General features: G+C 43.2%; 1 protein-coding gene across 2 annotated transcripts; it reads left to right on the plus strand.

The window, feature by feature from the left end:
* Positions 1-14,744: 14,744 nt before the first annotated feature.
* Positions 14,745-116,395, plus strand: MBOAT1 (membrane bound O-acyltransferase domain containing 1). 2 transcript variants are annotated; one of them, XM_058667568.1, is made up of 13 exons: positions 14,750-15,214; positions 58,793-58,938; positions 60,657-60,734; positions 70,393-70,488; positions 83,231-83,286; positions 85,560-85,614; positions 87,309-87,492; positions 91,416-91,608; positions 96,869-96,972; positions 101,344-101,408; positions 104,870-105,002; positions 107,342-107,493; positions 115,412-116,395. In XM_058667568.1, exons 1-13 carry the CDS (start codon positions 15,116-15,118, stop codon positions 115,536-115,538), a joined length of 1,488 nt encoding a protein of 495 aa, XP_058523551.1. In that variant the 5' UTR covers positions 14,750-15,115; the 3' UTR covers positions 115,539-116,395. The 2 variants fall into 2 exon arrangements, with proteins under 2 accessions (XP_058523556.1, XP_058523551.1); XM_058667573.1 differs by lacking the exon at positions 60,657-60,734 and having other exon boundaries at positions 14,745-15,214.
* The last annotated feature ends 27,784 nt before the right edge of the window (positions 116,396-144,179 follow it).

A 144,179-nucleotide genomic window follows, 5' to 3' on the forward strand; every position in this document is an offset into this window, starting at 1 on the left:
GAGTCTCCATGTTGGCCTCACTCTCACAGCTGCACCAGGTATCAGGCCATCAGAGGCTTGGACTCTGTGGTGCAACTCTAGTTGGTCTCTGATTTCCTTTGAAATGCTGTTGGGAGCTTCCCTGACCTCACCACTCTTGCTTTCTGAATGCTTGCAAAGGCAGCTTCACGTGTGAGTGATCCCAAGGCCATCCACCAGCACAGGCTGCACCTCCACCTGCTTGAACCTTGGCTACAGTTTAAGAATGCTTTTCTGGTGTGGAACTGAATCCCAAGTGGTTTTGGACAAGCTCTGGTGTTTCATGAAGCACGTCTGCCCTTTGAGGCCTCAGGGCTATTATGGGAAGGGAAGCCTGAGAGATTTCTGAAGTGTCTTGTGTATTTATCTGCACTAATTCCTTTACCGCACTATTTTTCTCTTCTCCCATCTCTGACTCACAATGTTTTCATTCTTCACTGCCATGGTAATGAATTTCTCGAATCTTCCTGCTCTGCATCTTCGTGTTCCTGATTCTCAGGGTAAGCTGCCCAGAAGCAGTCAGTGATATTCACGGCACAGGCTGGATGCTCTGCTCTTTTGAAATCTCCTTTGTCAGATGAACTAATTCATCATCTTAAAGTCCAGTATTCCTTGGACTCACAGGGCACAGACATAATAGAGATAGTTTCTTTGTTATGTTGTAACAAGACTGGCCTTTTCCCTGGTTCCCTGTAGAGGAAGCATCAGCACAGCCTTTACTGTCCACGTTTCCAGCGGCCCTTCGATGGTGACTGCTTAGCTGGTCTCTAACACATCCCAGCTCTTCCAAAGCTCCCTTGTTTCCTGCGTCTTCACCAGAATCTCCCACTTGTCCGCTCATAGTGTTGCAGGCTTTTCCCTGCCTGACCCTCCAAAATCCTCCAACAGCTCCATTAACCCACACCAAAGCTGTCTCCATCTTTTGGTATAGTTAAAGGCCCCCTGCCTCAGTACTGATTTTGGTATCAGTTTTTTTTGTCACTGTACCTGATGCAGCTTACTCCTGAAGGAGGGAGGCCTCCTCTGGCTCATGGGTCTGGAGGCTTACGAGCCAAGCTCAGATGGATCCGCCAGTTTGTCATCTGGTGACGGTGTTCTTGCTGGCAATGTTCTCAGGCATTGCTGCTCACTGCATGTCAAAAGGAAACTTGGGACTCTCTCCTTACAAAGATTTTGTCATGAAGAGTCCCCCAACAACTTAATCCTATACAATCATGTCTCAAAGGCTCCACCTAAACACACTACAATGGGTTAAGTGTCTACCCTCTAAGTACTTTGAAGAGCAAACCTTTAAAACATGGATTTTTGGGACACGCAAATTTATATCCAAGCCACAGCAATAAGCTTTATGTGAATTTACGATAAATATTTCTTTTTTTTTTCTAAGATTTTTTATTGTTATTGGAAAGCCGGATATACAGACAGGAGGAGAGACAGAGAGGAAGATCTTCCATCCGATGTTTCACTCCCCAAGTGAGCCGCAACAGGCCGGTGGTATGTGCCAATCCGATGGCAGGAACCAGGAACCTCTTCCAGGTCTCCCACGCGGGTGCAGGGTCCCAAAGCTTTGTGCCATCCTCGACTGCTTTCCCAGGCTACAAGCAGGGAGATGGAAGGGAAGTGGAGCTGCTGGGATTAGAACCGGCGCCCATATGGGATCCCGGGGCTTTCAAGGCAAGGACTTTAACCGCTAGGCCACGCCGCCGGGCCTGATAAATATTTCTTACATAAGAAAGAATAATAAAGGAAAAATATATAAGTGTGACTACATTTATCTATTTATTTAAAGATTCATTTTATTTATTTGAAAGAATGCCAGAGAGAAAAGCGGGGGGGAGAGAGAGATTGCATTGGTTGATTCATTTCTCAGTTAACTGCGGTGGCCAGGAGCCAGGAACTCCACCTGAGCCTCCCACATGGGTGTTAGGGGCCTAAATACTTGGTCATGCTCCACTGCTTTCCCAGGAATATAAGCAGGAAGCTGAATGGGAAACGGAGCAGCTAGCACTTAAACTAGCACAAAATGGCAAGAGACAAGTGAAAGGATGTTTGTTTTCATGACTATTAATAAAAAGTAATAAAGCAACCCATTGGGTTTGGTAAAAATAAAAAACAAAACAAAACACCTTACTCTCAAAATCTTAGTGAAGAGAGAGCATTTGGACTTTCACACTGTTGGAGGGAGGGTAAATTTATGCGAGCCCTTTGGGAATGTTTTGGCCTCATTGTCTGATGCTGAATGTATATTCAACCTATGATTCAGTCATCCTTGCTTCTGAATATTTACCACAGAGAAGCTTTCATTGAATATTTGTAACAATCTTATCTTCAAAAAATGAGTATCAGGAAAAAAAGGAACGTGTCAATGTACAAAATAATTGTTTTGAAAATTGAGCCTTATTTTATGCAAAGGAATACTATACAGCATTGAAAATGAACAAACTATTTTAGTGTATTTCTAAATGGATTAATCTTACAAGAATAATGTTGAGTAAAAAACTCACAAGTCATGTGGCAGTTCTGATACAAAGGTCAAAGTTAGACAAAACTAAGAATGTATGCTTACAGATACAGCCTATGGGACAAGTCTACAGAAGAAAGTAAACAAAGCAAAGCAAGCACTTTTTTACTTCTATTAGATAGTGATGCATTGAACAGAGATAATAGGGGTTTTAGAAAAGACTAGGTTCCAAATATTTTTACAACTTCCCATTAAAGAATTTTGAGAAACTGAAAATTTGTTCCTATATTTTAAAGTCAATATCTAGAAGTTTTACTAAAAAAAAGAAATTGTAATGGTGGGCCCAGCGCAGTAACCTAGTGGCTAAAGTCCTCACCTTGCATGTGCTGGGATCCCATATGGACTTCGGTTCATGTTCTGGATATTCTACTTCCCATCCAGTTCCCTGCCTGTGGCCTGGGAAAACTGTTGAGAATGGCCCAGAGACTTGGGACCATGCACCAGTGTGGGAGACCTGGAAGAAGCTCCTGGCTCCTGGCTTGGGATCCGCTCAGCTCTGGTCATTGTGGTCATTTGGAAAGTGAAACAGCGAACGGAAGATCTTCCTCTCGGTCTCTGCTTCTCTCTGTAGATCTGCCTTTCCAATAAAAATAAGTAAGTTCTTAAAACATTGAAATGGTGGCAAACAATACTATTTTTATTAGTTAGAAGTACTGACACTTAAAAATAAAATTCAGTAAGTATTCAGTGTATACTAGAGCTAACTTTTTATACTACTGCCAACCAACAACCAAAAACACAGGAACAGGATCCTCTACAGCATTTTTTTTTCATAAAAGAATTATTGGTTTATTTGAATGTCACAGTTACAGAGAGAAGGAGAGATATAAGGATGTCTTCCATCCACTGGTTCACTCCCCAGATGGCCGTAACAGCCATTGCTGGTCCAGGCTGAAGCCAGGAGCCAGGAGTTTCTTCTGAGTCTCCCTTGCAGGTGGAGGATTCCAATCCTCAGAGCATCTTCTACTGCTTTCCCTGGTGCTTTAGCAGGGAGCTGGAGCAGAAGTAGCCCGTATCAGAACTAATACTCATATGGGATGGTGGCACTGCAGAGAGCGGCTTAACCTACTTATGCCACCATGCTGGCCCCTCCAAAGAATTTTAATTCCAATATAATATATTTTTGTGTTTGAAAGTCTTCTATTGATTTATCTACCACTATTCTCTCAACATATGCATGTGATTATAATTCTTTTATATTATTTTTACATTTATATCATTTCCCAAAGCCATAAAGCTCTAATAAAAAAAAACCTTCTAAATCAACTCAGGATTATAGTTATTAATACTATGTTTGATCAAAATCTCTGAAATATATTATAAGTGTTGATAATAATTCAGCATGAAAAGGGAAAAATTATTGGAAATATATCTTACAAAAATCATGACTTTGCTTTTCTGTGCTTTAACAGGGAGAACAATTTATACTAGTAAGAACTGGAAGAGATAATAGGCAGCTTCCTGTTAGCAGGCTATAGAAAACTATAGTCATTTTATAGAGTGAACTGATGATACATCAATGCAACCACAAAAATGTCAAGATATAATTGATAAAATAAGTTTTAATGACTATGCTTTATAACATGCCTCCAGAATTAGTAGAAAACGTGAACAAATTTTGCCTTGGGATTTTGTCCAAAGTTGTCTTGAAAATTTTGGCAGCCCCAGAAAATATTACAGTTACATTGAAAAGACCCAGAATGATTTGTGCATAGTGCTTTAAACTGCTTCATTCGTATCAAGCTGTTTTATCCCCAGTAAATGACACGTCCTAGGGTAGGGCATTAGCCATAGCTGAAAGGCACAGAAATCTCAAGGTTCTTACCGTTGAATATTTTGTATTTAAACTCTTTGTGTTATATTTTCCCATGACAGTTTCTTACTCTTTGAGGAGATGAAGCTTACCATGGCGAGTCCCCACCCTCATCACCACCATAGATTTGAGTTCAGAACATTATAGTAGGGGCTGTATAGATCCTTTCTCTTAATACTGTAAATCCTTGAGGCTGGGCAAGTACATAAAGAAAAGGGGGTTATGTAACTTACAGATTTCAAGGCAGAAAGTTCAAACAGCATGCTGCTGGCTTTGGGGAAAAAAGGAAGGCGTAAAAGAGGCAGAGAGAAAGAGAAAGGGAGATATTCAGGGAAGAGTTGGATCTTTCCTAAAACTCTCTCGTAAGAACTGGGTGCTGAGATAAATATTTAATTCCTTCTGAGAATCCTTTCTAAAGATGATGCCTCCAAATGCCTCTCACCAGATGCCACCTCTCGTAGGGCCCACAACCTGTTATTAACACATCGGGACCAAGGTTCCAACACATGAATCCATGGGACACAAACCATATTCAAATGATGATGGGGCCAAAACACTGAACTTTAAAAGTCACACTCTACCCTCAACTGGCATATGTATAAAATAGGAAGCACAGGTCCCTGTGCAATGGCTCAGTGGCTAAATTCTCGCCTGGGATGTAGTTGGATTCCATATGGGCACCAGTGCATATCCTGGCTGCTCCACTTCCCATCCAGCTCACTGCCTGTGGCCTGGGAAAGCAATAGAGGATGGCCCAAAGCCTTGGGACCCTGCACCGGTGTGTGAGACCCAGGGGAGTCTCCTGGCTTTGGATCAGCTCAGCTCTAGCCACTGCGGCCACTTGGGGAGTGAACCAGTGGATGGAAGATCTTTCTCTATATATCTCCTTTCTTCTCTCTGTGAATCTGCTTTTCCAATAAAAATAAATAAATCCTTAAAAAATTTAGGAAGCACAGGAAGTCCTGTGGATTTACTGTGCTTTGGTTAATCTTGCCAGGAGCTTGATACATTTTAGCAGTCTTGCACTGCAGGACTTGGCACACTGTGGTGTGTTTGCAGTGAATGCTTTGGCCAAGGGAACAGAGGAGAACCCAGGAGTGGCTAGGCCAATTGGGTTTTAGGACTGCGTGCACATGGAGTTGGGGTATCTACAGATAAATTCCCTTAAAAGAGCTGATGTTTGTATTCCACTAGAAAAGTCTCATGTGCCTGGGTTAGGAGCAGGCAAGAGTAGTAGACTTGTTTGAAATGCATTATTGAGGTTCTATTTCTTAAAATGATTCTGGGAACACACATATTTTATTTGATTTTTTATCTGAGTTACAAGCACACACGGACACACATGGACACACAAGAAAGGGTGTTTTATGTGGCCAAGGAAGGAGCTGCAAAATTGAAATCTATGTATGTAAGTTCATGTGAAATCATGTTTTGTGAAAAAAAACTGCATGGATTTCAATTTCAAAGATTTTTGCACTAAAACTGATATTTAATTCTATTTTCCATGAACCACTTGAAGTCTCTCTATATATATTTATCTACCTATATTTATACATATATACACGTATGTATGCTATAGTTCTCAATAAAGTTAAAAAAATTATTAAATTCACAAATCAATTTTATACACGCACACACACACAGATACTGAAGCCTAGAAAGTCTGGATTTATACGTGTTGATGTTTCGTTTCTCTTGTTTAAGTTCATATGTCATTTATTTGTGCTCTGAACTTCTTTTATTTTATTAAATTTGGATTTGATTTGTTCTTTTTAAAAAAATTTATTTATTTTGATTTGAAAGACAGACTTTACAGAGAGAAGGACAGACAGAGAGAGGTTTTCCATTTGTTGGTTCACTCCCCAAATGGCTGTAATGACCAGAGCTAAGCTTTTCTGAAGCAGGGCGATGGGAACTTCTTCTGGGTCTTCCACATGGGTTCAGGGTTCCAAGAACTTGAGCCGTCTTTTGCTGCTTTTCCGGCCACAAGCAAAGAGGTAGATTGGAAGTGGAGCAGCTGGGACACGAACTGACTTTCTTGCAGAATGCCGGTACTGGTAGGCAGAAAATTAGCTTGCCACACCACTATTGTGGCCCCTGTTCTTTGATAGTTCTTTGAGGAGCAGTGATAAAAATTTGGAAATCTTTTTTTTCCAATACAGGCACTGATTGCTGTAAAATCCTCTCTCAGGATTGCTTTTAATGCATGTCATAGATTTCAGTTTGGTACGACTCCATTTTCATGATTTCAAGAAAATTTTGTTTCCTCCTTGATTTCTTCTTTGATTCATTGGTTATTCAGAACAAGCTGTTACGTTTCTGTGTACTTTTGTATTTTCTTAATTTTTTTCCTAGTCATTTCTAGTTTTATTAAATTGTGATCCAAAAGGACACGTAATGCAATCTTTATATTTAAAAATTTGCCAGCCTGGCATTGAGTTCCCAGTGGTTCTGTGGTTTGGTTCCTTGCTGTCTCTTAAAGCTTGTAGGAGTTAGCGGTAGAGATAGCCCCTCAGTTGCCCAGGTGGGAGCTGGGTGCATCAAACCTGGATTTTGTGACCAGTAGGTTCTATGCGATCTTGGACATACACTCCAGGCCCACATGAGGCCTATTGTGCCACACCCACATAAGCCTGTGCTAGCAGGATTCACATCTCCTCCTGAAACTGGGCAATTCTAAAGATGCTGTCTAGAGGTTCTTGCCATGGAATAGGGACTGTTACAACCTGCCCTGGGTATCAAGGCAGGTTCCCATGACTCCTTGCTATCTGTCCAAGTATGGAGGAACTGGATAAAGGCATCCCCTTTCTAGCTAAGACAGGTATCTCTGGGTTTCACAGTCACTGGACCTTGTGAAGTCCTGAAGATGCATGTCAGCACCCTCCAACCCCCCTAAAGCTGGAAGCAGTACATATTGTAACGAATCTGATTCACCAAGTGCAGGTCCTTGTCTGAAGCTGAGACAAGCCTGAAAATTCAGTCCATCAGCACCAGCCTGGCTTTCCCTAGATGCTGGTCTCAGGGCAGGGAAACACCCTCTCTAAGCTCCATTGCATGGTCCTCAGCCTTCTGTCTTCTTCTCCTCCCCAGGACTTACCCTGCTGTCTGTTGGCGGCTAGAGAAAGGGATGGCAGATGATGTCTAGTTTTGTGGGGTTCTTTATATCCAGCCTGTGAACCCAGGCCTGGGAACAGGAATCTCTCACTGTGAGCCTCACATTGGAGTTCAATTCCTTGTCCACTTCCTTTTCTAAATAGGAGATATCTCCCTCCATGCTCTGCTCTTTGAAACTGAGGGAAGGGGAGCCACAGGCAACTGATTCCTTCTGTTTTCTTTTTGGCACCATGGCTCAATGGGCTAATCCCCCACCCACTGGCATCAGTATCCCACATGAGTACTTGTTCATGTCTCAGCTACTCCACTTCCAATCCAGTTCCCTGCTGATGGCCTTGGAAAGCTGCAGAGTATGGCTCAAGTCCTTAGGACTCAGCACCTGGCTCTTGGCTTTGGATCCGCTTAGCTTTGACTGTTGCAGCTATTTGGAGAGTACACCAATGTGGATGAAAGACCTTCTCTCTCTATCTCTCCTTCTTCATGTAAATCTGCCTTTCAAATAAAAATAAATAATTTTTAAAAAGAGGCCTGAGAAGCTTGTTTGACCTTATCCCTCTTGAAGACAGAGCTGGAAGACAGCATCTTTCAGGGGGAGATGAGGTCCCTACTGACAGAATATGTGCTAGTTCACATCTTCTGTAATTGTGAGCAACTAACTTTTATAAATTATCCAGTCTAAGGTATTTTGTTATTGCGTTCCGAGTGGACTGAGATGTAGCATTCCACTTTTTTCCCCACTCATCATCTATTTTTCTCACCATCTCAGGCTACCATCCTTTTTCTCCCACTCCCACCCTAGTTTCTTGCCTGAAGTTCCTCTTTCTCCCACTCCCACCCTAGTTTCTTGCCTGAAGTTCTGCAATAGACTTCTGTTTTTCTTTCTTCTAACTTTGTCTCCACTATTGTCTGTGTTTAATATGCCCAGAATGATATAAACTGGGTAATGAGGTACAGTAGGTTAAACCTGCATCCCATAACACAGCAATTCAAGTTCTAGCTACTCTACTTCTGAGCCAGCTTCCTGCTAATGTGCCTTGAAAGTAGCAAGTGATGGTTTAAGGATGTGAGTTCCTGCCACTCACATGGATGGAGTTTCAGGCTCCTCTATGTAGTCAGGTCCAGCTCTGGCTATAATGGGTATTTAAAGAGTGGATCATGGATCGAATCTCTTACTCTTTCTTTTTCTCTCCGTATTTCAAATAAAGATATGTATGTATCTATATCTGTGTCTCCTCAGGCTGTTTCACTCCTTTGCTCAGATCCCTGCAACACCTCTCGGTGGTGGTGATAGGAACGGCCAAAGTCATTGCAACATCCTGCAGAGTCCCTGCAGCCCCACCTTGCTGACTCACTTCCTTCTCGTCTCTCATCTAAGCTACTGCAGCCTTTCTGGCCAGCATGCTATTTTTCCACCCACCAGGTCTGCCCCTGGCATAGGACCTTTTTTCCTAGATAGTTAGATAGTTCTTGCTTCTGGAATGTTCTTTGTCAAGAATTTTGTTTGGTTAACTCTCTTACCTTTTTGATGTCTTTATGTAAACTCCTTAATGTGGCCAACTATGTCATTACAACTATCTAGCATTATAACTTTGTACACTGCTGTATTTTTCTTTCTTTTTTAACCAGATACTTATGGTATAATGCAGCATTGTTTTAAAGATGAATTTTAATATCTTCTCTTGGAAGAATGTAGGTTTCATGGGGGAAGCCTACAAGATCCTTTATGGGGATTTTGTCTTTTTAATTAACATATATCCAGAGCACCTAGAAAATGAGTTATAAATAATAACCCTTCTATAAATACCAAACATGTATTAATTTTCATAAGCAAAACTTTTTTGAGTATAACTAGAATACTAATACACAATACACAAAATAATATCTTGTAGTCAACTAAGCTTGATGGCCTATTTCTTGGGAACTGACACAAGTGCCCAAGGATGCATGTTTGTGATCTCTGTAAATATCAAAGCTTGTTTTATAAGACATTGTGAGAGCAATGGTCAGCAATGACTGAAAAATGTTTGGAAATGAAGTTGAAAGTTTTGGAAATGTTGTGTTAAGAGTATATGAAAGGATCCTGGTGAATAGGACTGAATATCTATTGAGTCCTTGTAAGTAACAGATTGTGTGCATACTCAGCATTTAGGGCTGGACCAGCCAACGTGCTGATAAAAGGCCTTAGAACAACAAACTGGATCGTAAGGATTCCTGAGCTTGGAAGAGATAGTTAGGACTCTTACTGATTTCCAAAAATCCTATCCACTGTTTAGTCAAAAACCCTATAATGTGCAGAAGTTATGGCGCTGAAGGGAAAGCCACCACCTGCCGCATCAACATTACAATTGGCGTCAGTTTGTCTTCTGGCTTGTCTACTTCTGTTCCAGCTCCCTGCTAATGGCCTGTGAAAAGCAGAGAAGATGACCCAAGTGTTTGGGCCACTGCTACCCGGTTGGGAGACGCAAATGAAGCTCTCACTTCCTGGTTCCAGCAGCCTTGGCTGTTGAGGCCATTTAGGGGTGTGAACTAGGAGATGGAGGATTTCGCTTTCTCCCTCTCTCTCTGTCTTTCTGTGTCTGTCTTTCTATCTCTCTTTCTGTGTCTATCTCTGTAGGTTGACTTTAAAATGATAAAATTATTTTTCTTGTCTCCTTTCTTTTCTTTTTAACTTTTTAAATAAAAAAGCAAGAAATGCCTTTGATATGCCTGGTGCTGTTATTGGCCCTGGGGAATCCGGCTGCAGAACAGCAAGTGAGGAGTAAGGAGAAAGGAATTGAGGGAGATTCCTAGTGTTCTTCAAAATGAATACAACTTTTGTGTTGAAGGCTTAATTTAACTATCTGGAGCTCCCTGAAGCTTGTTGTTGGTGGCATTGAGGTAGGTGTCAAGAGAGAGTGTCCAAGCATCCCTGAACACCCAAAGGTCCAAGGACATCAGGAGAGACCTGAGCCTGTTTTCTTTTCTGTTTACCCACTGCTTCCCTGCATTTTTTTCACTGCGGTTGGCCAGGGAATCCTGACAGCGCTTGATTTTTTTTATCTTCATCTTCTCAAGCATATTCATAAGATACTTCTTTGGCTGCAGAAACTCTTTGGAACGCAGCCAAAGAATCAAGGAGGAGGAAGAAAAACAGGCCCTGAATATCCAAGCTAGAATGTCACCGAGTTTATATGCTTAAAATCACAGCACTTCATTTAATCAAGAACTCCTTAGGCACTTGGCCAATGCATGGTGACTCCGGCATTCTGGAGAGTTCCTCAAATCTCAGGAGAACCAATGTTGGAGGCAAGAGAGTGGCAATGTAAAGAAGACGGCAGGAGCAGAGATGGAAACCCTAGAAAGCAGACACAGAAATTAAGAAAGCTGATGTTTCCGGACATACTTAAGGGCAATGAAGACTCAAGACACACCAAACATCCTGTACTGCAGGATGATTTTCTGTTCACAACAATGAATCAATACTCAGTGGTGATCATTAACTCCATCTAAGTATTCAGCTCCAGGAGCACTGTTTGTGAATCTGCTTTCCAAAGGACCAAAATTAGAAATAAAATATTAGTTTATAGGGTGTAAGTTTCAATTCAACAGAGTTTAATGGTTTTTTGAAGTTACTCTGGGCAAGTGATTTTACCCTTTGATACTGAAGGAGAATGAGGCTTGTTGAATGAACTGATTTGTTGTAAGTCCCCAAACTGGGTCTGGTTTTCAGATCCAGTTTTGTTTTGTGCTAAAGGTTGGATCTTTGAGATTTTATTGCCTGCCCCTTCTTTCTTCTGTTTTAAGCTCTGGACAGACCACTCAGAAGTCGTACATAGTTATGTTTGGAAATGTTCAGAGTGCATTTAGCAAACAGAGTTTTGCCAGCAAGCTTTATTTCTGCATGTAGTTGCCAGTAACTAATTTCTACTTTGCATTTTCCGTGCTGGTTTCCTTGAGAATCTCATGTACGACTTTGGATTCTTTTGGCTTTAGTTATAGATACGAGAGGCTAGCTCACGGACATGACTTGGCTTATCTCACATGACTAAATTACAAGAATATTCATAAGGAGAAAGTGCTACAGCAGAGCAGCAATAGCTAAATCTGACAGATGTTCAGACATATTTGTTTCTTCGTGTTCTGAACATGTACAGATATATGAATAATGTCGAACTGATATCCCAAGCTAGGAAACTGGAAGGAAGGCAGCCTTGGTTGAATATGTTGCCAGCAAACACTGATCAGTCTAGCTAAAACAGAAAGAAAGGGAGTACTGCCTGCAAAAATATAAATTCCCTTTAGTTTTTTGGCAAATATGTTAAAGAAGCAGACCAAAGCATAAGAGTGATACCCGCTGCCCTGATTCTTCAAGTCAGTTCCCAAATATTAAGCTGGAGCTTAGCACCCTCGGCAGACAACAATTTCTACTCTTTTCCTGAAGGTGGATTCCCAGTATAATAAAAAGATTTCTGTATAATTTAGAAAACATGTAGAGCACCAAGGTTTCAGTTGTCATTTTAGTATGTCTTGGCTGATGAAGCTAGTTGCAAGTCACAGACTGTTCTGAATACAAATGGAGATAATGACATAATAATAAAAATAATAACATTTGCCCTTCCAATCTCATAGCATTTTTTAGAAGATCAAAGAATATGGTATAAATGCATATGCTCTGTGAGATATAAATATATTGCATCATTAAATTGGCAATTTCGTTTAAAATTAATAAGCCAAAGTTTACTTATTTGAGAGGCAAGTACACATACACACACAACACTGTACAAAGAATGTGTCCTGGCTCACTTCCCAAATGCCTGCAACAGTCAGGGTGAGGTTAGGTGCAAAAGTCAGGAGCAAGGAAATCCAACTGCCACTGGTGTTACAGAAATCCTATTACTTGAGCCATTCCCAATGTGTCTGTGGATCCACTTTAGCAAGAAGATAGAACCAGGAGCCAGAACTGGGTATTAAGCCCAGAAACTCCAGCGTGAGACATGGTCATTCTAACTGGCATCTGAACTGCAAGTCCAAATGTCTGCCCTGGTAATTCTATTTGTTCATAGCTTATATAATCGTAGATAATTTTAATTTGGTTTTGTTGGGGATTACCTTTGGTTGAATCTGGGCTGAATGTCTCGTTACGATTTTCTTTTCTTGAGGAGTTATACTTCTGAGAGTTTGGAGGAGGGCTGTAGTTGACTTTTGTTGTTTGATTATCCCAGGCTGGGTCAGGCTTTGGCAGCTGACTGTTGGGAGTCTTGATTGGTCCATAGTAGCATGCAGCCTTCCTGAACAGAACAGAATCTTTTAGTGTCAGGCCTTTGATTTTCATCAGGATGTGCAGTGGGTGTTCTGGGTGACATTCATTTTGAGCATGACTGTATGAAGATTAAAGAAACTGACTTGATATTAAGCCTTAGCCTACAGCAGATAGAAAATTGGTGCCCAATGTGTTACAGCACTCCCTGGTTTAGCTTTGGACAGCAAACATGATGCCTTTTTCATAAGAATGACAAGCCTGTGTCAGGCTTGATGAAGAGTGAAACTTTGTTTTAAAGTAGGCAACATGTAATGACTAAAAGCCTAGGCTCTGGAATGAGACAAACATGTTTTATTTAAGCTCCCTACATGCCGCCAAGTTACGCTGGTGGTTAAAAAACTGTTTTCTCATCTGTAAAAGGGAGGGTATTTTGATTACCACATGAGCTATCGTCCCTGCTAAATGAAGCAGCTTTTCTAAAGTCATTGCTAACATGGCATTCTTATTATACATCTTATTATACAGTGAGTGGAGGCTGGAGATGGACAGATGAAGGGAGAGCCGTGTGTTCATGGTGCAGCTGTCACACATGTAAGAGCATGGCCCTTTGTTGCAGCCTCTGTGTTGTATCTGCAGGGTAATTGATCCATTTCTTGGTTCTGCATCATCTCATACACTCCAGTATCACTAGTTCAGGAAGGGTTATAATTGGGTGACAAGTTGTTTATAAGGATCATCACTGTATTTTAAAAGGAAAATTGTAGACTAGGTTAGAATCTGTTGAGGAGCAAATAACCTGCATTGAGCTCATTTTTCTCTTTCATCTATTCCTCTGTGAAGATTATTCTTTGAAGTCTGAGAGCACAGCTTTGTTTGTGGAAAACCACCTGATGCAGAAACACTACCCAAAATGGATGGCTTACTTCTGTTTTCTGGCAATTCACATCTGAGTGGTTTTTTTTTTTTTTTTCTTTTTCTTTTTTCAAGGCCTTTCTGCTCTCAAATGCCTCACTTAAACTGTCACCTTGCTGGAGATAAGATGAACATTGCTTCAACTCTGGCTGCTTTCCACGACCGTGGGGGGTGTATTTAATGAGTCTGTCTAGCCCGGTAATTCTCCCCTACGTGTCTGTATGTGTCTGAGTAGGAGAGCAGTGTCACCAGGTGGTGGCCTCCTACACAGAGTCCCCACCCCCTCAGGGAGTAGTGGTGGGACCATTTTTTTTTTAACTCACTGCTTGGCAGGGCACGTGGGTAAATCCAGCCTGACAATTTCATGTTCAGGGGGCTGGGCTGGTGTTGAAATTCCTCCAGAGGAAGTTATAGCCTTAGTTAACAGGCCTTCAGTTTCACTTGGAGCTGGAGGCCAGGTTACAAAAGTCTGACCAAGTTACCACCAATTTGGTTGTGCTCTCCACCAGCGAACCCAAGCCTTCATGCCAGCTTCCCACTGTCCCCATGGAGCCAGAGGGCCACGAGAGCTCCTTTTTCTTTGGTTTCCAATCCTCCGCCCAGGGCACCGCCGTCCTGAAAGCCTTCTTCACCAGCCATTCCTGGAAAGGGCCAACAGGGTCTTCACGTATCTCAAACGGTATTGATGAAGGCGCTGCTCGAATGACAGTGGTGCACAGGTAATCAGAGTCAAGACAAGTGAATGGGCAAGGTGCCGCAAGTGTCCTGCCATGCAAATACCTTAACAGACTCACAGGACACAGCACAGTGAGCACGCTTTCTCACAGGGGTACAGACATTCTTGATGCAAAGGAACGGAAGTGATCAGAAGGTCCCTGAACTTGCTCCTGTAACACAGTGCATCAGATCAGGGTACAGGAAACGCTGCTTTGACAGGGAAAGTGTAGGTTCAGAGTGCGCACTGCGGGCGCTAGCTGGTGGCGCTTGGGTCTCCGGCACACCCCAGCCTAGGGCGGCTCCAGAGAAAGCCCAGGGCGTTTGCTGCGCAAGGCTGGGACGCAGGCCGGGCGCCTCTCTTCCCGAGCCCCGCGCCACCGCCCCAAGGCGGCGTCAGCTGGCTTTGCTTCCCCCCTCCGGTCGGCTGTCTAAGGGCCGGGCTGGGCGGGCCGGGTGGCGCTGGGAGGGCTGGACTCCCAGTCCCCGCTTTTCCTCCTCCCTCCGTCCTCCTCCTGGGGCCGTCCCGGGCTGCCGGGCCAATGGGCGCCGAGCGGAGTGGAGCGGGAAGCAGAGCAGCTCTCTCGGTCCGTCCCGCCCCCGGCTCCCGTGGCACGGCGCCCACGCTGAGTTTGTGCCCTCAAACCACGCCGGTTCGCGTCCCCCGAGAGTCAGGCGATCGAGTGCCACCCCTCGTTGCAACCCCGCGCAAGTGCCCGGGCGGAAGGGCAAGGGCAAGGTGGCAGCGGGCTGGGTTCGGGAAGCTGCCTCCTGAAGATGCAGGATGGCCGCAGAGCCGCCGTCCTCCAGCCTCTCCCACCGCACCACGGGCTCCACCTGCTTGTACCCACTCAGCCAGCTTCTGGGCATCCCGCTGGACCAGGTAATGCGTGTGGCCTGACCGCTGTGCGGGGACCCCGGCTCCCCCGGCAGGGCGGGTGTGGAACCGGGTGGATGGCGTTTCCTGGCTGCGTGCCCTGCCCCGCCCGGTGGCATATTTTACAGCCTCCGCCTGTCAACAGGTGGGCTGTATTTTTTTTTCCTCCTCCTTGTAAGAGTGAGAAGCACGGCCAAGTTTGATTGAACTTTATAAAAAAAGTTTTGAATTGTTGCATATCTTGTAATCAGTTCCTGAAGTAGCCTTGATTAAACCACATCGCACATTTCTTTTCTCAGTATAATCATTTCATTATTATTGGTAGTTTGGGAAAATAAGAACGATAATAATAATTTTTGAAAACCTGTGCGTTTGAAATGAGAGACCTGGGTTTTAGTGCTGAACCCTTAGGCTTGTCCAATCAGGGTGATGACCACTTTGTGCAGTGGGTGATGTGGAGGCAGGGAGGAGGGACACGGGGACACTTTGGGTTTGCTGGGCTTTCCCTGAAGGCCAGCTGAAGGGAGGAGGTCCAGTCAGATTGTGTGGACTGTCCAGGAATCATGTGCTGCCCTTTATAATTAAAATGGCAACAGTGGTCATTCCTGGTTAGGGAGCCTTCCCCTGCGGCAGAGGCTCACCTGCTCCTTACTGTCCCTTTAGATGCTACAGGCTGGGTCTGCCGTGTGTTTAAGCAGTGACTCAATTGAATGGTTGTTGATTTAAATGGAACTGGGCAGGACACACGGTGGATGCGCCCACTGCACTCCTTTTATTTTGTACAGTTTTTGCCTAGTTTATTTTCGCTTTCTTTCATTGGTACACACACTCTCTCTTCTTTCTCTTCTCCAAAAAAAAAAAAAAAAAAAAGCATTCCTGCTGTCCCTCCTCAGCGTCCTTTGGCAATGAGGAAGTAGAGAGCTGGCCCTTTGTCTCATTCAGATGCTGTGAGGTGAGTCAGCCTGGTACCTGGCTCAGTCTGAGGAGTTGGCTCCAGACTTCCCTAGACATGACCTACCTGCTGGGAAATCCAAAGACACATCAGGATCTGGGGCTGGCTATCAGGTGCGAAGGAATGCACTGTGATTTTGTGACTCTAGCTGATTGGGAAGACAACCCAGGGACCCAGGCAGAGGCAAATTCTTTAGCCTGAAGCTAAATATAACTCATGGTGGAATTTCCTTAAGGGGAGTTGGTTTTGTACTTGCCCCTCCCCCCATCAACATTTATTAAAATGGCATTTGTTCTTTTAAGCTATTTTGCCCAGCTGGAGAAAAGAATGTGGGAGACATTTTGTATGCAAAGAGATACCTGGTGTCAGTACCATAGTGGGTGCTAGTATAATGTTATCAGTGCCTGTTAACCGTATGTATCTCCATCTCATCTCCCAAATTCCTGTAGAGTAGCCCTGGTTTTAACTTATAGGAGAGGGCATTGTGGTGCAGTGTGTAAGCCGCTGCTTGGGGCACAAGTATCCCGTATCGGAGTGCTAGTGGATGCCTGGCGCCTTTGCTTCCGATCCAGCTCCCTGCTTATGCCTCTCAGGAGGCAGCGGATGGTGGATCAAGTACATGGGTCCCTGCAACCCTTGTGACAAAACCAAATGGAGTTCTGGGTTCCTGGCTTCTGCCTGGTCTCAACTCTGGCTCTTGCTACCACCTGAGAATGAACCAGCAGGTGAAAGATCTTTTCTATCTCTGTCTTTCAAATACATAAATATAATCATTTATAAAGGGAAAAGGAGCCTTAGGGGCCTTTAGGGTTGTGAGGGAGGAAGGAATTCCTGGGATGAACAGAAGAAAGATGTTGGTGATGGACAGGGGAAGCACTTGTGGTCCCTGAAAACCTCAGGTCAGTCTGACCCGCCTCCCCTTCCTCTTCCTTCCTCTTGCCATGTAGGGGCGATTTGAAATGACTCTGGGTGTGAGAAATATCTATAGGGCAATGAATGCTCTGGGTAGCTTATTAGGTTCAGAAAAAATTCCAAATCATAAATGATACAGTTTGAGGCCTAACTGTGGCTTTACGTTTTGGAAACATCCTGTGCTTCTTTCTTCCACATTTAAGGCTTGTCAGGAACTGAGATGAGATGTAAAGCTCACCTGGGGGATTTGCCCTGCTAGCAGGCATCCTTTGTGATGACTGGCTGGCCAGGAATTTGCCCCCCACCCACCCACCCTCACCAGAGCCTCAGCATCCTTGTGTATCAAATGAGAGGTGGCAATAAGACCTGCCTTTCAGGTTTGGGAAATTTTAAGTAGATACGAAATGTTAGGTAGTTAAGACATTTTAGGTAGATAAGAAATCTTAGAGAGATGCTTATATCAGACAGGGTCTTAGCTCAATGGTAGAAATGAGATTTTAGTAACCCACTTAGAAGGGCGTGGGCAGGGCAAGGGGATCAACAAAGGATGCCATGGTTCCCAGACCCTGGCGTTATAAGGGAACGGGAGAAAGTGCATTGCCATTGACTACCGTGAGCTGTGCCCAGGATGCAGTGGAAAGTCATCAGAGAGGAGAGAGCCTTAGTCCTTCTTTCCTTCCCCCATCCCATAACCCTTCTGCCTCTTGCCAGTGCCTCCCAGTGGTCAGGCCCACTCAAGGGTGGCTGACTTAGGTGCCTGGGTGATTCTGTCTGGAAGGGGCCCCTTCTGGGACATGAAGTGGGAAGAGAAAGGTGAGGCCGGATCTGGCAGGGTTCCCTCGTGGTAAGAGCATAGTCCTAGATAAATGCGTTTAGTCCTGTTCCATGAACCAGTGACCTATTATTGGCGTGGGATGGACTCATAACTACTAAGCATAGCTCAGGTTCCTCAAATCATTCATCACATCATTCTTCACATTCTTAAGGACACTGAATCCTTTTCTGGATGTCCTAACATTTCATATGTCTGTTTGTAATTTTTGGTTGAGTGCCGTCTGTGAATGCCATCGCCTCTTAAGTCTCCCATCGTGGAGTAATTTATAACCTGCAAAAGTTGAGGTATCTGTCGAGTCTGCTACTTTTGTGAGAGAAGAACTCACAAAAGTTTTTTATTTACAAGATAGTTGGGTAGGTGAAAGAGGTATCCATCTCGTCAGCTGGTTCCCTTTCCAATGCTCTCAATATAGCTAGAAGCAGGCCACATCAAAAGCAGGCACTGGAAACTCAATCAGGGTCGCCCAGGTGGGTGGCAAGAACACAAGTGGCATTAGCAGCAAGCTGCAACTGGAGTACGACTGGGACCTGAGTCCAGGCGCGTAGATCTGGGATTCAGCTATCCTCAGTGGCATCGTAACTGCTAGGGAGAGCACCAGCCCCTCTCGTTTTTACTCATTTGATTCTTCATGTATTTGTTTTGTTAACTTCTGGTCGCTTCTGGGCACCTTTCAAAAGGGAAGTTTTTGTGTAACTATGATGATGCTGAGATAGAATCTATAGCTTTTGTTTCCCGGCATTTCTTCTTGTTTGGCATCCTGCTAACAATGTGAAATGTAAAATCATCTTGTTTAGAGACAGCCAAGCAGTTCAGCTGAAGAGTGTGGGAAATGGATAATAGTTAAATTTTCTGAAAACTTATATTTGAGAGGACTGGGGGAAAGAAGAGAGAGAGAGAGAGAGAGAGAGAGAGAGAGAGAGACAGCTGGAGATGTTCTTCTATCTCTTCGTTCATATTTCACATGCCCGCAATAGCCAGGATTGGGCAATGCCAAAGTTGGAATATGGGAGGTCTGTCTGGGCTTCCCATGTGAATAGCAGGGCTCAATGGTTTGCAGCAATGCCTGTGCCTCCCAGGGTGTGCGTGATGAAGAAATTGGAGTCAGGATCTAGAGTTAGGTGTTGAACGCAGGTACTCGATACGGAACATTGGCACCCGAACCAGCATCTTGACTGCTGGGCTAAACTGTCATCCTGAGAAGTATATTTTAAAGTAATGAACCCTTGTCCTTTGAGCAAGCATGGAACTCAAGTAGGATTATTCTGAAGTAAAGCTACAGTAACACAGGATAAATGAGGCAGGGACTTCTCAAGGAATGGAGGTTTTGTTTTTTTTTTTTGTAGTTATTTGCCTGAACCCTGTCCACTTTGGGTTGGGTTGTTTGACATGACCTATCTTTAAGTTACCCAAAGCCTTCTAAAGTTGAAGATTGGCTCAACTGCCAGGACTGAGAAGATATAGTTAATGTCAGTGATTTGTGCGGTGTTCAGTTTTATACCAGGAGCTGGGAGAGCGGAAAGGGAAGCTGGTTCCTGGCTTTACAGAAGTCCCAGCCTGCTAGTAGGGAATTCTTGGTGCCAAGGATATCTTTGCCTAATGGCACCCCCAAGCTTTGGGGGTGTGTGTCAAGTATCAGGTCAGCACTGGTTCAGGATTCTTTGGGTTTCATTCCTCTTCCACTCCGCCCTCTCATCTAGCATCGGCAGAAAAAGAGGCAAGGGAAAAACAGAGCAGGAAATAAGAATCCAGGGAATCGTTTTGAGATTAAAGCATCAAAGGTTTACAGGGTTACCCATGTAGGTTTATGTTACAGTTTAAAAATCTGGAAGAATGAAGCCTAGCTTTGAAGATCTGGCACTGTGGTTTAATGGTGAAACCAGCAGTGGACTTTCATTACTCCCTTGGGGCCTTTGACCACAGGGCTTCTTCACATGCCCAGAACTTGGAGTCACCTGGTTGGTTCCCTTGGCTATGCTTGCAAAGCCCAACCTTTTCATTCCCTTCTTATCTAAGTCTTGCCCTTCATGAAAAGCTCAGCTCCCATTCCACATTCATTATTAAATCAGCTTAATATTTATTTAATGCTATTAGTGCCAGGTACCTTGTTGCAGGATAGAAATACAGGGCTGAAAAAAAAAATCAAGGTCATGGTTGTGGAAGAACTGACCAAGCCCTCAGGTAAATAGTAACAGGCTTAGCGCTCACAGACCTGACATTTGTTGCTGCACAGAGGCCTGTGAGCGGTGTCTGGGTAGAAACAGACAAAGGAAGCCACAGGTCACATTGGACTCGGTAGCATTTACTGTTTATCTTTGACACAATTTATAATGGATATTTGGTCAATGTTAGTTCGTGTTGTTGGCTTCTTGCTGGGTTCACATACTGAATTCCGAAGTTATTTAAAATCTCCCTGTGGTCAAAGATTTTCTCCCTTTGTCTTCCTGGGAAATAGCAGGTTCTCAGTAAATGTCTATAATGAGTAAAATATGTGCTCATATTAATGTTTTAAATGTTTTTAATGAATGACACATTTGCCTTCCTGAGGGGCTGGGCCCACCATCCCACGCTACTTTGTTGATGCGGCCCCCACGTGGTACCCTTGGGTTTCTGACTTGAACACCTGACCTTTCTAATTTACTCAGCTGATAATGGATGTGAGTATTTGGAAGGCCACAGATTGTCAACCCTGCAGAGAGCAACTTTACTTTTCTATCTTGGGCCTCAGGAGTTTCTTCAAAGACAGGTCTCCTCTTCCCAACTTCTTACCTTCATTGTCTGGTGTTGAGAGTGATTGGCTCAGGGAAGAAAATTGATTGACCAGCGTCTCAAGCAGGGATGCTCCTGTGTGGTACCTGGCCAGCAGGTGCAGCCTGGAAGCTTGTCAGATACAAGCATGCCCACTATGGGTGTTGTCCCCAGCAATGACTGTTTCGGTGGGTCCTCCAGCTGGGTCTCATGTGTGCTGGAGATGCAAGATCCACAGGTGGCACAAAGCGGGGGGGTCCCTGCTGTGCCTATGGAGGGGTTGAAGAGAGGCCATGGCAGCGCTCCCCTCATCTGGGGAGGACATGGGTTGAATGGTGAAGGCTGAGTGTGGATTTGTCAGGTGAATGGAGGAGGGTCCCAATGGGGCAGGAAGAACAGCGCGCATAGAGGTGCGGAGGTGTGAGGCTCTGCATCCTTCAAGGAATGGCGAGTGGCTTGGGTTGCCACCTGGGTGCTGTGGACTTGGACCCTGGGACGATGTGTTGGCACTTTTTCATGCAGCCCAAAGTTGGCCCACTTTTTGTAATAAAGGCCAGACAATAAATATTTCTGGCTTTGAAGGTTGTCTAGTCTGTTCCAGCTACCCAGCCCTAACACTGTAGCATGAGAGCAGCTACAGATAACACGGAAACAGTTGGGTGTGGCCCTGTTCCCATAGCACTGTGTTTGTTGATTCAGAATTGCATGTAATGTTCAGGCGTCAGTGAAATTATCTTCTTTTGAAAAGGTATTTACATGAGGGCCAATGAAATAGAGAAAGGGAGAGGGAGGGAGAGAGCGGTCCTACTGTTGTAGGTGAATGGGATTTCCAGTGGGTTCATTCCAAGTTTCTATCTCATGAGAAATGAATTTGAAGCAGAGATATAGATAGAGGTACAGGAAGAGAAGAGTTACTTAAAGGGATAATGCACACTCAGACTTCAATGCTGGCAGCTTCTCTCCATGAGGAAGGAAGGGTGATTACCCCAATGTTGGAGTTGTTCTTTTGTAGGTTATGGGTGGCATTCTTTTTGAGTACACAAATAAGGCACAGTTTGGACGGGGCTTCAGTGCTGCTCTCTTCCATGTCCCCTTGCTTTGGGAATCTCAGAAGTTTCATGGCATCTCTACTTGAGCTGTAACACATCATACTGTCTGCTGTATGAAGGGAAGTGAGACACAGGTGCATGGTAGGGTACGGGTCTGCCAGGCCTGCCGTCATACTGGATCAACAAGGAAGTGGGAGTGCAGCGTGGGGTTTAGGCAGTGCTGGACTGAAGCACAAGTCCTGTTGCTGGTCTCTCAGCTCCTTATCGCTCACTACCTGCTCACCCATTTCACTAGCTGCTGGTTGCTCTTCAGATGCCTCGAGTGGTCCCATCAGGGCCTGAAGCCAGGATCTGGGAACTCAATTAGCTCTCCTACATGGGTGCCAACTTTCCAATTATTTGAACCACCACCACTGAAAATTAAGGTCTACATTAGCAGGAAACCGGAGCCAAGAGCCAGAGCGCAGAGCTAGACATCCTGATAGAGTACATAGAAGAAGAAATACTCTTCTTTTTCACTCCCCAAATGCTCATGACAGCCAGGGCTGGGCCGGGCTGAAGACAGGATCCATGAATTCCATGTGGGCCTTCCATGTCGGCGGCAGGGACCCAGTGCTTGGGACATCGTTTGCTGGTGCACCTGAATGGGGTTCCCACATTGTGAAGACTTAACAGTGTGTACCACAATGCTGGTCCGGACACGGGCATCCTAACAGGCATACATCTCTACCCCCATAGTCTCCTTGCACACCGACATTTAATAATAGAGGTGTTCATAGCCTGCAGACCACTGAGAAACAGGCCATGTGCTGGGCTTGGCCCTAGAGCTGAGGTTTGCTGAGGTAGATCAATTGTGGTGCCAGGCCATCAGCAGAATCTACTGCCAGACCTACTGACTGTACACCTCAGGGTGGGGGATGCTAACATTTGAGAGCTATCACCGTATCAAAGGGAAGGTCCTGATTGGTTTAAATGGGGATGAGGATTTTCCTTTTGTTTGGAAGTGGTCCAGGACAAAGGCCCAGGGTGAAGCAGGCAATGATGGGAGAGGAATCTGGATTTCTGAGGATGAGTAAAGGCTTAGTGTGGTGTGGCCTCTCAGGGGGATGGGAAAAGAGAGTTGCCAAGTATAACACATTCATGAAAAGCATACAATTGTAGAGCACTAATGTGGGGGTGCCACAGAAAGTTCATGGTAATGGAAGTTAGATACTATTCACGGTTTTCCATGCATGCTTTGAAGACCCTTTGTGTGTTTCAGTGTGTGCCTTTTCTCTTTCAGCACCTCTGTCAGGAGAGTCAAACATACCCTTGGAAGTTTTCGGAAAAGGCTGTTGGAAGATGAGGAAGAGCAGGCGTGGAAAAGTGCAGACACATAGTTGGCATTGAGAAGAGTAAGAAAGGAAACATCTAGAGATGGAGGCACAAGGTGCAGAGGAAGTGGGGTGCATGAGTATGCGTTTTCAATGATGTTTCTCCGGGTGATGGTGAAGTTGGGGTGTGGACAGGCAGTGGAGTAAAAGTTGAGGTTAGCCAGCCAAGGACCTGTGGTGCTAGATGACTCGAGGATGCCCAAGTACATTTGGGGATGTGGGAAGCAGGAGGTGACTGTGGGGTACCTAAGATTTGTGGGAATGTGGAGGTATCATCAGAGGTTGGAAGATTCTGCCGCACAAAGAAGGATGAGGCAGAGGGTACGACCTGCTCTGCCAGCAATGGTTTGCATGCAGTCTCTTACTAATGTTGGCATCTGGGCTGTCTCTGCAGGGAGTGAAGGTTTGACAAAAGGCTTGTGGGGAAAATGGCACAAAGCAAAAGCAGGAGAAAGCACTCCTCTTTTCTTCCCAACCTTGGTGTGACCTAGATTTTGCTATTATAACATGGGAGCAGGAATTCAGTGTTGGAAGGAAGGAAGTCGGAGGGAAGATAAGCCGTTGGAAGTGGAGGATTCAGGTTGAGCAGAAGAACTTACAGGAGCTGGATGGGAGCGTTGGGGACGAGGGACAGAGGCCCTGGAGCATTGCAGTGTCCTGGAGCTGCACACTGATGTAATGGGAAGTTCCTCTGTGTTTCTGGAGAACTGTGTTGGGAGATACGGGGTGTCAGGGACAGGCTATGAAGAATTCTGTGCAGCCCGAGAGGGCAGGGCTGGTGAAGCTAAGGATGGACCCTGAGGAGAGGACTCTGCGTACAGCAGGAGGAAGGGGTACATTGGTCCTCCTGGAAAGTACTGGTTGGTGCCATGGGCCAGGGCTTCATTTGGGATTAATTGGAGGCAGAGTTGAGGGAGTACGGGTGTAGCCACTCTTCCCTGGATTTTAGAGCAGAGACCAGTGTGTGCTGGACTTCAGTCTTCTTATCGTGCAATCAGAATTGGCACTCTACGACTTGGCCTCAGTTTACCTGTCTGGCTTCACACTTGAGTGCTTTTGTTATTGGCACCCAGCCACAGCTTAGTAGCTATCACTAAAGTTATTTCCGATTTAAGTTCTCAGAGACTCAATGGAGTTTGCCTTCAGGGCACTAGCTGGGAACAGGCAGAGGCAGGACTTGAACCCAGGGCTGTCACTAGAGGCCATGCTTCTACCCACTGCTCTGAGTCTGCACCATAGAATCCTGTACTTTGACCACAAAAGCTTGCTCACTTCCTGTCTCTCAAATACAGTGTCCTCCACACCCTGCAGCCCCTGCTCACGCAGCTTCTCCTCCCAGGAGCATCATGCCTCATCTTGGGCCTTGATTCCTGTTTCAGGTCAGGTCTCTGCACCCTATAGCTCCAGGTGCTCCCTCTTTCACAGGGCCAGATAGGACTCCAAATTTTTAAAAAGTGTTTTTATTAGAGTGGCTTATCCATAGAGGGTTGTGCCCGCTATTGTGTGTCGTAAGTATCTGATCTCTGTGTTGTTCAACTTTGAGAGGCTCTCAGTATTTACTCTGGAGCTCTACATGCCTGATACAGGGCCAGAGTTGGGGGTACAGGAATTCAGGAGTTCCTGTGCCTCCGAGAACCAGAGCCATGGGCCTTGGTTAATAGCTGTATGGCCCATACACTTTTGTAACACATGCAATCCCTGTTCCAGGGCACCTGTGTGGTCACCATTGCCCCAGTAGCTCTGGGTTTCTCGAGAGGGTGCGTGTAGAAAACTTAAGGGAGTTTGTTGTGTGGGGGGAGGTGAGTCAGGTGCAATGATCAGAATGGTCCAGGAAAAGAGGGTGTTTGACTTGAGATTTCAGAAAGGAGAATAATCTTTTTTTCCCTCAAAAGTTTATTTACTTAAAATCAGAGTTAACAGAGAAAGAGAGACATAGTGGTTCCATCTTCTAGTTCCCTGTCCAAATGGCCAGATTGGTCAGGGCCGAGCCAGGCCAAAGCTAGGAGCCAGAAGCTTCTTTCTGGTTTCCAGCATTTGGGGTTACAAATACTTAGGCCATCTTCCACTGCTTTCCAAGGCACATTAATGGGGAGCTGGAATGGAAGTGGAGCCGCCGTTCCCAAACTGGTGCTCATATGAGATGCAGGGGTTCCCTAGGCAGCAGCTTTGCCCCCAAGGACACAGCACTGGCCCCTAGACTATCCTTTATGGCAGTGACAGAGACGAAATTCAGATGTTGGTATTGTGGTGCAGTGAGTTCAACCCCCATCTGTGAAGCCGGCATTCACTGCTCTACTTCTGGTCCAGCTTCCTGCTAATGCACCTGGGGAGCCAGGGGTCTTAGTGCCTGGGCCCTTGCCACTTACATGAGAGACTTAGATGAAGTTCCAGGCTCTTGACTTTAGCTTGGCTCAGCCCTGGCTGTTGCTGCCAACCGAGGAGCAAACGAGCAGATGGAAGATCTCTTTGTCTTTCCCTCACTGTCATTCACCATGCATTTCAAATAAATACATCTTTCTAAAACCAAAAAAAAAAAAAAAAAATTTGTAAAGTGGATTTAAAGATGTGATTATGCTTTCTTAGTGATTCATGAACCAGGTAGTGTCCCATGTATTAAACAGGAGGACATTCCACTGAACAGAGCACAGGAATGGGCTTTACTTAAAAAAAATTGCTTTCTAAATATAAAGAGAACACATTTTGTGTATGCCAAAGGTACAGCCAAAGGTACAAGAAGATGACCAAACTCCCCTCTTTCCCCTGCTTCTCTTAGATCTCTCTCCTCACCTTCCCTTTCTTCATCTGGTTTTTCAGAAACATAATTTTAATCTACTCTATGTTTATGGGATGAATTTGCCCCAAATCATAATATTCAACACATGAAAAGTAGGAAGACTGCAGTTCCCCTGGAGTGTTAAACGTGGGCCCAAAGGGACAGTCGTATCAGGATTGGGCCTTACAAGCAGAAAATGCAGACAGACACCAGAAAGCAGATGAGCCCTTTCTAAGTCACTTCTAGGCCGAAAAAAGATGGATTTCTTTATCCTGTCAGCATGAATGAATTAGGACACCTTTCGATTGGTTGTTGTGATTTCCTCTGTGTGTGTGTGTTTAAGCCGGCCTCTTTGAATGAACAGGTTGTTTACTTGGTCCCTAGCATGGATGACTCCGTCTGGTTCCATCTGGTCTGTTGGAGCCACCTGTGGGAGCTCAGTCCGAAGCAATAGCCTCCTATAAATTTTATTCAAAACTACCAATGTCGAGTGAATCTTAGCCATCTTTGTATGCACAGGGCAAAGTAGGAACTAAATACATGCTTGTTGAATTAAAATGGAATGTTATTTACATTCTTGGATTGGAATGAATAAGTAAATTAAGATAAAATTGGAAGCCAGTCCTTTTTTAAAACCAACTGAATTAGGTCTTTTTTGGAACCTGTGCAACTCTGTCTTTCAAGTAATAAATAAATCTTTATTTTTTTTAAGAGAATACTTTATTATTAAAAACATCCTATCCCTTTGAGCACAGGCAGTGTAACCATGTGTGATGAGGTGAACTCAAATTTAACTAACCCACTTAAGATGAGTTTCCTGTTTCGCCAGAAAACATGTACCTGGTGAATCATTGATCAACTTCCTTATAATAGTAGAGCTCTGCTTATGACAGTTATCAGTGGTTGTTCTTCTTTTATTCAGCAGTAATATTGATTTGATCGGAGGTTTTTTTTTTTTTTTTGAAAGAATTCCTCAATAACCTTAAAGCAATTTAAAATGTGAAAATGTCTGGGCTATTACTTCTGGGGAATTCCCAACTCTCCTGGTTCTGGAAATGTTCTCAGGTTTATCTGTCAAAACGATCAACACACAGCTCAGATTGTAGTTAGCTTTGGAAAAAAACACAAAGAGATATTTGAAAAGTGTGTATTTGAGTCGTTCTCAACCCTCATTTCAAATACTGGATTTGCACTATGAAACAAACACTTTCTTCCAACTATGTCTCATTCATCTTTCTGTTTCTCTCACCTGAAACCAATGAGTTAGCAAAGGTGCACAGCGAGAGGTTGCTGGGCCTAGAGGAAGTTGCTAAAAGCAGAAGTATTTTTCTAAAATTTCAGGAAGTGGCTTAACTATGAGTATCTCTGGATCGAGGTTTCTTTCTTCCTAAGACTTGTTTTCTGATACGTTTTATTCTGCATTTGTTATTTATTTATCCAGTGTACCTAACATTTTAAAATGTTGAATTGCTTTTTAGGTTTTATTTGTATAAATTCAGTTTAAAATTTAATTTTCTAACTATCAAAAGGCACAGAAAGGGGTGAGGGTTGTGGTGCAGCGGATTAAACCCCTGCTTGGGGGCAACTGCATTCTATATTGGAGTGCTGGTTTGAGTCTCTGCTACTCTGTGCTTCCTATCCAGCTCTCTAATAATGTGCCTGGAGGCAGTGGGTGATAGCTCAATTGCTTGGGCCCCCATCCACCACATGGAGCAACTTGGATGAAACTGGGTTCCGGGCTCCTGAATTTAGCCTGGTCCAGCCCTGGCCATTGCATCCGTTTTGGGGAGTGAGCCGGCAGGTAAAAGATCTGTCGCTCTGGGTCTATTCTTCCAATAAGTAAATAACTAAATCTGTAAGAAACAATTCACAAAAAAAGGATTAATGAACGGTGGATCTCCGTCCTGTTCACAACCCTCCCCCATTTCCTAACTTCCCAGGTAACCTCCTTTCAGAGATCAGTTTTGTCTACTGGCACCCAATATTTTTTTGTCCTAACATTTTGGCTTCTTTGTTTCTACTTATGTGAAAGGCAGAGAGATGGAGAGAAGGCTAGAGACTGGCAAGAGCAGAGAGCTCTTCCAGCCATTGGTTCCTTCCCCACATACCTTCAGCAGGCTTGGCCAGGCGGAAGTGAGAAGCCTGGAACTCCATGCAGGTTTCCCGTTTGGGTGGCAGGAACGAAGATCCTTGAACCATCCCCTGCTGCCTCGCACGGTGCATGTTAGCAGGAGGTGGGATTTGAGATGTGGATACAAGCATGCTAGGAAGAGATCTGGATGTCCCAGGTGATAATTGGCCCTAGAAACTCTTGTCTGCTTTCTAATACAAGTTTTCTTTTTTTAAAGATTTATTTATTTTTATTGGAAAGTCAGACCTACAGAGAGAAGGAGACACAGAAAGATCTTGCATCCCCTGGTTCACTCCCCAAGTGACCGCAATAGCTGGAGCTGAGCCGATCTGAAGCCAGGAGGCAGGAGCTTCTTTCCGGGTCTCCCCCACGGGTGCAGGGTCCCAAGGCTTTCCCAGGCCACAGACAGGGAGCTTGATGGGAAGTGGAGCAGCCGGGACACGAACTGGCACCCATATGGGATCTCGATGCATGCAAAGTGAGGACTTTAATCACTAGGCTACTGCACTGGGCCCTCCCTACTACAAGTTTTTGTACGCTTAATTTTTTCTCTTTTTTTAATTAATTAATTAATTTTTTATTAGGGTAAAAAGTTACAAGGGCTGAAGGGAATATTGAGGAGAAGCCCTACCCAGTCTCCCACCCACCCCAGGTCCCGGATGTAGGGCATCCTGAATGGTGTCTATCTATCTGCTTGTAAATAACTGTAGCGACAGTTGCCTTTTCTTTAATCTTTGGTTCTGCTCTTCTGTGTCCCTTAGCATGGGTTTCGTTTGCTGGTGTTGGAGAGGGTGAGAGAACAGGGTGAGCTCTTTCTACTTCCTGTGCTCTCATTGCCTAGGAAGCGTGGGAGCACAGGTTGCCACTTACACAGGCACTTAAAGCACGCAGGAGGCGGGCAAGTTGGAGGGATGTAGAGGTGTTTGATCTCTCCTGAAAGACAATTGCCCTTGGCTTCCAGACAGTAGGTGTTATTTAACAAGGGAAAGGCAGTCAGAATTACTCTGTAAAAGCTATTTTATGCAAATTGTGGAGGAGAGGACAGCAAGAAAGGTTTTTTTCCTTGTGTGGGGCCTGGAGTTGATTATGCAATGGAAACTCTCCTGTGCCTCGTAGATGTCAATCTTAGTGAGTTAACCTTTATCTCAGTTTATAGTTAACTTCTCAGAGTTATTAACCTACAGTGGCAGTTTTACTCTTTTTAAAAACTTGCTGCTGAAGTATTCAGGATGTCTTTAATTGTGTCTTGATCTGATTGTCAGTTTTATTATCTTAGAATGTAAAAGAAGTGCAACATAAGATCGCAAACTAAAGAATGGCCATTTCATCAAGATAAACGGTGGGGTCTGGTTTCTCCATCCTCGCAACGGTTGGTGCACTGGGGCCATGTGTGTATCTCTGACAGTTGAACCAGCACAGAGAGATTTGACAGCTGGTAGTGGGCTGTAAAGTGATTTAGAAATTGACCACTTATCACTTTTTATGAGTGTTGAAAACCCATCCCATGTGTCCTTGGCACCCTTCAAACATTTATTAGCATAATCTGCCTCTGAGTTTGGCTGCTTATACTTTCTAGAAGAACTGGGGAAGCTAGGAAACAACAAGGAAAAATGGTCACAAAAGTAACGTGCTCCACAAAAGGAAATCAACTTCAGTAAATAAGCAAATTGACTGAGAAGGGCAAAAGTTTGGAGCAGCCATCAGTGCAGACTTAGGGGAGCAAACATCTTTTTTTTTTTTTTTTTTTTTCTGAAGACAGTCTTGAACTTGGAGCCTGACCTAGGCTGCTTTGTTCCATTCTTTTGTAATGAACCCTCATTGCCCACATGAACCCAGCAAGGACTTTCAGGAAGTGGTTTGCTGATCTTTAGAAGTTTGCTCTTTTTATGGTACTTGATGGATCACAGTCCGAGACAACTAAAGCAAAAACGAACCTAGGGTTTTGCAACATTTTAGAGGTTAAGAAAAGTTATACAAGTAGGAGCAAGAGTTTTCATATACACCTCACCCAGTTTGGGCCAAACTTGACATATTACCAAGATATCCTTGTTAAAACTAGGGGAAAAATATATGAGCATATGTCTTAAATACCCCAGAGTTTCTGAATTTTTTCAATTTTCTCATAAATGTCCTGTTTGCATGCCAGGATCTCATACCATAATTCAACCATTTCAATTGTACAATTTGAAATTTTTTTTTAAAGTTTATTTCCAAGTTTGTACAAGTGTTGCAATCTTATTTTAAGGTATTTTGTCCCCTCTGAAAGTAACTCCTGATTTCATTAGGTGTCCCCATTTCTTCACAAATGTGGCCTACTCCCCACCTCATGCCTCACCGCTCTTACCACTTTCCCTGGGAACCACTAATCTACTTTTTCTGTACAAATATATTCTAAAAAATGGTCATGGAAAATGAAATTAAAGGATAAGTTTATTTTGCTTCAAAATTTTTTTTAAAAACTTCATATATTTTTATTGGAAAAGCAGATATACAGAGAGGAGGAGAGACAGAGAGAAAGATTTTCCGTCCAACGACTCACTTCCCAAGATTCACTTCCCAAGCCGCTGCAACAGCTGCAGCTGAGCCAATCTGGAGTCAGGAGCCAGGAGCGTCTTCCGGGTCTCCCTCACTGGTGCAGGGTTCCAAGACTTTGGGCCGTCCTCAGCTGCTTTCCCAGGCCACAAGCAGGGAGCTGGATGGGAAGCAGGGCTGCTGGGATTAGAGCTGGTGTCCTTATGGGCTCCCGGCACGTTCAAGGCACGTTCAAGGCAAGGACTTTAGCTGCTGTGCTATTACACGGGGCCTGCTTCAAAATTTTTTTATATCTATGCATGTGTGAGTTCTTTAAAAAGTTTGTGGAAAATGTGTATCATGAAATAATTATGCATAGATTTTTAAAGACTTTTGATCCTAAAATAAGGCTATCTTTTATTCCATTTCTCCACAAACCTTTTGAAGTCTTCTCCTAGATATAACATCACTGATTTTGGATGTCTCGTATAAACAGAATCCAATACTGTGTGGTTTGTGAGATGCGCTTCCTTCATTTCCAAGGAGTTTTGGGGATTTTTGCTTAGGTGCTTCTCCTCTTGTACTTTGCTATGGAGCTCTTTTGAGACTTGCATTTCAGGTGAAGTGCTTTTAAGAGTATTTAGGTTTATTTCTGCTGTGCATCCCAATCCAGGCTTACTTCAGCTATATTCCCTGCTTTCGATTCTCTTATTTGGCTGTGCAGGATGCTATGGTCTGGGTGTAGCTGGAATAAGCACTAAGGCTTCATATAGTGTATTTTAATCTCCGTTGTGACAAGGCGAGAGGGTAGAACTGAATTTGCCAGTGATATCTGGAGGTGGGGCCTCTGGGAAGTGAGTGGGCGAGGTCATTAGGGTGGAGCCCTCATCATTGAATCCTGGTGGTTCTTTAAGGAGAGACACACATACAGACCCAAATACTGCCTGTCTGTCTTTGCATGAAATACTCTGTGCCCCTCGGGACTCTGTCACTGAGAACGCCAGCTCCACTCAAAGTTCTTCCTCTATCTGTACCTTTAAAACCCTAAGCCAAAAGAGACCATTCTTCTTTAAAGTTAGCCTGTTTCAGGTACTTTTATTTTTTTTTGCAGTAACAGACTGTCAAGGTGTTTGAATTTAGATGCTCAAGCTCTCATTCTCAAGTTTTGATACCCTTTTCTTCTTTGCCAGAGCCAAGCCCCATATGAACACAGACCTGCTGCCTCCCTCTGATGGGACCTTTTCCCCTCGTGAAGTGTCTGTCTTCAGAGATTTAGGAAGGATTCTAGCTTCAAGATAATCATTAGCTTTACGAAGAGCCTCCATTTGTCCTCCCACCTCTTATTTCCAAATGGACACACGTCCAAGGAAAACGCCGTTCCTGGGGATGCTTGCTTCTCTGCTACCCGCTGTCTTGTATTTCTGGTTTCTTAGAAATGCTTTTACTTTCTTAATGCTTCAGCTACAGATAAAAATGATCAGTATGAGCTCAGGATTACCTTAATGTTGATATAGCTGGTTACATATGAAAGTGTTTAAAGATATGTTTATTCCAGTGTCAGCACTTTTCTTTCACACTCATCCGCTGCACTGTCACCTGAATTCTGCAAGAAGTGACACTCCATTAGCAACAGATACAGCTAAGCTAAGCCAAGATCTGCAAGCCTAGATCTTGGTTTCTAATACCATTTTCCAGTAAGAGGAACCAGGGCTACCTGGATAAATGACTGATTTTAGGACAGGGTTAGGGAATACACAGGTGAGCCTTGAGCATTTTGTATTGCTAGAAAGTTTGGAAGTACTCAGAGACAAAAATAAAACTCAAAATAATAATAGCATGTCACACAGGCATGGGAGCCAGTTGACACTCTTTCTGCAGGCCAAGACTGGAAGAACTGGAGTAATAGAACAATAAAGAATTAGATTATAGGGCCTGGCATGGTAGCCTAGCGACTGAAGTCCTTGCCTTGAATGCTCCAGGAGCCCATATGGGCACCAGTTCTAATCATTGCAGCCCTTCTTCCCATCCAACTTCCTGTTTGTGGTGTGGGAAAACAGTCGAGGATGGCCCAAAGCCTTGGGACCCTGCGTGGGAGACCCGGAAGAAGATCCTGGCTTTGGATTGGCACAGCTCAGCTTCAGCTGTTGCAGCCACTTGGGGAGTGAATCATTGGATGGAAGATCTTCTTCTCTGTGTTTCCTCCTCTCTGTATATCTGCTTTTCCAATAAAAATAAACAAATCTTTAACAAAAAAGAATTAGATTATACAAGTATAGACTAGATAAAAAGTATAAATCTATAACGAATGGTTTACAGAAGTTTAGTTATAACTCAGAGTATATAAGAAATATCCAGGCATTTGTGCCCATGTAAATAAATGGTTAAATAGGTAAATGAATAGAGAACACAAACATAGATAAATTTCCTTAAAGAGGAATTGCAAATACAATTTGTGTGGATTCTGCACTCTGAAGGAGATGGAATACAACTCTCTATTCCATAATGGCAGGCTGTGCCTAGTGATGTCCTTCCAGAATATGGTGTGGGGAGGGAAGTCCTGCAGGGGAAAAGCCTGGCAAATATTCCCCAGACACATGGCCAAGGTTAGCCCTGATGGTGTCCACCATGTCTCACCTCTGTGATTTTCTCCACAGAAACCTGCAATCCCAACCCCTACCACTTTATGAAAAAAAAGCATTAGATACACCCCAGATGAGAGTTTCAACAAAATACTTAATCAACTCCTTTCAAAATTGTCAAGCTCAAATGATAACATATTATATATTTCAAACAATATATTATATATTTCAATAGAGCTAAAAGAGGATTTTAAGTGTCCTTCCCATAGAGAAGTGATAAATGTTTGAGCTAATGGGTATGATAATTACACAAATTTGACCATTATACATCCTGTGCTATGTTAAAACCTTACACTGTAATTAGTGAATGCGTGTAATCATTAATCAATTAAAGTAACAATTTAAAAAAAGCTAACTAACGGAAGCTGATTTTTGAGTTTTGATGATTTTTCTGTGGCTGTACAGGATATTAATGTTAAGGGAAGTTGAGTAAGAGATGATGGGAACTCTGGACTAGTTTTAAAACTATGGAAAATGTAAAATTATTTCATAACAAAATGTTTCAAAACTTTTCCTGAAGAAAAGGATGAGGAATGCTTATTTTTGCTGTGAACTATGTATGATTTAAATACATTTCAGTGTTGCACTCTTCCACCCAGTTCTTAGTGTGTAACTTACGTGTCGCAAACTTATTACAAAGGAGGAGTAAAAACATCCAAGATCATCAAAAACAAGGGAAGTCTGAAAATCTGTCACAATAGTATACTTTGAAGATTGTGTCTATTTTATATTCAAGAATGGGACAAGACTTATCTATAAAATAGGGTAGAGTTTCAATGAGCTGAGCAGAGGTTGGTTTTGTAGACGGAAGAGCTGAAGATGAGAAACCAAGAACAAGAAACAGATTGGTTTCCTTGTAAGGCAAGGGAGACAGGATGATAGGAAAACTGACTGGGTAACACCTGGCTATCTCATCTGTGTCAGGAATGAAGCAGGCTTACTTCACTCTCCTCTCACGAGGCCTGATTTCTCAACAGAGAGGGTCAACAGGTGATAGGTTAGGCTGTAGCATGAGTACCTCCATTTCTATTTTTAGCCTGAGCCTGTAAGTTTGATTTACCAATAATCACGAATTATTGTTTCATCAAATGTGATCAGTGCACCATGATCAGTGTGGCATGTTAGTATAGGAAACTGGTTATTGGTATGTGTGATTCATTGGTACTCTTGTCATATTTTTCTGTAAATATAAAGCAGTTACTTTGTGTGTAGTGTGTGTACTTTTTTTTTAAAGACTGCTTTATTAATTTGAAAGAGTGATAGAAGGAGAAACAGAAGTAGTTACAGATCACACACACACACACACAGTCTCCCATTTGCTGGTTCACTCCTCACATTATTGCAATTGCTGGGGCTTGACCAGGACAAAGTCATGAACCTGGAACTCTATGTGGGTCTCCTATGTTGGTAGCAGGTGCCCAGTAAGCTTTCTGAGGCTCATCAGCAGGAAGCTGGATGGGAAGTAGAGTAGCTCATAGTGAAACCTGTGGTCTGATACTGGCATTGCGAGCAACAATGTAATCAGATGGCACAATGCTGGCCCTCAATTGATTCTAAAAAATAAAGTTTATTTTAAAAGAATGCTTTTAATTTTTAATGTCAGTTAGTTTAGTTTGCTGTGCTTTATGATGTCAAATAATTGGAGCCACACAAAGCTAAAAGCGTTTCCCTTGCTCACTGAGACAATCCCTCATTAAATTTCGATCTTGAAAATACAGTTCTGCCTTTCAGAATGCTACATGGTTGTCCCTCTGTTCTTACTAGACAACCTTCCCAAGTGCATATTGTTTAAGTCACAGGCACCCCTGTTAAATATTTGCTCAAAAGAAATTAGGGGGTGAAAGCTGAATCTTAGCAGATATAACTTACGCTGCAGGCTGTGTACTTGACATTGGATTTCCTCCCACACCGTGTTCTGGAACACAACCTCACGTGGATGATAGTGGGAAGAACTGGAGCACAGTTGTGACAAACTGGAGCCAGTCAGTATGTGTCAGGTGTACGACCTCGTACAAGCTCATTCGGCGTCTGAGTTGGACTCCTTTTCCATAAAATGAGCTACTAATGACAATGATAACGGGTGCTGGTGAAGGTCAGATGCGTTGGGTGACCTATGGGAAAGGTTTTAATAAGTGATTCTGTCTGCACAGATATTTGCTGTCAGCCCCATCATGTATTTGAAGTAAACAGGGAAAATGCTTCAGCGTCACTGCGCTGAAGACATATACCTTTCCTGTCTTGGTCAAGTTCACTTTTCATAGTCTGCATTGGAAGCTGTCATTTTCCACCGAAATGTCTTAGATTTCACTATGATCTTGAGACGACCTTAGTGAATCAACAGGGTGTCTAGGCAGGGAAGTGAGTGTAGGTGCTATTTGCAGGGTAAGTTTGATTTTTGTTGTATCTGAAAGAAAAATACACGATTCAACATACGGGATTGATACTGTGGTATAGCATCTTAAGCCACCACCTGCAATAGCAGTATCCCATTGGGGCACTGGTTTGTGCCCTGATTGTTCCATGTTCAATCCAGCTTCCTGCTGATGTGTCTGGGAAAGTAGCAGAAGACGACCCAGGAACCTGGGCACCTGTGCCCACATGGGAGACCTGGATGAAGCTCCTGGCTTCACGCTATGGATTGACCCAGACTTGACCATTGCTGCTATTTGGAGAGAATCAGCAGATGGAAGCTCATTGTATCTCCCTCTCTCCTTGTAGCTCTGTGTTTCAAGTAAGTAAATACATCTTTTTCTTAAGACTGGGAGAATAAGGAGGGAGCAGGGTAGAAAAGGTGAGACATAATAAGGCAGTAAGTGAAGATATGGATGGCAAATGGAAGTAAATTGTTTTTGACTAGTGAAATAGGAAAATAGAAATCTAATCTGAAATGAGATAATATTGGTGTACCTAGGGTGTGTGTACAAATCTATCAGAGGAGTGGCTCTTTTTGCCAGACAAATATTACTTCTTATCACTGAAATGCTGAGGTTGTTAATTTGGGCGTGTTCATCATCACCAGAGTGACTTTGCCTATGGGAGTTTTTAAAAAGAAAATCAGTTGCCTTATAAACCAGATGTCAAGCCATATTATTATGTATTTTCCAACCTGTTGGCCGCATAAAAGATATGACTTCCTCTGTCTCTTCCAGTGAGAGTGAAAATAAAGCCTAATTCCTGAAAAAGTGTGGGCTTAGTTATCCTTATTGTTCTGTTAAGAATATTTCTACCTTCAAATTCTGGTCATGATGCTAATAGAGCTACAAAGATCTTTCAGATTGTGTGTTCCTGTATTGACGGTCTACAGTCAATACTCTATGTGGCTTATCTCATCTGAACACTGAACAACCCAGTAGCATTCTCCAGAAAACCCCAGAGGGTGAGTGACTTTTGTAAGATCCCATGACTCCTCAGCAGTACAGCCATGAATGGGATGCAGGCACCATAGACTGCAGCTCTGGACACAGATAGGCTCCTGTGTGTTATGCCTGAAGGTATCCAATGCAGCCTCGAGGCAGGGATGGCTCGGAGAATAGTGGAGTACATCTGAGAATGAAGCAGGTGTTGAAGGGACTTATTTTGCTGTCTTGTCCGTAATAGTGATACTGTGGCAGGACGAGTGCCCACTGAGGTCTTCCCTGCAGGACAAGTCACAATCTCCCTGGTGCTTTATTGTCTGAAGCTGGGCATCACCCTTCAGATGGGACGTGGGCAAAGCAAGGTGTAGCTGTGGGAAGGCAAGGAGATGTGTGTGAATTGAACCTATTGCACATGCACAGACATCGTCAGAGCAACAAGGGGTATTTAATTTAGAGAAGATAAACCTTTAATTGGTAGATATGCTATAATTACAGTCTTTATATCTGTTGAATTTTTATATATTTAAAAAAGAGAGAGAGAGAGGAAAATCTTCCATCCTCTAGTTCATTCGTCAAATGCATGCGAAAGCTAGGAATGGGCGAGGCTGAAGCCAGAAGCCAGGATCTCAGTCCAGGTCCCCCATGTCAGTGACAGAGAATCAAGTATTTGAGCCATCATTTGCAGCCCCTCAGGATGCACAACTAGCTAGATGAGAAGCAAAGGTATGACTCCTGGCTACTCACCCTGGAGGAGCTCAGAGGAAGAGAGTAGGAGACTATAGGGCACTCAACCAGGGCAGAGGACTGGTATTTTCTAGGAAAATGTTGTTGAGCTTGGGTAGGAGGGCAGCGAGAAAGAAGACCATTTGCAACATCTGTGGAAATGCGGGAGTGCAGGAGGGGAGAAAGTGATGTGTGTGTAGACCACTCCCAAGGTGAGGACCGTGACCTTGAAGACATGACACAGGGACAATGGCAGGAAGGGTCAGGGAACTTGTTTGTCTTCGTGAAGATGGGTGGGCTCTGTCCATACTGGAAGATAGAAGTGAGGAAGTCGGAGAGGTTGTGGAGAAGCTACACTGCGGATGGAGAGTGTCCAGGACCCAGACCCCAGATCCTAGACCAGCATCATAGAAAGTCCCAGCCACTGGCACATGGAAGGTGGGCCTGGCTTGCCACGAGGTAGACAGGGGAAGAGGTGCCAGGTGTTTCTGCTCTGCAATCCCGGCTTTGATTTTTCATTCAGCTGTAGGTTACCTGGGTAGACATGTGAAGATTAATTTATTCTACTGCAGAAAAGTGCCTAGTGAATAGGGGTGATCTTCTGGTGGGATGGGATTCTAGTATCTGCTGAGCTAAGGCATCCCAAGGAGGCTTAAAATGTCTGTGGCTCACTGCACTGTTTCCTAATCAGTGACCAGCACAGCATCACTTGGTCACCTGGAAACATGTATGAAGTCCTGGGCTCCATTGCTGTCGGAGTCAGGATTTCCTATGAGGTCCCAGTGTAACCAGATCCTGAGATGTTGTGCTGAGGCTCCTCAGAAAGAAACTCAGTTTTCCAGGGTTATGTACATTCTGGGTATCGAGTGCAGGATTGTCTGAGCAAGGCAGTCCTTGGAGGACTGGCTCTACACTTTCATTCCTTTGGGAATTTTGCATTTCCCCTGGTGACTAAGCAATTTTATAGTTTTCAGGGCTGAGCCAGCCTTTGTATGTTGAAGGTGTTTGTTGTTTAAAGAAAATTCTTACCCTAACCTTCCGTTTTACCACAAAGGCATCCCTGGGTACCTTCTAAGTCTTCTTGCTAGCTGCTGTTCTGGGTCATGAATTGCCTCTTAAATGCCCTTGATTTCAGTTTTACTTTGAAGCACATTAGGAAACCTGCGTTCTGTTAGCATCCCCCTTTGGTGATCAGGGTGTATCCCTTTTCTGCTTTTTTTCATCAGTCTGGGGCTCTACATTTTTCTCTTTGTTGAAGCTACGTTTGATTTTGAACTAGTTTTCACACTATAAAATAGACACTCGAAACTGTGTTTAGAGGGGAAGTGGGAAGAAAAAAGTTATTCAATGAAGTCCCAGAATTTAATGCGTGAGCAAGAGTCTTCTTTCTATCACTGCAGTGAAATACTCCAGGAAGCCAACTTACAAGGAGCAATGTTTATTAAGCTCACAGTTGAGGGTGTTCATAGTCCAAAGTCATGTAGTTGTTTTGGGTTGAGCTCCTGTATTCATTCTTGCCTGGAGTCCCGAGGTGGCTTGGAGCAATCATATGGCAAGAGTTAGGGAATGCACAGGTCTCTCTCCTTGCAATGAATTCAGTCCTGAGAGCTCAATGGGTCTCCTGAAGGCCCCACCTCTGAGCCTTATAACTGGCTTAATTTTCTGTCCCCTTAACACCTTTAATGTAATACTTTGGATACCAGACCCTTGTGTTTTGGAGAGACGGATGTTCAAACTGTAGCTCTTGTGCTAGGTGTGTGGTTTGAATTTTGTTATGACATTTTATAAGTCATCCTAATCTTACAGATAAGAATAGACTCTTAGAGTTTAGGTCATTTGCCCAGGCACACCAAGATAGTTCATCACAGGATTGATTGTCTGACACCAGAGGCTATGTTCTTCCCAATATGGCTTGCTCACCACTGAGCTCAGCTCTTCAGAATTAGTAAAATAAGGCCATGTTAGGAAGGCCAGGCATCTGAAGCAGGCGATTGCCAACAGAGGTGTCATCCGCTGATGTTCAAACTCTTCAGGCACTTCAGGAATTCTCTCCGTAGGAGGACTTTATAATAATATCTGAATGAGCAAGTTGTAGTCAAAGATATTTTGCAGAAATCAACATAGAGGGCTATTTTTATCCCAAAGATGTTTAAATTTGCAATATGTGTTTCCAGCCAACTTGCTGAATAGTTGTATAACAGTGTTCTGCAGGCTGTGGATTTTTGCTAAACACTTGGCAGGTCAGGGTGCCAGTGGCTCATGTTTCTTTGCTTTCCATGTGAGAGCAAAGAATCTACCACAGGAACTAGAAACTGATCATAGTACGGCCCCAAGGCTCTGTGGTTTTTGTTCCGAATTTTTGGTCAGTTTGTTTCCTGTTGGAAATGATGTTTCCTTTCTCACGTGGATCTCTTGGGTCCTAGAGCCAGCTACAGTTTTCAATCCTTTTCATGTGTCTTGAGTAGAAAGTCTCTATTTATGTTATTACTTCAAAGGCTCCCCCAGGGCTCTGTCTCATGGGACCCTCTAGAGTCAGAGACCCAGCAGCCAGCCAGGGACAAAATTGCCTGATAAGCTTGCATCAGAACAGTGAGTTCTTCATTCCACACAGTGTCAACTCCCTTCTCTCTGTTTCTCACGCCCTTACCTGGGGCTGCAGGGAGAGTCAGGAAACCCGGGACATGTGGTTATCTCAGGGCGTGGGCCACGGGTGTGTCTGCTGGGAGGCTGGACAGGATGTTCTCAGGCAAGAAGACATACTCTTCTGTCTGTGCTTTCATTTGTCACACACAAGCAAGGCTGGATTGTCAGCATGATGCAGATCTCTCACCCTCTTTGCCTTCTTCCCGGAGCCAGGTGGACTTGGTGTCCACTACTTAGGGGGCTCTAGGTTTCAGTCTCTTTATCTGTTAAGTGGCGGTAATAATACTGTGTCATGGATGTGTTAAGAAAATGGAATGAAAAAAAATATGGAGAGTGCTTAGATCCTAGAGTACAGGATCCATTTTCATTGTCATCTGCTAGACACTGTTGTAGGTACTAGACTTATGGTGCCAGTCAGGGTTTCTCCAGAGAAGCAGAACTAACAATGTGTGTATGTGTGTGTATCTACACATAGTATTCTGCTGTGATCTGCTTCCCAGTGGAAGCATGAATCCACTGTGCATTCCTGCCTATGATAACATTTAATTTATAGAATAAGCACAGTAAGAGATTCATAGAAATGCCTAAAACATAGCAACTTATAGCAGTTACTGTCTAATAAATGTTATGTGGGTGTGGTCTTAGAATATTTTAATGTTCTGTACCCAACCTTGTTCCTGTTGACAGTATAAAGTGAAACTGTGGAAAGGGGAGATTACTCTGTATGTATATCTTAATTGTATGTATGTATGAAGAGAGAAGAGAGAGAGAGACTCTGATAGGCATAGGGAGAAAGAAAGAGAGAGAGAAGAAAGAGAGAGATTTATCTTGGCAGGCTAGAGTTAAAGAACTCTCAAGTACAAAGACATTTTCTTCTTACAGACAAATAAGTCCTTTTCAAAAAAAAATTCTTTTAAATCAAGGCCTTTAAGTGTTTGAATGAGTCATACTTTGAGGGACTGGAGCCTTACCCATCTTGTCTTAGTGAACTGGATCTTTTCCCTGAGGGCATTGTGTATTCCTGGTCTGCCTGTCTGCCAGTGTAGCTTTCCGCAGTGATCTTAACTGCAGTGCCACAGTGATGGTCTACCCATTTGAACATGACATTACCTTAAGCAGCCTCTCATCCTCCTCCTGTATCTCCTACGCTATCTGCAAGGAGACCTGTGCTCCTGGGGTGCCTATTGCTAGCTTCGCCAGCCAGCCTGGACTTTCCCGTCACCAACAACAGCCCGATGGTTCCTTGAGCACCCTTTGCTTTTGGGTGGACCTGATGCAGGTCCCTGCCTCTTCCTGCCCGTCTTGCTATGAATTACTGGCCGAAGACCTCATGAATTTCTAACATGCTGTTAAAGGCAAATGAAAGAGCTATTGCTGGTAACGTTTTAGGCAGGATATTGCTGATGGCAGTACTTGAATGGAGTCATCATTGTTCGGGGTCCTGCCCTTTTGCCTTGCTAGTTAGTCTGATTTTTGTTGGTGAACTTAGATTTAATGGGGCTAAGGTCCATTTCCTGTGACTAATATAACTGATATGCAAACCAAAAACACTAGTGCAGGACAGTCACTGCATTTATGGCCCCTGGAGAACATGTTCCCAGCAACATCAAAGTGTGATTAGAAGCAAAAGAATTGACTGGGTGGACATTATGGTCATGGTGACTGAGCCGTAGTGGTCAGGCGGACTAGGTGGCTCAGATCATTGTACCAGGCTCTACTGGTTGTGTCACCTTTCACCTGGAGGATTCTGAACCTTCTATAGTCGTAGCTCTCTCTCCTTTACATTTTTTGTTTGTTTAGTAGAATGCCGTTGAAGACCTCTGTTTACATGAACTCATTCACCTTTCTTGCTAGACCATTCTGTGAGTTATGTTACAGTTTTAGTTACATCCTGAATTGGAGGACAGGGAAGCCTTCCAGGTATCTTGTCTGAGAAGATAGCAGAGGACAGGAGTTCTCTTTGGCCACCACCCAGCCTCTCCAGAGAGCAGTGGGAGACAAGGGGAGCTTCATGAGTGAGGAGCCGCTGTGTTTTTCCTGGTTCTTTTTAGAAATGCAGTGTCAACCCTTTTCCCTGTGTTTTCTGAAAAATTTCCATTCCACTGAAAAAAGCCTCCACAGTTTTCCAGTGTTTTAATCACTGTTGGATTTAAGGGTTCCGTTTTTCCCCCATTTTCCATGGGTTGGGAATCAGCTGAAAAACATGTGCAGCTCTGAGTCGCAGGTATCACCTTTTGGTATGAGGAATACTGATGAAGACACTCTGCAGCCTGAATTCAAGTGATGTCTGCCTGCCTTACTTCATGGCAGTGCCATGGCAAGGCTTCACTGGGCAGTGTTTTGGCAAAGAGTGGGGGGTGGGGAATGAGGACGGGAATGATTCATGGTTAGGCAAGAGGAACGAAACTGTAATGGCAGACAGCAGAGAGAGGGACAGAGAGCAGACCTCAACCCAGAGAATGAGCCTACAGACTGAGGGGGAGATGGTTTCCCAGTGGTTGAAAAATGAGAGCTCCTTGATTAAGTATGGGCCCAGTAGGAAAGATGAACAACCTGTTGGATGTTGCTGCGGTCTGAATATTGGAGTGCCACTAGAATTCATCTATTGAAACTTCATCCCTGTTGAGGGAATTGAGGTCTTTGGGAGGTGATAAAGTCATCCAGGATATACTATAAAATTGGGATTCAGATACTAATGTAAGAGTCCTTTCGAAACCTGTTTGCCTTTCTGCCATGTGAGGACACACCGAAGGTGCCCTCCCTCACCAGACACCAAATCTGCTGGCACCTGGATTTGAACTTCTCAGCTTCCGGAAGTATGAGCAATAAGTTGCTGTGGGTTATAAACTACCCAGTCCAAACTGTTTTATTATAGTAGCATGAATGGACTAAAATTTCAAGTAGTTGATCTGCATTATTCAGATTCTCCCAAGCACGTTGGACACAGGCCTAGCATCCTTATTTTGTAACCAAGGAATTCAAGGAGTTTGTTCAGGATTACCCAACATATCTAAGTAATTCATCTGGTTGTACATTTAAGTGAGCAGGAACTTCAGCCCATACCCTCTTAACTCCCAAATCCTGACCATCCTGTCACACTAAACTGCCAGTGAGAGATTATGTATACTGGTAACCCTTCCTCACATTTACTATAGATATAAGATAATCCCTCAGTAATCGGAGACTCCAAGTCATAGCCTTTCGTATCTTTGCCGTTTCATTATGGTCTGCGTCGAGAAACTGTCTCTGCTTGGAGTGATCCCTTCTCCTGCTGGTCCCCATGCAGACTTGAGCCCTCCCTGTTGGATGCCTGTGGGGTTGGCGTCTCACACATGTATCTTAGTGGGTTTTGGTGCCTGTTTATGTCTTTCTCTAGCAGGTAGAGAGCAAAGCTTCTGTGACTCTTTTTATGTCCAGTACTGTGAAGTGCAATACTGAGGCTGCAACAGGCTCTCTGGAAGTATTTATTTAATTGGAGAAAATCTCTATGTTCCATCCACTTTAGAACTCAAGAAAGAAGAAAACAGAAGAGGGAGAAGGCCAGCAGGAGGGAATTGAATAGAGATTGGGCGAAGAAAGTGACAGAAGGGAGGGAGTTAAGAATAGAAAGAGAAATCGAACAGTCTGTAAGTGACAGAGGAGGGAAGGGGCACACCCTGAGCCAGTGACTGGGGCCAGGGTGTTAGGCTTCCTCTTCTGTTAACCTGAAACGGGGCCAGCCCTCTTGAGGAGCTCTGACTATTCACTGGTGACCTGGGCTGCCTTGTCGTGTGGGGGTCCCTGGGGCCACAATGACCCAGGGCACATCTGCTGCAGCTGGAGTATCTTTCAAACACCATCCCTCTCTGCTGTACTCACTAAGAAGGGCAAGAGAGGTGGCAAGATAAACTCACCCATTTTCTGTTCTTAACCTGCCATCTGCACTGCCTACAACTCATGGGTTCTAGGGAACCCTTCGCTGATATTTCAATTTTAATTAAATGTCTCATTTAACTCAGGTTTGGATTCATTAAATTTTTTTATTCATGGTCATTTCACTTTGTTTAATTCTTAAGTTTTAATTTCTGTCTCTCTCTTTTAAAGATTTTGTTATTTGCTTGAAAGGTAGAGGGCAAGAGAAAGAGATCAAGGGAGAGAGAGAGACATAGAGTCAGAAATAAAGTGAGACAGAAAGAAAGAAAGTGAGGGGGAGGGATGGAAGGAGAGAGAGAGAGAGGGAGGGAGGGAGAGAGAGAGAGGGAGGGAGAGAGAGAGATGTTTTATCTAGCAGGGAGCAGGATCAGAAGTGGAAGGGCCAGTGCCCATATGGGATGCTGGTACTGCAGCTGGTAGATTAACCTTCTGTTGCTATAGCACTAGCCCTAACTCATTGTTTCTCTAATTCCAGTTTGAAAACATTTTACAATTTTACATTTTTCAATTGTATTGTGCAAATGACATCCTTGACGAAATCCAATTCACTTGCCCCTGGGTATTATTATGTTCCTAAAATTGTATATATGAAATACATGATATTTGTTCCCTTTTGTAAGTTAAAAGAACTTTTTTCTTTAATTGAGAAGGAACCAGTAGTTATGAAGTGCTGAAAACTGGTGCCAGACTTAGAGATCATCAACAGTGCTGTTGTAAGTGCAACAGTTCAGATGCTGCGAGGGGTAGCTCAGAGTGCAAATTTATTGGCAGCTTCATTGCATGCAAGTAAGATGCAAGCTTAGCTAGCAAAAAAATTCGAGTTGCTGATTTTGTAGGAACTGGGTGATGCACAACAGGGTGTTGAGTGGAGCAAGAAAGGGGTTCTTGAGCTGCCCATGGTTCCATTCCAAGAGACAGTGGAGGTGAGTGTAGGATGGAAAATGGCAGGAGTAGGGGCTGGGAAAGATGGGCAGAAGGGTTCAGGAATGTATGCAGAAGGTAAGGAGTGAGGGCAAAGGTGAGTAGAAGTGTCTGGAGAAAGTGATGATGAAAACTTAGGGTAAGGTGGAGGTGATCAAGTACATCAAAAGGTTGTAACAAGAGGCAAGGAGAGTCTATTCAGTCCAGCACAGGTAACAAATGGGTGGAGTTGACTTTGTCAAGGAAGGCACTGTCTTGGGATGCAGGTGCCATGCATGTAAATATTAGAGTACATGAATGAACATCAGGATTGGATTTATAATATCAGAAATGGCTGCCACCTGTGACACTGGCATCCCATCTCAGCACAAGTTTGATTCTTACCTTCTCCACTTCCAGCCCACCTCCCTGTTTGTCGCCTGGGAAAGCAGCAGAGGCTGGCTCAAGTGCTTGCATCCCTGTCACCCACGTGGGAGACCTGGATGAAGACCTGGCTGCTGACATCAGCCTGGGCCAGCACTGGCCATGGCAGCCATCTGGGAAGTAAACCAGCATAGGAAATAGGTCTCTCTCTCTCTCTCTGTAACTTTGCCTTTCAAATAAATAAATAAATAAATGTATGTGTATGTATGTATGGGTGCAATGAGCTGGCATACACAAATCTCAGTGATCACATCAGGAGGAAAAGGGTTACCGTTCCCCAATTCTTGGAGGAAAGTTACTGTTACTTTATTATTATTTAGTATTCAACCTGTGGCAAGTCTGTAATACCTTCTGTAGCCCCAGTGTAGTTTAGGGAGCTGGACTTGGAGGGATGTGGATGCTGTACAAGGGAGAGGACTGCCTTTCTTCCCTCACCCCTGCCAGTACAATATATGTGTTCAATTACTGTCTGTGTAGTGACTGGTGACATTATGAGAGATGAGTCAGCGTCTTCCCTTAGGGTAAGATATTTTGCCCTCACCAAAATATTAAAACCATTTATTTATTTCATATTGTTGTAGATTTTCTATTTTTCTCTCTGTTGTTGATTTTGTTTTATGGCTTTTCATTTCCAGGGATATAGTAGAGACTATCACATACAGATGTGAAGATACAATGCAAATCAAAGATGGTCTACCAATGAAACTGTTGAATGTATCTGGACAATAGGAGCTGGGCTCTGTCATTGTCTATGCCTACAATGTCAGGATACATTTAAACAACAGAGTGAGGGACTTATGACTGATTGTGAAGGACTGTATTATTGTAATAACATGGGGGAAATTAGTGTGGGGGTGAATTTGGGGAGGAGGGACGGGAAATCCCAGAGCCCATAGAACTGTGTTATGGAATAATAAAATAAATAGAATTTTTAGAAAAAGATTTGTTTTATTTTTTATTACAAAGTCAGATATACAGAGAGGAGGAGAGACAGAGAGGAAGATCTCCCATCCGATGATTCACTCCCCAAGTGATGGCAACTGGCTGGTGCTGTGCCGATCCGAAGCCAGGAACCAGGAACCTCTTCCGGGTCTCCCACACAGGTGCAGTGGATCATTTTCAACAGGTTCATGGAAATTGTATATTATGAAAAAACTATTGATTTCAAAAGTGGGTGTTTTTTTTTTTTTTTTGGTAGCAAAATAGGCTTTTACTAAGTTGCCATGATATGTTTGAATAGTCTAGTTTAAGGCACTAAAAAGGTTAGACATCAATTAAAAAGAGCCCTTATCAGAGCAGCAGGAATTCTGCTAAAATTAAAGCAAGAACAACCATCAACTTTATGATCAAATTTGTGTGGAAGAATGAAGAAGCCATTGATGCTTTATGAAAAGCTTGGGGGGATAGTGCCCACAGAAATCAGCAGTTTTTTTTCTTTTTTAAAAAATGTTTTTATTTTTATTGGAAAGTCAGATTTATGGAGAGAAAGATTATCTATTGCCATTGGCCCATGGTTGATGGCCTGTCTTCCTTCTTTGATAGATTTTGTCTGGTTTCTGTTGAATAGAGTGTGGTTCCTTTTAAACAAGGACATGCAGTTTTTTCACTCTTGGTCCACATTGGAGTTCCTTTTTACTATGTACACATATTTTGGAGAGAATGATTACATAACAGAGGTTCAAAATAGCTCAGTTCTTAGTGACCAGGCAGAATCACAGCGATTCCTATTTTCATAGTTTCCTGTTGTGCAGTGGCCACTGGGTCCAGCCCCTGCACTCCTGGGCTGTTGGTATTTGTGCTGTATCCCAGCTGGCCTGTCACATGCTCTGATTTATGAAAACGTTAATGACAGTGTGTTTTATTTTCATATAAAATTTGGTTAAAATTAATTTTGTTTTGAGGCATTTGAGAGTTTCACAACGTGCTGTGAGATAATTGGTCACACCCTACTCGCCCTGGGGTGTTGCATAAGAAAATACAGCTTTGACTCTGCATTTTCCATGGTCCCCCAAATCTCACTGCTAATAGCATCTGAAATTGAAAGCCGTGTTCTTGGTGGTAGGAGAGTGTAATGGTTTAGAGGACAGTTTCTTTGGAGGGGAGAAGTTTCAAGTCCATCAGGAAAGAAAGCATTCAAGGTTTTTTTTTTTATGCATGTGTGTGTGTTGTATTTTGTTTGTTTATTTTGTTTTATTTTTGGTTTAGGAGGCAATGTAGATTTTGGGAAAGGCAACTTGGGAGTCCATTTCCCTCCTTTTCTTTAACAACCTTATTTAACCTTTTGGATTAGCCCACTGGGAAACACTGATGATCTTTGTGTATTTGCCTCCTTGGTGACATGAAACAACTAAATATTGTGCCTGAGAAAGATGACATGCTAATATCATAGCATTTTTGAACTGTGGTGGATGGGCTTATATGATTTGATTACAATTTCAAAATGTGTTTGTCTAAGAATTTTTAAATAAAGAAGAGAATAAAAATTGAGTAATGAATGTGATCTTCCTGAAGGCCAACTAATAATTCAACTCACTGGTTCATTCTTCAAATGACCACAATAGCTGGAGCTGAGCTGATATGAAGCCGGGAGCCAGGAGCTTCTTCTAGGTTTGCCACGTGGGTTCAGGGGCCCAAGGACTTGAGCCATCCTCTGCTTTACCAGACAAGGAGCTGGACTGAAAGTGGAGCAACTGGGACTAGAACAGGTGCCCATATGGATGCAGGCATTGCAAGGTGGAGGATTAACCTGTTGAGCCTCCATGCTGGCACCAGGGCATTAGTTCTTTGACTATGTAGGAACTCCTTGTGTATTTCAGATTTTAGGAACAGTCTTTTAAAAATCATTTATATGCTTTCTTCCAAAGGATGTTCAGGGAACTTGGCCAACTTGAATTAGTGCCTTTGGGCTTTTCTTTAAATAGCTTGATATAACAAAAAGAGATGAGACTAACTCTGTCTAGCACACTTTGGGCATGTCAGAGACATTAGCCAGTTAACATATACTAACTAATTTAATCTACAGGGGGAATCTATGTTAGTCCCATTGTATGGAAAAAGTAGAGACACAGGCTAAATAACTTGGCCAACCTTGTGCAAGTAAGGGGTCAGGTAAGAGTACATTCCAGGTGGTCAGATGTCATAACTTGGGACTTAACTCTATAGCAGTTGCTAATTACTGCTGATTGATTAAAATATGTATGTTTGCTTCATCTGGGCAATTCATCAAAAGACTGCTAATAAATGAAGTTATTCAACCAATAGTCAGGGAATTCCAAATTAAAATCAATGTATGTGCCTATTGAAAACACTAAAGTGTTTTTTTAAAGATTTTTTTTTGAGATGCAGATTTACAGAGAGCGAGACAGAGAGAAAGATCTGTTTTTCTGTCCGCTGGTTCACTCCCCAAGTAACCACAATGGCCGGAGCTAAGCCAATCTGAAGCCAGGAGCCAGAGCTTATCTTGGGTTTTCCAGGTAGGTTCCCAAGGTTTTGGGTCATGCGCTGCTGCTTTCCTACGCCACAAGCATGGAGCTGGATAGGAATTTGAATAGCCAGGACTTGAACTGGTGCCCATATGGGATTCCGGCGCATGCAAGGCAAATATTTAGCCACTAGGCTACTACGTCAGGCCCTCTAGCTCCTTTTTAAATCCCTGCAGGTGATGGTGCACATACTTGGGTTCTTGCCACCATGTGGGAGACCTGGAATGAGTTCTGAGTTCTTGGGTTCAGTCTGTTTCAGCTCCAGTTGTTGTGGGTGCTTGGGGAGTGAGGCAGCACATGGAAGATCTTTCCGCATCTCTAACTCTATCTCTCTGCTTTTTAAACAAGTAAAAAATTTAAATTGGACATATCCAGGGCGTAGTCAAGATGATAGTCACCAGCAGACATTCAATGACCGTATGTAAGCCCTCACTCCCTGTGGCAGTCCAGGGTTCTTTGTTCAGGTCTTTATATCGAGATGGGCCCCTCTAGCCCTCTCTGTCCATATTTCTTGTGCCCACAGCCAGGGCTGGCAGAGGACCAAAGGGAGACAGGCTGGGGCCATGTCATCTGCTCTCACTGGGCTCTGGCTTCTTCATCTAGAAGTTGAGGCATTGGATCATGTGAGAAAGAGTTACAAGAACCTAACAGTTGGTTATGACAAGGAACTATGATTAGATGTATGCTTTTTGGGGTAAATTTCGTTATCTCTGTTTGATGCAGTTCTACTAAGGATACCTCCGGGAGCCTCAGAGTTGTTAAAATAGAGGGAGTTACACAGCCAGGAGGACTTGGACTCCTCCTGGCATGTAGACTGAGCTAACGATAAAATGGGCTCTTCTGGGGCACTGTTAAGTTCAAAGGAGGTGAGTGACAGCATGTCTGTTAATGGGGTTTTAGGGTTCCTAGGTGACTCTGAATTCTCTCCATTCTTCCCTATGGACTGGGCTAAGGGTTATCAGAATTTAGTCTTTAAGAAGCAGGCAAGCTGGAGGCAGATAGTTTTCAAGATTTTCACTGCCATAGCCAAAGAGATGGTGTAGTCATTTCTTCCCTCTTCTATCCTTTGGAGTCGGTTTTTTAAAGGATTGTCTTTCTGAGTGGAAGTTAATCCATGTGTAACCCATGTATTGCAGAACAAGGGAAACCAGAAGTCTCTTAAAGTGTACCTGCATGGGTTCATTCTCTGAGAAGTAAGAAGGATGATCTCATTCTAGAGACGGAATGGCTTCCTCTGCTCTGGTGGGAGGAGGCTTGGTACGTAGGAATGCAGACTCCAGTGAGAGAGAGAGAGACCTCAAAGGCCAGTTGTTGGGAAGGACGTTGAGCTCTCGCAGTTTAAATCAAGTCTCCCCTGCGTAAGGCTGTGCTCCAGAGAAGCCCTCACATCTGCTGACAGAACTTTGATTTGACGGATGGTGCTGCCTGCGAGATGGGAGTTTTGAGAACTTGAGGGCTGTTGAGGGGATAGCGATGGAACAGATGGGAGCCATTTAGAAGAGCAGTTCTCCTTTGCTGAGCCTCTGGCACATACCACAGGCTCAACAGATATTGATTATTGGTACTTTGAAACTTGTGTGTTTGAAAGAACGGGTACTGACCTTTCTCATCCTGTGTAAACCCGTAGTAGGCCAGCACGTTTTTGATGGACCTAGGGGCAGCGGTTGAGGCTCCCCTCAGGAGCTGTTTGCAGTGGCTGAGATGCCTCTAGCCAGGCATTGCTATTTTGTGTTAAGGCCCACAGATCCCACACTGCCTTGGGTTTGGATTTTTCCTTGATTTCTACCTGTTGGAGAAGGAAAACGAATTCTTTCCATGTGTTGGAGTGAATGATTTTTCTTGGCGGTGTTATAGGCCGAATTTACAGTGCCCAAAACCTGAAATGGTACCGCACATGGGGAGCGTTCGAGGAGATGATCAAAGTACAGTGAGGCCATTAGCATGAACCTCATCCAAGCTGAGCGGTGTCTTTATAAGAAGATGGTATGTGCACACAAACATGGAGAAGATGGCCATCTCTGGGTTCAAGAGAGAGGCAGCCCAAGAAATCAACCTGTCAACATCTTCATCTTTTTTTTTTGTTGTTTTAAGATTTATTATTATTGGAAAGCCGGATATACAGAGAGGAGGAGAGACAGAGAGGAAGATCTTCCATCCGATGTTTCACTCCCCAAGTGAGCCGCAACAGGCCAGGTGCGTGCCAGTCCGATGCCGGGAACCAGGGACCTCTTCCGGGTCTCCCACATGGGTGCAGGGTCCCAAAGCTTTGGGCCGTCCTCAACTGCTTTCCCAGGCCACAAGCAGGGAGCCGGATGGGAAGTGGAGCTGCTGGGATTAGAACCGGCGCCCATATGGGATCCCGGGGCTTTCAAGGCGAGGACTTTAGCTGCTAGGCAAGGCAGCCGGGCCCAACATCTTCATCTTGAACATCTGGCCCGAGAGTGTAAGAGAAAGTCAGCCACCAACCCTGAGGTCTTTTGTTCTGACAGTCAATTAGCAAAATAGTGTGGATGTGAGCTCAGGTCAAACCTTGGCCTCCAGCTGTTTCACTCCCAAGTTTTGTACTTTACTTCTCTGTCCTTCCTTTTCCCTAAGTGTGTAGGAAGCCTTAAATGGAGTCAGTTAAGTGAAGTTTAGCATTGCCCAGGACATGGTAAGTCTTAAAAATGGTGTTGGTTGTTATGATACAATTCCGATGAGAAGTTCGGTTATAATGACCAGTGTTAATAAATAACGTCAATGATCAGTCTTAAATAATATTTGCTCATCCCTGAGCTGAGAAAGCAAATGGGCTCATTTTTGTTGACATTCCAGGAGTTTGGAATGAAGGTTTAACAAGGATCTCTTTGAAAACTCAAAGTGGCTGAATAGTGTGGTTCAAACACTTTTTGTTCTATGACATGGAGAAAAATAGTGGTCTTAGTACTTGTCTCTGGACACATTTGTATGTAGGGGGCAATGCAAAAGATTCCTGTTAGTGGTGCAAGAATGCTGGCCTTTAAATAGGGAATTGTTTAATTAGCTACATATTGTGTTGGGGTATAAAAGGCAGTGTTGCTGAGGCTAGCATTCCAGGCCAGGCAGTTGCTTGCACCTCATTGGTGAGCCCCTGGTAAACCACTCCAGTAGGAGAAACAAGTTTAGACTGTTAATATTTGGTGTTTGTTAAAAATAGTCTGTTTACATCTCTTCATTAGAAGGAAGGGAGGAAGGGCAATGTTTTCACCTTTTGATAGAAAGGTTTTTTGTTTTTGTTTTTTTGGTTTAAGAAGTATGAAAGGCTTGGAATAGAGATCCTCTCATCATGCCTTACTAGCAGCCCATTAGAATGAAAAGGTTGAAGATGTACGCTAGAAATCTGCAGCACAGTTTGATTGTGGTTGGTGAAATAAGAAATCAACCACTTGGGCATGCATTTTATTCTCTTCTGCAATGCCTTTGAAATCTCGCAGGAGGGGTGGAAATTGAGCTCTTGCTAGATCTGAGTTATGCTGGTCTCACTTGTGTAGGACTCTGATCAGAACAGTTGTGCTTATTTCCATATGCAAGAGGGCCCACACAATGCTTTAATTGTGGAGAGCATATTGTTAGATGTCAACGGAATCAACGTACAGCTTTCTTTGCTGCTGTAGGGGGAGTGGATGAGTAGAAAAATGAAAGCATTTGCTGTGTTCCTGTTGAATGTGAAGGGTTTATTAAAGACCTGGGTACATATTTCCACTCTGTTTGACCACCCACATTGTTACTCTTGACATTTTATTACCTATAAAGAGTATGTTTCTCTTTAGGATGAAATTCTTCCTAAGGTTGATTTCTTGCATTTATATATAATTCCTCCTTAAACTGTAATTGTAGTTGGTGTCAGTAAATGCAATCTTGACGTTGCAGGGAGTAGAATTAGTAAGAAGTGTGTGTTTGTGTGTGTGTGTGTGTGTGTGTGTGAGAAATTCCACATGGAGTTTTAAAAGCCCAAATTTACATATCAAAAAGCCTGCCTAGATTCCTGCCATCCCGATGTATTAGACAATATTGAATTTTGCATGTTACTTTTGCCTTATGTGTTACTTTTTCATAGTTGTAAGTACACACATAGTTTTATGCTTTGCTTTTTATTAATAATGATGAATGCTTTTATTTTTGTTATGGGTGCTTCACAGCTTCATTTTTAATGATGACAGTCTATCATATTGGGCTTATCATAGTTACTTTCTCTTTGTCCTCTGTTTAAGCTGGTTTTTATTTCATTCGTTTTTCCTGGTAAATAATACCTCAACATTTTTGCCAGCATTTAATGTTTAATTATCCAATAAATAGTTTTCTGAGAGTCAGCCAAAAGTTATGGCTTTTAATCCTGTATTGTCTTCATGTGCTCAGAAATGTTCTTTGCTTAAAGATTTATTTTGAAAGTAACAGTTACAGAGAGAGATTATGATCTTCCATCTGTTGGTTCACTTTCTGGATGGTTGCAGTGGCCAGCTCTGGGCCACCCTGAAGCCAGTAGCCAGTTCATCCAAGTTTTCCATGTTTGGTGCAAGGGCTCAACACTTGGGCCATCTTCTGCTGCTTTGCCAGGCCATTGACAGGGAGCTGGATTGGAAGTGGAGCAGTCTGCACATGAGTCTGTGTCCGTGTGGAATGCCGGTGTCTCAGGTTGCAGCTTGGCTCATTACAACACAAACTCCAGCCCCAGTATCTTTTCTAACCATTGAACTTTTAGATTCCTTATTCTATGTATAAAAAATGATTCTGAAGTGATGTATTTATGCAAAACTTTCCTGCCCCTTTCCAGTATCAGAGTTAAAATTACATAGATGCAAAAAATGCAATTAAAAATTTATCCTTCCTAAACCTAATTTAGCTTTTAAACTGCCTTGCAACTCACTTCTTGGTTACATTATAGTATGTACACTTCTTCATCTGGGAGAGATCTGAGCCCACAGGAGTTTATAGACCCCTCTGGCCTTTGCAAGAGTGTCTTGTTGTCCTTCCTTTGGGTCTTTGTTGGGCTTGCTCATGTGGAACTCATCCCTGCAGTCTTGTTGGCGTTGACCACTTCCTGTTGCATCTGCTGTGCCTGCTGCTATCCACAGTTCCTCCCCTGGCTTCAGCTGGCAGGTTCTCCCTCAATATTCTCAACCCAACCACAGAAACATTCCAGATCTAGCAGCTGTTCTGCCTCTCTGCTGCTTTCAGCTCAGGAAGTAGGCAGTGAGGTGCCTTCAGTCTGTGACCTTGAACCCACCCAACTTCCCAGGAGCACCTCTGTTAAGGACTGACATCCTCCCTGGATGTGCTCTTCGAAGCTAGACAGCCTCTGTGTCCTACCCCAGCCGAGTCTCCTTTGGGGACCTTAACCTTTCCTCTAGCTGTCTCTGGGATAGCCTTAGTTTCTGTGGTTGGCATTTGGGTCTGCACCCCTCATCTAAGATCCAGTTATGTGCCCACTGAAACAGGGGATGTACCTTCTTCAGCCTGTTTAAGATTCCTTATTCTTTTATGCAAAATGTAGCTCTGTATCATTCATTTTTTCTTCTCTATAGTCACGATAGAAACAATTTATGTAATTTCTTTGGCTCTGCTTTTGTTCAGAAAGATAAGCTTTTAGAATTAAAAAGAAAAATATTTCTTTTTCTCTACTTTCCAGAAACTGCTTTGATCTTGAGATTTGTCTTAACTTTAGATTTAAAAAATTCTGCATAGGAATTGACAACCTAGCCTTGGACCCTAGGCCGCATTGCTTTTCCCTATGAAAGAAAGTATGCAGGAAACATTTGCCGTGTAGAGGAAGCTACTAATAGAAAGCTAAGTCTTAGCAGGTCAACAGTGGTTAACTGCTTGTTGAATTTATTCTATGCACACACCTTGGGCAAAAGTGAGTTTGGTAGATATATATATATATATATATATATATATATATATATATATATATTAAAGGTTTGTTATTATTTATTTATTTATTTGAAAGGCAGAACATCAGAGATGGGGGAGAGATAGAAATGGAGAGAGAGATTGATTTACTTGCTCCTTTAGCTTCTGAATAGCCACAACAGTTTGGCTGAGCCAGGAGGCAAATCTCCCCCTGGATGTCCTGCATGGATGACAGGGCCTAGGCACCTGGGCCATCATTTGTTGCCTCTCATGGCACATCAGCAGGGAGCTGGATCTCAAACAGAACTGGTGCTCTGATGTGCTGGTGTGGCAAGTGGCGGCCTAACGCGTTGTCTCTCGTGCTGATCCTTGCTGTGCAGTGTTAATAGCAGGTGCAGAGCAGAGCCAGGCGTTGTTTCCAGTCAGCTCATGTATCAGAGCAGTCCTGAGTGGGTAATAGTGGAGGATGAAGAAACTAATCAAAGATGGAGAAGAAAGATTATTGCTAAACTGACCTAGCAGGGCTCTTATTAAAACTTTGTTTTACAAGAAAGTACAAAGGTGGGGATAGTAGTCGAATGTTTGGCTGCTGTTTGTCAGTTCATACAACATTAAAGATATATTTTTTAACCTAGTTTTTATTTGAGAGAGAGAGAAATATTCATCTGCTCATTGACTCCTCAAATGCCTGTAACAGACAGAACTGGGCTGACTCAAGACCAGGAGCATGGACCTGTATCCACATCTCCCGCTTGGGTGACAAGGACCCAACTACTTGTCCCATCACCTGCCATATCCCAGCATGCACATGGGCACCCAACTGGAAGGTGGAGCGTTGTTGGGCCTTTAACCTGGGTACTCTGACATGAGATGTGGGCATCCCAAGTGTTGTCTTACCTGTTTCTCCACCTCTATACAATGATAGCTTGATTGCTCTACATTTGCTTTTAGATGGCTTGTGTTCTTTCATGATTAGATTAGAAGCTCTGTGAAGTCAGAGAACTTGCTTTCTTTGTATTTCCTTCCTGTGGTCACCAAATCTGAGTATGCTAGGGTGGGTCAGGGCATCTGTTAAACATAGATGCTAGGTCCCTGCTAGGAAGCGTCAGAGTTGGTAGGCAAGGGCCTGGAGGTGTGCATTCTGACAAGTGCCTGGTACAGTGATGCTGCAGGGTGGAGGGAGGATTTCACTGCCAGAGAACATTCCTGCTGGTCCAAATCATCTCTGCTGCATAGATGTTCTGCAACTACTGGTCAAGCCATCACGCTTGAAGCACGATTCCTCACTTTTCCTAAGGAAATTTGTTCTTCTGTGCCTATAGCTGGCTCTTGAGCTGTGACAATGAAAGAATGTGTGGTTGATCACCTGCAGATCAGATGTGATCATAACTTTTTAAAAATCTTCTAGTTGCTAATTCCTTAACATTTTGAACCTTGCTAAGGTTATGATATTTCTCCTCATGTGTGTATTTTCTGTGTGAGTCAGTGGTATGTTTTTCACTGAACTTAGGTCAAAAGATTGCTAAGTCATGCATGGCAGGCTCATAATTCATTGTTCCTCTCTTTGATTTTTTTAGTTGATACATGAAGCTTATGCATATTTATAGAGTACAATGTTGAAGATTCAATGCATGTTTACTTAAATCAGAGCAAGTATATTTATCTCATCAAACATTTTTATTTCTTTAGGGCGAAAGCATTCAATATCCATACTTCTAGTTTTTTTAATTAACTTTTAAGATATTTATTTATTTATTTGAAAGGCAGAGTCACACACACACACACACACACACATACACACATACACACACACACACAGAGGAAGACATAGATAAAGCTCTTCCAGTCCTGGTTCATCCCCCAAAGGGTAGCAACAGCTGGGGATGGTTTAGGCCGAATCCCTGAGCCTGAAATTCCACCCAGGATTCCCATACAGGTGACAAAGATCCAAGTACTTGGGCCATCTTGTGCTGCTTTTCCAGTTTCGGTAACAGGTAGCTGAACTGGAAGTGGAGTAGATGGAAAATGAACCAGTGCTCATATGGGATTCTTGTGCCTATATGGGATGCTGGTATCACATGCTTTGGCTTAACTCATGGTGAATGCCACAACACTGGCTCTGTTTTTTTCTATATTTTTCCCTTCTGGAAACAACACAATAAGCTATCATTATCTCTTGGTATGCTACTGTGTGAGAGAATCTTGATCTCATTTCTCCTAACTGTAGCTTAGCACCCACTGGCCATTCTTTCTGCATCCCTCTTTTACTCTTTCTTTCTTTCCTTCCTTCCTCCCCCCCCCCCCCCCCCGCCCCGTGTGTCTCTCTCTCTCTCTCAGTAATTTATTTGGGAGACAGAGAACGAGAGAGGGGCAACCACAGAGAGAGGGCATGAGGGCATCCATCCCTTGGTTAACTCCGCACATGCCCACAACAGCTTGGGGGTGCCAAGACTGCGAGTTGAGAACTCAGTTCAGGTTCCCCTTGGCTGAAGACTGGTCCGTCTCTGGAGGGGAAGGTCATCCTGTTTGACTGAGCACACAGCTTCAAGAGGGATGCATACAGAGTGAGAGAGGAAGGGACACCCACCTAGCCAGCCAGATCAGTCGAATCAATCCTGGTTGATCACTGGGGATACAGATGTCATAGCCACATCGTCTTTATATCCAAGAAGTGAGCAACTTAATCACTTGGCTGACTGCCTACCCTTCTCTGTCCTTTTTTTTTTTTTTTTTTTTTTAAGATTTATTTTTGTTGGAAAGTCAGATTCACAAAGAAGGACAGAGAGAAAGATCTTCTGTCTGCTGGTGCACTCCCCAAATGGCTAAATGGCCAAAGTTGAGCTGACCTGAAGCCAGGAGCCAGGAGCTTCTTCTGGGTCTCCTACACAGGTAGATGTCCCAAGGCTTTGGAGCGCCCTCAAATGCTTTCCTTGACCACAGCAGGGGTAGGAAGTGGAGCAGCTGAGATATGAACTGGTGCCCATATGGGATTCTTCCGCATGCAAAGCAAGGATTTTAGCCACTAGGTTATCATGCCAGGCCCCTCTCTGTCTTTTAAACAGAAAAGAGTGAAGGTGGGAAGTCATGGGAATAGATTTTTTGGAAAAATTGATAAGGAATAATCTCCCTATGGAATGGAAACTTGATACAGCAAAAAAAAAATTAAACCCAAAAATTTTGAGTGTAATATTGTCTGTGGCTCCAAAGTGTGATATTTTTTATGGCAAAACCAAAGCAAGTCCAAATGCGGTGATGTCTGCTCCCTGCAGCTCTCCCCCTTGCACAGCCCCGCTGAATTTCATTAGCAGCTGCAGTGCTGTGGCCTGAAAAACCAGGCACCCAGAAATGGAGGGCTTACTCATATCTTCATCTTTTTTTTGTTTTGATTAAGCACCTTCTTAAAATGAATGGATTCTGAAATTTTAGCTGAGGGTACTTGGAAGAGACCAGATTACTTCCCTAGGCTTCACAAATGGTTGAAGCCACTTAGTGGATTTGGAATTTATGCATATTTAAACTATAGAGATACATTTTTGTTGTGATTTTTTTTTTTAAAGGAAGATTTTCCTCCCTATTTTCAGGGAATTGTTTTATGATTTGTTTTAGATGGGATATTGTGAAATTTCCCAATTAGAGTTTACAGTCCTCTAAATATATCATTTATAACTTAAAATTTTAAAAAAGAGAATATGAAGATAAAAACATTCTTTTTTTTTTTTGAAGTTTTTTGAAGGAAATATGCTGCTTCTTTGTAGCATTAACCAGTATGGGCATTCCAAGTTTAATGCAGGATTAAGTCTCTTGTGAAACATCATACCTTGGATTTGGGAAATGATCTTGTTTATTGGGCGCTAAATTGAAATGAGAACATGAGAAATCAGACATGAGAAATGAGAACATGAGAAATCAGAACATGAGAAATGAGACAACAGGTGATCACTTTGGGGGAAGCATGAGACTTCTTTGGTATCCACCAGGGAACTCTTTTATCCGACTTGGCATCTCTGAGAACTAAGTCTCCTTATGTGGATGCAAGAGGGTTGCCAACAGATCTTCCAGCCAGCCACGCCTTCCCTCCCAGACTCCCTGCTTGGCTTGCAAAGACAACCTTGGCCAGCGTTTGGAGTTGGAGCAGAAACTGTTGAGTTTGTCCTTTCTGAAAACCCCGAAAGGTACTGTTACCCTTCTGTCCTTCAGGCCTTAAAGCGGTACTCTTCTGTGGCAAAAAACCCAATCCAAGTCTGAGATGACTCTTGATGTGGGAAGCTGGAAAACAAATGCAAGTCCACATGTAGGCAATACATTATAGATTTTTCTTCTGTCTTTTTCTCCCCAGGTGAATTTCGTGGCCTGTCAGCTGTTTGCATTGGGTGCTGCCTTCTGGTTTCGCGTTTACCTAACTCCCCTTAAAACCAATTCCAAGATCCGGCATGCATTTGCCACCCTTTTGGGCATCTATTTCTCCATCTTCTGTTTTGGCTGGTGAGTATAAGCTTCACACATCTGGCATTTATCTTTTGGATATTTTGTAACAATAGTCTTAACCTTGCATTAAGAAACACCACCTGTTATAAACTTTTCTAACGTTGTAACTACTTTATGTAAAATAATGGGGATGTTGGAGGTATCCCCAGAGGACTGATTACTCATTGCAATGCATCGATTTTTTTTTCTCCTTAAAACTAGATTCTGGGGCCAGCACTCTGTCCTGGTAAGGTACGCTGCTATCTGTGATGCCAGCATCCCACATGGGTTTCTGCTCAAGTCTCAGCTTCTCCGTTTCCAGTGCACCTCCCTGCTGTTGCACTTTGGAAAGCAGTGGCGGGTGGCCCAGGTGCTTGGGCCCAAGTACCTGCATGGGAGACCCAGAAGTTATGGACTCCTGGCTTCAGCTTGGCCCAGCCCTGGCCACTGCAGAGATTTAGGGAATGATTCAGCATATGGAAGATCCTTTCTCTGTAACTCTTCTGTAAAAGAAATAAAAAATACATCTGAAAAAACTTCTGCAGGTGCATCACCCCCATCCCAGACCATATAAATGAGATGCTATAAGGTCTAATTTTTTCCCCAAGAGGAACTTCCCCTCACCTTTTTAGATGGTGATATATGTCTTGTATTTCTGCTTAGAGACATTGCTTTTGCACCTGCACGTTGTCAGAGAAGAACAATGGTTGGAGTGCACATTGGCGGGAATGAGAGTCGTTCTGTAGCACAGGAACTGGCACCTGTTAAGCCCCATGGCCTAGACTTCCTTTCCCATGTGAACTGGCACATACATGCTGGGAAGGGAATTTCTCGGGAGAAGAAATTTTAATTCGGGACCAACATTTCTAGAAGCGCATTTCTAGGTTTGTGAATTTGTTCAGGTTACTCAACTATTGCTTGTGATCCTTACCAAAAATTTGAGAAAAGAAGAATGTTTTGAACCAGTCTCCAGGTAAAAGTGAGGAAGGCTAGTTTTGTTACTGGTACTTTATTATTATTTAAAAATTTATAGAGCTATTTTTATTTATTTGAAAAGTAGAAAGAGACACATATGAAGAAAAGGAGGGATGGGGAAAGATCGAGAAGAAGGGAAGAGGAAATAGAGAAAAAGAGATACAGACAGGTACATCTTTCATTCACTGATTCAATCCCTAAAGGCCTGCAATAGCCAGCACTGGGCCGGGACCACTATATAACTCAATATGAGCCTCTCACATGGCTAGCAGGGACCAAAGTGCTTGAACTATCATCCATTGCTCTCAGGGTGTACATTAGCAGGAAGGTGGAGCTGGGAGAGGAGCCAGAATTAGCACCCAAGTATTCTGATGTGGGATGTGAGTATGCCAAATAGCATCGTAACAGGTGTGCGAAGTACCTGCCTCAATGCTGGTCTTTTAAAACTTAAAAGCAATGATGGAGAAAGAATACTCTCTGGACTCTGACTTGTATAGGTGAAAATGTATAAGTGTTCCGATTATGAATTCTTGATATTGTTAATGTTGCAACTGACAAACTAGGTCATTACTGCCTCATGTCATTTCAAGATACAGTATTTTAATTGCATAGAGCAATCCTATTTGATTGATTTTCTCTTACATAAAAGTGAGTTAATTCATCACTTGCTTTTTTGAATGGATATGAAGTAATGGCATTGTGGTAGGCTATGTTGCTATGAAATATGTTCATTGTGCCCCCGCTTTTCTTGTGTCTTAAAGGTACTCTATACATCTGTTTGTGCTGGTGTTATTGTGTTATGGAATCATGGTCACCACAAGCGTAACTAATGTTCACAGGTAGGACTTGGGAATGAAAAAGGCATCATTTGTTGTTAGGATCTTTGCAATGTAATTCCAGGGGAAATGCGTATCTGCCCCATTTTCCGCAAGTGGTGAACCTGTGCTTCCATATACTATCAGAAGGAGACAGTGGGAGAGGCCAGACTGTTTCATGGGTTTCATGAAACAGGTGTGATGCACTGGGTGCCTTAGGAGACAAAAACATCAATCAGGATCAGGTAGCTCTGTGATAGCCCAAATGTTCACCACAGTGGAATGCTACTCAGCCGACAAAGAAAGAAATAATCGGTAGACATAACAACACGAATGGATCCCAAGTAAATGTGCTGAATGAAGGAAGCCACATGATTCTATTCTGGAAAATGTGAACTCATCTATAGGGACAGAAAACCAGAGTTTGCTTGGGGTGGTGGCGTGGGGAGATGATAAAGAAGTGTGATGGTGTTTTAGTGAGCGATAGATACTTGTATGTTCACCACCTGGGTGTATAGCATACGTCCAACCTTGCTTCTCTTACATGTATATAATAACATCTTTACAAAAGAAGACATGTATGTTCACTATACTGTTTTGACTTCAATGTGCAGAAGTAATCTAATCCTATTTAGAAAGCTATACCCTTGAATAATTGACATATCTGGGTATTTGCTGCTACACTGTCTCAGTTACAGTGATCTGTCTGAAAACTCATTATTTACTTTGGCTTTGGTGGGCACTGGAATGCAAACTGTATGAAAACAAAGATTTTTCACTGCTTCACCACTGTGGCCACAAAGCCAAGGACAATGCCTAGCACAAGTAGAAGTTCAATAAATATTTATAGAAGGAATGACTGAATTAATTTGACAAGAGAATCACCCTTGTGTGACTTCTAATGCCTTCTAGAAAGCAAATACCCCATTTTCAGTTCAGAAAGCTCTTTGATGAATGGTTGTTAGCACGATAGCTTTCCTTCTTAAAAATTGAAATCTAAATTCTTAGTGTAGACTCTTACAGTTACTTAGACTCAATTTTTGGTTTTTAAAGGGAAAGATTTTTGCATGCTTTTAAATGTTATGTTCAGTCTGAAAATCTGAATTCTTTTTTTTTTTTTGAAAATTTATTTATTTTTATTGTAAAGGCAGCTATACAGAGAGGAGGAGAGACAGAGAGGAAGATCTTCCATCCGATGGTTCACTTCTTAAGCAGCTGCAATGGCTGGGGCTGAGCCAATCATAAGCCAGGAACCAGGAGCTTCTTCCAGGTCTCCCATGTGGGCGCAGGGTCCCAAAGCTTTGGTCTGTCCTCGACTGCTTTCCCAGGCCACAAGCAGGGAGCTGGAAGGGAAGTAGGGCTGCTGGGATTAGAACCGGCACCCATATGGGATCCAGGTGCATGCAAGGCAAGGACTTTAACCACTACACTATCGTGCCGGACCCGAAAATCTGAATTCTTAATCTCTCTCCTTAGTGACTTCCTAGAAAGAAATGGTGTCCTTAGTTCCAGGAGGGAAATAACAAGTTCATTTTTCTGATTTGGAAGCATTAGCTTCTAGAAATGCTTGTTTTGTATGATGACAAAATAGTTATAAACCTCTTCTAAAAAAGTTAGGGAAAGGGAGCATGTAAACTTTTCCTAAACATGATTTTGGAAGCAATTAAATAATGAATAATAATGATGCGTATCGATAGCATATTTCTACGTATTTCTAATTAGTTTACAAATTGTAATTTGTTATCTCTGACCACACTTGTGAACTACTGGTAAAAGGAATCCATTTGTTAGCAGGCCGACAGCCTGCGTGCACACTTACTTTGTGTCAGGCCTGGGTTTGCAGAATTCCATTCTAGCCTGCACAGCTGGACAGTTCCCAGGAAGTCTGGGGCTGTTTCACCACAGTGGTAGCAGACAACTCTCTCATGAACCATCAGGGGCTAAGGCCAGAAGAAACACTGTTCCTGGGTGCTTGTGTGACTGTCTGTATTGCTGCAGAAGTAGGGAGTGGTCCATGTTTCCCCACAGATGAACTAAATATACGTTAACAAATACATTCCGGTCAGTTTCCTATTGATTCTGGGAATCAAGAAATCAGCGACTTCCAGCAGCGTAGGTTTGGGCAAGTTACCTAGCTTCCCTGGGCTTCTCATTTCTCATCTGTAAAACCTGGGATTTGTAGTAATGTCACTTCACAGAACCAGAGAGATGAGTCCACCCACCTGGCCTGGAACAGGAGGTGGGGACTCCTGATGGCTGACTGGTGCCATTAGCTGCTTCCTGGAATGACTGTTTGAATAACAGTCCTGTTTGAATAAGTCCTGAATGGACTTATTTAGGAAGTTCCTGGGGAGCCACCTCTTGTTTCCTTTCCCATCCCCTTTGTGGGACAGATTCAAATGCACCAGTTCATCATTCCAGCTGGAGCATAATGTGGTTTGTGTTTCCTGGGACCAGCCTTGTGTGGGAGCTTGGTGGTGTGGTTATCATGGGTAGCATCTATTTTTTTTTTTTAACCTTGTCCTAGACCAGGCTCTTTCAAGTATATTCTGCTTCATTATTTTTAATCTGTTCACACTTATTTAATTTACAATTTAATATTTCATTTCAGTATTTCAAGTGCATTATTTCTGGGACAGCTGTATGGGATTTGGATTTGCTTTGCTGAGATGAGAAAGTGAGACCTCGGGGAGGGAAATAAGCATACAGTGGGGTGAATTTTCAGAATGACCATCACTGAGGTCAGCAAGGAGAGCGTACCATTCCTCATGTCCCAGTCTTTCATGCTCCTGCTTTCTAAAATAATCACTGTGCCAACTTATGACACCTCAGATGACCTTTGCCCCTGCTGTTCTGTCTCCTGAATACATGTTCCTGTCACCACTTTTCAATTCTTTAGGTTTGTAGGTCTGATCAGGGCATGAGTTCATTGTTCTGTTGGTTGGGACCCAGACTTTGACCCTGCGCTTGACAGGTGGGGTCTCTGCAACAAAGGAGTTGGAGGATCTGGTTCCCACAGCTGTGGGCTGCATTTGAAGTGGTCCTGAAAGATTTTGTTTTTGGATCTGCTCCATGCTTCTACCTTGAGCACCATGGGCTGGCTGCAGAAAAGGGAGAACAAATGTTGGAAGTGACATGGCTTCCCTGTCTTCTGGTCCTGCTTCAGCTCTTTTTTTTTTTTTTTTAATAATCTATTTTATTGTGTTGTTGACAATCTTTTCATAGTTAATTACAGTTAAAGAAAGAAAAAGAAAAAAAAAGATTCAGGGGGATAGGGAAGTGGGCAATACTATTATGTCCATATTGTTTCCATCTTGTATCTGAGGTAAAGGGGGATATTGAGGGAGAAGCCCCACCCGGTTTCCCGCCCACCCCTAGTCCCGGATGTGGGGCATGCTCTGAGATATGTGCTCGAGTGGTGTTAATAGTTCTCCAGTTATGAATCGCTGCCAGTTTCGCTCGATGAGGTCGTCCACTGATTGATATGGTCCATCATAAAGTCTCCGTTTGCCCCATTTTTCACTGCTAACATGTAGCTGAGATGAATGATTGATCTGCTCTGTCTTCTGTCTTTTCTTGATTAGAGTTCTGAGTCCAGCAGTTCAATTGGGGAGATCTCCAAAGAAACTTTGAGGTATTCCCAGACTAGTTTCTTGCATGTTCTAGCAAGCACAGGGCCCGGCACAGTCCATCGCCCCGATCAGCTGGAGGTTGCAATTGCTGGGTTGGTTCTGTTTTCAGTCCCGAGTTGCACTGGAACCAATGGGTGTTGCAGTCCAGTCTGGTTCTACCCAGCACGTACTCGGCCCTCACACTAACCAGTGGGAGCTACAGCCTAGTTGGGGCGACCCACGCTAACCCTCACCCGGCCCGCCCCTGGTTTGCCAGTATGTGTAGCAGAAGACCAGTCTGTCCCCCATCCCATTTGGCTCTGGCACTTGTCAATGGGTATTAAAGCTTAGTTCTATCTAACCAACTCAACCATCCAGCCCTCACGGGTGTTGTTGAGTGCCTCTCTATCTAGCCATCCCAGCCCCCGTCCTAGTTTTCATGCCCTCCCACGGGACTAGTGACCCAGGAAGGGGGAACCCACTTTTTCCCTCCCAGGTCTCTCTGTCCCGGTTTATGCACTCTTTAGGTGGTTCTGTGATTTGACTTGACAGAATTAGTCCCCAGTGCCAGCTTCTGCGGCTATGCCCAAACATCCCTCACCCACTCTAATCTATGCTTGCACCAGCAGGAATAATCAGCCCAGCCTGGCTTTTCCCTGATCTAGTCCACATGCAGCGCACAGGTGTTGTAGCCTTGCCTAGTCTAGTCTGTCTCTATCCCAGCCCACGCTCTCCGGTGGGAGTAGCTGTCCGGCGAGGGAACCAGCCCCTTAATCCCCCAGCCAGTTCTGCCCCTCCCTTCCTTCCTGGATCTCACGTGTGCTGGTTGGGTGCTGCATTCATATCCAGTACAGGCAACCACGCCCTGGCATTCCATAATGTGTACTGGTTTTGTCGCGACCAAACCCAGCTCATCCCACACTCTGATCTGGTGATCGGATTTGCCAGTGGGTGATATGGACTGATTGAGCCTGGTCTGCTCCTGACCCATGCTGAATGTGTGCCAGTGGGAAACTTTCCATGGCCTATTCTGGACTGTTTCCTATCATGCTTCTTGCGCTTACCTGCAGGGACTGTGTCCTGCCAGAGGAGTTGCCCAGGCTCCTCCATCAGACCCCCCCCCAATGGCAGGTTTTGCGCATGCCAGGGGGTCCTTGAGCCAACCCAACTCAGTTCACGTCCTGTCCTAGCAGGGACAGTGGCTTTTCCTGGCTGGCTTTCACCCCATTCTGGTTCTTGTTGTTGGATGTTTCAGCCCGGCCATGGTTCCTCCATACCCACATACAGCTCACGCATGGCTCAGTAGGGGGTTGAGACCCAGCCTAGTCAGTCCCACATCTACCCCCTGGTTCTCCATGACACCAGATGGTGTTGGGATCTGAACTGGCCTGGTGCATCCAATCCCAGCCCACACTAGTGCCTCGGGTGACTGCAACTGTTTCCTAGATAGAACGCAGCCCCAATTCTAGCACATACGCCCCTTGGTGGGAACCTCAACCTAGTTAGGGTGTCCCGTTACCTCCCCGATTGGGCTTGTTCCTAGCTGTAAATCATGCACCTGCCCGTGGTTGCTCTGAGGACCAGTAGGTGCAAGAACCTAGCTCGGTATGACCTGTGTTCCATGCTGGTTTCTAGTTTTGCTTGTAAACAAAGGTTTGCTCAGTCCTGCCCAGTACATTACGTTCCATTACCAATTTACACATTGTCGAGCTACTATGCCCTGCTTGTCCGACCCCCAGATCTGGACGGCGTGTTCACCAGCGAGAGCTATGACTCGCCAGGGGAGCTTCCCAAGTACCTCCACTTGATCCACTCCCAAACCCAGTTTACATACATGCCATTGGTTTTTAGGCCAGTGCCCGGTGTACTCTGGCCTCCCATTTGGCCTTGTATGAGCTGGTGAATGTTGCAGCCCGGCCCACCCCACAACCTATTCAGGATGCACATTTGGGTGCTGCTGCCTTGCCCAGTCCAGTCTATGGCGGATCCCTTTACCTGTGATTGATGGCAGGCTCCTTGGTCACACCTAGCTTAGTTCATAACCACCTAAAATTTAGGTTTACCAGTGGGGCCAAACTTTCTACAGGGTGTGGCCCACACATCCTGCACAGAGTCCACCCCAGGATAAGGTTCTAGAGTGCTAGTTAAAATTATGGACCTGCCTAATGTGACCAGTCTCCTGAACCAACATCATGTCAGGCAAAAAAATATCCTGCTAGACAATTTGGGGGTTATCTTCTGCATTATAGGTGTTCAAAGCTCAGCATTATTGAGTGATTAGAAGTTCTCCAAAAGAAGAGCCACTGGCATTGGGAATCTTTAGGATTGACTCAGAACCCAGAAACAGTGGGGTCACCCTAGAGCTATCTAAGCAGCAATTCCGACATCCATTACCCCAGAGCTTCCCGGCCGGGTGGCCAGCAGGCAAAGCCTGGCACCACATGGTGCACTGGCCGCCCTGGATGAGGCCGAGGACTCGTTCACTGCCTTGCGGCAGTGTCTTTGGCGTGAGCCCCCAGCATTGGGTCCGACCCGGCAGGGGCACCCCCCACAGCCGCCACACTGTGAGGAGCGGCAGTTGCCCCGAATCCCAAGGCCCGAACCCCTCCTCCCTGCTTCAGCTCTTACATGGACTTGCCTTGGTGATTTCCTTAGTTGTTTGCATCGTACATGGTTTCCAAGCCATGTTTGGAAGGCGTTTAAAAAGGGTTTAGGATGAACACAAGATAGGGAAAGATCTTGTGTAGTACGATTAAGAATCCCTTCTCTGAAATGTTTTGGACTTAGATATGTTTCTGATTTTGATAGATTTCCAGATTTGTTAAATATTTGTGTAAGCTTTACCGTTTGTACATCTGGAATCCAAAAATTCAGAACCCAAACTGTTCTAAAATCTGAAAATTTGGGGGGCATTTTGGATTTTTGCACTAGGGATGCTCAACCTATAACATATTTGATTGTGAATATTGGTAAGGATAAATGAAAGTTGTATAATGCCTTGGCATTCGCAGCACCCTTCTTCAGGTTTCCTGACCATTGCTTGCTACAAAATAAATTTTGAGTAACCCTACTTGCTGTTTCTTAAGGTTGATGTAGTTTTCTGGAGTTATTTTAATGTTAACTGTGTGAATTTCAGTGTAATATCAGAAAGTACATCTTTTCTTTATTAAGGCACATGTTTGAAGTCATACTCTTTGAATTTATATCTGTATTTGATGGGCTCCTGCATAACTTAAAATGTGCAAAGTATTTATTTAAGTATGTTTCAACTCATAGCAGTTGATTCCCTCCCATGTGTCAAGCAAGCCAAGGGTTGAGGTGTTCAAGGTCATATGGAGTTAGTACACATATATTTGTAATATTATGTGTGTTAGCATGACATGCCAGGGAAATCCAAAAAATGGAGCACTGAAGTATGCTGAGGTGGGAGAGCAAAAGATGGGATTGGGTGGGTGAAGTAAGACAATGCAGGCCAAGTGGTGTTGTAGAGGTGAAGTTGGGACTGAGCCTCATCTGATCGTTAGATAGCTTCTGATAGATTCTAGAATGGAAAATGAGAGTGACACAGAGGAAGGAGCCTCTGGAAAGACATCCAGCCTGAAAAATGCGGGATGTGATTGCTGTGGAATATGACTAGCCCAGTGCAACTGAATGTAAACTGGACATAAGGTATGGCTGGAGCTGAGTCCAGAAAGGTTGGGTAAAGGTAGTGTGAGAAGCATCTTACCTACTGTCTTCAAGGCTTTTAATTTGGATCTAGTAGAATCCATTGGAGACTTTCAAGAAGAGTAGCCTTCACATAGTTGTTTACTCATTTAATGTCAAGTAGGTGGTTAGGGTGAAGAAAACACACATGACCACCCTGGTGGGTGAATAGTAGTTCATCAGATTACCTTAGCATGGGCTGCTGTAACAAAGTACATAGATGGAGTGGCTTGTAAGCAATTATTTCTCATAATTCTGAAAACTGGAAGTCAGGGTCAGGCAGCATGGTTGGTGCCTAGTGAAGACTCTCTTCAATGTAACAGGCTTGATCTAATCATGCCATCTAGGAGGTAGGCATGGTGGGAGGTCTTTAGGTCATTGTGGGTGTGGTCTGGGAAGATATTTCTTGGGAGAGGGTTGGTCATTTAAGCCAAGTTGACTTTCTGTCTTGCTATGTGTGCTGCCACTGTCCCCATCCATCCTTACCAGATGACTGAACTGATGGGCCCTGCCCAATCTTGAACTGTGATCCTCCACAACTGTAAGGTGAAATAAATCTTCCTTTCTAAGTAGCTACTCTCGGGTATTTTAATTAAGCAATGAAAAACTGGTCAATATACCATCACATGAGGATTTAGGATTTCAACATATAAAATCTGGGCAGGGGCACGTAAGCATTCAGTTCATTACATAGCTTTAGGAAAAATTTCTTTATTTTCATCTACTTGAAAGGCAGGGCAAGAGTAAGAGTGAGAGCAAGTGAGAAAGAGCTATTTTCTAACTGCTAGTCCTTCCAAAAATTCTTGCAAAAATCAGGAGTGAGCCGAGATGAAGCCAAGAACCAGGGGCTCCATCCTGATTTCCCACATGGGTGGCAGGGTCCAAGAAACTGGATTATCATCCACTGTCTTCTAGGATGCATGAACAGTAACCTGGACCAAAAGTGGAGTCGGGAATTGGTGCTGTAGTGCAGCACGTTAAGCTTCTGTCTGTAGTGTCAGGATCCTATGTGGGCACTGGATCAGGTTCCAGTCAAGTTCCCTGCTTGTGTGACTGGGGCAGCAGTGGATGATGACTCAAATACTTGGTCCCCTGCCCTCACATGAGAGACCTGCATGAGGTGCCTGGCTTCAATCTGGCCTAGTTTCAATGATTGTAGTCATTTGGGGGAAGCAATCCAGCTGATGGAAGATATCTCTCTGTCATCCTATCTCCCCCTGTAACTGCTTTAAAAAATTAATCTTAAAAAAATTTTTGTTCTCTTAAAAAAAAGTAGTGAAATGGTCTTGTGGCACAGAGGATTAAGTAGCTGCCTGCAATACCAGCATCGCATATGTGTGCCACCTTGTGCCTCAGCTGTTCCACTTCTAACCCAGCTCCATGCTAGTGTGTCTGGAAAGATGGTGGGACTTGGCACAGGTGCTCGTGTTGGGATGTTTGGAAGCAATTGCTGGTTTTGGAGAGTAAGCCAGTGGATGAAAGATCCTTCTGTCTCTCTCACTGTCTCACCTCTCTCTGGAGCTCCAATCTTTGCAAAAAGTGAAGTAGCCAGGACTCAATCTGGCATTGTATGGGACATGGGCATCCCAAGTGACAACCTAACTTGCTCTGCCAATCTACTTACTCCAGCACAGATTTTCACATACACTTATAATTATACATTGATAAATGCTTTGAATAACACAGGTACTTATCTGGGCTTGTGTGTGTGTGTGTGTGTGTGTGTGTGTGTGTGCGCGCGCTACATAACACAGGAATCATCTCTGAAGGACCGACAGTTTCATGAGCAGGTGGTGATTCAGTCCTGACGTGTGGATAGGGAGCATCCTGGGGAAATGGCAACACTTAGGAAATAGGTAAAGAAAAATTAGCTGAGCTAGGAGCCTTGGAAGAACTAAGCATAAAGGTGGGAAAAGAACAATAGTATGAAAGCCAAGAAAAGTGTCTAAAGGAAGGAGTGGTTAGGATCGTGGTGATGATTTGCATTTCATGGTGGGTGGAGGAGAATCTGTGTGAGCCTTTACAGGTCTTTGGTTCCTGGCTATCCCTTGGAAACACACTAGTCAGGCTCACCTGATTTCAGTTAAACCAGAGACCCTGGGGTTGTGTCCCGGGTATACATAATTTGTAAAGCTCCAGATCTCATTGTATTATCAAGGCTAGGAGCCTCAGCTTTGGCACAGGTATGAAGATAAGAAGGACTCCTAGAGTGGGAATGGGAGGATGAGGAGGGGGGCTGGGCATGGCTGTAGCTGGACTGGACAGGATGTTTAGACCAAATGCAAGTGGACGGGATGAAGAGATGTGTTTAGTGAATGCAATTTTGTCATACATAATGTTTTGGCTATTTGTGTTTTTGGTTTCAGGTACTCCTTCTTTGTAGCAATGGGATATCTTACTATATGTCACATCAGCCGAATATACATTTTCCATTATGGAATTCTCACTACTGATTTTTCTGGGTGAGTATCCTGGGAAAGGGATTTCATTACTGCTTTTGATTCCGTTTCTTGGGATCTGTAAACACCAAGTATGTAGGAATCATTGGTGGTGGTGATTATTGATAAGACACTGTGCCAATGAGGGTAAAGTTGAAGATTATATAAAAAACTTTGTGTTCATGTACTTTATGGGGGGGTGGAGAGAGAGAGAGAGAGAGAGAGAATCTCCATCCAATGTTTTACTCCCCAAGTACCTGCAACAGCCACAGCTGGACTAGGCTGAAAGGAACTTTGAACTCTATCTGGTATCCTGTGTACATGGCAGGGACATAAAGACTTGGAACGTCATCTGTGGCCTTCCTAGGTGCATGAAGAGGAAGCTGGATTGGAAACAGAGCAGCCAGGATTTAAATCAGGCAATCTAATATATAATGCAGGCCTCCCAAGCAGCAGGTTAACCTGATGCCCCACAACACCTGCCCCAGGTTGAAGGTGTGATGGTTTTGTAGGGCTGTTAGCACTGCTAATGCAAGATGGAGCTGCAGTCTGGCTCTGTCCTGCTGCCCATGTTTGTACCATAATTTTGGAATGCAAGTAGGACCTTTTACATTAAAATGACAGAATTGAGTAGTTGTTACAGAAGCCATATAGCCCACAGAGCCTGGAATATTTACCATTTTGCTCTTAACTGAAACAAAAATTGCTATGGCAAAGGCTGGTATTCATCTCTTACCAGCTGGTTGTACAGAAATTCTTGCATACAAGGGGGTAGGCACAGTGGCACGACAGGCTCATCCTGCATTCCGTGGCACTAGCATTCCATATGGGTGCCAGTTTGTGCCCCAGTTGCTCCACTTTCAATTCATCTCTCTGCATATGGACTGGGAAGGCAGTAATGGAATACCCAAGTTCTAGGGACACTGCAACCACGTGGGAGACACAAAAGAAGCTCCTGGTCTCTGGTTTCAGATTAGCTCAGCTCTGATTATGGCCATTTGGGGAGGGACCCAGCAGATGGAAGATCTTTTTGTCTCTCCTTTCTGTAAAATCTGTTTTTCAAATAAAAACAAATCCTTTTTTTGAAAGAAATTCGTATACCATACAAACTGGCAATTAGCCACTACTCTGACCCTTTGAGTGTCCCCTGTCCAACTCTTACTCCAAGGTCCTGTGACCTCTAACAATTGGAAGGGTCCAGGTGAGTCATGAAGTCTGTGGCTGTCACTGTGTTCTTCACTTGGTAGACCACCCATCTCCAGTGAAGATTCTGTATTGGGTTGAAGTTAGTTCAAGATCATTTTGTGAATCTTGGGGAGTGAAAAAGAAAGCAACATTATTCCTGCAAACACACGTCATGTGTGTCACTCCGCCCACCATGAGTTTGGTTCAGTTCTCAGCAGGCTGAGTTCAGGGAGATGTAGAGAAGAGGGAAGAAGGTTCAGTTGTAGGTTGAAATGTATCTTAATTGGTGAATTGTTGAAGAAGAAGCAGTGAAATAAGGAGTTATAACCTACAGCGCATTTCTGTGAACTTTGCAAGTTGTGCAACTGAACTGTTCTAGTATGAAAAGGCTTAGACAAGCAAGAATTGTTGTTTTGGAACTCATGACTATGATGTCATAGCTGCTTTTCTTCCAGCTATGTCCCTTTCCATCGTTGTGGGAAACATTTTCTCATTTTTTCTGAAGAAAACTCATTCTTATATGCCTTGTTAGAGTTACAAGCCAACATGGACTATCCCAAAATTCACCAAGTTCAGTAAAAATTATGCTTCAACACTATAAACTACTAAATACAAAAATGAAAATAGACACGAGACAGCTGAATAGTAGCCTATAGCCATTTTAAGGTGTATAGCAGCCAGTTGTGTATAAACTAAAATTGAAATGTCAATAAAGTAATCACAAGATGTGGTTAAGAACTTGGTTTTCTAATATATTGATCACTCAATACCTTGTCATTTAACTCCATAAGGTTGTAAACAGTTGTTGATGTCATGTTGTGGCTTTTAATTGGTCGGGATGATATTCTGCCAGCTCTGCCTTCAGAACAGATGGTGTGCCCAAGAAACTGTTGAACTTATCTGGACAATAAGATGCTGGACACTATGCAAAGTATATGCTTGCAATGAAAGAATGAGGATTGAATTTGAACTGTAATACTGCAACTAGGTGGAGAAATCCACCATGGGGGGTAGTACAGGGAGGGGTTGGGAGAATCCTAGAGCCTATGAAACTGTGTTATGTAATCAAATATAATAAAAAAAAAGAAAACTCATTCTTCTTAGGGAGACTTTCTCTGGTAGAAAACTCATTCTTAACAATGTGTGTTTCTAGGAAAGTATTGAATATATGGAAGCAACAGAGATAACAAACTAGTCAGGGAGTGACATCACTGAAAGTAATCTGTAAATGGGATTGTAAGTCCCCATAGTGTCTCATCAGTGAATGTCATTTCTGGTTTCACTCCAGAGCTCTTGACTCTTAGTAGGTGTTCTGTAAGTGAATAAGCTAATTATGCTAGTATTTGTCAGTCCTTTGATCAGTGTTTCCAAGAGGTTCATACTTATGGGTAAGTAGCTCCTCCAACAATGTTGGTTAGGTTATTTGTAGTATGCATCTTTACTTCTGAATAAAAGATGAAATCCCAATGAAACTGTTAAATGTATCTTGGCAACAGAATGCTGGACTTTACATCACTGTCTATACCTGAAATGTCAGGATACACCCAAACAGACTGATGGACTTGTGACTGTTTTTGAAGGACTATACTATTATTATAATTTAGGAGAGGATAGTGGGTGGTGAGTGGGGGAAGGTAGAAGGCGAAATCCCCCCAGTCTAAGGAACTGTATCATGAAAAATAAAAATTAACGATGAATAGACTATTGAACCAAATAATTGGTCCAAAGTATGTTATTATCTGCTTCTTTTACATGGTATTTCTACTTTTTTTAAAGATAGGAAGTGTGGATAGGTATTTAAAGCAGCTGTTAAAATAACACATTGGATGCATGCATGCCCTATTGGAGTATCCAGAATACAGCCCCACCTCCACTTCAGATTCCAGTTTCCTGCTCTTGTGCACCCTGGAAGGCAGCAGATGATGGGCCAAGTGCTGGTGTTTCTGCCTCCCATATGGGAAACTTGGAATGATTTTCAGGTTCCTACTTTCAGCCTGACCCAGCCTCTGCTTTTTCAGGCATTTGGGGAGTGAGCTAGTGAATGAGAGATGTCTTGATGGCCGATAGACCAGCTAGGACTCATGCTGACTCTCTTGTGGGATGCTGGCATTGCAGGCAGCAGCTTAACTGTGCTATGCCATGGAATTGGCTCATTGCCTGCATTTTTTTTGAAGTTCTCTCATGTAGGAATGAGGAGGTATTACAGGAATTGACTCATATAATTATGGAGGCTGAGAAAATCCACCATCTGCAATTGTGGACTGGAGACCCAGAGGAGCCAGTAGAGTAACTCCTAGTGGAGGCCAAAGGCCTTAGAATCCAGAGGGATGCTGTTGAAAGTTCTGGAGTTAAGTCCTGAGACCTTGAAGCTCTGATGTCCAGGGGCAGGAGAAGATGGATGTTTGAGCTCCAGGAGAGAGAAGTCTAGCCTTTTTCTTCTATTGATGGATTGAGTGATCCCCACCAACATTGGTAAAAGAGGATATTCTCTACTTGGTCAACCAAGTCAAATGATTAACTCTTCCAGAAACACCCTCACAAATATGCTCAGAAACTACTTTACCAGTTGTCTGTGTACTTTTTAACCATCAAATATAAAACTTATTGTTGCTGGGTGATTCCATGTGGGTGTGAAAAGCCAGAGGGTAGTTTGGCTGGGTCTTTTGGAAAGCCATCAAAGCAAGTTTAGTGTATTTAAAGGTTTTTGTTGAAATAAGATGCATTTGGGGTCGAGAATGTTGGTCGTCTTTGGATGTGGAGTACTGTAAACATGAAAGATTCTTCGATTAGGTTGTTTTGCAAGCATTGTACTCTTGTACCTTCTTAGTCTGTGCTGGAGGAACTGACCCTAGAGAGGGTGCATGGGTCTTAGGAAAGAGGCCATTACTTAGCAGATCAACATTCCAAAGACAGGCTTTGGTCCTGTATCAAAGGCTCATTCATTCATCACTCAGCAGATTTATATTAGGAATCCTGGTCATACTAGACCTGGTTACAAGAGACACAGGAATGAGCAAATGCAGAATGAATGTGCAAGTATTTAATTCAGGTTTTTAGAGGAAGTTGAAAATGTGACTTATCAATGAGTCATAGATTGAATATTGTCCTCCCTAAATTTATGTTTATCCACAATCACAGAATATATCCTCATTTGGAAATCAGGGCTTTGCACAGGTAATTAACTAAGAGGTGAGGTCAGGGGCTGGCATGATTTCCTAACTGGCTAATTCTTCACCTGTAAATGCCAGCCTCCCATATGGGTGCCGGTTCATGTCCCAGGTGGTTGATGTTATTTTATTACTATTATGTCTAATTTAAAAATTTTAATGTTAACCCAATCTACTTCTCTTCCTGTCTTTAAGAATCACTTAGTAAGACAACATTATCCGGGCCCGGCGGCGTGGCCTAGCGGCTTAAGTCCTCGCCTTGAATGCCCTGGGATCCCATATGGGCGCCGGTTCTAATCCCAGCAGCTCCACTTCCCATCCATCTCTGCTGTGGCCTGGGAAAGCAGTGGAGTATGGTCCAAGTCCATGGGATCCTGGACCCACATGGGAGACCTGGAGGATATGGTTGGCTCCAGACCAGATTGGCTCAGCTGTGGTCATTGCAGTTATTGGGGATTGAACCAGCAGGTGGAAGATCTTTGTCTGTGTCTCTTCTTCCCTGTGTAATTCTGACCTGCTTTTCCAATACAATAAATAAATCTTAAAAAAAAAAAAAGATAATGGGCCTGGCGGCGTGGCCTAGTGGCTAAAGTCCTCGCCTTGAAAGCCCCGGGATCCCATATGGGCGCCGGTTCTAATCCCGGCCGCTCCACTTCCCATCCAGCTCCCTGCTTGTGGCCTGGGAAAGCAGTTGAGGACGGCCCAAAGCTTTGGGACCCTGCACCCGCGTGGGAGACCCGGAAGAGGTTCCTGGTCCCGGCATTGGATTGGCGCGTACCGGCCCGTTGCGGCTCACTTGGGGAGTGAAACATTGGATGGAAGATCTTCCTCTCTGTCTCTCCTCCTCTCTTTATATCTGGCTTTCCAATAACAACAAAATCTTAAAAAAAAAAGGATAAGATGAAGGTATACTGATTGGGATGAATCCTTGGTCCAATATGACTGGCATGCTATTAGAAGGCCATGGGGACAGATGCACAGGCACACCTGGTGGGAAGATGGCCATGTGAAAGTGGAGGCCTACACTGGAGAGGGCCAGCTGTGAACCAGGGACCATCAAGAAGCACCATGCGTCACCGGGAGCTAGAGAGACATGTGGGACAGATTCTTTCTTAGAACCACCAGGAAGAACCAAATCGTTTGATGGGAAGAGTGAGAGCAAGTTTCTGTTGCAATTACCCAGCCCATCATGATTCCTTATGGCAGCCCTAGGAGACTCATTCTGTTCCTTTTGGAGTGGTGACAGCTGTCCTCTGTGCTTGTATGCGTTCAGAGCATTTCTGCTGTCCTTATCTCTGTTGCTTGTCACACCTCTTTCATTCATGAAAACCATAATGACTTGAATAATTCCACTGAAATGTTTTTAAATGGTTTCTTCAAATGGCAGAGGGACAGAGAAGGTGGAGGGGAGAAGGACAATAAGAGACAGAGTTCTCTTTCATCTGCTAGTTCATTCTCCAGAGGACCACAACAGCCAGGTCTGGACCGGACTGACATCAGAAGACAGGGACTCCATCTGGTCTTCCATATGGGTGAAAGGCCCAAGAAGTTGGGCAATCACCTACTCCCTTCCTAAAACCTTTAGCAGGAAGCTAGATAGGAATTAGAGGATCCAGGACTTGAACTAGCAATCTGAGGTGGGCTTAACCACTTGTACCACAATGCCAGCCCTGACTCATCTCATCTTTGTCAAGAAATGTTTCCTTATTGACTTATAGTAAGTACACACATTTGGAAATAATTTGATAGTATATGCAGATGCTATGATATATTGGGTTATTAGCATTTCCATCTCCTCAAACGGTTGTTCTTTGTGTTGGGAAAGTGTGTTCTAGTTCTATATACTGAGTTGAGAATTGCTGTCATGCTATGGTGCTGGGAAAAATCAGAACTTAACTCTACTTGCCTCACTGTAATATTCTATTTATTGACTAATCTTTTTTCTTTCCATTCTTTCCCAGTTTTTCCTGACCACTCATTTCTCTGCTTCTAAGATGAGCTTTCCCAGTTTTCACATATGAGCTAGGACATGTGATATTTGGCTTGATGATAGTCTTAAATATCTTTTACTTATTTCTTAGTATAATAAAAAAATTGGTGGAAAGCTACCCAAAGGAAAAACAGTAGACATTTATGGAAAACAGTCCTGTGCTTCTTAAATGTCATGGTTCTGGGGTTTGACAGACGTGGCAGATGGAAATCAGTAGCTGCTGTTTCTCCTTTCAGCTTCATAGGCCTGATAAATTTCCCCAAGGGATATTTATTCTCTGAGACATGGGGATATCTTGGAATTCGGAAAGCTCAGACATTATATGCAAAGCTGCACATGTTCAAATCAGAAAGTACACTGTTAGGATAGGAACACAAAGAAAATGTGTCTGCTACCTGAAAATTTTACATGTCTTAGTTCTCTAACTGCTGAACTCTCCAGGTCTTAAATGGGGAATCGACTTGTTTCTGTTTCGTAGATCATTCTTAAGCAACCTCCCCTAACCCATCACAAAGGTATGGTATTTCCTTAATGTGAAACAATATTGGATAATGAAAGTCAACATATGTTTAAAAAAAAAAGAAAAAGAAAGTCAACATAGTGGAGCTTAATGGGGAGATGCATACCAACCTGAAATTGACAGAGTGTTTTAAGTCACAAATTGTCAATTAGAGAAGTTCTTTGCTAGCATCTATATTTATCACATTCCAGTAATTACGGAATGGAGTTGATCGATCTCTACTATTTAATTTGAAATATCTCTTCTCTCCATTTTATTTGAAAGAGACGCAGAAATATATGCAAGGATCTTTTTTAGTTCCCAGTCTGAATGCCCACAACATCAAGGACTGGCTTATACCAAGGCTAGGACACTACAACTCAATCCGGATCTCCCTTGTGGTGACAGGGACTCAGGTACCTGAGCCATCATCTGCTGCTTGCCAGGAAACATACTGGTAGACAGCTGGAATTGGGAGGATTTGAACTTGGACCCAGGCACTGAGATATAGGATGCAGCCATTTCAAGTGGCAGCTCAGCCCCTGAACCACAACCTGTCCAGGTTGAATTATCTTGCTTAGGAATTTTTTTTCCTCAGAGGTAAAACAATGTTTTGAAGTTGAACTTGGTGTTTTCAAGCAGCCTGGTGGGTAAGTGCTCTTTTTTGACCATGCTTGCAAATCCCATTGGTTAACACATTCTGTTATGTCCTAAGAGCACAGGGAAGGGTTGATGGGATTGGGTGAGATTGACATTTGTGTCAGACAGCATGTATACATTTTTAGTTTTGGTGTGCACATAAACGTGTACTTCAGGTTAATCTAGGACTTGAAATTTTATTTATTGTAAGTAGTCAACTTTCTGAGGGCTGGACAGGCACTAATGGTCATGGTAACACGCAAGATACACTTTTATTGGTGCTGCTAATACAATTTATACCAATACCTGTGGTGGTGAATGTTCTTTGTGTTTTCTCTGTGAATGTGGGCTGTTAAAGGCACTAGAACATTTACTGTTCTCCTGGGGTGAAACTCAACAATCGCTTCTAATAAAGCTGGTACTTGATTTCTTTTAGGTTTGTGATGGTGAACTGACTCTTCTTGTTTGGTCCCAGAAGGGTGCAAATCGAGTTTCCATCTGAGGGAGGCAGCAAGCACTCTTATTTTCTTTTTCCAGGCTAAGCCAGAATCAGGCAGATAATTGCTCTGCTACCATGCTGGCAATTTGAGTTGCCCATGTGTTTTGGAGAACATTTTAAATGAGAACTCTTATAACCTGTATGTGGGCGTATAGCTTGGTATACTAGAAGTCAATTTGGCCAAAAGTTTCAAGCAAGAATCTTTTTAAAAGTTTGCATTGCATAATAGGATTAGGAGTTGGATTACCATCAGGAAGTCAGTTCCCACTTAAGAATGTTTAATTTTTGTCAATAACAGTGAAAAACTGGAAATGCCTTAAGTGGTCTAAAAAAGGAAGTGATTCAAATGTGACAATAGAATGTCTTCATTGAAAATGTTTTCAAAGAATATAAAAGACAAGCAAAATATAAGTATCTAGTTCCTTTTGCCCCCTTAAAGTGGATGTGCATATACACAGAGAAGAAAACAGTGAAAATGCTAACATAGTGGTTTGCCTGGGGGACCCTCATTGGTGATATTAATGTTTGTGTCATTCTTTTTCATATCTATCTATATATATATATAGATATAGTATAGTGGTAATAAAGGGAAACCACAGAATGTCTTTTAAGTAATTTGCATACACATTAGAAGATGGTGTTGTGCTGTGGCCCACATGATTGCGACAACAGCCATGGAGTACTCCCTGTTCTCTCATTGCAACCTAATAGAAAGAGGACTCAGAAGTGGTGGGAACATTTGCTCTGTTGTCCCAGGAACAATGTAAATTTGCTCACTCAATTTGATTAGCTCAGTGTGGTCAGGCAATTAGATTATATAATATGGAAAAGAGAAGATATTTGTAAAGAGATTCCAAGATTTGCATGTCTCTCCTTTGGGCCATTGCCAGCTTTTCAATAATTAGTGCAGTCACTTGGAATTTAGTTCTGTGGATGCAAATGTAAGTTATACCAACCAAACTGGGTGGATTTGTGTCAAAATAGAGAAGTGATAATATTACTATTAGGTTTCAATACAGAAGTAAAGAGGTTAAATCTTGAAAGATCAGCATTTTGTATTAGCGTCTGCTCTACTTGGGTTGACCACTGCATGGCTCTGGACAGACACCAGTGATAATGAAATGAGTTCAGAAGATAGAGCCCTTGGAGGTCTGATTGAGCCAGGTTCTTCCTTGGCTGCAGTGAAGTTCCTTGTTCTTTCTTTCCCTTGCTGGCCTCTCTGATAGGAATTGGAGAGCATTCCACTAAGGTGGACACTCAAGGAGCCCGGATGTGGGAGGAGCAGAAGCCAGAGGGACTTGAACAAGATACTGCATGAGTTTTCTCATCCTCTTAGGTGTTGAGTTGCACATATCTCAGCTCCCACTGGGGTTATGCCAATGTGGTGGTCCTGGCCCAGATTGCTGTTGGTTGGAGGTTGGTAATGCTTGCCTTAACATCACCCTGCCAAACTTCCTGCTGGCATGACTCTGCTTTCCTAGCATCTAGATACCACAAGTAGATTTTTATACCTTATAAAAATATAGGGTGCCACTTTTTGGCACTAAAAGTATCCGCTGAGAAAATACATGTCAGATCTATTTTGATATTGGCCAGCCGCACTGGTGATTAGTTGACTCATTTGACAGCTGTTACTGATGATAATGTCACCTCACGATTTTATCCTAGCTTTATGGGGACATCTGAGCTTAACCAGTTTAGGTGCAAATGTGAAAATCAAATAAGTAGGTTTTATTGAAGATATGGTTCAAAGCTGAGGTTTCGTAAATATGAAAGCCACATTAGTTTTGATTGTGGATTGATATAGAAAATGAAGATGAGTGGGTTAACCACTGCCCATAGTACCCACATCCCATGTGGGTACTGGTTTGAGCAGGTCCAGCCACTTCTTGTGATGCTGGCATCCCATATGAGCACTGGCTTGAATACCAGCTTCTCTACTTCTGATTCAGTTTCCTGCTAATATATTTGAGAGAGCTTCAGAAGATGCCCCAAGTGCTTGGGCACCTGCTCCCACATGAGAGATCCAGATGGAATTTCAAGTGTCTGGCTTCAACTTGGACCACCTTTAACTGTTGCAGTCATTTGTGGAGTAATCCAAAGGATGAAAGATCCCTTTCTCTCTCTGTAACTCTTTCAAATAAACATTTAAAAACAAAGAGAAACAGTAACTGTTAAAAATACTGTGTGCTGAACTTTGCATAAAGAAATCTGGTTCCTAGGCTTTAGTCCTCCAGAAAGGAGGTGAAACGATGTATGGTCTTTTCTTCCCACAAAACTGCACCCTCCAGCCACAGAGTTAGGGAGTGTGTAGCATCCCCTGATGATCCCAGGATGCTGGCACAGGACAATGACTCAAACCTTATCCTTCCATGTAAATGAGCATTTGGTCATAAGGGGTCAGAGATGGCAAAATCAACAGCTCTAAGAGAAAACCAGGCTAGATTGAAAAGATTTGAAGAAAAATGTGGTAGTTAGAACAGTGGGATTTAGTCTTGTCTTCCCAAGCAATGCTATGACTTGAATATTGGTGTCCATCCTAAAATGTATATGTTGAAGTCCTATCCCTTAAGGTGATGCTATTTTGGTGTAGGGCCTTTGGGAGGTGATTAGGTCATCCGTGGATTATGCCAGTGCATTCGTCTGGGACTTCCAGCCTCCAGCAGAGTGGGCAGCAAACTTTTGTTGAGTAAGCCACCCAGTCTGCAATATTTCGTTATAACAGCCATCAGGAAAGATGAGGAAGACTAGAGCTAGAAAGTACTAAACTTGGGCAAACCATTGGAAAAACAGATGCCAATTTATAAAATTATCACTATTAATCATTTACTGTTCAATTTGTAACATACTCATTCCTTTTATTGTTGAATAATATTTTGTATTCTATTTTATTTATTCATCAGTTGGTAGATATCTGAATTATTTCCTTTTTGGATGTGATCTTGAATATTTACATAAAATATCTGTATTTATATAGACATTTGGATTATTTCCTTTGGGCTATTTAATATAATCTCTGTACTGTCTATTGCTACAGATGTACTTTTATGTAGCTATGCTTTCATCTTTTAACAGGCATATACTTGGTTGGAGTTGCTGGGTCGTAGGTAACTTGTGCACAAATCATTGAGATATTTTCCTGTTTCCATTAGCAGTGCAGTGTAAGAATCTTCCAAAGTCTTCAGTGCCTGGCAAACACTTGGCATTGTCTATCCTTGGGAGTCCAGCTATCTTAGTGTTCTTGCTATGAAATCTCATTTTAACGTTGTTTGCATTTCTCTGGAGGTAATTACTGTAGAGCATATTTTGATGATTTTACTAGTTGCTTTCATATTTTAAGAGAATTATCCATTCAGTTTCTTTAGTTGTTTTTAAGTTGTTGTTGTTGTGGTTGTTGTTGTTGTTTTAATTACTAAGTAGTAATAGCTCTTGATACATTCCAGGTCCCTTATTAGAAAGATGACTTACAAATGTTTTCTTGCACACTATGAAATGTCTTAACTCTCTGGGTGGTATGTGTCATTTGAGACACAGAAATCAATTTAAAAAAATTATTTTTTTATTGGAAAGTCAGATACACAGAGAGGAGGAGAGACAGAGAGGAAGATCTTCTGTCCACTGGTTCACTCCACAAGTGGCTGCAATGGCCGGAGCTGTGCTGATTCGAAGCCAGGATCCTGTAGCCTCTTCCAGGCGCAGGGTCCCAAGGCTTTGGGCTGTCCTCCACTGCCCTCCCAGGCCGCAAGCAAGGAGCTGGATGGGAAATGGGGCTGCTGGGATTAGAACTGGCTCCCATATGGGATCCCGGTGCATGCAAGGTGAGAGAGAACTTTAGCTGCTAGGCTACCTAAATATCAATCTATCAAGTCTACTTTTTTGTTTCTGCATTTGGTGTTAGGTTTATGAACCCAGAGCAGATTTTGATGTAAAAGGGATCTACATCTCTGTTGTCTTCTAGGGGTCTGGGCTCTTTGAATAATTTTGAATTAATTTTTATATTCTTTTCATGGGAATGTCTAGTAATCCTTTCATCATTTATTGCCTCACTAAATTATCCTGGAATTGTTGATTTGGTTGCCACTTGTCAAATTTTATGTGATTTTTCCCCCAAATCGAGATTGGCATCATGTTGGTCAATAAATGATTTATTTACAAGCAGATGCATTTTACAAACATCTATGTGGACATTGGAGAATTGCCTTTAAAATAGAACAGAGTGCATGAGAGCATACCTGGATGAAACAGACAGCGTAGGATACCTCAGAAAGTTTGCAGAGAAATGGAAAAATGGCACAAAAATGTTTGAAATACACGCATAATGTTTTCACAATGTGCCATTTAAGAATTTTTTGAAGAACCTTCATGTGCTTGGACTTTCAGATTTTTTTGTAATTCTGTTTTCCATGAACTAGAAGTTTCCTAGTGTGTTAATCCCTCTAGTGGAACCACAGCACTGAGCACTGGGTTTCTCACTGCATGTTGGAATTCCCTGCTCATTGTATTAAACTGCAGGTTGTGGCTTCCTCAGTCTGGATTGGGGGCTGCGACTGTAAATTCTGACCCCTTCCAGGTGATGTCTGCCTGGGCCTGGGGACACTGCCTGAGTACTGGGTTTTAGGAGACTGTGTCGTGGGCCGTTGTCCTTCAGCGTCATTTCATCTGCAGATAAAGGGACCTGAATAAATTTTGCTGTCTTTCAAAAATAAATTTTAAGGCAGAAGAATGGAATGAATTGTTTTTTCCTGTGCTATTTTTGCCCATCTGGATATTTTCTGTTGTTCGTATAGGCCCCTGATGATTGTAACTCAGAAGATCACAACCTTGGCCTTCCAAGTTCATGACGGTGAGGAAAACAACCCGGCCTTTGGTTCTTTGAGTGAACCTGACATTCGGAGTTCCACCTTTTACACTCTGTGCAGTCCAAGCTTTAAAAACTGCTGGCAGATCTTACTTTATCTTGTTCAAAATTTCCAGGCCCCTTTAAGTGTAGCCTTTTACTTTTCCAGCTATTATTCACCATTTCCCTGCTGAGTCTGTAGTCTACATTTCCTGAGCTGTTTGTGCTAAGAAGAGCGGGTTTTCTGTTTATCTTTACGGCATGTTAAATTGAAGTTAATTTTCTGTGCTCTGTGCCCGTCATTTCCAAATCTGCTAAGAAAAACAAAGGCGGCTGAGGGGGGGGGGTGCCTCCTTTCTTGCTTTGGTTTAATTTTGGGGATGTCCAGGAGATGCTAAAAAAGAAAAAAAATCAAACAGCATTGTCTGATGAATGATTTTTAAATGATAGCTGTTTATGTGACTTGGAAAATTATCTGATGAGATTGGCTTGATCCTGTGAAAGGTGAGAGGAGACATCTTCTGTTTGTATAAAATTAAAGATTTGTTTTGCTCGGGCTCTTCCTGGACATGGATGGAGTATATGGCTTACAGCTCAAATTGGGTTCCTGGAAAGATGAAGATGATCCAGGTGGGAGATATTAATATGGGCTTAAGAGATGCCAGTGCAATTAGTAATGGTATATTCTGCAGATTTGCACTGCTTTGCTGAATACTTTGTGACTGTTGATATGTCTTTGTTGATAGGTTGAAAAGGTGTATCTCTGTTTCTCCTTAAAGCTTCAGAATCGATTGAATTTCATTTGACCCAATCTCTTCCTAGTTCAGGCATGGTGATTTTTGTCATTGTGTAAAGAACTGGGTAATTTTAGTTCTCGGATGAAGTCTTTCTAGAGATCAGCCATCTGGTTTGCCCAGTACTGAGGTGGTTTTCCAATGTGTGACTTCCAGGATCAAAATCCTAATGGTCACACTTTTGAGGGTGGTTATAGGATGACGTTATCCCCCGTAAACCGACAGCAAACAAGTTTAACTTCTGAAATTTTTAGAGATGTAGTACTTAGTAAGCTCTTAGAAAAAGAGTAAAAAAATTTTTTTAAAGATTTATTTTTTTAAAGAGTGAATTTTTTAAAACTGCCTAAATGCACTTTTTATGGATTCCCAGCTTATGATATTTCTCAGAACATCCCTTTTTGATGCAGAGTGTTTACTTGCCTTTTTCTTTTTTCCCCCTTGTGTGTGGGAGGAAAGAGTGAATTCCAGAGACACCCCGCCTTCTCTGAGGCTTCTTTTTAGTTGCCTTCATAGTTGGTGACTATTGTCAGTCTTAGCTGAGTGTACAGTTTTAAATGTGACTTTTGTTTATAACACTTCAGCTTCCTTGGCTCCAAGTTCATGTGCACATTTGATAGGAAGCACAGAGGTGGTTTACAGGATTACATTTCCTGTCTTTTTTTTTTTTTTTGGAAGAGGAAAGTTCCTATTTCTTTTCCTGTTAGATCCCGTCCTCAGGCTCTCAGCATGTAGCAGGTGTCTGTATCCAGCAAGACAGAAGACTTATTCGGGAGAGAACTTCCAATGGCCCTTGGGAAATGGAATGAAAAGATCAGTTTGGGTGCCAAAACGTTTTTGAAAACCATCTGTAGTTTTTCATAATATGATTCTCTGTCAATCTTTAGGAGACCCGTTGTAGTGAAACATATGAAGTGGTGAGGACAGGTGAGGGTAGGAGATGGAGAAAACGCCATTCCAAACTGTGTGGTAACCCCTGACTGCTCTGCTCGTCCTGTGTACCTACTGCTGGGTGACTCTGTGATCCAGTGCAGGATTCTTCATGATTCCTGGAGCAAAAATACATCACATTTTTCACATAAGTTTGATCAGATTCTTGGTAACTTTGGTAACATCAATATCTCGTGTTTTTTTTTCCCCCCAAGATTTACTTTTTATTCTTACTTGAGAGACTGGAGACAGGGAGAGAGAAGAGGTGGTCTTCTATTCACTAGTTCACTCTCCGACTGGCTGCAACAATCATGGCTGAGTCACACTAAAGTCAGAAACCTGGAACTCCACCTGGGTCTGCCGTGTGGGTGTTAGGCATCCATGTACTTGGGCCACCTGCTGCTGCTTCGCTAGGTGCGTTAGCAGTGAGCTGGTTTGGTAGTAGGGCGCAACCGGGACTCAAATTTATGCCAGCATCCCAGGCAGCAGCTACACAAGCTGTGTGCCAATGCCAGCGTACAGATACTGCACACCTACATTGTTTTTTCTTTTTCATAGGATTAGGTCGAAAAGCTGAAGACCTCTCTGCTGAGCAGCAGCGGCTCGCTGTGAAGTAAGTTAAGGTTAACAAGACCTTCTCTTAGTCCCATATCCTGCATACAAGGTTTATTTCTTGAATCTGACATCGGTGGGCTCCTGGGTAGGCATATCAGTCTTTATCTTTTACAAGTGGTAAGGGAATGCTTGGGTGCAGTTGGAGGATAGATCCTGAGTGGCAGGCTTGTTGGATCCTATTGTCTGTGGATCTGTGATCGTGCCAGTACTGTAGGATCACCTTTCACTGTTGGGCAAGTGAAAGGGAATTGCAACAATGTGACAATTATCAGGGCACACTGGTGTGATTACACCCTGGTGTTGAAAATGAGGGGATGTGGGGCTGGAGAGAAGAACATGGGAGGGGGCAAGAGGAGGGTTGAGGGTGGTGCTGTGTGGGATGCCGGGGCGAGGAGAGGGTGCTGGAGCAGAAGGGAGCCTGTCTAAAGGAGGAGGGGGAGCCAGGAGGGGGAGCACTGCTGTGGGGCTGAACGAGGCACAGGGTGGCGCCTGGGTGAGGGTGGGGGGTGGAGGAGGCAGGGCTTGGAGGGGAGGTCCTGCAAGAACACATTCAGAGATGACCGGAGAATGAAGGCCACAGAGGATGGGGTCTTGGCTCCTTCGTTAAGGAGTTGAGACTTGGAAGCGATGAGAACCATGGGATGAATTTCAGTGAGTCGAGTTCCTTGCTAAGCGTTGTGGGGAGCAGAGAAGCTCCAGAGCACACCTCCCATGGCCAATAGCAATGGCCCGAGGGACCCTTTCCCCCACTATTCTGTATTCTAGAACGAGTCTCCCCAGACGCCCTCCAAACACAGCGGAGCTCTGTTCTCTCTGGATTCTTTTCTCGCTGCTACCTTGGCCTGTTGCTGAGGACTCATGTCTGCCTGCCGGGGCAGCGCAGACACTGCTGAGCAGTGCTTTCCTATGGCCTCTTCCAGTGGAAACTGGACCCACCCAATATCTGTTATGTATTTATTTTGACAGGCAGGAAGTTTTTCTCTTTCGAAGTATCTCCGTGAGCCCCAAAACGGTGGCCAAATGGCCAGTTCCACCTGCTTTCTGTTTATTACCTTTTGTGATAAACATTTCCCAGCCAAAGGAGTTTGTACTCTGGATCCTGTGCTGCTTTTTGCTGCCTCAGCCTGCCAGCAGAGGGCGCAATGGAGCACAGTGTGCCTGGGGCCTTCCTTTCTATTTAACTTCCCCGTTTTTTTTCTTTTTAAATATATTTTTATTTTGAACTTTGAATTGTGTGTTACAATTTCGTATAGGCTGGAATTCTCCCCCAAACTCCCACCCCCGTCAGATTTTTCCCATTTTGTTACAATAGTGTAGTCCTTCATAAGGAATCATAATTCTATCAGTCTCTTATTTCAGTGTACCCCGACATTGTTGGTACAGACAATGTCAGACAGTCCAGCATCCCATTGTCTACATCTGTCCAACGGTTTCATTGGGAATCCATCTTTCGTCTGGATGCAGGGATGCATGTTCCATTATATCCCCACGTCTGTATATGATAGACCCCAGGACTCCATCATTATACTTTATCATAAGATTCTGTTCCATGGATTTCGTAGTCACAGAGCAAGGAAAGGCCCTGTCACCTACAGTCATCTACAAAGATAACATCTGCATTTGCGATATGCAAGCTGCTAAATTCTGCAGAAAAATCAATCCTAAGAGCGTTTCAACTATGTTTATTTTTAGAGTAAAACCCTCATTTTTGGAATACTTAAGCTACCTTCTGAATTTCATGAGTGTCATAGCGGGCCCTTGTAACAATTTCGCTGACTATGTGGCCTTCATTGAGGGGAGACACGTGCAGACGAAGCTGCTGGAAGTGAACTGGAAGCAACGCCTCCCTCCCAGCTGCCCAGAACCTTCTCCCACTGTAAGTTTTCAGTGCCTATTTACCTAGATATTCAGAGAATAGGGTTTTGCTGCCACGCTGACTTTTGATAGTAACTGCTATAATTACAAATCCAAACAGCTTAGAGGAAATAGCTTGGCTGATAACCTTTTCTCTCATTTGTTTAAAATATTAGTACAGGTTGAGTATCCCTTTTCTGCAATGTTTGGGACCAGACGTGTTTCAGATTTGGGCCGTTTTTGGTGTGATTTAGGGATCTCTGCGTAGGCAGTTTTAGCCCTTGGCATCCCTGCTGTGATAATCTGAAATTGGAAATGTTCTAAAATTCAAAACGTTTTGAGCATCATGTTGGCATTCAGCAAGTGCTGGATTGTGGAGTACTTTGGTTTTGTATTCTGGGATTAGGGAAGCTCAACCTGTGTTGAGATCTGGTGATAGCAATTCTCTGGGCTGGAGCAAAGAGTATTTATTTTTGCAAAGGAGCTTGGTGGCTGGGAATATATAAATGATCAACTCATTAGTTAGTCAGCCAGTATTCAGTGTGCGTACAATGCCTTTACCATGTTTCAAACACTATGAATGTATTCTTTGTGAATTGAGCTTCACATACAGCAAAAAATAAGTCGTATGAATGCACTTCAAGAAGTTTATGGGAGTAAAAGATAGGTCTATCTGGTGAAAAGTCTTTTGCAAATTCATGTATATAAGGGGTATTCAAAACATTCACGGCAAATGGGCTTTTCAAAAGTTTTACTTATTTATTTGAAAGGCACATTTGCAGAGAGGGAGAGAGAGAGAGAGAGATGTTCCATCCGTTGATTCACTCCCCAGATGGCCACAATGGCCAGCCCTGGAATAGTTCAAAACTAAGAGCTAGGAGCTTCATGCAGGTCTCCCATGTGGGTGGTGGGGATCTAAACGCTTGGTCCATCTTGTGCCACTTTTCCTGGGCCATTAGCAGGGAGCTGGATCAAAAGTGGAGCAGCTGGGATGCTGGTACGCCAGGAGGCAACTTAACCTGGTTTGCCACAGCACCAACCCCCAAAATGCATGTTATGATAAAAAAAACTGCAAATGCATTTTGAAAATTATATCAAATAAACTTATCCTTTATTGAAAAATTGTGTTTCTTTTTTTTAATTTATTTGTAGATCAAAGAAACAAATTGAGACCTCTCATCTTGTAGTTCACTTCCTGAATGACTGCAGCTGTTAGGGTTGGGCCAGGCTGAGGCCAGGAGTGAGGAGCTTGATTCAGGTCTCCCTTGTGGGTGGCAGGAACTCACATTCTTGAGCCATCACCATTGTCTCCTTGGCAGGAAACCAGGACCAGATCAGTTCCCCACTGGCATTCTTGACCTGGTTTTATTGACCTGGAGAGAGAATTTAAGATGACTTTTTAGAAATAATCTTTTCATTTTAACAAATTCATCAGTGTTAGGATTATTTATTGAACTCCTGAATATATTTATTCTGATAAAATGTGCTATATTTAAGGGAAATTATAATTAATTGAAGGAATGATGAAAACTGGGAATGGAAGAAAACAGAGATAATTTGAGTTAAGTATTGCATAGCTTAAAGTCCAAGCAAACAATTACGAATTTGAAGTTAAGGTAGCTTGTTAATTACTCATAACTTTCGGGAAGTTTTGACACAAGTGAGCTCTTTGTGCTTTCTGGTCTTAGCTTCCGCTGCTTCTCGGAAAACGATTTGGGAGTGAGGTCACTACGGCCATGAGGCATCAAAGCCACTCACATGTTTCAAGGGAGTATCTGGTACCGGAGAGCTTCCAGGTTGCTCATGATTTTACTTAAAAAAAATCATTTTGGGGGGCCAGCGTGGTGGCTCAGCATGCTAATCTTTTGCCTACAGTGCTGGCATCCCATGTGGGCACCAGTTTGAGGCCCAGCTGCTACACTTTTGATGCATCTCCTTGCTTATGACTTGGGAAGGCAGCAGAGGACAGCTCAAGTTCTTGGGCCTGTGCGTCTATGCTGGAGACCTGGAAGAAGCTCCTGGCTCCTGGCTTTGGATTGGCTCAACTCTGACCATGTCAAACATTTGGGGAGTGAACCACCTGATAGAAGATCTCTTTCTCTCTCTCTGTAAAATCTGCTTCTCAAATAAAAATAAAAATAAAATTCTTTAACTAAAAACAGCAACAACAGGGGTTGGCACAGTAGCATTATAGACTAATCCTCTGCTTGCAGTATTGGTAATGCATTTGGGTGCCGGTTCAATCCCAGCTGCTTCACTTTTGACTCAGTTCCCTGCTTAAGACCTTGAAAGGCAGCAGACGGCGTCCTGGATTCTTGGACCTGTGAATCTACATGGGAGACTCTGTGAGAAGCTCCTGCTCTTGGCTTCAGATTGGCTCAGCTCTGGCCATTGTGGCCAGAAATCTCTCTCTCTCTTTCTTCCTCTTCTCTCTCTAAAATCTATCTTTCAAATAAAATCTTTTTTAAAATAAAACAAAAATAGTATTTTTAGGGTATCTCGCCACTTCGGGAGACATTTGTGTGTTTGGGCTCAGCCCATGAAGTTGTGAGGATATCTTTGGTTGAAGCACGCTGTTGGGCACCTGGGCAACATTGCTGGCGTCTGGCCCCTGGGAGCTGTGCCTCTTACTGTGGTTGTCACAGTTGTGGCTAACAGTGAGGCTGAACACTTGACCTTGTCAATATTTATTTTTAGGTCCAAGCCACCCTCTGAAGGAGATGCTATTTCTAGGCCCATATTTGCAATAAAGGTAGTTTCTTTATTTCTTTATTTATTTTTGGAAGATTTATTTTCTGTTTGTTTGAGAGACAGACTTACAAAGCGAATGAGAGACGGAGAGAGATCTTCCACCCACTGGTTTACCATGTGATAACCACAATGGCCAGAGCTGAACTGATCTGAAGCCAGGAGCTAAGAACTTCCTCTAGGTCTCCCATATGAGTGAAGCAGCCCAAAGCCTTGAACCATCTTCTGCTACTTTTCCAGGCAATGAGAAAGGATCTGGACTGGAAGTAAAATATCCAGGATTCAAACTGGTGCCTGTATGGGAATGCTGGCACTAGAGATGGAAGCTTGGTCTACTAGGCTACAGTGCCACCTCCATGAAGTTCATTTTGAGACATTGAAAACAGTGATCTGTTGAAAGGCATTCTCTCGAATGTCAGAAAATGACTTTATATAGAGGAAGAGAGAGAAATCAACCTGTCTACTGGCTCGTTTTGCCGAATGTCTGCGACAGCTGGGGCCAGGCCAGGACAAAACGAAGCACATGCAGCTGAGTTGGCCGCTTTCGCTTGGGAGGCAGGGTACTTGGGTCATCCCTGGAGCTTTCCAGGGTGCACATTAGCAGACTACTGGGACCAGAAGCAGAGACAGGACTCGGATCTAAGTCTCCTGAGACGGATATGGGGCAGCCCAAGTAGCGGTTTAACTGCTCTGCCAAATTGCTGGAAGGCTTGGTCACCTCTCTGTGACTTCCTTACGCTCTGTTTTGGGGGACAGTCTTTGGCACAGAATCATTCCTACCAGAGCTTTTTTGTTTTTCTTCATGGAGGTGACTGGGGGGTCATTTCTAGAGGTTCTACTGGCTACAGAAGCAGAAGCAAATAGCTATTTCTTACTAATGGAATATTACCAGATGTAATGTTGCCCATTTCTCTTTCAGTTTGGATAATGAAGTCTCCACTTTGTTTAGAGGATTTTTTCCCTTCCATTCTGAATGTACCCAGTGCTCAAGTGTTAGTCTCTGGTCTGTATCTAAATATAGCACCTAATCCTAATTGTCCTCATCAGACCCCCTTGTCTTGGGAAAAAAAAAGTTCTCTTAGGCCTATCCAAAGCAGTTGTTGGAGCAATGAATGCTCTTCTGAATATGTCTTTGTCAAACCTGTTGTGTTCCCTCCAGAAGCTTCTGAATGGTTCTGTTGATTTCCCCATTTCCAGGGAGCTGTGATACGCAAGTTATGCGTCACCTTGGTGTCTCTCCTTTTGTTTTTGACGCTCACGAAGACTTTCCCTGTCACATGCCTTACTGAAGAATGGTTTGTCCATGAAACGAACTTTTTGACTCAGCTCTGCTACTTATATATTGTCACCCAAGCCTCCAAGCCCAAGTATTATTTTGCATGGACATTAGGTGAGTTGGTGAAATAGCTCTAAAAGAGGGAGGAAATAGGGAGACTCCTTGGAAGGCTCAGCTGGAACAATGTTTTGGATCGCCTACTCAGAAATGGTCTGCTCTGCATTGCAAGGCAGTAGAGCCAGGGTCAGTTTTACTTCCCAACATAGTGCTTTTTCCACCCCCTGTAACCCGAGCCTGCGGCAAGCAAAGCAATCAGCCTGGCCGGTGTTTGAATCCAGTGTCACTAACATGTCAAAACGTGTAAGCTTCAGTTTGCACCAAGCAAGTGTGGCCAGTGTAGTGCAGTGGAAAGTTAAGGGCAAATTCCACAATGTTCTTGCTTTCTTGTCGTTTTCCTGGGTTGTAGGTACCACTGGATGTGCATTGCACATGTTTGACTAACACACATGCTAGTTTAGGTTGCGCTTCTTCAAGAAACAGTTTATTTTTTTTTTCCTAAATAAAGATTTGTTTATTTGAAAAGGTGAGAGAATAGGAGCAGCAGAAGAAGAGAGAGTGAAAAAGAGAGATCTTCTATCCTTTAATTCCCGCAAATGCCTACAATATTTAGAAGTGGGCCATACAGAAATCAGGAGCCTAGAACTCTCTCCAGGCTCTGGGTGCCTGAGTGCTTGGGCCTTTAACTCATTATCTGGTGCCTCTGTAAGCAAATTAGCAGGAATCTGGATCAGAAACATGGAGTAGCTGAGACTTCCATCAATGTTCTGATAATGGATGTGGGCATTGCAAGTGGCTTCTTAACTTGCTGTGCTACAACACAGTGAAGACTTACATCTCAGAAAGATGCTGACTTGAAGAGATTTTTTTTTTAAGTAGAAAGTTTGATTTTATTTGGTTTTATCACGTGGGTTTTTTTTTTTTTTTTTTGGCTGTTGTGGGATAACTTGTACAGTATTAAGCTTTTAACTCTTTTCTTTCACAAAAGTTTTATTCTCGGAGCAGTTTAAAGGTTTGCTTACGTGTGCGGTGAGCTCTCGGGCACACTTTGCAGCATTGGTGAAGGACTGTGATAAGCCTGGCTGTGTTTGTTTCCCACTTGGCAGCCCTGCAGGAATGGGACCTGGTGCTCCTCGGAGAGACTGACTTACCCAGTCAGCCAGATTCATGGACTCAGTTTCTAGTTTTAGCCCATATTGGGGAGAGCCAGCACCTCATAGACTGCTTCTCTTCTCTCAGTTCATGCTTTAGGTTTGAAGCTCCAAATGAAAATGTTTGCAAATATGAAATAACTATTTATTTGAATCAGAGCTATATGGAGAGGTAGAGAGTGTGAGAGAGAAGAAATTCTCATATGGGAGGGAGCACGTGAGAGAACAAGCTCCCGCCCACTGGCAGTTACTTCCCAAACACCTGCAAGCAGCTGGCAGGTGTCCCGGCGGCCAGCAGGTGACAGGGCCCACGGACGCCTGGGGTTCTGCTCCGTGGACGTACCCGGGGCGTTGGGAGTATAACGGTCACTCTGTGACAGCTTGCTCTGTGTACTTCACTGTTTTTCTCCCCTTACTTCCTTTTCTGTATCTCTGCCCTCACCCCTCCTCTCTTTTGGGTAGCTTCAGTGGAAATACCTCATTAATTTGTGTGGCCTTAATTTAAAGTTTGTTAATTTAGATTGCATGGGCTGAGCTGAAATGAACCTCTGTATAATTTATGAATAAAGGAAGCAATGAATAGTGTATCAGGGAATATTTAAACTGCTTCACTGAGTAATTGTTTTATCAATCTCTTTAAAACACCATTTACATATAATTGATACACTAATTATATGTGATTATAAATTTAATCCTTAAAGCTGAGCTGAGCGCTGTGTTAGTCCAGCTCTAGTTACTGTTTAAAGTAAGAAAACCGTTGTGGAGGGCTTAGCATATAATTCTGGTTGATTTCTACCTACTAAGTAGTACTAATTAATGAGACCCCACCGTAGCCCAAGTTGTGCTGTAATGATTACCAACTCCAGTACATTGATGTCCAAATTAACTATGTGTGTTAAAAAGGTTAGAGTTATGCAAGGAAAGCCAACTTTGGATTGGTGAACCTCTTCGCTGCTGTGAGACAAAAGCAAGTCTTGGATGAACTACCGAGGAACTCCCCATGCTGCCAGGGGAATTCCGTTGCCTTCTAAATGCCTTAGCTCTGAGGGTCACTGCCGTCGGACCCACACCATCCATCCATCAGAGCCGTTGTTGGCTGAGCTGCTTGTGGACTCAGAATCCTGGCATTATTTATACCACCTGAGTGGTCTGAATATTTACCTGATGTCTCCCGTCTCAATTACTGTCCTAACCAAGCTGGAGGTGACAGCCATCTTCCTAACTACTGACATGTGATTGCCAGGCACTGTGCCATGTATTCTACGGACAGTTACATTGAATTCTTTGAAGAGCCCTTTAAAATACACATTTATTTTGTTTACTTGAAAGGGAGAGTGACAAGAGAGAAGGAGAGACAGGGACTGGTCTCCCATCTGCTAGTTTATTCTTCAGATGGTTGCAGTGGTTTAATGATGGGCCAGACTGAAGCTAGGAGCCCTAAAATTCACTGGAGCCCCTTCAAGAGTAGCAAGGCCCAAGTCCCTGGACTGTCTTCTGCTATTTTACCAGGCACACTATCTGATAACTAGATTGGAATTGAAATATTTAAAGCTCAAACTGGTGCTCTGATGTAGGATGCCAACATCACCGGTGGTTGCTTAACTTTCTGCACCACACTCCTGGCACCTATCAAGTGTCTTTTTTTTAAGTGCCATTAATATATCCATCTTATGGAAACTTCTAGAAGTCAGGTAACTTCCAAGGCCTTGCATAGAATTATTCTGTTTTTTTCATCTTAAATCTCCATTGTTTAAAGAAATATTTATAACTTGAAAGGCAGAGAGAGACAAAGAATTTCCATCTGCTTCTTTACTCCCCCAAATGCCCACAACAACTGGATTTGGGCTAGGAACCCACAGCTCAATATGGGGATACGAGTAGCCAGGACCCACGTTATGTCAGCTGTCACTTGGTGCTTCCCCAAGTATGCATGAGGCGGGGAGTTGGGATTCCATCCTAGACATTCTCATCTGGGAGTTGGATTCCAAAATGCAAACTTCACCTGCTGCACCATAATGCCAACTCTGCGATTTCTGTCTTAACTGTTGTGTGGGTGAAATAGGAAACATGCTGAAATATTTCATAAGCAAATGGAAGGATAGTAAGCCCTGAAGAAATACACAAAGAAATAGTGATTTTTTAAAAAAGATTTTATTTTAATTGGAAAGGCAGATGTACAGAGAGGAGGAGAGAGACAGAGAAGAAGATCTTCCGTTTGTTGATTACTCCCCAAGCGGCCACAAAGGCTAGAGCAGCACCCATCTGAAGACAGGAGCCAAGAGCTTCTTCTGGGTGTCCCACATGAGTGCAGGGTCCTAAGGCTTAGGGCTGTCCTTGAATGCTTTCTCAAGCCACAGGCAGGGAGCTGGATGGGAAGTGGGGCTGACAGGATTAGAACCGGCGCCCAAATGGGATCCTGATGCATGCAAGGCAAAGACCTTAGCCGCTAGGCTACCAAGCTGAGCCCAGAAACAGTGATCTTTTTTCTTTCAGGCCTGAATAGGAATTGTGTATCAGAGGCTGGAGAGGGGAGAGAAGAATTAGGGATCATTGCTTTGGTCTCGGCTCTGTTGGGAGTTGTCAGTTCAGCTCTCCATGGTCTCCTGCTCCCAGGATAGTTTACCTCTGTCATTTACAAATTGATTCCTACACATGTAAAATCTTAGTTTGTTTCCTGGCCCACCATCATTCTCTTTCTTTTTCACTGTTGACTTTTCATCTGGTTGGTTTGGGAGGATGCCGTAGAGAAATGCAGGAGCTTTCCTCCTTTATTGTAGAAGAAATCAGGTCACTGGGCAGTGAAGCCAAGCCTAGATAAGCAACAGTAAATCATCAACTATGCTAAAAATAAATGAGACAGCACAGGACAGGCTGTTCCCCTTTAGTGCAGCTCTGCACAAGGCCACGTTGAGTGAGGCTTGTTGAAGGAATTCTATCCTACGTTGGAGTATGATTTTTAGTTTTTAAGAGAGAATTATTCTAACAGAATCTGAAGTAAGAGAAATGAAAAGAGAAAACTGACCTCTTGGTTATCATCGTAGAAGTGTGTTGAGTTAACCAAGCGCATGGCTGATTATAAAATTATTTACTTATTTTGTTTGAAGGTCAGAATGAAAGCGAGAGTGGGAGGGAGTGAGAGAGAGAGCATACAACCAATCAGGAGATTTTTCCACCCACTGGCTCATTCTCCAAATGCCTGAAGTCACAAAGCCAGGAGTTGGAAACTTACACTCTGCCATGTGGGTGGCAGACACTCAAATTCTTGAGGCATAACCTGCTGGGTTTAGAAGCGTGCATAACGAGAAGTCGGACTCAGGGTCAGAACTTGGGCTTGAACTTGGGTACTGTGGTATGGGATGTAGAAATACCAGGTGACATTTTTACTGCTACACCAAATGGTTGCTTCAGTGGAAGAACTTTATTAAAGAATTGATGGGAGATCAAATATTCACTGCTGAGGATTATAATGTAATGAAGCCAAATAAAGATGGCGCTTTGAGTTTTCGACTGACTTTATGGGATAAAGTGGTTTTGATCATTGTGGCCACATGTGGTCTTGATTGCAGCTGGCCCCAGGTTCCCCTCTCTAGCTCTGTTTGTCGTCTGGATCATTTTCTTCACTGGATCTTAGCGGCTCCATCTCATGTGCTGCTGGCGCAATGTCGTTTCCAAGTCCAGGTTGAGCTCTCTTGTCGCTTGCAGAGCTGACTTTTCCCTGACCCCGCACTGCATCTCAGTTTATGCCCTGCCATTTTCAGTGGCAGCTCTTGATTCTCTTATCGGTTCTCTGTGTCTTCTGGTCTTTACTTCTGAGCTTAGATGTGCATTTACCTGTTTGCTTTCTCCCTTCAGATCACTAAGTCCTGCTGCTTAACTCTTCCTTCTGATCTTCAGTTCTCTTTGAGCTTTTCTTTTGCATCTAGCACCTTTCCTACTTCTTAGCAGGTGCTCACCAAATGCTAGGGAATGAAAAAAAATCAGATCTACCGAACAGCCAACAGTGTATTTCTGACTCATATTGGTAGCAGGTGCTTTGCATTTTTGGTTCCTTTTCTAAGGATACTATGACATCTCACCAAGTCTTGAGGTTAGACATATTTCGTGTCTTTTAAAGCAGCCATGTCACTTTTGTTCCATGTCCTAATGTATTGTTTTAAAAACCATAGCGGATGCAGTCAATAATGCAGCTGGCTTTGGGTTCAGCGGAGTGGATAAGAATGGAAATTTCTGTTGGGATCTGCTTTCTAATCTAAACATCTGGAAAATAGAGGTGAGTGTGTTACACTTTTGAATCAAACTTCCTCAGTGAATAAAGAAGTGATTTGCTTGGGGTGTTCTAGCCCAGAATTCTTCACCAAGACCTGAGAAAAGCTGCTGGCCGGGGTAATGCCAGGTTCACCAGTCTCTTGAACATATTGTATGTTAGATTTTTTTTGTTTGTGCTTTTTAGAGATACCTATCTTTTGACTGTTTTAATGGGTCAGTGAAGAATGACTCAGTAAATCTGAAAACAAGCCAGCAAAATCTTTTTGTTCTTTTAGCTTGTAAAACCAAATACCATTTTTTTCTCTTGTTCTTATTCTGTGTATTTCAACCAAGAATACAGATTGGAAGCTCCTATGCTTATATTTCAATTTTCTAGGTGTTGTCTGATTCCTTTTGAGAATTGGGTTGATGCACAATTGTAGGCTACAGTCTTTGTTCTTGGATCACATATCTTAGTATGTCTTCATCATCTGAGGTGATCTCCTTGGAATCAAATCCCTCTTGGCTTTGTTTGTGTTGTTGACCTCCAGTGGACAGGAACATCAAGGTGTAGACCCTTTCGTCCCGGCAGCGGGATGGCAGGGAGGGCATGCTTCCCCACATGTAGGAGGAGCTTCAGTTCTTCAGTCAGGTGACTCATGTTTGCTCTTGGCTTTGGTTTTCTGCCCACCACAGGGCAGAGAGAGACAACCATTAGAAGGCTTGAGTGTTGAGCCCAAAGCCAGGGATGTATAGAGACAGATCACCTGTCACACATGTTTGGTGCATACTGGGCCAAAATAAGATGGGAAATACACCTCTTTCTTCCTCTGCCTGAGACTTTTTACACTGGGCTGGCCTCCAGGGGAAACATCTGTGTATTTTTCCTACAAAAAAAAAAAATGTCTGGTGGAATTAGTAGGGGAGATTACCTTTTTCTTTCTGTTTTTTTTTTTTCTTTTTAGCCCTGGAGCATTGCTACTTCAAAAAACAAGCAAGTAGAAAGAAATACAAGCATCTACAATTGTTCTGTAATTAAGTGACATCACACATTTAACTTAAACTCAGTGCTCTTTGGTTGCTAAAGTCAGTCATATTCAACACACACTAAGTGAATGCCTGTTACAGACAAACACTTGGATTTGGATGGTTCTAGAGCTTCTGGGGAGCTCCCGTGGGCAGAGACCTGGGGCAGATGGAGTGAGGACACAGCCACTGTCCAGGGTTTTATCTGAATGAACAAATATTTCCTTGCCCATCAGTTGTCCCAGGAGCCCATCACTGTGAACTGCATCTTAAATGGACAAGCTGCAGTCTTCAGAACAAGCTGTCTCGGTTTTGAAAAGCAGTGTAGACCATCTGCAGAGGCGATGTCAGAGAGAGGTCAAGTGTGTCACCACTTTTTGCCCACCAAAATTCTTCCCTGTCTCCAGACTTGTGGATACTACTGTAGCTGGCCAGTGTCCTTCAGAGTGGCTCCCTTTGCTGTGTCACTGCCCACTAGACTAGTCGGTGACATCCTGAAAGGTGGAGTCCATTAACTCACCATATGTGTTCAGAGTCGAGGGCAATCTTAGGAAGTTACCCATTTATGATAAGAGAAAACTGGAAAGAGAGAGTTTGTATTTTCTTTTCTTTTTTTTTTATATGTACTAGTAGGTATTTTTTTTTAAATTTTTAAAATTATTATTGGAAAGCTGGATATACACAGAGGAGGAGAGACAGAGAGGAAGATCTTCTGTCCAATGATTCACTCCCCAAGTGAGCCGCAACGGGCTGGTGCGCGCCGATCCGAAGCCGGGAACCTGGAACCTCTTCCGGGTCTCCCATGCGGGTGCAGTGTCCCAATGTATTGGGCCGTCCTCAACTACTTTCCCAGGCCACAAGCAGGGAGCTGGATGGGAAGTGGAGCTGCCAGGATTAGAACCGGCGCCCATATGGGATCCCGGGGCATTCAAGGCGAGGACTTTAGCCGTTAGGCCACGCCGCCGGGCCCAGAGTTTGCATTTTCATTGGGATTGATACAGGGCAAGCAGCTAAATAAACACAAGGAAGACTCATTTAATTAAGGGACTTTAAGCTTATGAGTATTGTGTTTGTTAGTGGTAGAAGAAATGGAATAAAACATAAAACCCCTTTGGCGGGTGTTGTGGTGCAGTGAGTTAAGCCGCCGCTTAGGATGCTGGCATTCCATATGGATGCTGGTTCAAATCCCAGCTGCTCCTCTTCCTATCCGGCTCTTTGCTAATGAACCTGGGAGGGCAGTGGAAGATGACCCATGTACTGGGAATCCTGCTACTTGTGTGGGAGACCTGGATGGGTCCAGGCTCTTGGCTTCAGTCTGATCCAACCTCATCATTACAGGATTAAAAAACAAAAACAAAAAAACCTCAAAAACAACAACAAAAACTCATTGGGTTTTGAAATTAAAGCTCAAATTAAAAATATATAAATCTTCCTAAAACCTATCATCTCTCTTGTTCCTTCTGTTTCCCCCATCTCCTAACCTTCCAACCTGCGGCCTGAATAAGATATTCGTATACTTGAAGGAACGTGAGCAGGAAAAAAATAGCACATATATTTTCAACTTTCTATAAGAATTCTGGAACTTACATGTTTCCATCATGTTTTTTTTTTATGTCCAGCTATTTAAGCCAAAGGTTTTTGTTTTGTTTTGATTTGATTTGTCTTGTTTATTCTTAAGATTGATGAATTTGAAAGGTGGGGAGTGACAGGAAGAGAAACAGAGATGGAGTAATTATGTACCTGCTGATTCACTCCTTAGACGGCTGCCTGCCTGCCTGTAAGCCAGGGGTGGACCAGGCTGAAGCCAGTAGCCTGGAATTCCACTGACATTCTCAACGTGGGCACAAGGGCCCAGGCACTCAGACCTTCATCTGCTGCCTTCCCGTGTACTTGATAGCAGGAAGCTGGATCAGAACAGAGTAAATAGTCCGTGAACCAAGACTCCAACATGGGATGTGCGAATCCAAGTTCCTTTCTAACCTGTTGTACTATGATACCTGCCTCCGCAGCACTTTTTAAATTTTTATTTTACTTATTTATTTGGCGATTCTGAGGATATAGCATAAAACAACCTGTGGCTCAGTTTCTTGTATTATGTTTTCTCAACCCTGATCACTCTAATCGCTTCCGGGCTCCTGAAGATGTGTCCCCATGAGCAAGCAGGCTATCCTGTGGCAGATGCCCCCTTGGACTCCAACTACCTGCAGAGGGTGGCAGATCCAAGGTGGAGGACTTGGTCCCTACTCCACATTCCAGCCTGGATCTTTGGAACTTCTGATTACCTGGCTGCACGTTGGTGTTCTGACAGCCTTCTCCTCGGGTTCAGTTAATTTGCCAGAGCAGCTCATAGCACTCAGGGAATCACTATCCTTGTATTTAGAATTGATTAATAAGAAGGATCTTGTAGAGGATACAAATGAGCAGCCAGGCAATCAGGCCCATGCGTAAGGCTGGAAGGGCCCCAGCGTTGGAGCTGCCTCTATGGTGGGGCTAGGGTACCAACCCATGAGGTCTTGTTCATATTCGGAGCCTTGACCTTTGGAGGTTTCATTGCCTGGGCGTGGGAATCCTGCCTTGGTCTTTTAAGAAAACAGCCTCATCCTGGAGCCATAGAGAGCTAGCTAGCCACCAGTTAACTCATTAGGCTAGAGAAAGACACTGTCATCACTCTTGACATTTGAAGAACTGGAAGAGTTGCGGTCCAGGAAGATCAAATAGGTATTTCACGGCATCACCAGTGAGAACCCAGCTGACAGCTTCGCTCTAGGCTGTTTTCTTCAGCAGTTGATTGACTTGTGCCAGTTGCAGAAAATTTCTTTTCCTTTTTCTGTATTTTGGTGCCTTCCTGTGTAAGATCTCTTTACTATTCCAGACACAATAAGAAACGTTTTGACCTGGGTAGCTATTTTTAGAATTAACTGCACAAGACTGACCTATTTTGTAAATGGCTAGAGTGAAAAGATGACAATTAAATTTAAGCTATCTCCAAGCACATGTGATTAAACTTTTCCTATGGTAAATCTCCTTTTGGAGAGTTTAGCTTTAAAATCCAGATGACTTAAGATTTTTTTTTTTAAAACTAGCATGGAAGGGAAACCCACAAATGTTCCTTTGGTTTTCCTATAATTTGAAAATAGAGTCTTAGGAAAAGTGAGATTTGGTGAGTCAAGTTTTAGTTGTAGTCGGTCACATAAACACCAGAAGATGTACCGTGTGTTGGGAGGCGGGGAGCAGCTAACTTCCTGTGGCACACAGACAGTCGCTGGTGAGGCACCAGAGCGGATCCACTGCCAGGGAAGTGCTGGGACAGACTTTCCATGACTCAGGGTATTTTTAAAGCTAATGATAGGTGCTATTTTCTTCTTTCTAGACTGCCACAAGTTTCAAGATGTACTTAGCAAACTGGAATATTCAGACAGCTGCTTGGCTAAAATGGTAAGAACAACAAACCAATGACCTCACAACTCAAGACCCGTGGCTGCGTTTAGATGGAATTCATTAGGTGAACACCAGTGGTCTGCCAGGGCTAATGTTATTGGACACTTTTGTATTGGTTTCTCTGCTCTGTGAAGGAACAAAGTAGAAACAGAATGACTTGAGGTCGTAATGCAACACATTCATGTTGTCACTTAATACTGCCATTGCTGTAGACCTGGCACGTGTTCAATCCTCATAATAACCCCCTGAGATGAGGTAGCGAGACAGAGAGGTTGCTTAACTTGCCCAGAGACACATAGCATGCGAGTGAAGATCCTAGCCTAAATGATCTGTTTCTAGAACTAGATGTTTGTTATTTTTTTTTTTTAAGGACTTATGTACTTATTCATTTCAAAGGCAGTGTGACAGGACTAGGTAGAGGGTGAGGAGAACTCTTCCATCTGCTAGTTCATTCACCAAATGGCTATGACGGCCAGCTCTGGCCCAGGCAGAAGCCAGGAGACTGAAACTCCTTCCAGGTCTCCCTGATAGATGGCAGGGGCTCGAGCACTTGGGCTGTCTTCTGCCAACTGTGCAGGAACACTCCAGTACGGCATGCTGGAGTCAGGAGTAACAGCTCCGTCTGCTGTGTCCCAGTCCTGGCCAGCTCGAACTAGGCTCTTGGCATCCATACTGTGCAGCCTCTTAGATAAAAGAGAGTCTGCTGATCAGAGCAAAGAAAGGGTCCATGGTGGCACAAAATAGATGACAGTTGTCTATTTATCCCTAGGTTTTCAAAAGTGATGAATGTTTATATTTGTTAATGGTTTATTGATTTTGAAAGGCTTAAAGAAACAGAGATAGATCTTCCATGGACTGGTTCACTTTGAAAATATTTCAATAGCAAGACTAGACCAGGGCAGGTTGAAGTCAGAAGCCAGGAACTCAATTGGGATTTTGCACGTGGAAAGCCAGGTATCTAAGCACTCCAACCTGCACGCGCTGCTTCTCAGGGATTATTAGAAAGCTTAGATTAGAAGTGGAGGCAGGACTTCAGTCCAGGCACGCAGCTGTGGGATATGGGTATCCCAAGCTGCTTCTTAATCATTGTACCTTAAGTTTGTGTTTTTGTTGATATTTCTGTATAATTTTTGTTTCTCTATATGTTCTAGAACTAGAAATGACACTTGTTTGGGAACTAATTGCATGGTTGTCCTTGAAGCAGCAAACACAATAGTGGATCATAATGCATGTAGAGAGAGAGTATAAAAGTAGTAAGCTTTGGAGGCAGATTCCCAAGGGGAAAGGTCAGAATATTCAGATAGAAGAACAGAGGAATAAGAAATAAATGCTGCTGTACTTGCGCGTCCTTTTAACAAGAAACATTGACAGTGTTGTCTAGGTCCTGAGTTTATCTGCCTGACAAAATGGATTCTCTCTTCCTGTGAAGTGTCATGATCCCTAGTTTGGTTTTAAATCAATTACCGTTGACTATAATGCTGGATTGGCTTCAACGTTGTCACTGTATTTTTCATTTGGATCCTCTCATCCCATAGACCATGCCATTGCTTATTTTGAGCACTGTTCCTAATTTACCCACTGAATATGGGAGAAAATGTCTTGCCTGTTTTTCTAAGGAACAAAAGCTAAAGATCTCCAGAAGAGTTGCTGACATAGGCTCTAGATATTCAAAGAGAAGCTGAGCCCCTCTATTCACCAAATGCCGCAATCTAGCCTCTGATTCAATCCCTGGGTGGCCGCTATGACCAGAGCTGAGCTGACCCAAAGCCAGGAATCAGGAGCCTGTTCTGGGTTTCCCACAAGGGAGCAGGGTCCCCAAACTTTGAGCCATTGTCTACTGCTTTCCCAGGCCACAAGCAGGGAGTTGGATGGGAAGCTGGGCAGGCAGGACATGAACCGGCACCCATATGGTATCCCAGCGCTCGCGAAGCGAGGACTTTAGCTGCTAAGCTACTGCACCAGGCCCCTAATTTGAAACTTTTTTTTTAAAAAAGATTTATTTATTTTTATTACAAAGTCAGATATACAGAGAGGAGAGACAGAGAGGAAGATCTTCCGTCCGATGATTCACTCCCCAAGTGAGCCGCAACGGGCTGGTGCTGCGCCGATTCGAAGCCGGGAACCAGGAACGTCTTCCAGGTCTCCCACACGGGTCCAGGGTCCCAAAGTTTTGGGCCGTTCTTGACTGCTTTCCCAGGCCATAAGCAGGGAGCTGGCTGGGAAGTGGAGCTGCCGGGATTAGAACCGGCGCCCATATGGGATCCCAGGTGCGTGCAAGGCGAGGACTTTAGCCGCTAGGCCACGCCGCCGGGCCCCCTAATTTGAAACTTTTAAGGAGACATCACAGTGCCACAAATAGAAAAATTCCATATATGACTTTGTGGGTCAAGTCACAGTTAAGACACAGCTGCAGTAAAAATGTTGCATAAATTCTGCTCTCATACCGCATGGACAAAGTGCATAGGAAACATGTGTTCAGACTACAGGATATCTCAGTGTATGTAAATATCCCAAACTCTGAAAGGAAGAGTCCAAAATCTGAAAAATTTCATGTTCCAAGGATTTAGGGTAGGGATATTCAAACTGTATTGCTCTGTAAGGCTAACTTGCGGATTGAAGTCCCGTGGACCATGGGAGGCCTAAAGAGACCATGTAACTGCAGTCAGGATTCTGTGTTGGAGTTGTTTCTCAGAGATGGAAAGGAATGTGGGGTCACACATGGGCCTGCCTGGAACTATAAATCAGATTTGACTATGTGAGAATATTAATTTTTAACAAAAGAATGTATTTATTAATTTGAAAGTCAAAGTGACACACAGAAGGGATGGACATCTTCTACCTGCTGGTTCACTGCTCGAATGGCTACAATGGCCAGAGCTGAAGTTAGGGGCCTGGAACTTCATCAGGCTGTGTCACATGGGTGTCAGGGGCTCAGGCACTTGGGCCATCATCTACTGCCTTCCCAGGAACATTAGTAGGAAACTGAATTGGAAGTGGAGTATCCATGATTCTGACACTCTGATAGAAGGTGCTGGTATAGAAGCAGCAGTTTAATCCACTGTGCCTGGACCCCAACCTCTTGATTTTAAAATTTTGCAAACCAGTGTTCCTAAGTTATTGCTCCCAGTAGATTAGGGCATTGGTGAAATGAGCTTCTCATAAAGCAGAAACTCTTGCCAGGGAAAAAAGTAACTATTGAGACCTTTATTGGGTGCAATGTGATGGGCTCCAAATTGTTTAGTCTGGGGAGATGAAAACTTTCTAACATCTAGAAAGACTGAGCGAAGCATTGCCTATTTGGCAGTACTCAAGGAAACCCAGGCAGCTTACATTATAACTTGGATTAGTTAATGGATCCAATAAATGACTTCTGTGTGGCCTGCTTTCCCAAAGCAGGTTTAGCCATAAGTTTCCAGTTAGTTTTACCTGTGGCTTATCATTCCTTCTTTTCTTCACAGTGTGTGCTACGAGCGGGTCCCGTGGTACCCCACGGTGCTAACCTTCATCCTGTCTGCGTTGTGGCATGGTGTCTACCCTGGATACTATTTCACCTTCCTAACTGGAGTCCTTGTCACATTAGCAGCTAGAACGGTAAGTATCCTTTGGATATAGGGTCTTTTCCTTAGGAATATGATGCCTGTATTTTATTTAGTTTCTAATAGGAGTCGGGGGCTGGAAACTTAGGGGCAGTGGGAGTGGTGTTTTAAAAAAATCAAGCGTTATACCAAAGGCTTCCCATTGAAGAAATCCTTCAGAAACCTGTGGTCATTACCAAAGTGGTTCAGCATTTTATTTTCCTGTTAATTACACAGGAGCTTTTGTGAAAAGAAAAGGAATTTCAGGAGCAGTGTGTAGTTCCTGCAGGGCTGAAAACATTGTTAATCATTGAAGTCTGTGAGCATACGGAGTGCACTGATCACAGGTCATGATACTGACGAGTTAAATTTCCCAGCTCACAACCTAAACCCGGAAGCAGTTCACCAACTCTCCGGACAGTTGGTAAAGTGGCAGCTGTGAGAACCGTGTCTGCCACAATGCATCTGACTGCCTGTGCTCTTGGGTCTTTGCCAGCCAGCTTAGTCTAGCTTACTCTAGTAAAAGGTTTCATGAATTTTGTATATTTGTTTCCCTAATTTTTTTTTTGTTGAGGAGTCTTTGATTTGTACAAGATTATTCTTGCAATGTACTTATCGTAGAGCAGGGAATCATAAAAGGATTAAAAGAAAAGTATTAAAATCCCCAAAGATGGGGAGGAACCTACTTAGAAGTTTAGGAATTGCCAAAGGGCATACATTGTCAAGAGTTTTTGTGTTGGATTTAATTTAAATCTTTGGTAATGCCTGTGACTCTCTTAATTTCAGATGCCAAGAGTATGTATTTAATGGGATTTGCTGAACTCTATTTGGCATATGCATGTAGGAGCCCCAAATAGCTAGTTACTCATTTTCTAATTCATCTAGTGTATGAGTATTTTAGGAGCACTAGTATTTGCCAGTTGGTATTGTAGCTCTCTGAAGGAACTTTCCAGAGGGGTTCCTATGTTATTTAGATGAAGGTCCATTGGAACTTGTATGTGAGCAAGCTGGATAACTGAGTGTCACTCATGTTGATGGACTTCTTTTTAAAGTTATGTGTTTTTTATACCTATGTGTGTGTAGAAAACAGGGAAGACATTTTCTTTTTCCCATATATATACCCACTCAGATTTAAAAAAAGAAGACTAAAGAACAGATGACCAAGAAAAACTAAGAAATAAAGGTCAGAATCTTGTTTGTTAATATATCAGAGCATTACTTCTTCAAATGTTTCAAGTTCAGTGGCCTTGACCGACATAACACTATGATTTTGATTTTTTTTTTGTGAAAGGCCCAGAAGCATTTCCACAATGGTAGGGGGAGGAAAGGAAAGAGGTAATAGAACATTGCTTCCATTTATTTTTTCTAGAAGGAGGATGAATTCAAAAATTATGAAATGTCTTAGCCCCTTAGAAGTTGATGGACCATGTCGTGTCCTTTCTGACCAATATTTCCTAGCAATGGAGCCCTGGTCGCGGCGCCGAGGTGGTTAGGTCGCAGGAGAGGAGACCCCAGCTCATCAGGCAGCCTTGGGCTTTAAAGCTTTGCTGTTGACAGCTGAACTGCCTAGCATCCGGCCCTGGTTGGGTTCTTGAATCTGGACATGGGGTGTGTGTGTGTAGACGCGAGTCTCATCACTGCGACTCAGTGTTGTCCGTGTCATGGATTGTCTCTTCAAACAAGTTTGTTTCCTTATCTGTAAATGGGACTCATGATGAGTAACCCATGCTTTTTGGGAAGATCAGCAGAGATGACCTACTTAGAACCTTACCACAAGCTTGCCACACAAGAAGCCCTTGATAAATGATAGTTGCTTTTACTGCTAGTATTAGTAATCTTGTTTGTTTTATTGTTACCCAAAGGAATCATTAAGAAGCAGTGCCAAGATTCTTACATAGGGCAGTGAATGCCTAATAGCAAAAAAAAGGGTGGGAAGATAAGCTAACTTTTCCCTAATTAATATTATATCGGAGCTCAGTATTGACTGACATGGAAAAAGTTCATGATCGATTACTAGATGAACAAATATGCTAGAAAATAGACTGGAGTCATTAGGACTCTAAATATGGCTGCAAATAAATAGAGGAAAATTTGGAGGGCCAAGTTTTTAAATGATACTTTCCTTTGGGATATATTAAAAAAGAAAAACATTTTTTTTGGTGGTTTGAAGATTGTGTACAGTGAACATGTATTGTTTCTTAAATAAGAAAAATCGTAAATGGTATTTTTAGTTGGAACTCAAGATGGGAGGATCTCTGTTGCAACCTGTGTTCTATGTGGTTTTCCCTCTGTGCCTGGAGTAATCCTGATTTTGGTCACTTCCACCCCCCGTTGTTTGCCTTCCTCGGTCGACAGGTGAGGAACAATTACCGACATTACTTCCTGTCCTCCCAAGCTACCAAGGGCATTTATGACGTGGTCACCTGGGCTGTCACTCAGCTGGCCGTCTCCTACACGGTCGCGCCCTTCATTCTGTTGGCCGTTGAGCCAACCATCAGTTTATACAAGTAAGTTGTCGCAGTACTGTAGACTTAGGTGTTTTCTGTGTCTGACTTAAGACTCTGTAAATCAAATCCAGTGTTCCTAAGAATTTCTGAAAGGATTTTTCATTGTGAAAAAAAAAAATACTCATTGAAGCTTCATACAAAATTCTGTGAGCAAGTTGACAGGACTCCCTTAAGCCATTAATGATGTCCTCAAGGGATACTTATGATGGTGCATTTTGAAGCTAAGGTTCCCAGGTAAAAACGGAGAGTTTTCTGTCTTTGCTTCTGTTTCCTGGGGCTTAAGCTGTGCGGCAGTTTATAGGGGCATCCTGAGAACACGACGGAGATGGAGGGTAGGGGCTGCCATTGGTGAGAATGGGCTGGCTAACATAATTTATAGAATGATTCTGGGCTGCCCACTGAGGTGGTGGTGGTCCTGCTGGGTGCTCATTTGGGAATTACACTCCCAGGTGTTTGTGGTGGAGGGCAGCGGGTGGAATATAGGGTGTAGGAGGATTATACGGGGGAACAGAGTCCTTTAGGGAAAGACTATTAGGTCCTTACATTCAAGCATGAGTGTTTCGGATGGACTGCACACCTATAGTTTCTTATTTTTATTGTCTCCTGCTCGTGTTTGACTGTGTTTCTCCATGTTGTGTTGCAATCAGATGCTTGGTCTTGCCAACTGATTGTGTGACCTCTGGCAAGTTCCTAACCCCCTTTAACCTGTGCTTTATCAGATTTAAAATGAGACTGCACATAGGATCCAACTTAAAGTACCACTGTGAGGGTTAAGAAAGGAGTGAGAACTGAGCATGGAAGAAATGCTGAAGTCTGGGACATGCAGTTTGTACTCAGTACATGTATTATATAATGGATTGCATGGGATTTTCTATAATCACTGTAGAATGCAGTGTGTTTCAAACATATGGCTTAGAAATGAACAGTGTAATGCTGAAGCTCAGGAAATAGTACCCCCAAATACGAGGCATTGGCATGCTGAAGGAGTACCAGCACCCTAAGTCACACCCCTGGCCTTCTGAAGTGTAGGAATGACTGACGCTGGGGTTAACAGCACGTCCAGATTCTAGCTGAACTTTGTCGCAGGCTAGTGTTTGTTCTTTGGGACTATTCATCTGCCCTAAAAAGCACTTACACCTGTTCCAAAATTGCTCTCCTCTTTGGAGATGATATTTAAGCTTCAACAATCTGTCTCTTCTTTGTGTTTCATACTTGGTCACCACTGATGCAGGACTACACATCACACAGTTTTTGTTTGCCTATTGTCTTGTTTATCTATTGTTAATTTCTTTCAGCAGATTCAACTAAAAAACCTTAAACAGTCAGAGAGCAAATTCTTCCAGGTCCTGCATAAACACATCTTGCTCCTAAGTTGGGGATTTCTTATAACTGATGGGCTGGATGGGAAAGGATTGGGGAATCTCCTCCTATTCAATATATGTATCAATGTCTAGGAGCAGGATGATTATTTTTAAGTTATGTGGAGGAACTTTATGTAACACCCATCACTGAAGTCTGTTTTATTTTATAAAACAATATTTTTATAACACCACCTGAGTGGTAAGAAGTTGCATACTAGTTTGGATTCAGTTTTTCTATGTAAGAGATGCTAGAGCAATGGGAAGAAAATTATAACATTCAGCCTCCCAAAAAATTTTAAGAAAAGGCACTGAGTTCAGTTGCTACAGATAGGAACCTTTTGAGCTCTAGAGGACGAAAACGGAAGTGAGCTTTCCTGCGCTGCTATGTCAGAGGGGTATGCCCCTCTAAGACATGCCACTCAGACCCTTAGCTGGTTTTGCCCCTGTACCGCTCCTTTGTGTGTTTTCTCTGTATCAAGATCCTCAAGCCAACCCTTGGCTTCTATGGACCTGAACCTTGAATGCCAAAATGAGTCTTCAGCCCCACAGAGCCGTTTGCCTGAGCTGTCCCAGTTATTGCCTGAGATACTGATTGTTCTGGGCAGTGCTGTGTCTGACGAGCCTCCTAGATCTGAATCGTCTGCTTCTAAGATGATTTCTTCCCCTATAGGCCCTGGTATTCTAAGCATAGGTGAGCTTTTCAGGAATGCATTTATCGCATCATAGCAGAAATCTTTGTATTCAACTCAGTATCATTTAATAGCTGTTCTGTGTGGGGCACTGCCTAGAGGCTGGAAGTGGAAAGGGCAGAGAATATGGAAATCATTCCTGCTCCCATGGGCACGCTCGCTGGAGGGAAAAGCAGGCAGTGACTGACAAATTCCTAAATGTCTGCTGAGAGCACCTTCTGGGTCATAGCACAAGGCTTTAGTCTTGAGGGCTTGTAACAGGAATCTGTGGGCCTGGAAAGCAGGGACACCGTAGGGAGGAAGCAGTATTGGAGCTCGCTGCTGGCGGCTGTGCGTAGGAATGAAGCAGGCACAGTGTGTCAGGGTCTTAGGGGGCCATGCTGGCCAGCACCCCAGAGAGCCCTGCGGTCAGAGAACTCTGAAGGTAGGCAAACATGAAGTCCAAGGCAGAGACAGGTGAGTGGAGGAGAGAGTTTTCTTACATGGAAGTGGAGTCATGAAAAGACTGAGGAATTGAGAAAAGCTCACACAGCCATTAAGGACTGGACCCGAGTTTCATTAAAGGCAAAAACGGCACGCAGTAGCTACAGACTGTCTTTGGAGAAGCTGTTTGGAAAATAGCTTACTGTTGGAGCGTCACACTGAATGGTGATTGGTTTGTGATGAGCTGTGCTGAAGCAGCTAAAAGCAGGGATGGGCTACTGCTGAAGGACTGAAAAATGGTCTGATCTGGCCCTTCTGAGGCAACCACAGGTGGAACTGGAAACTCGCTAAATCTGCTGATGTTTAAGTTGATGATTTGGTATAACCCATGAGTGATGTTATAAATACCCAAGTAATGGAAGAAGAAAAATTCTCGAGACCTGGAACTCTGCAGTTTGCTAAGCTGTGTCAGGGACTGGGGGGTCCACAATTAAAGTGCTATTAAGTAGGTTTCCATTTACTTTTTTTTTTTAATTATTTATTATTTAACTTCATTAATTACATTGTATTATGTGACACAATTACATAGATACTTGGGTTCTCCCCACCCCTCCCCAAACCCTCCCACCATGGTGGATTCCTCCACCTTGTTGCATAACCACAGCTCAAGTTCAGTTGAGATTCCCCCATTGCAAGCGTTATACCAAACATAGAGTCCATCATCTTATTGTCCAGTCAAGTTCAACGGCTTCTTAGGTATACCCTCTCTGGTTTGAAGACAGAGCCAGCAGAGTATCATCCCAGTCAATTGAAAGCTCCAACATACCATCAGCAAAAATTTACATCATTATGGAATTAATTGACATAGTAATGAGTAACCAATATGTTAAAAGTAAATGCGAGTTCCCAGTCACCTTCTGTGCCCACCTCACCTATACTTCAATTTTAGTTTATACACAACATATAACATTCAAAACATAACATGTTATACATAACATCATATCATCTTAAATTAAGGCAAACATGTGGTATTTAACCTTTTGGGATTGGCTCATTTCCCTTAGCATTATGGTTTCCAGTTTGGCCCATTTGGCCACAAAGAACTGCATTTTGTTTTTTTTAATAGCTGAGTAGTATTCCATGGAGTAGATGAACCATAGCTTTCTTATCCAATCCTCTGTTGATGGGCATTTTGGTTGCTTCCATGTTTTTGCAATTACTGATTGTGCTGCTATGAGCATAGGAGTGCATGTTGGTTTCTCATAAAACAAGTGTTCTGGATATATTCCTAGGAGTGCTATTGCTGGATCATACGGTATGTTGAATTTGAGTTGTTTGAATATTCTCCATACTGATTTCCATAGAGGCTGTACCAGCCTGCAGCCCCACCAGCAGTGGAGTAGGGATCCCTTTTCCCCCCGCAACCTCGCCAACAAGTGTTGTTGGTGCTTTTATTCATGTGGGCCAGTCTTACTGGCGTTAGGTGGTACCTCATTGATGTTTTAATTTGGATTTCCCTTATTGCCAGGGAACTTGAGCATTTCTTCATATGTTTATTTGCCATTTGAGTTTGTTCCTTTGTGAAGTGTTTGCCCATTTCCTGTGCCCATTTCTTGAGTGGCTTGTTTGTTTTGACATTTTGGTTGTTTTGTAGCTCTTTGAATATAACCTAGAGGTTTTTTTTTTTTTTCACTATTCCTTTCTTGAGAATAAAACAATAACGAACATTCTTGCCAGTTTGGTTCATTTCAGATGGCCAGATGGCCTATTGAATTTATAACTCGATTTTGTCTGCCAGGGAACCTCCAAAGGTTCATGAGAAATGGAATTAGCAGGTGATGAATTCTCCATGAACTGCCGAAGTCCCATCATATCAGTTTCCTTATCTAGATCAGCTCTGTGCAGGCAGAATTCCTATGGAGATAGAAGGACTGTTGATCTCTGCATAAATATCTGTCTTAGTGACCAACCTGTGGGACCATTGAGCATCTTGGTATGCAGCCAGCAAGAATGTTATTTAATTTCAATTTTAATAACACCTATTAGCAGCTTTTATTTGATGATCGCATCTTCAACAGTGTTTTTGCAATCACTTAAGAGAACTGAAATTGAAATGACAAGGCCTTTTGGCTCAAGTCAAGATGCATGTTAGTTTGGATTCTTACCTGGGTTAACATTAGCAACTGGGGGAGGATGATTAGCAGATGCAAATCCATTTCTCAGAATACTCACTTATGCTTTCTCAAAATATCCTCACTTAGTATTTCAAGATCAGATATGTTTTGTTTTCAATCCTGATTATCTTCCTGTCTCAGTCTTAAATTTCTCCATCTGTTTTTTTATCATTGAACCCCAAGTTTAAAGAATACTTAACCTTCCGCGAAACCATGTGAAAAAACAAGTTCTCATGCATTTTTTGTTAAATAATACTTTCTTAAATTCAGTCTATTTAAAATGTTGGCATTTGAATAGAAAAGTTTGTAGACATCAGACTCCTTGAGAGAGTGAACTACAAGGGAATTTCATAGTTTCATGGAAAATGAAATTAAAATGTGAGCTGGGGATGGCGCCTGTGACACAGCAGCTAAGATGCTGCGTGAGATGTCCCTTTATGTCCAGGAGTGAAGGGATTGATTTGCTTCTTGGATCTACTTCCAGTCCAGCTTCCTGCTGATGTACAGAGTAGAAGCAGCAGGAGATGGCTCAAGTCACTGGCTCTCTGCCTCCCACACAGGAGGCCCCAAGTATCATCCAGACTCCCGGCTTTGGCCTGACCCAGTAGGCTTTGGAACTAATGGCTAGGAACTCCCCCTGCATGGAAGAGGTGATGCTGTAGTGGTTAAGGTGCTTCTTCAGGTGCCTGTACCCTAAAATTGAGTTCCTGGTGTTTGTCCGGACTCCAGTTCTCAATTCCAATTTCCTACCAGTGCAGGCTCTGGGCGGCCACAGGTGGCAGCTCCTATGCTTGAGTTCCTGCCACCCACACAGAAGACCCAGAGTGGGTTCTAGGCTCTTGATCTATCCCAGTTCTGGCAGTTGTGGCTTTAGGAGGTTGGACCAGTGGATGACAGCTTTCTCTGTCTCTAGGACTTTCTACCTTTCAAAATTTTAAAAAAATGTCCGTTTTTTTCTCATAAAATAAGTTTTTGATATCCATGGATATGAGGGGAAATCTCTGAAAGGTTTATAGAAATCGTCATCAGAGAACTACACATGGATTTCAATTTTTTGCAACAGAATAAACTTACATCAAATGAAATTTCCCACACACTTTTTGAAATATTCTTATATTTAAGTGTTGTTTTTTTTTTTAAAAAAGAATGTGTATCTCATCTTAAAGATTTTTTTTAAAGCTAGATTGTTTATTTGAAATTTAGAACAATACAGAGGGAGAGAGAGAGAGAGAGAGACAGATCTTCTTTTTCCTGGTTCATTCCCCAAATCCTACAGCAGCGGGAGTTGGGTCATACCAAAGCCAGTGGCCAGGAACTCCACTGGGTCTCCTGTGTGGGTGGCAAGGAGCCAACACTTGGGCCATCATTCATTGCCTTGTCAGGTGCATGGGTAAGAAGCTGGACTGGAAAAAAAGAGGATCCAGGATTTGACCGAAACTCAGATATGGGATGCTGGTTCTGGGAGTGGTGGCTAAATCCAGCATCTCAAGTGGTGGCTGCCTCTGCTGTGCCACCTGGCCCCCTGTGCCTGATTGACCTTTGTGTCTGGAGCACTTCCGACAGTGCCTAGCATGTTTAGTAAGTTTTGAGGAGGTTGTTTTTCCATACCGGAAAGATGAACTAATCCTTAAAACTCAAGAGAGGGAGATAGGATGTCTGGATATGTACTGAACGTCATTGGGAAACTGAAATGTTTTCCCTGATTGCTGAAGTGTTTGGGTTTAATCTAATGTAATTGCTCCAGTATGAAAGATTAGCGCAAAGCATAGGAACGAAGTATATTTTAAATGTGCAGATTTGAAAAGCTGGCATTACCTATAGCTAAGTAAGTATCCAATGATGCCCGTTCAACTCACTTGTCTCTCCGTAGAGTCCTTTTCCACAGCCAGTGATGTCCTGGTTTAGACAATAAATTAGGTGGTCACTTACTGTGGCCATTGACTCCTCTGCTGGTTACACGATCATTCCTCAGGTGTTTCCGCTGCTCCAGGGGGAGGGCCAAGGCTTACTCCTTTCTTTCTCTGCTCCATCTATCCTAAGCCGTTAAGTGCTTGCTGCAAGAATACATGAAATGAAGACACGTTTCTTTCTGTTAGCTCTTGGCTGTTTGGTAGACAGTTTTCATGAGATACCGCTTGCTAAAGGCTGGAAACATTTAGAGCACCATTAGCGTTTTCTGGTTGCGATGTCATGACCTTATAATTGCAGAAACTGACAAGGGATGCATAAATCAGTTGTAATTTTCTCCCTCTTTTAGCATTATTTTCCTTTAATCTTCAGAAAGCACTAGACAATGTATAAAATTAACCTTTTCAAGTAAATAATTAGAAACAGCTTGCATTTGCATGACCCTTGTAGAAATATTTATGGATATAAATGTATGTTTACATTATGTGCCCTGTATTGAATACTGCACTTTTGCAATAAATGTCGGTGAACCTCAGAAACAATGATGGGGACGGCATGGTGGCATAGGAGGCTGATCCTCCACCTTCAATGCCAGCGTCTCATATAGGTATTGGTTCGTGTCCTGGCTGTTCCACTTCTGTTCCAACTCCCTGCTTGTGATCTAGGAAGGCAGCAGAGGATGGTGCAAATCCTTGGACCCCCTATACTCACATGGGCAATCTAGAAGAAGCTCCTGGTCCTTGGCTTTGGATTCGCTCAACTTTGGTCATTATAGCCATTTAGGGAGTGGACCAGTAGAGTGAAGCCATCTTTCTGTCTCTCCTTCTATCTGTAAATCTGCCTTTGAAATAGAAATAAATAATTATCTTATAGAACGCACAGCTTGTTTCTTACCAGTTTAGATATGTGTTATTTTTCAGGGTCATAGAAATTGGAATCTTTCTGATCCATACAGTATGCAAAAAGAGCCCTTTACACTTGAGTAGGTGGATCAAAGTGTTATTTATATTCAGGTTTAGGGAACAAAGTGCTGTGTGTGAATTTGGTCTGTGCATCCCTAAAACTGGACTCTTAGGGATTGCTAGCTGTTGTGGGGTTGATTGTGTTGGTCTGTTTACTGTGTCATTGGCGCAGTGTTGTGTGTATCTACAGATGAGCTAGTTGATTTTCTTTGCGCAGTTGTGTTTCAGTTCTTCCTTGCCTCAGCTACTGATGGGCATGCACAGAGGACAGCCTGGGAACTGACATGCTCGGTACTGCCAAAAGCAGTGTCTGCATCCACCCCAGGGAAGGTGATATAATCATTGATGGTTGCCATTGGTATCCCCGTTGGAAACATAACTTCTGGTGTTTTTATTTCTAGGTCCATGTATTTTTATTTACACATCATAAGTCTCATGATAATACTATTTCTGCCAGCCAAGCCACAAGCTCACACTCAAAGGCAGCCTCAGACTCTGAATTCTGTTAATAAGGAGAAAACATACTGATACCTCCAAGAAGAACTGAGCAAGTGAAGCTGCGACACCTGTGAAAGAGGAGATGCCAAGGCTCAAGGATGCTCCAACCACTCAGAGGCCAAGTTTACATGCAGCTTTTTTTTTCTTTTTGAAGTGCAGGGAGTGTTGTTTTTTTGTTTGTTTGTTTTTTTTCACTTTTATACAATTAAATTGGCCATGTCCAGTTTATTTGTTGGCATATTTTTATAGGATGCTTGAGTGGATTTGGATGTGTTGGAGCATGTACCAGGAGCTTCAGAGACTGTCCGTTCTGGGATGTGAGACTGAATCTGAAAACGTGGATTTCCAGCCACTGAAATCAGGATGCTGGGTACCCAGGCATTGGCTCCAAAAGTGGGAAGGTGATTGCTAAGGAGTCTTGGGGTGGGCTTCTTCCATCAGAGCATACCCACAGAGGCCCTGACTTGTAACATCACTGGTTTGCAGATTCAGTAACTGAGCCCAAAAGCCACAGCAGATGGCACTGGGCTGTGAGGTTTCCTGGCAATTGAGAACTCTACAAGCCAAGAAGTTGAGCCCTCTGTGCTTGAATGGGCAGAAAATCAGACATGCCCTCAAGTAGGCTGTTTCTATGTTCTGTTTCAGGAATGTAACCCTTCAGCCTCTCTATTCTTTTCTGTTCTGAACTGAGCCGTGATTAGAAATCAGAAAGTTTCCTGAAACATGTATACCAAGAGCCAAGGAGTGCAGCTGTTTTCTGAATTTTTTTCCTGTTTGACAAATACTGTCTGCTTGCCCAGGGATGGGCTCAGAAAGACACCTGGATGTTCACATGATCCACAGCACTACAACATCTTGTGAAGAACTGATTTTTTTTTTTAAACAGATTGAAGGTGAAATGGAAGGTTGGTATGAAGAAGTAGACGTCTCCATCTTCTCTGAGAATTACGGCCGTGATTTCCACAGGGATTGATTTTCATCTTTCCAGATTCACCATTGAAGAAACCCAGCTTTGTTTTAGGGGGATCATCATTTTGAAAAGCAGAATTGAAAGATGAATATCTTTGTTCTGTGTTGTGACTGCTCTTGAGGAATTCAATTTGGGCACAATTCTACATGGGAAAAAGAAACATAGTGCTAAATGTTGGGGAAAATAATAATAATAATAACAATAATAATAAACATATGCTGCAATGGTGTGCCCGCAATCAATGATTTGAGTCAGATGGTAGTTTCTTACTGAATAAAAAGTTTGTTTCTATACAAAAGAAATGTTTCTGATGGAAAGGATTGCTTTTTGTGTTCATACAGAAGCTTGTGTGTGTGCATGTTAATGAGCTTGTGTGTGTGTGTGTTAATGAGAGATACATTTATTTTCATTGGCTGTAACATGAGCATCAGAGCATGCTCAGTTTTTACCGTGTGTGTCAGGCACTTGTCTGTTTTACTCCCGGTGACATTTCTGGCCTTTGTTACCACTTTGCAGGTGGTTTTGTCCGCCCTTGGTAGAGGGGAGAGCTGTGAGCCAGAGAGGTGCTTGCCTCCTGTCCTGGCATCACAGAGTTAATGGTGGTGCTAGACCCTCTCGCTCGAGGAGACCCTCTTGAAAGGCAAAGGCTGAGACTTCCCAGGCAGTGTGCCGCTGGCACCTGTCATCGCCATGAAGTGTGCATGTGGCATGCTCATCCCTGACGCATGCCTCCAGCCCTGGTGCTGGCGGAAGTTTAGCTGCCCTCAGTATACTCGGGGGGCTGCTTTTTGGGCCCCATTTAGAATATATATATATATAAAAATATGTGTGTATGTGTATGTATACACATATATACATATATACACATATTACACATGTACATATAAAATGTATACACACGTGTAAATACATACACATATATAAATATATACACATATATGTGCATGTATACGTGTGTATACATATGTATTTTAAGAGACAAAGACAGGGAAAACGAAAGCAAGAGAGCTTTTATTTGCTGGTTCATTTTGCAAATGTTCACAATGACCCCCAGTTTAGGGCTGATCCAGGAGCGGGGAACCCAACCCAGTTCACCTTGCGGTTGGCAAGAAGCCAACTGCTTGAACCAACACTTGCTACCTCCCAAGATGTGCATTAGTAGCAAGCTGCCCTTGAAAGCCAAAGGTAGGAATCAAGGCCAGCCACTCGGCTATGGCCCATGGGCATCCCAAGCAGACTCTTCATTGCCAGGCCAAACACTCACCCAAATTGGGGTTCTTATGTTTGCATGTACGTGTTCTCCCCTGTGTCTTAAATGTTTGTTGTTTATTTTATAGTGCTTCCATCCACTGGACCACCCTCCTAACGGCCACGCTGCCAGGACTGGCCCAGTCACTCGGTGCAGATCCTCCCCGTTAGTTGCAGGAAGCCAATGAGTTGAGCTCTCACTGCGACCTCCCAGGTCTGCATTAGCAGGCAGCTAGAGACTGGAGCTGGAAGTGGAATTCAGGTACTCTGCGGTGGAGGCAGACATCATTGCCAGCAGGCCAAGGGCCCAGCTCTCACCTGTGTTTCGAATCATTTCTAGAGTCCTTACAATCTGTAGCACAACGTAGATGCTATTATTATTACAATAACAAGTGTGTGCATATTCAGTATATACCAGTTTTTTTCTAATTTTTTGAAGATTTTGTTTTTATTGGAAAGGCAGATAATACTGAGAGGAGGAGAGACGGAAAGGGAGGTCTTCCATCCGATGATTCACTCCCCTAGTGGTTGCAATGACTAGAGCTGAGCCCATCCAAAAACCAGTAGCCAGGAGCTTCTTGCGGGTCTCCCATGTGGGTGCAAGGTCTCAAGACCTTGGGCTGTCCTCTACTGTTTTCCCTGGCCACAAGCAGAGTGCTGGATGGGAAGTTGGGAAGCCTGGATTAGAGCTGGCACCCATATAGGAACCCGGCACATGCAAGGTGAGGACTTTAGCCACTAGGCTACTGCCCTAGGCCCTTTTCTAATATTTTCAGAGGCTAGAAGCAGAACCTGGGACATTAGAACCTGTGGGTGGTGGACAGTGGTAAAACCTGAACTCTAAGTGGAATAATTGTTAAGAAGTAGCGCCTATGGACCAGTGTCTGAAGCTCACTCCCATTGAACCAGGAGGGCTTGGCTTAGACCTACTTCACTGTCCCAGGAGGGAAGATGTACGTGCCTATAGCCTGTCAATGTCTGTCTCCAACCATGACATTTCAAGGCGCGGGACCAAGAGGAATACACACTTCACACACTAGCAAAAATGGGAAATGCTGCTGTTGGTGTGATGCCTGCAGAACAATCCATATGAAGCCTGTGGATTTGCAGTGTGATTGGCTCCTGGTTTTCACTGCATTGAAGTGTCTTTACTTCTGAGAACAGAAACTGCGTACTAAGAGAGGTGACTGTTAGGATGGCCACCTGCACTGGTTTACTACACTCTTGTGACCCTTGTGTCCCGGGAAGAGCAGGACCCTTGAGCCATGGTGACCCGCTAGCACAGAAGGAGGAGACACCAAGGCTATGAGAGCAGGCTGTTGACAGAGTCTGAAAGCTTTGGTGTTTTGTCACTGTGAGACTTTATTTAGTTCTACAGGGCTACACGTATGAGATGGATTCACACCTGTTTTCTCCTGAGAATCATTGCTTCATAGAAAAAGTCAAGGTTAGGCCAAAATTCAGGAAGAGGTTGAGACTTTTTTAATTTATTTAATTATATTTGAAAGACAGATTTATAGAGAGAAGAGACAGAGAGAGCTTCCATCTACTGGTTTACTCCCCAAATGACCGCAACAGTTGGACCTGAGTTGATCCAAAGCTAGGAACCAAGAGCTTCTTCTGGGTCTCCTATGTGATTTCAGCATCCCAAGAACTTGAGCCTTCCTCCACTGCTTTCCCAAGTCGCAAGCAAGGAGGTGGATGGGAAGTAGAGCAGTCAGGGCTTGAACTGATTCTCTTATGGGATGTCAGTGCCACAGGTAGAGGCTTAGCATGTTGAGCCTCCACCCTGGCCCTGGTTGAGACTGCTTTAATTGCCTGAGATTTCTGAGGCTTCCTAAATATAATACGCAGGTAGTAAGTATATGTTATGTCAGTGAGCTTTTAGTTGAAAGAGAATACATTTTCTGTTTTTTTCTTCATCTAAAATATTTTATGATTATTTTACTTTTTAAGATAATTTAAAGGAGTAAGAATGCTTAATTTGGTAGTTGCAAAAAGCCATAAATAATTCAGGCTGAGATTCTGTGTAGGAGTTCCCTCAGTGTTGTTAGCAGGCGGCTCCCCAGAACTGGGACTCTCCACTACTCTGCCCAGACCTTTGCAACACATCAGAACCACTAGGAAGCTTTAAGAAAGCTGGTAGGCACCTGAACCCTCCAGGGACTACCTCCTTTCTCTCTAACACTTGGCATGGTGCCCAGTACGTCATGAAAATTCGGTGTTTGTTGAATGAATGAGAGATTGAGTGAATGAGTTTAATGTATTGTTGCTCTTCTTCTTATTATTATTATTACTATTATTTATGATGCAGTTCCATAGGCCCTGGAGTTTCCCTTATCCCCCCCCATTTCCCTCCCCCATGACTGATTTCCCCTATATTATTACTATAGTACTTCATACACAGTTATATCATATTTCCATCATTGCGGGCATGATCAATGGCAGAGAGTCCATCCTATTGTCAAGCTATAGTAAACAGTTTCATTGGAATGATCCAAACAGAAGGACTTCCATATTTTGAAGACTTGGATCTCTTTTTAAGAAAAAAAAACTGGCCTGTTGGGCAGATTTACCTGCCTCCTTAGCATTTGTGACTGCCTTTCAGTTTGGCCTGATCTGCAAGACTACTGCAGGGGGCCAGTCCAAATCGGTGGCCTCCTGTAAGTGACTGAATCAGCATCACTCAATGCAGAAGCTGGATTTTGAACCTTGGCTTGGCTGACCCCAAAGTGGACCTCCCTGTGTGCATAAGGATTCTTTTTTGAGGCAGAGTTGTAACTCTGAACCCCATGGTTTCCCAGAGCAGACTGACTGGCCCTGCTGCATGGAGAGTTTGTTAACCATGCAAGGAACAGAGAGGTCTACACAATGCTGACTGTTGCACCTCACAACAGCATCTTCTCTGTGAAGTGGCATCATTCAAGTCTAAGGTGGTTATGACAGCATTACCGTTTGATGCTTCTTAGGGGTGCCAAGCCAAAGCATCTGGTTAGCTTAAAGTGTTTTACACCTTCCGTCATTGCTGTGTGCTGCTTGCTTGCTGTGGCCCTGGATGCATTTGCAATGCGCAAGGCTCAACCTATAATGTGAAGAAAGTTGGAGTACATTGTGAAGGAACGCAATGCTTTTCTGGAGAAACCAATAGAACTTTGAGAGGAGGAAGTATAGATCCTTCAGACGCAAAGATATGGAGGGGACTTGCACACCGAGGAGAATTGCTAATGAGTGCAGTGGTCAAGGTGACTGCTGAAGAATAGGAAGGTGTCAAGTTGCTGGGTTGTTATGGAGTGTTTTTCACTGTCACCTTGAGAAAGTATCATATTGATTCCAGTTTTGGCTAGGATGGAGAGGAGAAAAAAATAAACAGTAGGATAGAAAATGCAATAAGGATAGAGATTGAAGCCCAGGAATAGCTGGTCCTAGGCTGCCTGAAAGAATGCCCGGATGTACTGGTCAGTTGGTAGTGTTGCCTGTGGGATGGAGCGGGGCTGCCATTGTTGCCCATGACTTATTTACATTTTAAGCCCAGTAACAACTTACAAAGCAGGAGACCTTGGATGTGCAGGTAGCAAACGCCTTCATAGTTATCTGTACAGATTCCCTGGCTCCATTGCCCAGATTCTTTAAAGCAATTGGCGTGGCTTGGAGCTTTGCCATGGGATTGGTGTTCTAGAGTAGTGTGCTGTCTAAGTCTGATGTGCAGCCAGGTCTTACGTGAGAATACTGAGTCCGGAGGAGTTTCCTGCTTTTCCTGAGCCATCATAAATCTCTCTTGCAGCAGACATGAGATCAGGAACAAATTGCTTTGACCTGCCAGCAGGCGTGGAAAAATGGAAAACATCCAGTCCATGAGCCATGTACTTGGTTTGAGTTTGCCAAGGCAATTGCAAGTTGAACTTGAAATTCAGTACATCTCTAACATGCTAATTTTTATGTTGATATTTTTGCATTGCCTGCAAATGCTGTTATACGCATCCAAACGATCCTTGGCAGAAACAAGTTTCCCACCCCTATAGGATATACTTGCTATGCAGCCTTTCTATAAAAATGCCCAGATCAGGGGCCAGCACAAGGGCTTAGTAGGCTAGTCCTCTGCCTATGGTGCCAGCATCCCATATAGGCACTTGTTCATGTCCTAGTTGCTCCTCTACTTCTTCTTTTTAAGATTTATTTCATTTTTTTTAGTTAAAAAGTCAGATATACAGAGAGGAAGAGAGACAGAGATTCACTCTCCAAGTGGTTACAAAGTCAGAACTATACCGATCCAAAGACAGGATCCCAGAGCCTCTTCCGGATCTCCCATTCAGGTGTAGGGTCCCGAGGCTTTGGGCTGTCCTTGACTGCTTTCCCAGGCCAAAAGCAGAGAACTGGAGGGGAAGCAGAGCTGCCAGGATTAGAACTGGTGACCATATGGGATCTCAGTGCGTGCAAGGCGAGGACTTTAGCTGCTAGGCTACCATGCCATGCCCCCGGTTGCTCCACTTCTGGTTCAGCTCCCTGCTCGTAGCCTGGGAAAGCTAGGAAGAATGGCTCAAGTCCTGGAGATCCTACACTCACATGGGAGACCCAGAAGAAGCTCCTGGCTTCTAGCTTTGGATCAGCTCAGCTCTGGCTGTTGTGGTCATGGGAAATGAGCCAGACAATCAAAGATTTCTCCCTCTTTCTCTCTGTAACTCTTCCTCTCAAATATAAAGAAATAGGCCTTTAAAAAAAGTGTCCAGGACAGTGTGCATCAGGGTGAAAAATAAGTCTCCAAGTATCCTGCTTAGGTGAATGAGTATGTATCCGGGACCTGAACCCCTGCACCCCCTGGATCTCCTGTGTGCCCCAAAGCCCGACCAGCTGCATGGATTGTTCTGCTGTAACTGCTGATGGGGAACATTTGCTGCAAAGTGCAGCACTTCTCTAGAGAAAAGCTCTTCTGGATCTGCATGATGTTTGGGATCCAATGGCCCCTTTTGTTTCCAGACAAGGGAAATTCATAGGAGACAAAGCACTTCTGACATTCAAATTTGCATGGTCTGTGGGATGGGCTTTAGGGATCCATTCATCCCAGGCCTTCTCTCCCTCTGGTTGTCTCTGCTTCCCAGGCAATGTGGCGTCTCAGCATTCTCAGCTGCATCCCAGGCTGCCACGGTCAGTGTGTGCATTGGCCTGGAAAAGCTGCCAGATGCCGGGGCAAGCTTTTTGTCCGTTTGCAAGGAACCTGTTCCTTCCAGTCCTGCACGCCTGCTGGACAGTCCTGGACAGTTGGTTCCTGCAATCCACCATACTAAGTTGACAGTCTACTACTTTATCCAGCCTTGCCACTGTTTGTCCCCTCAAGCCTGAAGGAGCCTGTCTGCAGTAACCAGGGACTGTCTGCGACTTTCAGTGTCACTGCCCTAAATTGGTTTAAATTTACTTATTATTTTTTTAGAATTGAAAAGGTAGGCAGAGAGATTGAGTTCTCATCCACTGAATCGTCCCTAAATGCCCACAATAGCCAGGGTTAGGCCAGGTCAAAGCCAAAAGCTTGGAACTTAGTCCAGGTCCTCATGAGTGGCAACAGCCAAGTACTTGAGTGATTACCTCCCGCCTCCCACAGAGCAGGAAGCTGGATCAGAACAGAAGAGTAGCTGCATTGAAACTCCTCTCCCCTTTCCTTAATATTGGTGCTGCTGCTAAGTTGCTTTTAATATCTTTTTTGTTCCTTACTATCTAGCAAGTTTCTGACTAACTAGAATGAATGAATAATGAATTCCATTTGCCATCACCAGGTTGTTTCTTTGGGTTGGGGATGGAGGTGTCTTGCAGAGATGAGTAGAGTTTGGAGTTCTGGCCCTGCATTTAGAGAACAACCTTGTTCTTTTAAATGGCACCAGTAATGATTGAGTCAATGGCTTCACATCCCTGAGCTCCGAGAGTCCAGGCTTCTGCCGGAATATGGTACTGCTCCCAGCTCTTTTGGCTGCTAGGATTGAGTGGGTTCTGTCAAACGTGTTAGGACTAAATTATTGAGGGGGAGTTCTCTATTCACAGAATTCCATGTTGCTTGATCTCAGGGGTTTCCTGCCAGCAGGGCCCTGCAACCACCGAGGGGGTGAGACAATGGTGTTCTTCAGCATGAACCACCAGAGACAGCCTCATTGAGCATGTCCATTCATTGTAATTCAAGCACAAACTTATATAGACTAAGAAAGGGGAAGGCAGGGGGCCATCTCCCAACAGTCCTCCCACCCAACAATGCCACTATAATTGGCTAGAAAGCATGCCTATCTCTCTAGTTGCTCAAATCATGTCATACATTTTGTGTAACACGCACGGCTGGCAGATAGGCCATGAGTCACATACACCGTGTTGGTAATATGACAGGTAACATGCACCTGCTTATCAAGGAAGTCTCAGCACAGCTCATCCAAGCACAGAGAAGAGAGACTGGGTACAGCTCACCACTCTCACCTGTATGATCAGTCAACAAGGCAGGTTGAGGTCTCATTAGCTGAAACCATAGTCAGGGGTTCCCCTGGGGACTCGGTGTGCTGTGTGCCTATGACCTCCCACATAGGCCAAACAGAGATCTAGGGGCGATCTCCCACAGCTTGGACCTTCATGTTTGACAACTTTCGCTACTTTGTTATTTCATTAAACATTATGTAGTGTTTCACTGCATAACCAAGAGTGTATTCATCCGTTCTCCTGTTGATAGAGTTGATGTTAGGTTTGCCACAACTAAGAGCTATAGGCAACCATGGCTTATGCAACAGAAGTTTTATTTTCTTACAGTTCTAGAGGCCTGAAGTGTGGAATCCAATTGTCAGCAGGGTGTTTCTCCTGAGATCTCTCTTTGGCTTTAGACTGAATGGGAAGTGGGCCGACTGGGCACTGAGCCAGCGCTCAGATGGGATGCTGGTGTAGAAGGCAGTGAGTGGGTTAACATGCTGTGCCACAATGCCAGCCCACTGTTCTCTTTGAATATAGTCTTTCTGGAACATTCTCTGTCATGTGTCTGACTTATCAGCTTGTTGCAAATGTTTCCTTTCATGAGCATTTCTCTATACTGATATGGAACCCCACTAAAAGTTGTTAATAATAGCTGCACAATATTCTGTGAACGAATGTATTGTTTTGGCAAACACCCCTTTAACTCTTGGGTATTTGTTTTTGGTTTCACTTGCTAGAAAATGTTTACAATCCATAAATAGCACAAGGCATCCATAAAACTGCACATGTAGCTCTCTTATTACATTTCTAGTTGCTGAGGTTTCATTCAAAATGGTACCACACTGTTTTATTTCAACCTTCCAAAATAAGGAAATGGTGGCTGCTGGTGCCAAACCCTACAATTAATAATAAAGGAACAGAAACACTACTAAAAGCAAAAGGAAAATTATTTTGAAAAGCCCAAATATTTTCCATTTCACAGCAGTGCTCTGGCAGTGTTGGCAAGACTTCTGTGCAACTGCTTCCAACAGTAGGGGGCTGAGCACACCCCCGATCTTAGCAAAAGCACCCCCCATTTGTTCCTTGACAGTTTACATTCCAGTGCCTCACATACCACACTGCCCCACTCAGCAGACTTTTGTAAATCCAGTCCTGAAATGGAACCAGGTATTGCGCATGATGTCAGAGAAGACACGAACAGAGTTGAAACAAAATTGAAAACAAAAACAAAACTGCAAGTTTTCTGGAAGGTCTTAGGAGACTGTCACCAGAAAAGTTTTGATTTTTGTTTTCAATTCTTAGAAGCATCGCCAGCAGGTTCAGGTCAAAAGTTTGATTTATTTTTAAATTTGTATTGTTTTTTTAAATTATCTTTTAACATGTTTTGAAAGTCTGATTTGCAGAGAAGAAAAGACAAGAGAGAAAGATCTTCGTTTGCTGATTTACTCCCCAAGTGGCCACGACAGCTGGAGCTGAGCCAGTCTGAAACCATAAGTGAGAAGTCTCCTCCAGGCCTCCCACACGGGTGCAGGGTCCCAAGGCTTTGGGCCATCCTTGCCTGCTTTCCCAGACCACAAGCAGGGAGCTGGATGGGACATGCACCAGCATGCTGGTATCGGGACATGCACCAGCACCCGTATGGGATCCCAGAGCATGTTGAAACTCCCTCCCAAACTTTGGGCTCTGTGGACCTCTGTGGAATTCCTGGATGTGCTGATCCCTGAGAGTCTTAGGAGGTTTCCTGGAAGCAGTGATCACAAAGAGGTGACTGCAAAGCCTGTGGAATCTTGTCCTTGGTCAGGCAGCCTATACGCCGCTGGTGGCACGGAGAGCAGTATCTGCCCTATCAACACCTTGGATGGTGAGGTCAGTGTCCAGGGGTCATCCGGGTCACTCTGGGATAAGTTGACCGGCAGGTCAAGCTGCCCCTCCTGGAAGGAAGTAGGGATGTCAAAAAGGTGCAGTGCTTTGGCTTCACTCTGCACAGACTACTGCAGATGAACTGCAGATTCCTAGCACGTTTCCCGGACACCCACCAGGTTCTTGGGCTCCTTGGCCGGGGACATCTAAAGGAGGGGACTGAGAAGATGCGGTTGCAGGGTGGCTGCTGCTGTTAGTGCTACAGGTAGGACACGAGTTCCCAGCCAATGCCGCCTCTGCTAGAGGACAAGTCCCTGGAGAGCCTAGGCTGTAGGACAAGGACCCACCAGTAGAGGGTGCTGTAGGGCTGGGGGAGGCCACTGCATCCCGGACACCTGCTTTCGTTTCTATCCAGTGTGTTTTGTAGTTTTGCTTTTGGCTTTGGTATTCTCTAATTGTTCTTTATACAAGTGTGTATTTAAAAAACCTAATACTTCTTATGGTATTTATGATTTTAGAGAAGATTTTACTGATTGATAGATTGATTGAAAGTTTGCAGAGAGAAGAGAGATGGAGGTCTTCCATTTGCTGGTTCACTCCCCAAATGGCTACAGTAGTGAGAGCTAATCCGATCTGAAGCCAGGAGCCAGGAGCTACCTCCTGATATCCCGTGTGGGTGGAGGGCCTAAGCACTTGGGCCATCCTCCACTGCTTTTCTAAGCCATCAGCAGAGAGCTGGATTAGGAGTGGAATAGCTGAGACATGAACCAGCATACATATATGGGATGCTGGTGCTGTTAGGCTAAGGATTAGCCCACTACACCACCATGCTGATTCTGCATTCAGAATTTTAATTTTTCACTCTGCAGTGTGAGCATGTCCCCTTAACATGACATTTTCTATTCCTTTCTTTCTGCTCCATGAAACATACTGAGGTATAAAAACTAGTGAGGTGGACTTGAGACTGGTCTACTAATTTAATATTTTTGAAGTTGCTTGGGTCCAGCATAGCAGCCTAATGGCTAAAATCCTCACCTTACATGTACCGGGATTCCATATGGGTGCTGGTTCATATCCTGGCTGCTCCATTTCCTTTTCAGCTCCATGCTTGTGGCCTGGAAAAGCAGTCAAGGATGGCCCAATGCTTTGGGATCCTGCACCTATGTGGAAGACCCAGAGGAAGCTCTTGTCTCCTGGCCTCGGATCAGTTCAGTTCTAACCATTGTGGCCACTTGGGAAATGAATCAGCAAACACATTTTTTTGTTTCCGCTTCTCTCTGTAAATCTGACTTTCCAATAAAAGTAAGCAAATCTTTTAAAAAGAGTTACTGACTTTCTATGTAAGAGGCTGAGGGCCTGAGGTAGGGAGACTTGCCATTCTTGGGTTCACTCTCCAGATGCTCCCAGCAGGCTGTGGCCAAAGCCAGGGGTCACACACTCAGTCCTGAGTCTTCCATGCCGGTGCCAAGAATTCGGGTGCTTCGGCTGTTCCTTGCGGCTTTCCAGGGTGCATGCTAGCAGGGAAGTTGCATTCAGGCCCTGGGCTGGGACTTGATGTGGAACATGCAGCTGGTTGCAACCCAAGCAGTGTCTCAACCACTGTGCCAAGTGCCCAGTTTTCAAAAGTTAAGTCAATGGCAAACCTTAGCTCTTCGTTATTAATACAAGAAAAATTAGTTGGGCATATCTCACAATCTGGCATTTTCTGAACCATTGAGTGCTCTGCCTACCAGGGGACGGTCTATGTAGACTCTCAGTAGGATGGGCCTTCACAGCAAATAGCCCTTCTGGTCTCTAAAGTTGAATGATCTCCCTGAAACCTAACAAGCAACCACAGCTTCATTCCTCCAGGGAAATTATTAAATCTGAATTTATCAATGATTTTAATTAAAAAATGCTAGGGGAAGAAAGCTTGGTAGATAGTGCTAATAAAACAAAATCTCCAAACATTTTGGTATAAATGTCAATAATCTACAATTATATTTTAAACCTACAAGTAGATTTTATACAAAAGGATGATTTAAAATAAACTTAAGACTTATTTTATCAAAGCTGAAGTTGGGAGCATTGACTTGGTTAACATAGTTTTGGTGTCTTAGAACTTTTAAAAACCTGACAGACTAATACTGCTTAGTAAAAGTAAACAGGACAACCCTGAACCAAAATAGTAAAATTACTACAAAAATTCATTACAGTAACTTAAACTTCAATCTAGATGACAAATGTCAATTAGAAAACATAATTGAAACCCAACTGCGTGCCTTGGGGGTGTTGGAGAGTTGCTGTTTCCTGTAAATTCCCATCAGGAAGGGTAATAGAATTACCAGAAAATACCAAGAAGTTTTGTGAAGTGCAGGAAGAGATGTGAAAGGCGTCAAGCCTCCTTTTGCTTCTCCTGGGAAACAGGTGCGCAATGACTTCTGGTTACTGCTTCTCAGGTGCAGAACCTCAGCTCCACGTGCTGAGTGTCTTAAAGCCGATTTCAGAGGGCACAAAAGCCCTCAAACACAGTTGGAACGGCTGAGCCACTTTCAGTGGTGTGTCCAAAGGATCTGACTTTCTCAAGGCTTGATTATTTGGAAACGGTGTAAAGTAGTGACATCTTGTGGCCATTTAAGATAGTTTCAGGTGACTCTTCAATGTGTTCACTCATTTGTACCAGTTGCCCTTTTAACTTCTTTTCAACAGGAGTAGTAGTCTTTAGCAGTAAAGAAATTTTTTTCTGAAAAAAAATTTAAGTGATGTATTTATTTACTTGAAAGTCAGATTTGGATAAGATTCACAACCTGAGTTTATGCATCGGCCTCTTGGGGGGAAATTTGAGAAGCAAATTTTGCACAAGTCTTCCCTTCTTTCCTTCCTCTTTCCCCTCCTTTTGATCTTTCTAGCAGTTGCATTTCCAAGCATTGCAAGCCTGGTTGCAGTCACTATTGAGAATATGGACATCCAGCCCAGGCTAATTTATGTGTAACTCACGATTAATAAAGCCCAAACACACATCTCTCCTCTGTTTCCCAAATGAGCAACCTGGACTTGGTGAAGCCAGGTGTTACGCTCCTTCCTCAGACAGGAACCCAAAGCTTGAGAAGTTGAGTAACTTCCCCATGGAGGTGATGTGATGGGGAAGAACTTACTCAACCGACGTCACAATCTGAACCGTGGGTTTAGGGCTATATCGCCAGACAATGTACGACCGTTTTAACAATTACATCGAAGCATTCTTCTTGTACTATTAACTTGAGTAAATTGCATTTAGAATTTATTTTTATGCTATGCTAAGCTCTGAATGAGAGATCATCTTTTTAGGAAGACCAAAAAGCCAATAGATAGTGTTGAGTTTTGTTGCCCCCATGTCTAGGTCCTATGATGAGGACTGAATGGTGTAAGTACCAGCAGTTTGGAAAGGGATACCAAACAGGGTTTGGATGGGGAAGTGAGAGGGAGGGGTGTGGAGACAAATAACAGTGTATATTAGTTGGTAGATGGTCACCAGGAGCCAGGAATTCAGTCTTGATCTCCAATAATCTACTTGAGCCATGATCTGCTGCCTCAGAGGGCATGCATCAGCAGGCAGCTGCAGTGGAGATCAGAGCCTGGAGTTTCCAAAGCAACATCCCAACTGCTTAGTCAAGGCCTTGTGCATGCAATTAGTGATCTTTAATGTTACCATGATAATTGTTTTGTGATACCAAGACTCAAACCAACATTAGATGTTGAGCTTAACAAATATTGTGTATTGCAGTCACCCCACCAACCAGCAATTTCCCTATCTCTCCCCCTCTCCTTGGGTCTGTCTGTTCCCTGGTACATCAAAATCTTGACATGAAACCAATGAATAACCCTACAGTAACCTCAAATGGGAAGAAAATCATACATCTTTTATTTGTAATAAAAAGCTAGAAATGATTAAACATAGGGAAGAAGATATGTTGAAAACCAAGACGAGTTTAAAGCTGAAGTTCTTGTGCAAAAAGTTACCCAAGGAGAATCAAGGTGGCAGAATAGGGAAAGGACATGTTTAAACAGATGGAGAATCATTAGCCAGGGTGAAGCAGAGAGTGCACATTCCAGGAAATAGGAGAGGACAGGTCAATGCAAGAGGGGCTCCTAGAGACTGACATGGGAAAGCAGTGGACACAATGGTGTGGTGTTGCAGTGACTGATACCCCAGTGGCAGTCAGCAAGTGGCAAACTGAGCTCCGCCAGTGGCTGGAGCTTTACCAGTAGCCAGGGGGGAAGAGGAATTCTCCGGGAGCCCAGGACATGAACACAAAGAATTGCCTATCCTGATAATTTGTATGATTTGACCAGGAGGAGAGACAGAGCAGTATTCCCCAAACAGGTGGTGTGGGAACAGGGTTGATCTCGCAGCCTTGAGCTCCACCAAAGTCGTATTGGGCACCATTTGGTGTAGGGAGGCAAAGGCTTTGAGATGGGACTGTGCATGCACTAATTTGGGAGCGAACTCATTTCCAACTTAGTGAATCGCACCAACGTGGCATCCTACAGGTTTCACCAAAAATAGGTCCAGGTAACCCCTTGACCTAATGCAGGTCCAGAACTCCACAAGTGCTACATCAGGACCATTTTGTACAGTGTGGCAAAGGTTGTGAGACTGGAGGGACAACAGTGAGCTGCACATGCACTGAGCTGGGAGCAAACCCACTTTGGAAAAATAATACTGACTTTGGCATCCTATGGGACAAAATAGGGAAAATAATACCTATCTTGGCATCGTATGGGTCAAAATAGGTCTCCTGAACTAGTGACCAGCAGGTTCTGGCAAGATCAGCAACACCAATAACCTAGCTATTTAGGACACCTGGTGTCTCCCTAATACTGGGAACTGCTCACACTGGAAGTGGGAGAAAGTTTGTACAGACAATGGTGCAGTCACAGGATGGGATCACAAGAGGCAGAGAGTAGTGAGTCAAGAACTATGGCTATGGAGACTGTGGTTTAAGCCTAACACAAGAATCCAGATCTGAAACTCGCTAGAGGGAGTGACACAAGCGACTGCAAACAAAGAATCGGGTACAAACCAAAATAAGTAAAATTAAACAGTAGATCTGTGGGTGACACAGCTGAGAAACCTGCCCTAAGGAAAAAAATCTGCTAACGAGAAGTACAATGACCAAGAGCAAAAGGAGAGACAGAGGCACAATGAATATTACCGAGGACTCCCCCGCAAAGGTGCAAAAGCCTTTGCCGACCTCAGAGTTAACTGAGGAAGACATCGAGAAAATGGGGGATACAGAATTCAAAATACTTGTTATAAAGCTTCTAATCAACAATGAGAAGCTCATAAAGGAGTTAAAGAAATTTAAGAAATATGTCACCCTGGAAATAAAAACACGAACAAAATCAAGCTGAATTATTGGAAGCAAAGGACACAATAGAGCAAATTAAAAATTCTGTGGACAGTCTCAGTAATACGATGAATGAAACAGAAGCAGCATCTCAGAATCAAAAGATATTTCTTGCCACAATGAGGAAACACAAAAATCTGGAAGCAGAGCTGGGTCAGGCTAGAAAAAGCGTAACGGCTAGAGTCCTTGCCTCACATGCGCCGGGATCCATACAGGCAGTGGTTCTAATCCTGGCAGCTCCGCTTCCCATCCAGCTCCTTGCTTGTGGCCTGGGAAAATCTGTTGAGGACAGCCCAAGGCCTTGGGATTCTGCACCTGTGCGGGAGACCTGGAGGAATCTCTGGGATCCTGGCTTTGGATCAGCTCAGCTCCAGCTGTTGTGGCCACTTGGGCAGTGAATCATTGGATGGAATTCTAGTCTTCCTCTCTGCCTCTCTTCCCATCTGTATGTCTGACTGTCAAATAAAAATAAATCTTAAAAAAAGAATTAAAAAATTAAGAGACACTATTAAAAGGACAAATATAAGAGTTACGGGAGTTTCAGAAAGAGCAGAAAGAGAAGCTGGGTTTAAAAGTGTATTTAATGACAACAACCAGAGTGGGTATGGCCGGTTGAGCAAAGCCACTGTTTTTGTCTGGACAGGAGGTGGATAAAGTCAACTTGGGCCACATACCCACTGGTGTGCATGAGAACTGTCACTGGGAGGAGACCTGATGGAGGAGCTTGAAAAACTCCTTCATTGGGACACAGCCCCTGCAGGTGAGCACAAAAATCAAGACAAGGAACAGCCCAAACCATGCCAGGTTACAGTACCCACCGACATATATTTGAGTGAAGTCTGGGGACAGACCAGTCTGGGCCAGCACACAACACCCACTGGCAGAACTGAGAACCAGGGCAGAGGGCAGGAAGAGCCAGATTGGGCCACACCCCCAGCCAGTTCACATTAGAACCTAGACAGTGATCAAGCTAGGTTGGGATATGCTGTAGCACCCACCAGCAGGAGCTGGCACAGGGGGTAGACTCAACTAGACCAGGCTGCGCAATAAGACTGTGGACTGGGCCAACAGAGGCTGGATATGGGAGTTCCAGGGACAAGGGATCTGACAGGGCTCAGGTAGTTTGGCTCAGATCATGGGGCCCACCTATGTGGTGGGGGATGTGTTCTTGAGTCCTGGGGACAGGGGAGCCGGTGGGGTGTTGGTCGATTGGCCCAGATTCTGGGACCCGCCTACCAGGTGGGTGTTGGTTCCATGAACCCTGGGGTGGGGAACCTGGTGGGGCTTGGATTTCCTGGTCTGGGTCCCAGGGCTTGCATGATAGGTGGATGTCGGGCTTGTGAGTCCTAGGGGTGGGGGGGTCTAGCAATGCTTGGGACACCTGGCCCAGCTAGTTGGATTCGCCTGTAAGAACATGCCCTACTTAATGAAAAAGGTGGAGGAGTGGATACAGGGCCCTGATGTGAAAAGAGAATATGGCAACACATTTGGTGTTGTAGTAGAAGAACAGTACTAACTGAAAAACTACCCCAAACAAATGATAACAGCATAAAATCTTGGTGAGTGGAACTAATGGGCACTGGGAGGGTGACATCATCCTTAGATTGGTGAAATCGGCAGCATTTCAGAACTATCCAAACCACTTGGACAGAACCCTTGGAATATGTACACATTGAGACTCTGGGTTGATATGAAGTCATGGTTTCTCAACCCTGGGTACTGGGATGTGTGGAAAGTCATGAGTGGTTCCCCCCTTTGTTTCTCTCCTTCCTGCAGGACCAACAAGAAGAAATAGCAAATTTGGAGGCAATGAAGTCACCCAATTTTCCCTAAACCTTGATCCTTCCCACTCTGATCAACCATGTAATTATTATTTAAAAACCTTTTTAAAAATGTATTTAATGAAATAATACATGAAAACTTCCTTAATATGGAAAAAGAATTGGGAAACAGCTTCCAGCAGGAGCAAAGAACTCCCAACAGTGTCAACCAAAAGTGATCTTCACCAAGAGACATGATAATCAAGCTCTCTTCAGTTGAACATAAGGAAAAGATCCTTAAACGCGCATGTGAAAAAAAATCAACTGACATGTATAGGAGTGCCAATCAGACTCACAGCTTACTTCCCACAGGAAACTCTATGGGCCAGAAGAAAATGGAGTGACATATTCCAGATTCTAAAAGCAAAATTTTCGGCTCAGAATTACGTACCCAGCAAGGCTTTCCTTTGTCTTTGAAAATGAAATAAACTTATTCATAGTAAAGAAAAGTTAAAAGAATATTGCACTACAAATTATAATTAAGGATGTTCTCTTGACAGAGAAAAAGAATAGCACACACCAAAACCAAAGACAAATGTGAAGAACATGTCAGTAAAATAATGACAGAAAACTAAATCAATGAACAACCCATTGCCAAAATGACAGGGCCAAATTACTACCTATTTATATTAACCCTGAATGTAAATGGTTTAAACCCATCAATCAATGTCATAGATTAGAATGCTGGAATAAAAAATCATTAATCTGTTGCTTACAGGAGACACGTTTCATCAACAAAGATCAGTGGAAACTGTATCTCATGGGTTTTGATGTTTTAGTTTTCATTTCTTCAAAAAACATGTTTTTTTCTCATATTAAATGCTTCACTGACTCATAGGGCAAGAAGATTCTTGATTTTCTTTTTCATTTCTTCAATGACACATTAGTCATTCAGTAGCATGCTATTTAACTTCATGGCATTGTAAATTTATTTTTCTTCCTCTTGTTGATTTTGTTTTGTGACTTTTTATTTAAGGGGATTTACAGTAACTGTGTGATTGAGACTATCACATCCAGATGTGAGGATAAAATGCAGTATGCATTTCTACTTCCAGATCGAAGATGGACTCCCAATGAAACTATTAACTATATCTTGACAATAGGATGCTGGACTTTCTGCTGTTGTCCATGCCCACAATGATGGATTTGGGACTGTTTATGAAAAGAGGGGAAATCAGTGTGTAGGTTTGAGAAGATTTGTGGAGGGGGTTAAGAAAAATCCTAGAGCCTGTGAAACTATAACATGAAGTAATAACAAGAATGATGATGGTGATAATTAATAATAATGGAGAAAAAGAAAAATTGTTAGCCGAGAATCATATGAAGAAAAAGTCTCAACGGATAACACTCCAGCAAACACACAAATAAGCAGAAAGTGAAGCAGCCTGGCTGCTGATATGGAGAAAGTCCCAGTAGCCAAGAAGAGGATCTCATGAGCCACAGTGTAATCCTGAGCATGCTCAATCACACAAAGCTTGGAGAGAGGAAGAAGCTGTAGAAGTCAAGTCTGAAGCCAGCAGAGATGAGTTAATGAGGCTTAGGGAAATGCGCTGTCTTGATACGTTTAAGGTAAATCAGCAAGGGCTGAGAGAGAATCTGAAGCAAGACATCCATGCAGCAGCGTGAACGAAGGTGACTGAGCTACACGACAGATTTACTATGCAGGTGAAATAGCTGTATATTGGAAGACGTGCCATCTAGGATGTTCATGACTAGAGAGAGGTCAGTGGTTGACTTCAAAGTTTCAGAGACCAGACTGTCTCTTTTGAGAGGGCTCATGTGATTGGAAACTTTAATTTGAAGCAGATTCTCATTTGCACTCTGAAAATCCTAGGGCCCTGAAAGAGTCCAATTACTCTGCCTGTACTCCATAAATGGAACAGCAAAGCCTGGAAGACAGCATGTCTGTTTATGGCTTGCCGAATGTTTTAATCCTACTGTTGGGAACTGCTTAGAAGAAAAGTCCTTTTGAGGCATCACTGCTCATTGGCAGCGTGTGTGGATGAGCAGTTTCATTGTTGGAGATGTGCGAGACGAATGTTGCTTTCACAACTTACCTACATAGCCTATGGTCTGCTTCCCATGGTTCGAGGAGTCACTTTAGCTTTCAAGTGTTATTGCTTGGTAAGGTGACAGTTGTCACAAAGAGTGAGTTCTCTGATGGATCTTGAAAACCTTCTGAGCAGGATTTACCTTTCTAGGACGCCAGAAGGAACATTTGTGATTCATGGCAGTGGTCAGAATCTCAGCTTTAACAGGAGTTTGGATGGATGACATGAGAGGCGTCAAGACTTCGGTTGAAGATGCATCTGCAGCTGTGGTGAAAATAGTAAGAGAGTCAGGAACTGAAGTGGATCTTGAAGCTTTGATTCAATTACTGCAATTGCATGATAGAACTTTTTTTTTTATGTTTAAGAGACTTTATGTATATCCGTATCAACATACGTGTATATACACATACATGTGTCTCTATTCACATTCCAATTTTGTGATTTTTTTTTAAACTAAAAACCATGAAACCAGATTCTATACTTCCTTGTTATAAACCATTACTTCCTCGTTATAAACCATTCCTTGTTATAAACCATGACTAGCTAGACCATGTTCGGATCACAGACAACTACAGCCGATTATATCTTCGTACATTTCAAGTGCCTTGAAAATGAAAATCTTATTCCTTGTGCCATGCTTTAACTTTAGTGAAATGTTAGAACTTTAATGACGTTTATAAAGATTTACAAGTTAGAGAGGGAGATACAGAGTGATCTGTCCTCTGGTTTACTCCTCAAACACTTGCAATTGCCAGAGCTTGATTGACCTGAAGTTGGGAGCCAGGAGCTTTTTCTGGGTCTCCATGTGGGTGTAGTGGCCCAACGCCTTGGGCCATCATCTGCTGCTTTCCCAGGCCATTAGCAGAGACCTGGATTGGAAGCCAAGCAGCTGAGACTTGAACTGGCGCCTGTATGGAATGATGATGCTGAAGGCAGAGGGTTAGCCATCCTGCTGGCCCCAGGCTTTAATGAACCTTTCATCAAGTTGGTAGGAAAGGTAAAGAAGAAAACTCTTGCCTCTCCCAAAGCCAAAGCCAAAGCCAAAGCTTTGAAGGCCTAAAGGGCAGCGCTGAAAGCTGTCCACAACCGTCAAAAAAGATCCATGAATCATTCACCTTCAAAAACCCCCAAGACAATACAGCTCTGGAAACAATCCAGTTTTTTTCTAAAGCATGCCCCCACAAGAAATAAGCCTGAACACTATACTGTCATCAACTTCCCATGACCACAGAGTCGGCCATGATACTTTTGCTTAATGTCAAGGGCAATAGCACCCAATCAAACAGGCTGTTTCAAACCTCTGTGACTTTGATGTGGCCAAGATCAATACCCTCACCAGGAGAAGAGGAGTGTGTTTGCTGCAGAGTTCTTGATTATGGCCTTTGGATGTTACCCACCAATTTTTTTTTCTAATTTCTTTTTTTCATGTTAATTTGTTCTCTTATCTCAGAGGAAGAAGACAAGAAGCGACCAAAGTGACTCCTACCACTATAAAAAATGAGAGGAACTGGAGTACAGGTTCAAGGCAAAAGCCTAAAGTATGGTACTATTGTCAGCACTGTGTGATATAAATCCGATCATGGGAAAACATAAGATTCCAAAGCAAGAAGACAGCATATGAAATAAATGCCCTGTTTTCCTTGAGAAAAAAAATGAAAGTAACAAAAGACAGCAAAATATTGAGAACTGTTTCAGGCTGTTACTATAAGGGACATTAGTGGGATAATTGGGAACATTTGAGACAGTTCTGCTGATTCAATCCTAGATGTTAGATCAATGTCTATTTCTGGATTTCAATCTTTGTACTTGATGATCTGAAACAGTGTTGTTTTTACACATTGGAATTCTTTACATGTTGGAATACTTAGGAGTACAGAACCATTTTCTATGTAACTGAGTTTCAAATGGTTTGGAGGAAAAGCACATGTGGAGAGAGAAAAAGGGTGTGAGGGAGATAGACATAAGACAGACATGAAGCAGAGAATGAGAGAGAGAGAGACAGAGTGAGAAAGAGCATGAAAATGATGGATGATCAATCAATAATGATAAATGCTATAAGATATTAATATTTAAAGAATCTGGGTACAATGAATTGTTTGTAATTCTGTGACCTTTCTGGAATTCTTAAATTATTTCAAAGGTAAGATAAAAAAGAGAAATCCCTTAGGCTGTAACAAGAGAAGTCATTAGGAAAAAGACACTGGGGATGTGGGGATCCCATTCATCACACAGGACAGTCATCCAGGATTCTTGGGAAATCTTAGGGTTAAGTGATGGTGGTACCCTCAGTAGGAGTGAATGGGATTAGGAGATGTTTCAACAAGAGATGAATGGAAGTTATAAGGATGTGGGGCTAACAGGTTATCAAAGAGAGTAGAGCAGAGGTTTTGAGGGAAAGCTGGTGAGTTCCATTTGTACAACATACTTAAGACATTTTTAAATGTCCTGGTGGAGATTTAGAATGGGCGATAGTTTTGTAGTTGCAGAGCTAAGAAAAGAAGCCAAAGCTGAAGATAAAAAGTTGAGTCCATTTAGCCCACAGATGGTAAATTAAGCCATGAGCATGGGTGAAGTCTAAGACAGAGAGTGGAACGGAGAAGAAGGTCAAAATGTTTACAGGTTGATTAGAAAAGAACACAAACTGGAACTGTTAGCAGTTTGAAAATGGAGATGCAACCATAGATATGTGCATGGTAATAATAATTGTGGGACAGCCTGTGTAAGTTTATGATATATTTGAAAGTATTGATGAAATATAATTTTTAGCAAAATGAAAATTAGTCATAACAAAACCTGAACAGACCTTAATAACAAAGAACATATTGTGAAAGTCATTAAAATATATTTGCCATCTGAAAAAAAAAACATGCCCAGGCATATTTTATAGTTGAATTATTGATAACCTTCAAAGAACAGAACATTTTTGCTTCCAAGATTAAGATCTTGGAAACACTTCATCTGGAAGCAAAAGAGTATACCTTTTAGGCAATTAAGAGGAGAATTTAAAAATGCATTCATAAGAAAATCAAAAGAGAAAAGTATTAAATCCTGGCCTAATTCTTGTATTAGTATTAATTTGAAACATGTTCACCACTTATTGGGAGCAGTTGCAATGTCTGGATCAAATCAGAATATGAAGGCCAGACCCCTGACACTTGTGACAAATCACACAGTATAAAAGGTTTGCTAAGCATCAAAGAGAGATGTTAGAGTATAAAAATACAGGGCTAGTTCATGGTCACATTTTCCATGAATCTGCTATCAAAAAATTTGGATAATGTTATCTGCAGGAATTTAAAATTGTGCTTGTAGTTGGGCTGATCTTTCTTTCATTACAAAGTCCTATGGAAGAAACTTGCCAACATCCCCATGTGAGATAGAGTAGTAACTTCACCAGACGGAGGCCTGGGAGTCCTAGAAAGAGACCCTGGAGATAAGAGGTCGGTCAAAAGAAGGGTGATTGTGAGCCTTGCAGAAGGCAGAGCAGCCTCGATTTGAGTGGTTGGTTGAGGCTGCAGGAGGTTGTGTGCGACTCAGACCAGATTTGGGTAACCTGTGCTCTTGGACACTGGAAAGCTGAGTTCTGTTCTTGGTGGCCGAAGTCGGGAGTTGGACACACGTTAGCTCCCTGAGGTCTTCTCCCTCGCCACATCATTTTCCTCACAATATTCTGGAGCAAGACATAATATTGAAACCACCTTGAGGTTCATACAATTTGAGGTCACAAAGCTGTAAGACAAAGCAGTGGCCGGGCAGCAGAGGTCATGAATACCTCACATTTAGAGGATCAGAAGATGTAATTTTTTTTTTCATTTGACTTCCTTGTTTTGCAGTGGTCGAAATGGAGGTTAACCAAGGTCGAGTAAAACACTCAGTCAGCAAGAAGGGCCCTTGTATTAGAGGATAGTTTTCCTCACTCACAGATCAGTGTTGTTTTTGTTAATCATGCTTTGTCTCTGGAGACTGAGCACAGTCCCTACTAGGAGGCAGCTGAAGCAGGGATGCTGGCATCATTGAACATGTTATGTTAGGTGAGTAGGCAAGGAGGGGAACAGGCAGGTGACGCATCCTAAAGGAAGCCTGCTCACTCATGGGTCTTTTGTGTGTGCTCTTGAATGAAGAGCACAGGACATTGGATGGATCCCCAGACTGAGATTGTGTAGTTACCACGAGTAGGGACTTATTTGTCTTTCCCGAAATGTTTGAAATAGAGGTACCCTTTTAATTAATGCATGTTGACTGACATGAGTAGGTATATATAGGTAAGCAAAGCCTCTGAAAAACACAGCTATGACTTGGATTCTTTTGTATGCTCATTGTTCCCTGAAGTTCCAGCTATTAAAATTTTGGTCCCCACGGTTTATGTTTATGGTACTAAAAGGGTGGGAAGTTCATTCAACTCTGGTGTTTGTTGGTGATTGAACTGGATGAGGCTGTTAGGGTAGGGCCCACAAGAGTGCATGCTGGCGGCTTTGTAGGAGGCATGTATGCCCCTGATCTGCTGCCATGAATTCCGTACCCCTTGGAACTCTGTGAACAAGAATCCAGTCATCAAAGGGTGAACCAGGTTTTGAGTCTACAGAATTGTAAGTCAAAACAAACCTGTTTTCTTTCATAAGTTAATGGCCTCGGGCATTGTATTATAGTAATGAAAAATCTGACCAATGCAATGACTATCACTTTTAAAACTATTTTCTCATCATTTGATTGACCAAGTGTCTTGGGGACCATGTGCCAATTCTGCTATTGGACTCTGAGCCTAACCCCAGAATTCATTCTTCCTTAAGTCCCCTTCCACTCCCTTTTTATTTTATTCAAACACATTTGAAACTGATATATTGTGTGGCATCAAAGGAAACTACACTTTCTGGTATTATTTTGCATCCTTTACTTGGAGGCATGTGTGATCATTAAGGAAATTTTTTTTAAATCCACTGATATGTTTCTGAATAACCGATGCTGTGTGCTGTAACTTCTTGGTCACTGGAACAGATTAAAGATATTAGTTCTGTCATATCTGGGTTATGTGCTGTTACACACAGGACTTTTTTTTTTTTAGAGCTCGTTTTCCTCATCTGATTATACTGATTTTCTCAAGGGGATGTGTTCAAAATGAAATGAATAGTGCATATGGAAAATACTCAATGTTATTAGTAAATGCACTGAAGTTAAAGTAATGGGGAGGCTTGAGCACATATGATTAAGCCTATCCCTATGTGACTGCAACTGTCCCAAGAATGTAGTCTAGAATATCTCACTTAATTCTCATATAATGTTATAGCCACTTGGGTAGTGAACGAATAGATGGGAGCTGCAGCTGTCTGTTTTTCTGTTGTCTCTGCCTCTACTCAAAGAAAGTTTGTAGGACAATGAATTAAATGATAAGTTTATTTTGGTACAAAACATTCTTAAAATCCATGCATTGTTTTCCCTCCATATGAATGGATTTCACGTTTTTTCACTGGATCATTTTAATTCCATTTACCATGAGCTTCTTGAAGCATCTTTCCAATTAAATATCATAATTCCTCCATTCAAAAATACTTAATTATACTGTTTTGATGAGTCTTCTTCCAGACATGATTTTAGGCATAAAGAAGAACATTAGAAGCTAACACTTTTGTAGTACTACCATGTCTTTGTTTTTTTTCCTCTTCTTCTTTCTTGGGATCAGAATTTTTGCTTTCTTTGACCTTTAATGCTTATCTGCCCTGGGGGAAATTCAGGGTTTTCAAAAAGAAGTTACATGATCTAAACCTACATCCAGAAACCTTCAAACTTTTGGAAGAAAATGTTGGAAACACACTGGAACACTTAGGAGTAGGCCCTCACTTCCTAAAAAAGACTCCAAATGCAGTAGAATTCGAGACCAAAATAAACAATTGGGACCTCATCAAACTAAGAAGCTTCTGTACAGCTAGAGAAACAATCAACAAAGTAAAAAGGCAACCCACAGAATGGGAGAAGATCTTCGCACACGACATAGGTGATAGAGGGCTAATATCCAGAATATACAAAGAGCTACAAAACAACCAAAATGTCAAAACAAACAAGCCACTCAAGAAATGGGCACGGGAAATGGGCAAACACTTCACAAAGGAACAAACCCAAATGGCAAATAAACATATGAAAAAATGCTCAAGTTCCCTGGCAATAAGGGAAATCCAAATTAAAACATCAATGAGGTACCACCTAACGCCAGTAAGACTGGCCCACATGAATAAAAGCACCAACAACACTTGTTGGCGAGGTTGCGGGGAAAAGGGATCCCTACTCCACTGCTGGTGGGGCTGCAGGCTGGTACAGCCTCTATGGAAATCAGTATGGAGAATATTCAAACAACTCAAATTCAACATACCGTATGATCCAGCAATAGCACTCCTAGGAATATATCCAGAACACTTGTTTTATGAGAAACCAACATGCACTCCTATGCTCATAGCAGCACAATCAGTAATTGCAAAAACATGGAAGCAACCAAAATGCCCATCAACAGAGGATTGGATAAGAAAGCTATGGTTCATCTACTCCATGGAATACTACTCAGCTATTAAAAAAAACAAAATGCAGTTCTTTGTGGCCAAATGGGCCAAACTGGAAACCATAATGCTAAGGGAAATGAGCCAATCCCAAAAGGTTAAATACCACATGTTTGCCTTAATTTAAGATGATATGATGTTATGTATAACATGTTATGTTATGCATGTTATATGTTGTGTATAAACTAAATTGAAGTATAGGTGAGGTGGTCACAGAAGGTGGCTGGGAACTCGCATTTACTTTCAACATGTTGGTTACTCATTACTATGTCAATTAATTCCATAATGATGTAAATTTTTGCTGATGGTATGATGGAGCTTTCAATTGACTGGGATAATACTCTGCTAGCTCTGTCTTCAGACCAGAGAGGGTATACCTAAGAAGCCGTTGAACTTGACTGGACAATAAGATGCTGGACTCTATGTTTGGTGTATGCTTGCAATGGGGGAATCTCAACTGAACTTGAGCTGTGGTTATGCAACAAGGTGGAGGAATCCACCATGGTGGGAGGGTTTGGGGAGGGGTGGGGAGAACCCAAGTATCTATGTAACTGTGTCACATAATACAATGTAATTAATGAAGTTAAATTAAAAAAAAAAAGAAGTTACATGGAGAGAAAGAGCAAGGCATTTCTAACATATGACATATAAAATTGATAGAGCAGAACAGTAATAGGCTTGAGAATGTGAGGTTTAAGTAATGTGATTCCCTTCCTTGAGTCTATCAAAGGCCCATGCTGGGACACCCTGCTCACCACAGGGCTTAACACGTGTGATCACAGGTAGGCTAGGATATGGGGAAAATCAAAGGAAAGCTTCATTTTTCCCCCAGTCTTAAATGAGGATGGGCAGGAAGTTTAAGGGAGAGGGGGACCACTGAAATCCAATTCATGCCCTTGTCCTTGGGAGTGTTTCTGAAGGGAGAGTGACATTGAAGGCAGAGAAAAACTTTGTTCTGATTCCTTGCTTAGGACTGAAAGGGACCTCTCTCAGCCAGTCCTGCTGGGCACAGCTGTGCCACCTGTGGATGGAGCACGGTCAGGCCAAGCTACGGCTGAGCTCCTCTTCCCTGATCTTCCTGCGTTCCCATGTCGAGAAGTGGGTGGCAGCTTTAGACCTGGTGCACCTGCTTTGCAAACTTCTGAAGATAAAGCTTGATGACTCAAACTACAAAGGTTGGGTGGTCCCCTAAACCTATCGATTGGATAGAGACCTTGCCAGAGTCCTGGGATCTAAGACCATGAAATACAGGTAGGTGTTCCTACCTGTAAGAAGAGCCCAGCAGGCTGGAAAGTTGACTGAGAGACAAGGAACTACTGCCCCAGGCATCAGAGACTACTGAAAAGATCATCAAGGCCCTGGTTCTTCCCTCCAGCATAATGTACATCATGCAGCTCATGTGCCTGGGCAAAGGGAAACACACAGTACTTCATAAAGTTTTTGAAAAATGGACTTCAAAGCTCCTTTGGTGCAAGTTTGTTTCTGCAATTTATGTTTACAATATGTCTTCAAAAAAGTTAATGGGAAATACATATTATGAAAAAAATTATTCATGGATTTTAAAAATGTTTCCATCTATAGGGCAGGTTTGGAAGAGGCATATTCTTTTAACTTTTCTTTACTGTGGAAGAATTTTAGTTCATTTTCAAAGACAACGGAAAGTCTAGCTGGGTACATTACCCTGGGCCGACAATTTTTTGCGTTTAGAATCTGGAATATGTCACTCCATTCTCTTCTTGCCTGTAGAGTTTCCTGTGAGAAGTATCCTATGAGTTTAATTGCCATTCCTTTGTATGTCAGTTTTTTTTTTCACGTGCACATTTAAGGATCTTTTCCTTATGTTCAACTGAAGAGAGCTTGTGTCTTGGTGGAGATTGTTTTTGGTAGACACTGTTGGGAATTCTGTGCTCCTCCTGGATGTTGTTTCCCAATTCTTTCTCTAGATTAGGGAAATTTCTCATTATTTCATTAAATACATATTTTTTAAGTAGAATATTAAAAAATTTAATTAAATGTATAGAACAGAACACTAACACAGTAGCATAACCAATGCTAATGACAATAAGATACCATATATTGACTTTTTATTTTATTTTATTTTTTTATTTATTATTTTGCATTATGTGACAGTTTCATAGGCTCTGGGAATCCCCCCACCCCTCCCTACACCCCTCCCCCCTGGTGGATTCCTCCACCTTGATGCAGTATTACAGTTCAAATTCAATCAAGATTCTTTCCTTGCAAAGGTATACCAAGCATAGAGTCCAGCTACTTATTGTCCAGATGGGTTGAACAGTTTCTTGGGGAGACCATTTCTGGTCCGAAGTTAGAGCTGGTAGAATATCATCCTAGTCAATTAAGAGTCCCAATATAACATCAACAGCAATT

Source organism: Ochotona princeps, chromosome 1 (genome assembly GCF_030435755.1).
Source record: "Ochotona princeps isolate mOchPri1 chromosome 1, mOchPri1.hap1, whole genome shotgun sequence".
Taxonomy (NCBI): domain Eukaryota; kingdom Metazoa; phylum Chordata; class Mammalia; order Lagomorpha; family Ochotonidae; genus Ochotona; species Ochotona princeps.

Bases quoted from the DNA above. Each gene is read 5' to 3' on its own strand.
- MBOAT1 (XM_058667568.1), top strand. From the start codon at position 15,116: ATGGCCGCAGAGCCGCCGTCCTCCAGCCTCTCCCACCGCACCACGGGC. The intron at 15,215-58,792 runs GTAATGCGTGTG...TTTTCTCCCCAG, and splicing joins TGGGCATCCCGCTGGACCAG to GTGAATTTCGTGGCCTGTCA. The intron at 107,494-115,411 runs GTAAGTTGTCGC...TTTTATTTCTAG, and splicing joins CCAACCATCAGTTTATACAA to GTCCATGTATTTTTATTTAC.